The sequence below is a fragment of the Aulostomus chinensis genome, chromosome 2 (assembly GCF_037954235.1).
Source record: "Aulostomus chinensis isolate RoL2024-O1b breed Wild chromosome 2, RoL_Achi_v1.0, whole genome shotgun sequence".
In the NCBI taxonomy this organism is placed as follows: Eukaryota; Metazoa; Chordata; class Actinopteri; order Syngnathiformes; family Aulostomidae; genus Aulostomus; species Aulostomus chinensis.
In genome coordinates, this window is record NC_141321.1 from 21,514,985 (window position 1) to 21,617,787 (window position 102,803).

General features: G+C 41.1%; 8 protein-coding genes across 15 annotated transcripts; 7 read left to right on the forward strand and 1 right to left on the reverse strand.

The window, feature by feature from the left end:
• The first annotated feature begins 1,148 nt into the window (after window positions 1-1,148).
• cmtr2 (cap methyltransferase 2) lies at window positions 1,149-13,781 on the forward strand. 2 transcript variants are annotated; one of them, XM_086184505.1, is made up of 3 exons: window positions 1,149-1,200; window positions 3,579-4,841; window positions 5,628-13,781. In XM_086184505.1, the coding sequence occupies exons 2-3, from the start codon at window positions 3,591-3,593 to the stop codon at window positions 6,699-6,701; spliced, it is 2,325 nt and encodes a 774-aa protein (XP_086040631.1). In that variant the 5' UTR covers window positions 1,149-1,200; window positions 3,579-3,590; the 3' UTR covers window positions 6,702-13,781. The 2 variants fall into 2 exon arrangements, with proteins under 2 accessions (XP_086040631.1, XP_086040640.1); XM_086184514.1 differs by having other exon boundaries at window positions 1,168-1,200; window positions 3,582-4,841.
• An 11,458-nt stretch (window positions 13,782-25,239) lies between these two features.
• On the forward strand, window positions 25,240-39,037 carry LOC147269417 (calretinin-like). Its single transcript, XM_086194854.1, has 11 exons — window positions 25,240-25,421; window positions 32,177-32,253; window positions 32,707-32,796; window positions 32,928-33,008; window positions 34,953-35,009; window positions 35,479-35,556; window positions 36,372-36,427; window positions 36,514-36,553; window positions 37,220-37,273; window positions 38,358-38,429; window positions 38,510-39,037. The coding sequence occupies exons 1-11, from the start codon at window positions 25,331-25,333 to the stop codon at window positions 38,624-38,626; spliced, it is 813 nt and encodes a 270-aa protein (XP_086050980.1). The 5' UTR covers window positions 25,240-25,330; the 3' UTR covers window positions 38,627-39,037.
• A 4,000-nt stretch (window positions 39,038-43,037) lies between these two features.
• On the forward strand, window positions 43,038-56,584 carry LOC147269418 (aspartate aminotransferase, mitochondrial). Its single transcript, XM_086184526.1, has 10 exons — window positions 43,038-43,204; window positions 51,022-51,178; window positions 51,529-51,657; window positions 51,749-51,808; window positions 51,895-52,056; window positions 52,758-52,862; window positions 53,059-53,209; window positions 53,638-53,803; window positions 53,951-54,101; window positions 55,284-56,584. The coding sequence occupies exons 1-10, from the start codon at window positions 43,122-43,124 to the stop codon at window positions 55,404-55,406; spliced, it is 1,287 nt and encodes a 428-aa protein (XP_086040652.1). The 5' UTR covers window positions 43,038-43,121; the 3' UTR covers window positions 55,407-56,584.
• A 298-nt stretch (window positions 56,585-56,882) lies between these two features.
• slc38a7 (solute carrier family 38 member 7) lies at window positions 56,883-66,972 on the forward strand. The gene is made up of 13 exons (XM_086184586.1): window positions 56,883-56,949; window positions 57,610-57,648; window positions 58,820-59,282; window positions 60,326-60,379; window positions 61,221-61,365; window positions 61,900-62,044; window positions 62,133-62,231; window positions 63,084-63,141; window positions 63,250-63,364; window positions 63,722-63,869; window positions 64,348-64,547; window positions 64,639-64,690; window positions 64,989-66,972. The coding sequence occupies exons 3-13, from the start codon at window positions 59,028-59,030 to the stop codon at window positions 65,089-65,091; spliced, it is 1,374 nt and encodes a 457-aa protein (XP_086040712.1). The 5' UTR covers window positions 56,883-56,949; window positions 57,610-57,648; window positions 58,820-59,027; the 3' UTR covers window positions 65,092-66,972.
• LOC147269420 (lysosomal protective protein) lies at window positions 66,519-72,402 on the reverse strand. 2 transcript variants are annotated; one of them, XM_086184576.1, is made up of 11 exons: window positions 70,952-71,085; window positions 70,742-70,853; window positions 70,519-70,656; window positions 70,279-70,437; window positions 70,083-70,174; window positions 69,730-69,814; window positions 68,997-69,149; window positions 68,766-68,911; window positions 67,671-67,833; window positions 67,505-67,594; window positions 66,519-67,426 (listed from the first exon to the last, which is right to left on the reverse strand). In XM_086184576.1, coding segments are annotated over exons 1-11 (1,224 nt in total). In that variant the 5' UTR covers window positions 70,954-71,085; the 3' UTR covers window positions 66,519-67,342. The 2 variants fall into 2 exon arrangements, with proteins under 2 accessions (XP_086040702.1, XP_086040693.1); XM_086184567.1 differs by lacking the exon at window positions 70,952-71,085 and adding an exon at window positions 72,068-72,402 and having other exon boundaries at window positions 66,521-67,426.
• Window positions 71,714-78,422, forward strand: LOC147269421 (transcription factor E2F5-like). 4 transcript variants are annotated; one of them, XM_086184607.1, is made up of 11 exons: window positions 71,714-71,750; window positions 73,339-73,457; window positions 73,833-73,998; window positions 74,947-75,056; window positions 75,143-75,297; window positions 75,994-76,038; window positions 76,465-76,529; window positions 76,607-76,769; window positions 77,914-77,964; window positions 78,054-78,098; window positions 78,177-78,422. In XM_086184607.1, the coding sequence occupies exons 3-11, from the start codon at window positions 73,834-73,836 to the stop codon at window positions 78,290-78,292; spliced, it is 915 nt and encodes a 304-aa protein (XP_086040733.1). In that variant the 5' UTR covers window positions 71,714-71,750; window positions 73,339-73,457; window position 73,833; the 3' UTR covers window positions 78,293-78,422. The 4 variants fall into 4 exon arrangements, with proteins under 4 accessions (XP_086040733.1, XP_086040742.1, XP_086040750.1 ...); XM_086184616.1 differs by lacking the exon at window positions 71,714-71,750 and adding an exon at window positions 72,427-72,444; XM_086184624.1 differs by lacking the exon at window positions 71,714-71,750 and adding an exon at window positions 73,152-73,235 and having other exon boundaries at window positions 76,000-76,038.
• On the forward strand, window positions 78,272-84,239 carry LOC147269422 (dynein regulatory complex subunit 4-like). Of its 3 annotated transcripts, none has more exons than XM_086184554.1 (11): window positions 78,272-78,321; window positions 79,317-79,415; window positions 80,029-80,226; window positions 80,870-81,070; window positions 81,739-81,793; window positions 81,873-82,078; window positions 82,274-82,429; window positions 82,527-82,607; window positions 82,704-82,913; window positions 83,068-83,133; window positions 83,272-84,239. In XM_086184554.1, the coding sequence occupies exons 3-11, from the start codon at window positions 80,029-80,031 to the stop codon at window positions 83,338-83,340; spliced, it is 1,242 nt and encodes a 413-aa protein (XP_086040680.1). In that variant the 5' UTR covers window positions 78,272-78,321; window positions 79,317-79,415; the 3' UTR covers window positions 83,341-84,239. The 3 variants fall into 3 exon arrangements, with proteins under 3 accessions (XP_086040680.1, XP_086040664.1, XP_086040671.1); XM_086184538.1 differs by lacking the exon at window positions 78,272-78,321 and adding an exon at window positions 78,564-79,133 and having other exon boundaries at window positions 79,317-79,472; XM_086184545.1 differs by lacking the exon at window positions 78,272-78,321 and adding an exon at window positions 78,564-79,133.
• Window positions 84,240-85,522: 1,283 nt separating this feature from the next.
• On the forward strand, window positions 85,523-101,128 carry LOC147269423 (stereocilin). Its single transcript, XM_086184636.1, has 30 exons — window positions 85,523-85,605; window positions 86,121-86,274; window positions 86,364-87,485; window positions 87,965-87,989; window positions 88,094-88,643; window positions 88,751-89,635; window positions 89,724-89,786; window positions 89,865-89,990; window positions 90,203-90,369; window positions 90,498-90,684; window positions 90,785-90,900; window positions 91,165-91,297; window positions 91,400-91,582; window positions 91,840-91,878; window positions 91,958-92,134; window positions 92,826-92,978; window positions 94,080-94,138; window positions 94,272-94,395; window positions 94,506-94,588; window positions 94,691-94,826; window positions 95,300-95,496; window positions 96,383-96,473; window positions 96,567-96,738; window positions 96,902-97,071; window positions 97,408-97,563; window positions 97,645-97,787; window positions 98,150-98,298; window positions 98,531-98,628; window positions 100,547-100,694; window positions 100,986-101,128. The coding sequence occupies exons 2-30, from the start codon at window positions 86,175-86,177 to the stop codon at window positions 101,054-101,056; spliced, it is 5,823 nt and encodes a 1,940-aa protein (XP_086040762.1). The 5' UTR covers window positions 85,523-85,605; window positions 86,121-86,174; the 3' UTR covers window positions 101,057-101,128.
• The last annotated feature ends 1,675 nt before the right edge of the window (window positions 101,129-102,803 follow it).

Genomic DNA, 102,803 nt, shown 5'->3' on the forward strand with positions numbered 1-102,803 from the left:
CCATTTGTTATTTCAGAGTTAAAAAAATGAAACTGTGTATATGATATAGTGCTGTCAGGTGATTTAAATAATTAATCTAATTGATGAAAGGAGTCGTAATGAATTAATCTGATTAATTGCATTTTAATCTCATATGTGCTTAAGGTCCCCAAATAAAGAATTCTAGGACATTACAAAATTGTCGTGCATGACTAATCAAATGAATACACTCAGAAGAGAAGATTTGAAATCCACATTTGTACTGGTGACTGAATAAACCTAAGTCAGGGCATCTTAAGGCTGAGTCGCCATGACCTTGGTGCATCGCTATCTTTTTGAGATAGTTTGATGATTTTAGTTTCAGCACTACCCCGGTAATTTCTGAAAACATGTCATGGAAACAAATGAAATAAAACAGTTTCAACCACCAGCAGTACTAGTGTATTTCGCTCTCCTCAAAACTGATGGTGTTTTCCAAATTAGCATCATATATTATATAGAGAATACATGTCAGATATGCAAATGATGCGCATCATTTCATGGCTATTTTTTTCCCTCCTTCACATCTGCATTAATCAATACAATTCCATTACTGAGAACAGTTCCAGAGCATTTTCAAATAGACACCTCACTGTCACCTGATCCAGGCCCTAATATACATCAAAAATATCACTTAAAGAGTGAAATAAAACAAATAAATAAATGAAAAATATGAATAATGGCAACAAAATGTAGGAAAAAATATTCATGTCGGAACAGACTGTCAAATTCATCCTTTCTTAACCAGTCAAAGAGAGTTGTCTTAATCTCTTAAACAGATGTGAATAAAATGAGGATTTTAATTTTGTTACATATTCTTGTCAGACCCTGGTTAGGTTTGAGAGAGCTGGAGTGGCAGCCAATGGGGTGCTGAGAAAAAAACAATTGAAGAAATAAATTCGGACATATGTATAACATTTTGGATGTGGATATGTATCATCTATGTACTTTCTATTTTCTTATTTTCTTTTCATTTTCTTTCTCTCTTTATTCTATACCTGTCTCTACACTGTTTAACGCCGTTATTTTTTATGTTATTCATACAATTGTACTTGTTCATAAAAGGTGATTGTTCCTTTAAAGGAGGCCATGGAGGCCACGCCTATTCATGCATGAGCATGCGCAGTGTAGTTTCAAGTCACATGACAATGTGTTTCCTTTTCCTGGTCGAAGCTCAGACTGGTGAGTTACTGCTCGGTGTTTTCGGGCTGTTTGTCCCTCTGCTACATGTCGACAGTGACTCAAAGTGCTTAGGAGAAAGAAAACTCCTATAAAAAGACTTTTCTATCGCACTGTGCCAGAATAATAAGTGTTTTTGGATTTGAGTTGATAAAAGTCGGTGTTTCCTTCACGGAAGCGTCCCACTCCCTCAAGTTTGTGCTTCGACCTCAACGTCCATTCTCATGTGATTGGCCCAGTACTAGTCCAAACACTGGCAAGTTGCTGTTGGCATATTCAGATCATGGCACGACTTCTGTCTTCATCTTCCGCCTTTGGTTCGGGAATATAGATGGTTTACATCAGCCAAAGTACTCAGTGTGTTTACAGATACACCAACGTTATGTCTTTTTTATGTGGGAGGCCGTAACTAAATCTTAAGGTGTATGTTCATGAAATTTCTTTTAAAAAATTGTTTTATTAACTTACTTGAGGTCAAGAAGCACAGGAACACACTAAAGATAAGATTGACATCATGACTAAATACCTCAGAACAACATAACAATAACCTAACTCTATAAATGACGCAATTCACAGTAGAACAGTTCCACACGAAATCAGGATGTACATGAGGTGTGGAAGAGAATAGATGAGAAAATAGTAATAAAATAACCTACATTCATCAATCAAACCTTTCTCCTTTCTTCCTCCTGTAGTATTGTTAGTGTTACATAGTTAACACAAGTATGATATTCATTATATCCAAAAATTTGCTGGTGCGTGATGACATGTCTGGGGCCCAGTTTGTTAAAAAAAAAATTAAAAAAGGCATTCATTTCTTAGGAGACAGAAAGAGTCATCATAGAGGTTTGAATGTTTATCATTAATTTCATACTATTATGAAATGAATGTTGTCATTTATTTTCTCTGAACTCTGTTTTGTCTCCAATGGCTCAAAATTAGAATTGAATTTTACTCTTACTCTTAGCTAAGCTAACGCTCATTTGTGAGCTGGTATGCTTATGAGTCACATTTGTGACGACACATGCAGACCTAATTTATAATTGATGAATCACTCACATGGAGCAAATGAGAACATCAAGCTGTTTTTCTTGCTAGATTATGTTTACAGCAGCTAACAGCAAAGAGCGGATGACTTTCACACTCAGGCAGTGCTCAACAACACTGTGATTTATGGGAAACTAGCTGGAAGAAAATACAGTCAATTACATGACATGAAACCTCATGACAAATCTATTCATGACTCATTTATTCTCACAGGAAAACAAATGAGAGTTTTTTCAAATACAGTTTCAGGCTTCAGGGTGTAATACAACATAAAGGTTTTTCTCTACAAATCATTGTTGAACAGGTAAAAAGTACATCCAGATCCATATTTTTCACTTTGATCTGATTTTGATATGCAACTGCTGATATTGGTACTGATTCTGATTGTAGAAAAATCCTTTTTTTATTTCTTGATTATTATCACTATTATTGTTGTTGCAGGCATTATGTGGAGGTTAACTTCATAAAAGCTGGAATCTGGATTTTCATCATTCTGATATCTATCCACTATCCCGCTTCTAAAAGTACTTTTACTTGAGTACTGTTCTTGTACATTTTTCAACTATCTGCATATAGATATATATACTGCAGTATTATTTGCTTTGGAATCTCCACTCGAGTTTGAGCACTCACGCATTCACTCACTCACTGGGGACAAATGTGTTGTCAGATGAAGAATTGTGATTGGATGATGTCAGTGATGATGATGACCAGCTGAATGATTCTGACTGAGATGATTCTGGACAAAGGAAGCAATTTAAACTTGATATGTTTGCCTCTGGGAAATTGTGATGAGCATTTTTCAAATTTCCTTGATGTTTTATAGACTAAACAATGTATTGATTCATAAAGAAAATAACTGGCAGATCAATTGATGATAAAAATAATTGTGAGTTGCAGCTGGAGATTCAAGGACTTGGTTGTGTGCTTCGTCCGTCACCATTTAAAATACCATCCTTAGGAAGTCAGTGTAAGTTAAACTGTCCTGGGACCTTTTTATTCAGGTGTGACTGAGACAGACGGACTAAAGACTTCTATATTATAATTGTAGGGATACACGGACTGTGGCTTTTGTGATGTAAAAAAATGACTTGGCGAATATCTACAGTAGTTATAGTCGACCCTGATCCCTGAGGGCAGCACAGCACAGTGAATCAGCATTAATAATTCAGCATCCCTCATGCATGGTGAAAAATGAAAGTTCTCCTTGCCATAACTAACTTTGAAATGTACTGTTGGCTGATTTCTTTTTCTTCAGATTATTTAAGCAAGTCCCTTAAACACATCAGCGTCTTATTCAAAAGGTTTATATCTAAATCTTTCTTCTACATCAGCAGGTGTGGAGGATGAGCTCAGGCAATGGGGCCAAGAGGAAAGTTGGCAGGCTGCAGCAGCTCAACAACATGGTGGCATTAGACCCTAAAACACTGACTGAGATCAAACTTCTTTTCAATAAAGTCAGAACCTTCATCAAGCCGTCCAGCGGGGAGTGGTGCATCCCTCAAACAAATGTTGCTCTCAAACACCCCGTGAAAGAGCTTTGCCAGCTGCAGGCCCTGAAGGCATCCCTGAATGCTGTGAAGAACCAGCTCAGCGATAAGAACGTCCAGGTCTGGCATCAACACACCAACTCCACCAACCGTGCTGGGAAGGTCATCGCTGCTGTCCGTTCAACCGCTAACGCAGAGATATGCACTCAGGCCTGGTGCAAGTTTTATGAGATCCTGGGGAGCTTCAGTCTTCTGCCTGCGGAGGCTCTCCTCAGCGGCGAGCTGAACACCGTCCACCTGTGTGAAGCTCCAGGGGCTTTTATAACCGCTCTAAACCACTTCATCAAAACCAGTGAGTCCACACGCTACTGTGACTGGAGCTGGGCTGCGAACACTCTCAACCCCTACCACGAGGCCAATGGGGGAAGCACAACCATTGCAGATGATCGATTAATCGCTAACACGCTGCCCTGGTGGTTTTTCGGCTCAGATAACACGGGTGACATCATGACCCAGAAACACCTGCTGGGACTGCAGGCATTTGTGGCTAACATGCGTAGAGTGGATCTGGTGACAGCAGATGGTAGTTTTGACTGCCAGGAGAACCCTGATGAGCAGGAGGCGCTGGTGGCGTCCCTGCATTACTGCGAGGTCACAGCTGCACTGCTCCTCCTGAGCCCTGGTGGCTCCTTTGTACTGAAAATGTTCACTCTGTATGAACTCTCCTCCGTCTGCCTTCTCTACCTGCTGAACTGCTGCTTCCAGACTGTCAACGTCTTCAAACCTGCTACCAGCAAAGCCGGGAACTCTGAGGTTTATGTCGTCTGTCTAAACTATGACAGCAAGGAGGCTGTGAGGCCTCTGCTCTCCAAACTCATCCGTAACTATGGACCGCACCTGGCTGCCAGAGAGTCACTATTCCCACATTCTCTTCTCCCTCAGTCGTTTCTAAAACAGCATGAAGAGATGTGCACGTACTTCCACACTCTACAGGTGGAGACGATCACAGAGAACCTGAGGTTGTTTGAAGGAATGAGCAGCGAGCAGAGGCAGCGGCTGGACTACATCAGGGATGGCACAGCACAAGAATACCTGCAGCGATTCCAGGTAGGAGCTCTGAACTCATCACATCTTTATTATGTTATCTAAACTCTATTTTCCGAGTCTTAAATTACATTTTTTTTTTCGTTTGACAGTATACTTAAATACATTATATTTACTAACGAGACATGTACCTTGAGGGAGAACCAGGACAAAACATGACTGATCAGCAATGGAAGCTGGGACATGTTTGACTGATGTGGGACCCCTGATTAAAAACTGCAGTAACCGCAATGGCCTTGTCACCCAAAGTATATTACATGTGTTGTTTGGATTGCCTCTACTTGATTCCTGGAGTAAAACTCTTTTGCCTGAAGCTGAGATCACATGACACTAGACCACATTTAAGGGTTTAACATAGTCTGACCAAATTTCCCAATTTTATTGGTGTTTATTTTTTAAACATTTAGTCTAAAAATTTAATTTCTCATCCATCCAAGTGATGCATTTTAGGTTTTAACTGACCATCATGAAGAAAAAAAACACTTGATAAAATTATGGGTTTTCTTGTTTTTCCTGTTTCATTACTTTTAATTATATTAAACCCGATCAGCTCCTTAACCAACTAACTGACTTTGTGGCCCCACTCCAAATATCTGTTGCAACCCAGTTGAGTCATTGTGTAGCTATCTGGATTTATTTGACCTGTTTAAACATTTTAAGACTTAATTTGCAAACTTTTTTACTTAGCAACAAAAATTATTCAGAGATGAATTTTGAATTAAAAATTAAAAAAAAAAAAACTTCACTGTGTGTGCGTGCGTGCGTGCGTGCGTGTGTTTGTGTGTGTAGGTGAGTTTTCTTCCCCGGAGTCGCTGGATCTCTCGTCACACGGTGAACCCTGCCTGCAGCAGGGTCTTAGCGGCCCGACCTCTGGGACTGAAGCAAACATGCTCCTACAATGAGCGTAGGGAGTTGCAGACCCTGAGCTGGAGGGAGCGCATTGAGAGGAGTTGCCATGCTACATGGATACAGAGACACTCCAGTGACACCAGTGGGACCAGCTGTGTGTTGGAAGGACCCCCGGCAAACTGTCACGTGGATTCCTGGTATGTTATTGTTGGTGCAGCGCTGCCTGCCGTTAGGAACTCTCCATTCTGTGAAGGAGGATTGTTGAACCACTTGAATGAAGCCTTGGTGGACACAACTGAAAGCTCAGCAGTTGACTTAGCGCGGGTGCCTCCTTGTCCCTCTTGCCACGTGACATGTGTCACGTCCATCCTGTCCGATGTGGCAGGTCTTTGCACACGCTCAAGTGACAGTGAAGGGAGCAGAGAGAAGAGGCAGTGCCTGGTGTTTGGCAGCCGTTCAGTGTGGGATGTCTCTGAGAGGAATATTGGGGATTTAGTCCTGACATTTCCTGCTGGGACCTCATTGGCTGAAAGAGGCTGCATCTTGCTGCACGACGGGGAGCCGCTGTACCAGCATGAGCTCCTGGGCTGCATTGTGATGTCCCTGCAGAGCCTGAACTCTGGGGATGCACTGCTGCTGCCTGTGTTATCTGCCCTCACACGCGTCACGGCTGCAGTTGTGCTCTGTTTGCATGCGTGTTTTCGCTCAGTAACATTCAGATGTCCGCCCCCTTCAGGCATGCATGGAGCAGTGCTTCTGTGTGTTGGATTTTGTTCCGAATCTGCTGCCCAAATACTCCCGGCCCTTATTGACGTTCATAACTGCATGGGTCAGTTGTTAAGGGGAGAGGAGGACACAGGTAAAAATCAGTCATCTGCATGTGACAAACAGGTGCTGCAATTTGTTCCCATGGAGGAGCTCCTCACAGGAGGGCTGACTGTGTTCCTGTGGACCATGAACTCTGAAATCATTCAACACAAGCTGCATTTGCTCACACAGCCATCGTGCATTTAAGTACAAGCTAGCCCAGCAGAAGCGATGTCATTATGTTAGTCTGTTTTATTCATATTTTCATCATCGCTGAATATGTTTTCTCTGTTGAGATGGAGGTTAATCATGATGCTCTCCATGCAGCAGAGACGCTATATGAGGTTATTTGTTGAGATTGTCTTATTATGCTTTGTTTTTGAGGCCTTTTTATTTATTGATGACTTCTTACAGCATCGAAGGGAAAGTTCTGTTATTGTAATGAGGAAGAAATGGCAATAAATCATTTTGAAGAATGTTTTACAAGATTGTGGGATGCTTGAATTTAAATTTTGTAGTAAAAAAAACATTACTGTGGTGAAACAATCAGAATTTAGCTAATGTGCTGACATGGTCATTAACCGTTTTACACACACACACACACACACACACACACACACACACACACATCTCACATGTCTATTTCTCAATTGCAAAATGTCAAACTCAAGACAAATCTCACAGTGTCACAGTTAATAATCTGAAATATTTGACCAATCAATATTTAACATCAAGAGTGGGTCAAAAGACTTTGTTTATTGTGAAATATATTTTATATGTCATTCACTTGGAAAGCTTCCTCAAAAAGATAAATAGGTGATCATAACACAGTTTCGAAAACAAGTGTTTACATTTTGCTGGTGTTAAAATGTGATCATATCATATCATACCATGTCAAGTGCTCACCTGTGATTATCTGATGTGGTACATGTCAGTGATACTTAATGTTTGCTGGTCTCACTCCGCCAAGCATTCATAGTGGTGGAACTGCAGGGTTCTCAGGTGCTTTTTGACTACAGCCCAATATCTCTTGGATTTGTTAAAGAAAATGCGGTGACTGGTCGGTTTACCAGGACATGTGCACCACATTTACTCCTGATTCATCCGATCGTACGGCTGCGTATTAACATCAAAACATGTTTGCTACAGGTACCTTATTGATTCCATGACTTGAATCTTGAGTGATCCTTTTTTTCCCCCGATAACGATTACAGTCTTTACAATGTGAGGGAAATTTATATTACAGCTTATGTTCCATATCTGTGGTTTTCCTTTTTATCTCCTTCGCATGTTCACACAACCAAAACTGTAAAACTCAAGTTTTATGTTTCAGCACGTTTGCATTTTTCCACTTGAAGCGGTTTTATATCATCAAAAAAATGTATCTCACTTTAAAATTAGAAGGATTTTTCTCCTCAGATATTGAAATTTGACATTGAATGATGAGGCATCTTTCCATATTGGTATCTATAAATGGTATTGAAGAAATTTGGTTGGTGCCACAAAGGTACTGAAGTTTGATACTAAGCCCAGTTTAGGCTTTTACACAATCATTTATTGACTAAAAGGCACATATGAACTCTATATGAGTGCTTGTTTTGAAGTACTACAGTTCTAACGACTGATGAACTTCCAGGCAGCAGCAACACCACTGGATGATAAAAACTTTTAGTGCGTGAAGATGCACATTAGTTTCAGCAGAACTCATCTGTTACTGAATTCACTGAGGGATTTAGGGGCGGTTGACTAAAAAAAACAGTCCAACCCTCAGCACCAAACCTCCTGTCAGTCACAGATGGTTAGTGTAGAAAGCCAAATCAGAGAGAGCTGGGCGTTTACCCTTGAGAACTTCTTGTCTCCAGAAATGCATGATTTTGTCCCTGGATCGTTTAGTTTTTTCGCCAACATGCAGTGTACAGTGAAATTAATTTCAGTCTACACTAGAATGTCTCATACTGCAAGAGTTACGCCAGCAACAAAATGTTAAAAAAGGAAGAATAGATCTTTAATTTGTTATTTATTATCAGTGTAACAGAACTCAGTTTTCATTGAATAGAAATGTGCACTGACAAGTTTGAATGTAAGAGGAAAGATTAAAGGGGAATGCAGCTTTTTTTTACTGCAGACATCTTGACTCCAACTCTTTCCTTTAGACTCCTACTGAATTGTAAATCCGTCAAAAAAAAAAGATGAATGTCTGATTCCTTTTTGTCTCCAGAGTTCAGCTCATTGTTCCTCATACCACAGTGTGGATATGGGTTAGCAAGTTGGCTTCTGCGTAACAAACACCCCATCACTGGCAATTCCCCCAAGATTACTCATCGAATTTTAATTTGTCAATTTAATATGGCTGAAGTCTGCTATCACAGTGTCATGGATTACTGTTGAAAACTGGATCACAGAGCAAATCAGTGAATCATAGTCCACTAATCTGACACCTCCACCTACACAAACCGCCCCAGTCAGACAGATTAATACAAATGATTTAGGAGATTCTGCATTTTGTGCAAACTAGAAGGGATGCACTGAATAATTGCCGTGTACAGTGTGTGCCAACAAAATGTCAGAGAAAAACTAGTGACCTTTGCTAAAGTGTATGTGATTGAGCCAAGTGATTAGAGTGTGTTGTGGACCAGAAATTCAAACCGTCCTCACTGCAAGACTCTTCTGTCAGCAGTCTGCGTGCGCGCGCGCACACACACACACTTTTCAATCACTTCAGAGGACATTACACTGACTTGCATTAATTTCTTGGAGACATCCTAACTAACCGCCTCTTATCCCACTGCAACATCTCCTCAGCCAAGCCAAGGCTCTCCAATTTAATTATTTACATAATAGGCAGTTGGGAGTCTTGGCCACACAATGTGACTGTAAAGACTTCTCTCCACAACATGAGGAGTACCTGCTTCAGGCACTATGTATTTCTATGGTGATGAAGACCCTCATCAACCAAAAGCATTCCCTATTCTCTTCCTTAACAATTATCAGCGTGTGAAATTACTCCACCATGGCTCAACCCAAGGGTCGCTGGTTTGATCCTCACTTCCCCTGGTGACCATGTGGAAGTATCCTTCGATACTGAACACCTGATGGCCCTGTGACAGACTGGCGATCCGTCCAAGGTGAACCCCACCTCTTACCCAATGTCAGCAGGGATAGGCTCCAGCCCAACCACAAGGAGTACATGTGTAATGCAAGCAGGAACTGCGGCAGTTACCACAACGAGCTACAGTAGCAAGCTAACATCGGTTAGCCCAGGAAACGGCCCGCTACACTGAGCTATTGAGACGGAGAATGTGAGGAAGAGCAAGTGGCCCACAGTCAGTGGACAGGCAGATGAGTAATAATACATACACGTATATTAGCGTTTATTTAAATTATTATTATAAATTATTGTCTATGAGTAGACATCTAGTCGACGTCCATAAATAGACGTATATTGGACGTCCATAAATAGACATTTTTTTGACGTCTAGTTTGCTGTAGTTACCACTGGGAGCCCACCAGGGGGAACTGTCAAGTTTGTCTTTTGCGTTGATGAGCGAAAAAGAAAAGACGGCTATTGTTCTCCAGAGAGCTCGACTGGGAATGAGTTGTACCACTTTTGTCAAATGAGAGTTATCACTCTCCCCTGCAGGAAAATGGAGCCTTCCAGCCGGATATGGGCCCCAGGCTACGATGGATTAGAGAGGTTGTAAGGAGTACGTGTGGAATGCAAGCGGGAACTGCGGCAGTTACCACAACGAGCTAAAGTAGCAAGCTAATATCGGTGAGCCCAGGAAACGGCACGCTACACTGAGCTACTGAGACGGAGAACGGAAGGAAGAGCGAGTGGCCCACATTCAATGAACAGGCAGATGAAGAATATATATATGTATATTAGTGGTTATTTAAATTATTACTATAAATGATTGTCTATGAATAGACGTCTATTGGACGTCCATAAATAGACCTCGATTGGATGTCCATAAATGGACGTACATGTTGAGGTAGGACGTCATGTGTGTGACTGTGCCTCTGTACTGATTGTCAAATTTGTTTTAGTCACCACTGGGAGCCCACCAGGGGTCACTGTCGAGTTTGCCTTTTGCGTTGATGAGCGAAAAAGAAAAGACGGATGTTGTTCTCAAGAGAGCTCGAGTGGGAGTGATTAGTGTGACTCTTGTCAGACGAAAGTTATCAATCCCCCCGCAACAAAATAGAGCCTTCCAGCCGGATATGTTGCTCACATTGATCCTCAGTGTGCTCAGGGAGCTTGTGTGTATGCCCAGACACATGAAAAATTAGAGGGAACAATGCTCGCTGCCATTCTTCTGAATCTCCCAGTTCTAACTGGATGAGAAAGGCTTCGTGGTCTGGGTAACTAGAAATGCTCTGCAGAGACACTAGCGGCCGGCAGACCTAATATCTCTTCCTGCAAAGTGCGGAACACCGGGGATTTGAACGAGCCCTAATGTATCGATACTCGCGGCTGAAAAATAGATACTCTCTGGGGAAACAAAATATCGATATAAATTGCAGAATTGATAATTCTCAGCCCTACTAGCAGACATCTACTGTGTAAGAATGAAATATTTTAAAATAAGACAGTCAGAGCATGACTGTCAATTTATCAACTCTACCTACCTTTACATTGCATGTATGTTTTTAATATAAATATATGTATCTAAATCTGAGAAGCCATGACAATTGCATTTGTAAAAAGCAATAAATCATGTAAAAAGCAAAAAGGAGGTGCATTTATGATGAAAAGACCATAGAGACATTCATTCACATGAAAGTAATTATGATTAGATAAAACTATTTTGAATGCTGCAACAAACAGAAGTCCTATTTTAAAACCTGATGGTTCTGTCACTAACTACATGATCAGGAACTCTGTTAAAATGTGGCAAAGTAAGTGAGAGGTTGGCTTTGACCCTGGAACCTGAGAGCCCAGTTGCAGGAGATCTGTGAGGACTCGAAGGTTTCAACTATCAAATAGGTCACAGAGGTATTTAGAACACTATTAAGACCCAAATGTAAAGGGATTTTTAAGTCTATCCTATCCAGCACAGTGATTTGAGGATTGGTGTGATGTGCTCCACTTTTTTGGTGTTAGTAAGGACTCTGGGAGCAGCTTCCGGCATGAGCTGCAGCTGTGTGAATTTTTTTCTAAGACCTCTGAAGACACAGTTCCAGTAGCTGCCCTACTGAACATGTAAGTTTTTGACTGCTGAAATTTAGGCCAGAATACATGCTGATCATGAGCTTCCCAGCTAGTTTTTACTTGTTAGGTGATTTTCACTATGAATTGGTGTGTGAATCGTGTATAAGCACTATGAATTGCCCTGTGTATGAATGGTGCTATACAAATAAATTTGCCTTTGCCTTTCAAAACCCACCTTCAGGTTTGTACTCACCCTTGGAGGATGTTAGGGAGCATCAGGCTACTGACTTGTTCTGTGTGTTATCCTGGGGAGTCACCTGATCTGTGATTGCTAGCCCTATGAGATGGACAGACTTACATGTCATCTACATATCTGTGGCAACCATACATCCTTTAATGACATCAGTTTACAGGTAGGTGCATTGAATTACAGAGGCCCGAGAATTGAATCTTGCGGACCACCATGTTTTTGGGATTACGTTACCGAATTTTAACCCTCAAACTGCACATTGCAGGTGTCTTCTTGAACCAAAATGTCCTCACTTTCTGATGGCAACGCATTTCTAGTCTCTGTAAATCAAGTGATCACACTGCATTGAATTTAATCTTTTTTTTCAAGGTGAATGGGCTTTCTGAGATTTGACTTTAGTGAAACCACAATTGACTGGAGTGTTGTAAACTATTTAACTGCTATAAATCTCCGTGTTACAGGCTTGTTGGGGGATGTTTTTTGGAGTGCTATTGTTTTACATCCCTGTTGACTCTGCTGTCTCCAGAGAGAAGATGTTGAGAGATCAGTCATTGTGAAACTTTCATTATGCAGCAAAAACAGACAGAGGAACTCAGCTCAGTCAGTCGGATTTCATTTGCAGTGAATATTCTTAATCTGAGTGAGAAATAAAATGCACAGCTGCATTCCTGAAAATATCAACACAATTGTTAAAGCCTTGATTGAGAAGCATGTTCATGTTTATCAGGTTGCACAGCGAGTGCTGTATTTATATTATATTTTTATATTTATTGTGTATATTTATATATGCATTCTGGAGTCAAATTTTACACAATAATTCAATATTTGCAACTAAACTGTGCTAATTTTCATTCCAGTTGAAGATGAAATTAGAATGGTTATACCTCCCTTTTGGTAAATGTACAGCTGTAGGTGGTTGCTACGCTTAGCATAGAGACTGAAAACATGTTAAAACAACTAGCAGAGATCCTCCAAAGCGGTGCCGCTGTATCCACGGGGTGCCACAAGGTACAGGTCCATTGCTCCTTTGTACTGCATGGTGGTGCCCTTCCCTCAAGATGGGGGGGTAAAATTAAACCAGCAACAGGAGAGAGAAAAGGGCAACCTAAAGAAATAAAGACTCAGATCCACTCAGACTAATGTACAGAATGTGTTGATCCAGGTCTGCTCAATGACTTGTGTCTGGGGGTGATACCAGGATGTGTCAGTTTGGCCCCAGGACAAGTGGACATGGAGGTTTATAGTGCTGAAGCATCCAGTACAGAGGAGGCACAACTGGAACGCACTCAGTGGGCCACAGACGGTCAGCATTGTAACCCCCATCACCTTCTTAGATCTGCAATGCAGCATTCTCAACAAATCCCCATAAATGCCTCGTGTGACTTTGCATAAACCCTGGATTTGAAGGCTCTGTGGACAGGACAAGTCAATTCCAGTCCCTGGAGGGGTTTATCGCAGCCAGACACTGGTACCTGGACACCGTGTGGTCTATTCAGGTGAGAGTACCTAAATGTCTTGGAGGGTCTTGGAGCACAGGTGTGTCATCCTCATTTTTTTTTCTTGTTTTATACCAGTTTTTTCAGGCTGCAGGAAGTGTTGGCCTCCACTCACGGGGGCTGCTCTAACAGTAATGTGGGAGTATTTTCTCTTTGGATTAGAAGCCTTTATTTTGTGTGTAGATTTATCTATGAACAGAGCACCCTTCCAGTGAACCAGGCTGCTGACTGGTGAGCTGCATCATTGCAGCAAGACATTACAATTTTAACCTTGTAGAACTCATGTCAGTGACCCTGATTTCTTGATTGTATAATAAACCAGCCAGTTATGGCACTTTGACCCACACTGACTGTCGGCTTTGTTATTGAAGTTCACTTGCTTTCACATTAAAGCCTAGAAGCTAGAGGTCACGTCTATTTATTAGTGCTCCTCTAGTCCCTCCGTGCTGAGATCAGCAGTATTACGTCCTCAAACATCTGCTTCTTCTCATCAAACCTACTTTGACTTATTATCAATGGCAACACATTTGTTTCGACACCATGGTGGAACCAGAAGGTGGTGGAACTTCTCTTGCGTGTGTAGGGCTGCTACTCAGATTGTGGGGTAACAGTTGATATGTTTTGGCTCTTGACTAGATTCCTAAGCACATTTTGGACACTCATTCTTGTTCCTCTCAGTATGAATGATTATCACAGTGGTTTCCCTGAGTTTATGTTTGAAATACACATTGATCCAATACGAACAATTACCTGAAAAACTCATGACATCCCCATCTGCTACACTTTGCCCTCATTCATAAATATGAGCATGCTGACAAACTTAATCAAGGCGGTGAACATTATACCTGCTTAGGTTTGTCATTGCATGCTACCGTACTTAGGATGTTAAATACCAGAAGTGCGTCTCTAATATTTCACCACAAACTTTTGTGTTCAGTGACACTTCACTCTTCTCGGTGCTCTCAAAAACTTCCCATCCTCCCAGAGTGATATTCCAAGTTCAACAGGCATTCTGTGTCCATTTCAGAGGCTGAAACTTTTCACCAATTGATTTATTATCCCCAGACCCTGTAGAGGTTTGAAGTGACTTGAGAACTTGCAATGGCTTACACTGTTGTCTAATGATAGCTGGCTAACCATAAGTTACGCTCCAATCCACAGGCAGTGTCCTTGCTAGCCCAGCAACGCAGTCAACGCAAAAGTCCCCTTCTGAAACGTTGTAAAAATAAAGAAAATGTCTTGCGGGTTATTATGATGTTCCAAAGAAGATAATTTCATCAACATTGATTGTTAACTGGCTGATACACTAGTTATAACTCATAACTAAACAAACTAGCAGATTAACAGGAGTTCAGCAGGTAAGAAAACCGTTTGCTTCCATAGCTCTCAAGCACTGACTGAGCGCCATCAAACAAAAGAACATCGTCCGCACGAGTAAAACCTTAAAGATTAAGTCCGGTAAGTATGAACTTAAAGGGTAAGTACAACTTTTTACTCACATGTACCAAACATCATCAAAATATGAATTCTGTTATGCTCTTAACATTCTTAACCATTCTATGAACTTCTATATGAAATTATGAAATTATTTATCAATGAATCTAATCATGACATTCTGAATTCTGTGTATGATCAAATTATTTATCTTTTTAACACATTTTAGTCATGTTAACCATGTTCATCACATGAACTATACTCTGGCCTCTACAGAGCCAATGAAGAGGCCAAAGAAATTCAATGATCATGTTTTCTGTAAAATGACAAACACGGAAGGTAAGTTTTTAAGGTTTGGGTGATTCCAGGACAATGCCTATGCTGGGAGACTGTTGTGGATGACAATTGTGTTCGAGCTCTGATGTGACGGGGAACAGAGTGAACACACCACTGAACAATCACGGTGAACATCTGCTCTCCGTCACAGCAACGCCGCAGCGATGCAAACGAGTCGCTGCCTCTTCCTTCAGCTGCTGTCTGACAAACCCTCTTTGTCATCGAAACAGAGAGATGAGAGATCAATCTCTGCTTTATAAAACGAGAGATGAGGCGTGTCACATCTGGCATGGTTGACACAAACAATACTTTATATCACAAACAGGGATATAAATAAACATGAAGGCCAGATTTTAATTTGTGTTAACAGCCCTGGAGAAAAGCTGATGAAGCCAATGACTGCCATCCTGCAGAGGCTAATGGTTTTGAAGTTAAGTGCCTAAAAGTGAGCTGAACATTTACTGATCGTGTGTGGAGCTCAGCTATTTTCTACAGTTTTGGTGGAAAGAGGAGAAGAATTAGAACTGTGAAGATGTAATCCAAAGAAATTGTGATGGGTTGACTTGGACTCATCTCCCTGTGAGATAAAACCAACCCTCCATATATAACAGATTATGTCTGATGTGACAGATATATTCTGCACTGTATATGTTTATATTAATCCTCGCAAGGATTTACTGTAGGAAAAAAAAGTTGGCAAACCTGTGGGAGCAGTTGAATGTGATTTAATTTGTGTGAAAGGTAATGTTTTAGTTCTTGATGCTCGACCTGAAGGCTGTAGATACACAGTTTAAGTGTCTGTTGGGAAAAATTAAAAACTCACCCAAGGGGAAAATAGGAATTTGGGTTCATAAATCTATCACAGTGGCAGGTGTTTCTCCATTCCTAAACAACAACAACCAATTAACCTCTGACACCTGACCAGAATTGAAGTGTCGGTTGGTGGAAATATTGCGGTTTAGTTCCTATTTTAACAGCCTGGTTTATGGATTTAGTATGTAAATCATGTTGGATAATCTTAGATTTATAGTCCCACTGTGAGGGTCCCTTGCTTTGTCTTCATAAAATGCGAATCAGTTTAACTCTCTATTTGACAGTTGTCTGGGGGGAACCAGCAGGGAATGTCATGAACTGGCAACCTTGCTGATAAAATTCTGCTTAATTCTAAGAGGGTTTATCTAAAAATAATAAAGCATAACAGTCTCAACAAGTATGTGACATTATCATGGTCTTCATGGCTCCATTCTTGTGTGGCTCTTAGCATATGTGGTATTAATAAACATAGGATTCTCTGACACCAAATGTGAATGAAATTTATAGTGTTGCTGGCTATTTGAATATTAACAGAGACTGTATATTTCTTTGTGAATTCCCTTAGTTTGGTATTTATTTCATTTCCTGTGTCAGTATCATTTCCCCATGATGCACCAGAAACCTGGTGGCGTTCAGCCGGGTCAGAATGCAACAATCTCCAAATAAAGGGAGGATTATTACCTGGCAATTATTACCTGACAGTTGTCTTTTTCTGTACTTTGTTTTATATTTGATGTATTTATTATTTCTAAAAAGGCGCTTTATGATGCTTGGATGTAAATAATGCTCATAGAGTATCAGTTTGCACAGGATCCTCCGATAAATGTCTGATGCTTGAGTTCTACATAAAGTCATGTGACTGGCCATGTCTCCTCTGGTCATACATTGACCTTCCCCAGGGTTTCTGTATTTCCCGAGAAATTAATGAAAATGTCCAAATGGTTTTCTTTTCATGAAATAAACACATCATGACCCACCAATGAGTAAAGTGTCTGTGTCTGAGAGCGCAGCAGCAGTAATGTCTCCCTCAGACGTTAGTCCAGGGTGGACTGGTACCATTAATTACTGTGAGTCAGTGTGTTTGGATTCAAAGTACATCATAAAACCACAGTATAACAATACAAATTATTTATTTGTGGTATCAAATATGTTGAAAATACAACTACAGTAATAATATCAGTCTCTTTTACTTGTCCTCATGAAAATTCTGATCACACTCAAGCTTTGAGTGTCTGGATGAGTTGGAGGTCTGTCCTCTCCTGCGGAGGGCCATGGTAAAAATGTGTGTGTGTCATTCTAAGGCTGTGCTGACAGTCTATAACTTGTAACTTTACTCACTGTAAAAAGAAATTAAAAAGTGAAACCTGTCATATCTGAATCCAGACCCAAAATGTGTGTTTTTTGTTGTTGGTTTTTTGTTATTTATTGTGATGCTTCTCCTGAGGTGAGCAAATATCAGAGATTTAAAATAAAAATCTAGAATAATACTCCAGTGTGAATTTTATTTTATTTTTTTTAATTTTGTATTTTATTTTATTGTAATTTTGCCAGCTGAATTTTTTTCTGATATGACCTGTATTCATTTTATTTGATGAATTAGGTCCATCACAGTTGGGTCGAATGATTCCACTGCATTTCCTCTCCTACAATTGAACAATCACAATCAATAGCTGATAGATTAACTCTTTGTCGGTGCTGTTTACTTTACATTTCTCGCTCTCTAACTCTCTCGCTCTCTCTCAGTGTGTCACTCACGCTGTGCTTGAAGGCACATCAGTGGAACTCCGTTCACCCTTTGAGAGGCATTGACGCAGTAAAAGGAATTGCCTGGGGGGGGGGGGGGGGGTGAAGAAGCATGAAGGGCACAAATCAGACCACAAGGCCACTTGTTGTCTGCATTCAATTTGAGGACTCACACGTTTATAATATATTTATACACAATAACAGTGGTGCATTCTAATCTGAATGTGCTTGTGGTGCATGCTGATCCCTGTTTCTTTGCACACACACAAAAAAATGAGGAATTGTTTCCTCGTAAAGACAATGGTTTATATCTTAGTTTTGGATGTATAGTTTAAAAAAGCTGAATAAAAAATTGAAGCTTTGTTTTTGATCATGAAGATATTCGGCATTCTTGGGCGTTTTGACAAAATGCTGCTGTTGGGATATATATACATGATTTAAATTCTTGAGAACTTCACATTCTTATCAATTCCTCCAACCGGAGAAGCACCTGCATGTTGTTGCAGGCCTCACTATTGCATCACGAGGACAAATCCTTCTTGTCTCAGGTGATGTTATTACTCGTGGTGGGGTTGTTTTGCTCTTCACTCTTGTGGTCTCGGGAGGTCCAGTATCTTAATTGCTCCCAGTGGAGGACGCATCGCTCTGCGCTGCATTCAGGGAAACACTGTCTTATAATGGGAAACTGGCCATCAAGCTCAACATCTCAGCTCTGAGATGCCATATGCTGATGTTTGCATCACGTGTGCATTTCAGCTCCTATCTCAGCAGCGGGGCCACAGTGTGATGGGGGTTTCTGGTGAGCTGCTGTTACTTTATTGTGAGATAGCATTCAGTAACTCACCAGTTCTCATTGTAAGGTGCTGCGTTTATCTAGCCCTCATGCGTTTATGCTGAGAGAAAAAAAACACACACAATATAATCGCCAAATAGAATGGAAATTGGATTCTGTTTTATCTATTTCAGCAGTTTTCTGGCCTTTAGAAACGTACTATCTGGGACGATCTCCGTATGGTTGCTAAGTCTACATTGTGCAGCTGATAAAACAGTTGATTACTGCGATGAGGCACACTGTCACTCCAATTCACACGACTCGTACGCTCCCACTCTGATTGCTGTTCAACCACATTAACGCTGGAGAAAATGTCTCCGGCAGTCAAACCCAGAAAACCTCATTTAATCTACTTGCACACTTCCACACAGATAATCCCACACTGTGATATTCATTTCCACCAACAATATGCACATTTATTTATTGTTTCTCCGAGCATGTAATTATGCAGTTTTAGATGTGAGTTGTCATCCCAGTGGCATCACATCAGACGGAGGACTTTGGAGTGGTTTTGGCGAGGCTTTGCCACTGATCTGAATGACGAAGAGCTATAGGAGTAGCTTATTTTTAGGAGGAAGTCAAAGTCCAGGCTTTTGAAACGTCATTCATTAGAGAACACATCAACATGCTTGTCTTGAGCGGCTGTGGTGCTAATGATGTCAGGTGGGTGAGACAAACAGCTACATGGGTCACTGCACTACTATCCACAGAGGCTTGATTGGAGAGCCTTGTCGCTGTTCAGAAGAGTGATTGTCTGCTGAATTGTACATGTCTTTATGTGGCCTGATGATGTATGTGTTAATACCAGGCACAGGCGTGTTGGAAGTGCAGCAGCCTGCATGCTTGATGCCTTATATTGTATGGAAGTGCAGGAATAAAGCTGCAGGGATGATTCCTGCTTGCAGACTGAGGTTCGCTCACACACACACACACACACACACACACACACACACACACACACACACACCACACACACACACACACACACACACACACAAACACATATGTCTCAGCCATAACTACTCTAGCATTCACATAACGTGTGGTGGTTTGATAGGAGCACCAGCATCATCATTCCTATGCGGTCTTGCCATCCTGACACCTCCAGCTGATTGTCATTGCAGAGTCTTTCCACTCAAGTTGTCTTGTCATTCTCATATTGGATTACTGGGGGTTGGGGTGGGGGTGCGGGGCTTGTCACCAGTCTATCACAGAGCCAGCAATTTTTTCTTTTGCTAAAAGAAAAGAACAAAGAGTATGTGGATCATTGAGCGTATGGCTAGACAAAGAAGACATAGACTACAATGGGCTTGAGAGTTTGTCAACATAACTTTTTTGGGGGGCACACTCTTTCTACATTCTGGGGAACAGTTTTAATACAGTTTGGTGAACTCAAGATGCCTATTTATGAGTACTTAAAAGACTAAACAAACATTAACCACATTGAATAGTCTTTGGCGCTTTGACCCAAGCAGAGCATTAATACAAATATACATAATTGTAGGAGATTATATGGATTATACGTTGAACAGGTGTAGGAATCCCCCTGGGACTAGACAGCGGTAATGATCGCAAATAAGCTGCTTGGATTTCTCTGTGCGTGACATGTAGTGGTGTGGGGGCCAACACTCTGTCAGAGCTGATTTGACATTGATTTGACACCAATGACAGCAGAGAGACAGATAGCTGTTTTAAATTTGACGAATAGTGGATGATCAGCTGAAAAGCATCACTGTCAGGTTTTGAATGTTTGGACACGGTTGAGGGAGATTGGTGCTAGTGACTTAGGGCGTGTTTGCACTGGCTCACTTCGGCTCCGGTTGGGTCGGGTCGGTTTGGCCCCGTTTCCGCTACTAACCTTTACCATTTTGGTCCCTGCTCTGCTGGTGTTCCAAGCGAGCTGAGACAGAACTAAAATGAGATGTTAACACATAGCAGGGCGTTGATTGGGTAACTTCCTCGCTTACGTCATCTACTTTGTATCATCTTGGCCTCATCGGAATACTGGTCAATTGCTTGGTAAAGTCTTTTATACACATCTTGGGTGTTCTGTTTTGCCACTTGAAGCCTTGCCTGTCTGTCGTCCCTTACATTTAGTTTAAGCAAAAATCACTGACAAAGCAACAGGCATAATGCTGCCTCCATGTCGTCCACTGATGTTGTTGTGTCGCACACAAATCACGCCGGGGAACTCTCGGCTGGTGAGCCCACCCACGCTGATGTGGTACCAAGTGCTAGTGGAAACGCACCGGTACCGAGCCGTACCAACCCGACCCGAGCTGAAGTGAGCCAGTGAAAGCGTGCCATTAAAGAGCAGCCTGAAGGAAATAATCTGATACAATTTTCACAAAGATTCATTAAAAGTTTGATGCTGAGAATACAAGATAGTAGAAAAATCTACCAAGACAGAGAAAAAAGATCTCAGATGGTTGTAAAGGAACTACAAAACATTTACTGACAGAAAAACTGTTTCTTGCATCCAACATTCACTCAAGATCTGTTGACTGGTGATGGAAGATGCATTCATGGATGAGATCTGTGCAAATCCATCCCTTCATCACCCTGTGGAAGTCTGATGGTTTTTATCAGCTTGGTTACTGTAGATTCATTTTAATTGTTGTTAAAACAAGTTCAAGCAGGTCTGTCACTACAATGTTGTCTTTCCAAACACTAATAACTAATGATGATGAAGTGTATCCAGTCCTGGAACTGCTTACTGCTGTTGATTATATCAAAAATGCACAATAAAAACGATTATCTGTGTATTCTGTCTTGTCCAGTGTCTAAATGTGTCTTTTCATCTTTATTTTGTAAAAGTCCCCTCTCTTTTCACCTCTCACTTCCTGCTTCGTGCTTTCCACTTCCATCCTGCCCTGATGTGTTTCACCTGTATTTTTTGGTTTAGTGTGTCAAGTGTTCCAGCAGTTTACTCCTTATTTTCTCCAGAGATCTTTGCTCATGTTTTTGACCTCAGCCTGTTTAATTTACCTCAGAAGGGCTTTTGGAGTACTGCATTCTTCAGCAGAGACCTATCCTCCCGAACTGCGTGAGATTCATGGGTCCTCATTCTTACGGATCCCTCTTAAAATTCTCTGTTTGTTGTCTCCTCTCCTTAAAACTTGCCTTTGTAGAACAAACTCACATGGTGCACCAAGCCTGTCCAGTTGCGTGAGAATGTTTTGAGTTGCCATGTTTGTCAGAAAGGTCGCATCCAGCTAAACCTGACTACATCTGCTGAAGCCAATGACCGCATCTGAATGTCTGCAAACAAGGTCAGTGGTAGGGATCAAAGGTCAATTGATTTTTTTAAATCTTTTTTTTTTAGCAGAGAACAATTCCAGTGAATAATCCAGCCAAGATAAATGACTTGTATGAGAGATGGTGTTTATTTTGCTCCGGTCTCATCTTTCATTTTCTTGTACCTCCTTCCTCACAGCGTCTGTCTTGTCCTACATTCTTATTTTTGTTTGTGTTTATTTTCTCTCTATACGTCAGGTGTAGTTACATTGACAGGTGATTTGGCTCTTTGAGTTTTGTGTTGTTGGTTGAGCCAATATCAGAGAGAGACGCATCAAGAGTTTCAGCTCGGCTGCATGCTGGAGGGTTTCATTGCACGCGAACATCAGCAAAGGGCTCATCAGGCAGCTGCTGTCCTGGGCTCAGGCTCAAAAATATCCCCCCCCCCCCCCCACACACACACACTCTCTCTCTCTCTCTATCTCTCTCTCACACACACACACATACTCTCTATCGCTCTCTCTCTCTCTCTCTCTCTCTCACACACACACACACACACACACACACACACACACACACACACACACACACACACACACACACACACAATGCTTCGAGAAACAAGTTTGCCAGGATTTGAGGACAGTAATTATGTTAGTAGTATGTCAAGCTTTGCATCATCTGTGTGACTTGCTGGCTGCAACAACATCAGATATTTTCCCGCTCTGGATAAACAAAATTATGTAAGGGATTTAATTCAGGCAAAATGCATTCGACTTCCTCAGAAGACATTCATTTTTAACATGTTTAGGTCTCTGCCTTTGTTCTGAAACATGAGAGTCTTATGATATAAACCTCACATAGTGTCCCAGGAACAAAATGAAAGTAAAGAGAACCGAAAAGAGAACCTTTCGGCGACTTTTGCTTCACTTGTACTTTTCAAAAGGTTAAAATTGGTGTTGATTCTCTGAGGAAAGTTTCCTCCATTTGATTTAATGTCAGCGTCTGTGAGGAAAGGAATCAGGCTCATCCTCGGAGGCTGTGTTACCGCATGACAAAACAACGTTATTTTTAGAACCACTGAAACCACGAGCACTTAATGAATCTTTGCAACGGATTCCACACAAGGAACCTTAATATATTTTAGGTTTACAATCAGAGCAAAAAAAGGATTGATTTCATACCATGCTGCTTAGTGTAATACACAGGCCATGAATTAGCAAGGGTGGAAATGTATAGAGAGACAGAGAAACTAGATACAGGATCAAGAAAGTGCAATTAGTGACTTTTATGTTCTTATTTAAATGAGGATACAATTCCCCATGTTAGCATTCATACCTGAACCCTGAACTATAGGTCATAATATCCCCCCCCAAAAAAGCTTTTTCTATGAAAAAAAGAACTAAACAAAACAAAACTCACCCACGTTTTGCATTTAATGTTGCATAATTGTGAATGACACCAAACATGCTTCACTGTCAGAGCATTTACGAATATTAAAACTGTAAAGCCTCTTAAACACCTGGCAGCCATGCAACATTTCCCCCTTCCCTTTTCATGACAATTATCAACATTATGCCATTTGAACTCTAAAGTTCATGCATTCTATGTCATACAGCATTAACAGGATTGCACAGTTATCCATAATCTGTGACCCACATATTGTGTAATGACTTGCATGCTAAACTACCGGCCGTCCAATCAGCAGCTGCAGTTTAAAAATTCATGCTTGTTTACATCCATAAAGCATTTGAGCTTCTCTGTCTGTGCTTAGTTATTTATATTTTATTGTGCTTTTACAGACATGAGCTTAATGAAAACAGCCCGTCACTGACCTGCTGCTACTCACTAATACCGGCATTGTGAACATGTTCACATTCACATGAGTCTTTTCCATTTGAAAGGTGATCAGAGTTCCATTAACGTTCAGGTCCCTTAATCATCATTTTCCCATCGTGCACATCTGCCTTTTCATCCCAGCGCCGGTCCTCCATCACTTTAAACCAAGAGCGCTGTAAACAACCCCTATACATCCCATAATTATTATTCATACTCTTTAGTTTTACAGTGGAAGTGAATATAATTATCTTCCCCCCACCACTCTCCTGTTACATACACAAAGCACTTGTATATGTACACACATACACAGTCATGTTTCCATCACTTTGGCAGACATTCATTTCCTGTAAACGAACTCCTGATAAAAATAACGGTTAACTGCCAACCAGCTCTTATGAGACTTTACCCTAAATTTGATTTGATTTATATTCTTGGGTTTTGCCGTTTATCCTCCAAAAATGAGGCAAGTCCCCACACTGACGGCCTCCCACTTCATATGAATGTCCCCACAACATCAGCAATACCCCACATGAGCGCGCGCATACACACACACACACACACACACACACACACACACACACACACACACAATCACACACACGCTGGCCTTGCCAATTATCTCTGTTTTTTTGTTTTCTTCCATTTCTCTCTGATCATCACGCATCCCTGCAGGGATGAGATAAAGTTCTTCTTCTTCTTCTTCTTCTTCTTCTCCTCCTTCTTCTCCATCTTCATCATCTCATTCAGCTTCTTCAGCACCCATCCTTCACAGAAGCTTCCTAAACCTGAGAGTGAGATGCACCTCAGTCAGAGTGGGATTTTTTTGGGGGGGCGGGGGGGGGTGAAGATCACAAAAAGATAGGAGTGTATGGTTCATGCAGCAAAATGAACAAGGGCGTGCTGGTGATTTAGTAGCTATGCAACAGCGGCTCTACTGCTGCTTGGATTTACGCCACGAGTGGGTTCGATTGGCCAAGGAGAGTGAGCACCTCTCCGACCTCCGCAGGCCAGTGAGAGTGATGGAGTGTGTGAATGGGGGAGGGAGGGAGGGAAGCTTAAGTAAAAGCTATATGAGGAGAGGCTGTTGTCTCATCTTTAAGACAGTTAAAAGTAAAAAATCAGCGAGGTGTAGATGAACAAGTCATGCGGTGGAAAATGTGCTCTTCACCAGAACATGCAGATGCATCCATCACTGCATCTTTTATTGTATTGAGTTTGTTCTCCTGACATGCAATATTTAATTCATTTAGTCTTTATTTGATCATTCCCAGTGCAGGGAGATGTATGGGTGGAGAAAATGAGAGTGACATAGATCCATTGGAGCCAGCAGGGTTCCCCGCTGTTGGATAAATTGTTTGATGTAGGCTAATTTTCTCCTCATGAGAGCAGCTGGCTTGGATGATGCTGCCATCAAACCAGCATCTTGGACAGCATTTAATGGTAACTCATATGCAATGCTCAGGAGAGCCTTCCTCCTCCTCTTCCTCCTCCTCCTCCTCCTCCTTCTACTGCTGAGTGGTCTCCTGCAGTAGGCTCTCTTAAAGGTGGATGCGCTCCCTTGTGGTTGTCAGGAGAAGCGCAGGCGCCGCGGGGGGTTTAAAAGCCCCGACTGAGGAGGAGCTGTGCACAGTACCAAGGAGCTACACCGGGAAAAGTTTACCTCCAACTACAACTGTCGACCCAAAGGAGGGAGAAGCAGCAGAGATGGCAGCTCAAGCGCAGCAGCCCCACCTACACCTGGCCGAGATCACCGCGGCGCAGTTCATCGACATCTGGAAACATTTCGATGCAGACGGTCAGTTTCTATTGGTCTGATTTAGCATTTCCATTCAAGTTAATCCCTCTGCTTTTTATTTATTTGTTTCCAATAGCAAATAGACAGATTCTAACGCTACTTTAAAAGTAATTAATGATAACAAAAATAGTAAAAAACGAAAAATGTCACATTTATGCCCCAAACTCTTCAAAGAAATTGCAGATTGCATATTTACTTTTGATATAAAATAGATATAAATGTAAGCTTATCTAAATTTAAATGATTGCATGAATTAAATTCAGCTCAGGTGTAAATACTGTAAAGCTCTTTTAACCGTGTAATATGATGTAATCTGAATTGTATTGCGAATAACTTCATCTAACGTGACTGGACTAATTTGAAATGTGTCTTGGGATGAGTGCTGACCTGAGTGCTGAGCTTTAGAATCTAAGAGAAAAGACCTGCAGAAGGTTTCAACAATATCAAAGAAGCGTGAAGAAGATAAAAAAGAGGGAAAGAGGGATGCAGGGGGAGGGGTAATGATGCAATGAAGAAGGGGTGAGGAATGAGTGTGTGTGCCTATATGAGAGAGAGAGAGAGAGAGAGATGGAAGTTGCGTGACAGGGGAGGGATAAAAGAGAGGGAGAGAGAGAGAGAGAGAGAGAGAGAGAGAGAGGACTGGCAGTGAGTGACAGAGGGTCTCATCCACTTTGGGAGGAGCTTCTGATTGCAAACAACTGAACTCTACCACTCTGAATTTTTGGCTCCTTCAGTTACATCATAATAGAGATGTGATTGTAAATGGGGTACTGATTGACTATGATTTTGACTGTTGCTGATACAAGAAGCCAATTAATGCTGAAGCCAATTATGTTGTCAAATCTGTGATAACCATCATATTTGGTTGGTTTATTGTGTAAAATCATAATCTGCGGGCATCAATAGTCATCAGTTTAGTTTCATTATCATAATAAGCCAAATATCTCTGCTACATATCGAAGTAACACACGCCATCTGTCCTCCACAGGGCGTCTCACCGTCATGTCTGAATGCACCTAAACGGCATGCAGCCAACTGGTGTCCACCTCTGTGTCACCATGTCACCACTCCTCTTCAGATTTTCTTTTTTTCCATTTCAATTGAAGGATTACTTTCAAATCCATTCAGAAAAAAAGCCCTGACCTCTGACTATTTCTAAATCTTGACTGATTATTATGATGACAATCCGATAAAGCTTTTACAATCCAGCTTTATCCCAAAGTTTGACAAAGGGGGTACGTCCCAATTTGTATAAACAGTCAAAGCTGGTTTGTTTAACCACAACTGTGATTTTTCACAAATATTTACCAGCCCTGAATGTGGGGGTGAAAGGTCAAAGGATGATCACATTGTACCTCATCATCGTTGTCATGTTTGTAGGTTGTCCATCTGACAGGTTAACTCCAGAATGTCTTCAGGGATTTTCCTCATGACCTGATTAGTTTTTAATTGTTAAAAGGTCAAGGTCACTGTGACAGCACAAATCATGTTTGTGGCCATAACTCAATCATGCATGTGCTGGTTATGACATTGTGTTTTCAACATGTCCTCTGATGCAAATAATCATATAAGTTGGTTTGTTCCGACCCTTTGATCTTTTCACCCCACTTAAGATCAGTGTTGCAAATGAGGATTTTTTTTTTTCTTACAAAGGGTCAAGAACAGGTTGTGCGCAAAAACACTTTATCAGAGAACGATTGTGGTTAGGGACCGATTATAAAGTACTGCCGATGTTGACTCATTAAACAGGACAGCTGTATATATTCTATATATTGATGATGATTTGATAGACTAATATCCCAATTTTGTGTGATTGTGACTGCTACGGCCTCTAGATGGCATCTGTTCAAAGTCCATCCATCGTCATCTTCCGCTTATTCCTACACATTAAGGGTCGTGGGGGGGCTGGAGCCTATCCCAGCGTCAAGGGGCGAGAGGCGGGCGAGAGTACACCCCAGTCCATCGCAGGGCCGACATAGAGAGACGAACAACCATTCACACTCACATTCACACCTACAGTCAATTTAGAGTATCAATCAGCCTCGTCCCCTCTTGCATGTTTTTGGACTGTGGGAGGAAGCTGGAGTACCAGAGAGAACCCACGCAGACACAGGGAGAACATGGAGACTCCACACAGAAAGATCCCAGGCTTGAGCCGGGACTCAAACCCGGAACCTTCTTGCTGTGAGGCCACAGTGCTGACCACTGCACCACCGTGCAGCCCCTGTTCAAAGTCAAAAACTTTGATATAATTGCAAAAAAAAGTATCCATTATTGGAAAAAGGCATACAATCAGGAGGAGGTATTTCAAGTTTTATAATTATCAAATTAATGAGTCCACAGCCATGCTAGCAGCTCTTTTAGCCTCAGAACACAACAGTACTGTCGGCCATTGTCTCAGATGCTTATCTGCATGCAGTTGGGTCCAACATGCTCATCTCCTTCTGTGTTAGCGTTTGTTGATTGGCACCGCATACAGCTGAGCCCGATGAGAATGAAAGCAACATGGGGAGCAAACTGAATGTGATAATAATCCAGTTCAGGGTATAGCATTACATCATCGCAAAGTCCACCCATTGCTCTTGATTCAACATCTGAGTTATTCATATATTTCTGTCTTAACTGACCAAACTAACAACTCATCGTCTTCCCAACAGTAACTCCTCTGGGACCATTAATGCCAAAGCAGGTCTTATGAGAGAAAAGCATATCACCTGAATTTCAAACACAAGGAAATGGTTCCCTCTCTTGTCAAAACAATCCAAAGCTGTTTTCATCAAGCAGCTCTAGTTCAGGGTTTAAGTGTCTTGCTTGAGGGCTGCTCTTGACTTGTGACTGAGACTGAAGAAACAGATGTTGAAAACATTTCAACCTAGATGGGAGTGTTACGGGTTGCACTGCAGACATGTAGTACTGAAATATTTGATGCAGGAGATTCAAAGTAGAACAAATTTGATTTGTGTGTCAACTCTCTTGACTCACTACTCAGCGCAGCAGCAGATTTCACATCCGGTCTAAGATCTGACTTTTTTTTTTGTTCAGATGTAAATGATCTTAATGATTCATCCTGCCCTTTGTACACTGGAATGCGTCATAGTATCACATCACTCATGGATGAGCTGAACTTTCACTGGATGGTTGTTGTCAGCAACAGATTGTTTCTGCTGTGACCACAGCAGCGACTAACAGGACTGGAAGTGGCTGCAGAGGAAACTAGGAGAAAAAGACGCAGTGTGAAGTCACCTGCATGGACGGGTCTTTTCCTTTTAACCATCAACATTTACAGACTAGTACCTGATGCACTCAGTCGCTGCCTCGCCATGAAGTCTTTGTCAGATGTCAGTCGCACTGGCGCATAGAATAAAGAGAACAAACACTCAAGTACCAACACTGTACCTAACAAGATGGAACACGGGTTCTCAAGCTTTTTACAACACTAAAAGAATTAATTCTCTTAAGTACCTCGTGACAAAAGTCTATAAATATAGAAATAAAATACAGTACTACCCTATAAATGTTACATTTTATTGACAATAAATTTGTACTTCTAAAAAAATTAATGAATGCATCTAGAATATTTTGTCCATCTCTAAATTCTTTTGCAATTTTTTTTTTCTCTCTCAAAAGAGGCAATAAGAGTCCATGAACACTGTAGCAGCATTGACTTACGTGTTTTTAGGGCCGCAGCTCTGAGTGGTGTGAAGGAGTGGAGATCAGGGTCTGATTGCCTCTGTGAGGATTTCTTTTACTTCACGACTCGGGCATGTTTGAGGTGCTTCCTGCTGGGGAGATTTGCACACACACCAGTCCTGCTAACCAGACTGTCCTCCCAACAAACCAGACAGGTCATAAATTTAAGTAAGGAAAGTGACTTGTAGCTGTAGTGATGTTGAAAGACAGATGCCATCTAGTGCTCGTAGTAATTCTGACCCCAGGAAAGTATGACGTCTGATGACATCAAAATAAAGACAGAAAATCCATGTTAGGATGCCAGTTAGTGAGGTGGAAGGTGCAGACCAACATTGGACTTCAGGACACTCAGGCTTTATCCCCGTTGCCAGGGGAACTGTGACCTAACCAGAACTTATATTTGATGATCATTATATCTTAAAGCATGAAATGCATAGGTGAGCTTATGTAGTTGGTTGTATGAGAGGACTTACAGCAGTTCTTCAGGGACCCCTTTCAGTGCCAACTTACTGTATGCTATTGAAGCTTGTGCTTTTCAAGTAATTTAACTAAAATTTATGACATGTATTTTATCAGCCGCATCAACAACAGGAAGTGAGATATATGTAATTTTGTGTGTTTTTGACATGTGCTACATGCCAAAGTGCTCCTTCCAGATGGTTTGTTGTATTTATGTCAGATTTAACGTATGTAATGTGAAGATTGCAAAAGGATTGTGACAGATTTATGTCTCACTTCTCAAATGAATCTTAAATTTGTCACATCACGTTATACTAATAAAATTTCACAGGTTATTCAGGGAGAAATGGTTTCAGAAGGGAATGTAGAGGCTTGTGACTGCTTACCATCACTAAGCCAGTTGAAACCCACGCAGTTGAGAATGTATAACTCTCTCAGTCATAGCTTAGTCATTATCGTTTTACATCATCAATAATAGTATGGTATGTGAGAAAGACAAATTCTATCATCTAATATCATCTTTGCTTTGCAAAATATAAATTCTGTTTTTGGACTCAAGGTATTTGAGTCACTGAATGAATGAATTGAATGAATTTCAGGTTATATGGAGGCTTTTGTTTTGCTGATTTTTTTCCCCCATGCTGTGTTCCTGATTAGTTTATATCTAAAATACCAGCTCAGCAAAGGCACAGATGGTGACACGGAGCACCTACAGTATCAAACACAGTGAACAAATAAAGCTGAAGAGGGGGATGAGAGGAATGGGGGGAGGTGAGGAAGAAAATGATCAGAAAGGAATGGAGATGAGAGGATAAGAGATTAAGAGATGAAGAGGGGAGGAGGCTGAATCTGTGCATTTATTCTGTACATCTGTGTTCATTCTGAATTAAAATAACAATTTTATTAACATCTTTTTTATTTCAATTAACCCTGCAGTAACCCAGACAGATGAAAGTCCTGCTGATGATTAAAAACGGTTATGCAGCCTGTCCTATATGTTACACTCTGACTTGCAGGCAAATCAGAGCAGTAAACGATTGCATTAAATCATGTGCGGTCATGTGACTCATAAGAAGCACAAATCTAGAAACAGGGACAGAATGCCCCAATAAGCATCAATCTGACTGCCCACTTTCACTCTCTTCGTCAAGAAAACGCTCATTATGCACTCCAACTGCACACAAGTGTTGTGAGTCATTTCTTCTGCTACAGCAATCCCTGCCACAGTTAATGACAGTTAAGCACAGAACACACTGAACAAATTTATAAACAGCATTTTTTCAATCGCTGAAATTTCAATTTCAAAGACTCGTTCGTGTGCGCCAAGATCTTATTTCTCTCAAACATTTGCTTTCTGTTCAGTATATCCCTAACAGTGAGCAATCCCTCTTTGCCAGGGGAGGGAATATCAAGCCGCTGATTAAAACCCACAATCACTACACAGGTATTCCTGAGGATGGGGTCAATAAAAGGTCGCTACTAATCTTCCCGGTTTGACACACCACATGACACAAGTTACCAGTCAACAGGGAGAGGACAACTGGGAGGTTACTAGCTGCTGTGTGAATTCAGACCATTTCTGCAGCAGTAAATTCTTTTTTTTTTCTTCAAAAATAAACCGCCTGAGAAATGAGCTCCAACAGCTGATCAACTGGATGACAGTAGCGTCTAGTACAGTTGATTAAGTGTGTGGTTTGAATGACCAAAAAAATCTCTGCCTGAGAGAAGCCAGTCCTCACAGGCCTTGACCTGACTCCAACGGGCTTCATATTCCATGGAGTCTTCAATGTTTTATTCACAGAGGAAGTTATGAGGATTTATGATGTAAGGTGGCGTACCGTATACCGTGAGTATGTTTTATACCAGGTTGAGGTTCTGCGTTCCATTCTTGCACTCTTTCATGTCAACATCATGTCTGTATTCAGAATTTCGACGCTCTGCTTCATATGTGTTGTGCGCACAGACTCTGGAAACTGAAAACATCCCTGTTCTCCACACACATCCCCAGGCCTCGTGAGACATTCTGGACTGTCGGTGTGTTCCTGAGCTCACGAGATGACATTCCTCAACCCTCAATCAATAACCCGATAATCTCATTCATCTTCTGTGAAGAAATATACTGCAGACTGAGAGGGGAAACTTTAAACACTGCCCACCCTTGGGTGTCCAGTAGACACTTTTTAAGTAAAGAAAATGTTCCTAAATTTTGGAGAAGTGTTGCATTTCTCTTTTGATTCAGTGAATGTGATATTTTTGAGACTGTCATATTTGTCTGAGCTTGGTGAAGGTGAGCTGTGGATATATTTAGATTATATTCAGTGTTTTAGTGCTCAAGATCTGAGACGTGAGTATCGATTGCTCACTTGATTGCTGGCAGACACATCAACCTCAAACCAACTAAATATGGTGTGTTCACTTTCTCTCTAATCGCTGCTGCAGTGCTAGATGTTTGGGGTTTGTCCCAAAATTTAAAGACTCCAAATGAAGTTTAATCTTTCCTCCACATCTTTTTTAATCGACAATTTCAAAAACAGGCTTCAACCAGATTTACGAGCTTCACAGCATCATGAGTGCCAAACTAATTTTACTCCTCTGGTGCTCCACAGGAAACGGTTACATCGAAGGGAAGGAGCTGGAAAACTTCTTCAAAGAGCTGGAGACTGCGAGGCGAGGAGCAGGCGTGGTGAGTGTGCGCTGCCATGTCGCCTCACTCAGCAGTTAAAATGAACTGAAGAGACTGTTTACGTGATTGTCAGAACAAATAGTTCAGCCTACTTTCAACAGCAGGCTAGGAGATGTAGATGGGAACGTGTAAAACAATGTTTCTCTGACCTCATCATTCAATGTGAGGAAAAAAAAGCTGGAAAACAATTAAGACCTTGTAAAATATTTGCTGACTTGTCTGGAATAGTTTGCTCCTGGTTATGAGTTAATTAATTTTTCTTCATTATGCTAATCCTAGAAGCCTGTATTCATTCCACATATGAAGTTGCTAATTATCAATTTTAAAATATTGTTTCTACAAGTCAGGGTTGGCGTAATTAGCATGTTTTAATTATGTATTCACCATTCACCTTGGAACCTTGTTTGAATTAGACCACATGTCGGTTGGATCTATTGTTTCATGACCTTGCAGGATCCTTCGCATGCGACATTCAAGGAAAAGATGAAGGAGTTCATGTCCCATTTTGACAAGAATTCTGATGGAAGGATTGAGATGTCAGAGGTGAGGAGAAGTGAAACAACAGATTTCCTCATGTTTCCTCAACAGATAAACCAGTTGAGACAGTGATGAGATTTATACCTTCTAAGCGATAATCATTTACCTTAAATGTCTTCCCACCCCACAACCTCTAGTTGGCTCAGCTTCTGCCGACAGAGGAAAACTTCCTGCTCTGCTTCAGAGAATTTGTGGGATCCAGCGCTGAATTCATGGCTGTAAGTTGATTTTTTATGTTTCTGTACTCATGAATTAACGTAACATGGATTTCTTTGGGGTGGCACGGTGGTGCAGTGGTCAGCACTGTCACCTCACAGCAAGAAGGTTCCGGGTTTGAGTCCCGGCTCCATCACAGGGTCTTTCTGTGTGGAGTCTGCATGTTCTCCCTGTTCCTGTGTGGGTTCTCTCTGGTACTCCAGCTTCCTCCCACAGTCCAAAGACATCAAGAGGGGACGAGGCTGATTGATACTCTAAATTGACCGTAGGTGTGACTGTGAGTGTGAATGGTTGTCTGTTTATATGTGTTGGTCCTGCGATGGACTGGTGACTCATTCACCCCTCCTCTCACCCGAAGGCTGCTGGGATAGGCTCCAACCCCCCGCGACCCTTAATAGAAGAAAATGGATGGATTTCTTAAAATAACCCCCCAAGTCATTGTTTTTCAAGCTTTTCAGAAAACACACACAAAAAAGGAGACAAAACATCATAAGGAGTTGATTTAAGCAAAAAAAACCAACAACAACACTTTTGTCAAAAAATGACTTGGGCAATTATTTGAAGAAGCTGACAATAAGTTACAACAAAGATAACGATTTCAGGTGTAACAACATATGAATATTTCATCATGAGTTTCCTCTTGAAGACTTTGAAGCTGCGGTCATCAGGATGCGCTAAGCTGCCTCATGTCCTTTCACTCCCCTGCTGAGTTACGATGTCTCTTTGGTGTGGAAACTGTCCAGTAAGGCTGTAAATTTGGGTTTTGAAGCTTGGATAGTGTCTAGGATTAAAACACTGTCAAAGTGTCGGATGATGAATTACACAATGTTTACGATTTTAGTCCTCATGAAAGTGCCACTGACTGAAATTGCAGTTTATAAAACTATGAAAGCTTCTAAATACAGGAATCATCTTTAAAATTAGTTTTTATTTGTTGAATGATAATCGCCTCCATACACGTCTCCATGCAGTTCTAGTTATATTAATTACGATTACTAAATCCTTAAAATGCCACCTCCTTTTTTGTCATTGATTAAAAAAAAATCAAAACAATTGAATGTGCAGATATATTTCATTGCTAAAGTTAATCGGCTGCACACAAGACAACTCGTACTTCATTAATCCGTTGTGACTGTTTCTGCACTGCATCACAGTTTTAAGTGCTGATAATGAGCCAGAATTGTCATCACGTATTTGTGATGCTCAAAACCACATTTTTAATGAGAATAGATAAAATGTACGCAAGCATCAAATATGTAACACCTGAAAGTATCATACTATGTCGTTGTATGCGGCAAAATTCAAACAATCAACAAAGAATAAGAGGGAAAAACAAACTTTTAACTTTGGATGACTTCAATAGCTTAACAAAAGCATGCGTGACCAGTCACATCTGGATCAGTCTGGAAGTCCACCAGTATCATCCTGGAGATGGTGAAACCAGAACTGGAATATGAAGAAATGTTGAACAAATACAGAAAAAATAAGAGGACATTTAAGGCCCAGTTAGGCCTTCAACCCCACTCCTCACACACAAACATCACATCTACACACACACACACACACACACACACACACACACACACACACACACACACGTATACAAGCTGGGTGCTCAGTGATGTGATGATAAGGCTGCTCTGTGTGTTATGGCTATTCTCAGACAGCCATACATTATAAATGGACTGTAGCCTTCAGCAGGGGAGAGGCAATGCGCGTTTGGGGGTTAAAGCTATCCATCTTTGATAAAGTCAATTTCTATATTTGCACGATGTCAGATGAAACCAAAATAGCCATTCCTTTTGACTGCAGACTCTTTTTCCTCAAATTCAATCTAATTGAATTAAATTTCCCAAGATTTTCCCTAGAGTTCAGTTAACTTTGATGTGTGTTTTACTTCTATTATTTCTGGAAACAATTGTAACAACGTGTCCTCTCTCCTGCAGGCCTGGCGGAGGTATGACTCTGACCGTAGTGGATACATTGAGTCCAATGAGTTGAAGGTAAAAGGACAAATGCTAAATTTTACAGTTACGCTGCTCTGGCTGCAGGTCTCTGTGTACAGAGGGTTTGTGTTTTTTATTCTTGTAGCTGTTGTTGCAAAGTCATTACTTCACAATCAGCCCCGTGCAATGTCAAAATAATATCCTTGCAGTCACTGATGTACACATGATAACTGATACTGTCTTCTCATTTTACAATAAATAGCTCAATATGTCTTTCTACATGCAAACAAATCGGTTGTAGCCTGAGATGATGATCAGCTCCTGTGTAACTGGTGCTAATACCTCCGCAGTGGCAGCTGCTGTGAACATGCACTCAACCTCCCGCTGTCGTGTGAAAATGTCAAAAATGCATCATTGAAAATAGACGCTTCCTCTGCATCTCCGTCTCTGTTGAGACATCATCAGTACCAACAACCCAACTAAAGCCTATTCTGTAATCTAAGCACTGACTATGTGCTCTGTTCAGGGTTTCCTGACTGACCTGCTGAAGAAGGCTAACAGAAACTATGACGATAAGAAGCTCCAGGAGTACACGCACACAATTGTAAGTATGATTTGATAAAAAATAAACACATTTTCCCTTCATTTTACGTTGGTAATCACACACAATTAGAGTATGGACTCACCAGCAGCCCTGTGGTACGATATTTTCTCAATGCTTATGTCAAAACAATTGTATAGTAATGTCCAACATATTTTGATATGCTGACTGTTAGTTAAAACAAGCATTGCATTGCAATCTTTCATCCTTTTTTTAAATGAAAATCATGGTATTAAAACAAAATTGTTAACACAATGCCTTCATTGTCTTCATATTATTCACTTGGTTTTCATTTGCAGTAAACAGAACGGCAGAATATTCATACTTTCACTGCAGCTGACCCAGAGATTCATAATGATGTGCTCTGTCCTTTGATATCAATTATAGAATAAAATGTCTATACTTGCCACTTACAATAAGATTTTTACCTCACCCCTCACAAAATGTGATGACCAAACTTGATAATAGATCCATTGTACAGTATTTATGAATATTTATATCAACATTACAGTAATCTATTGAATATTAACATCACAATCATATCTACTGACTGGCAGGTAACAAGCTGTATTAAATGAATCCTATGCAGCTTCAGCTTCAGCTTCAATGCTGAGATGTACTGACTCTTGTTTAAGTTATTTTACCAAATTAAATTGTTTAGCTACTTCTATGTGTTACATTGGTTTCCTCAGCGTAGCCCTGGGCTTCTGTATATAACGCACGTATAAAACATATAAGTTTGTGTGTTCAGAGATGTTTGAACCCCTGCTGTTATCGATGGATTCTTTGAATTTCCTGTTTATTCCTTTTCCCTGCAGCTAAGGATGTTTGATCTGAATGGTGATGGGAAGCTGGGCCTCTCCGAGATGGCGAGGTAACTCTTTTTTTTTTTTCTCTTTTGTACAAAACTCCTCTTAAAAATGTTTAAAAAATTAACACTTCCACTTTGTTTTACCACAGACTTTTGCCCGTCCAAGAAAATTTTTTGCTGAAGTTCCAGGTAATATACACATAAACCCATTCAGGTCCTTCAGATTGAGTTTTGACGTCAATTAATTTTTGTTGAGCAACTGCAGACTAAAGAGCCTCTCAAAGTCAAGGCAGACATCTATTCAGCTTTATTGGATTCCCTACAAGAGGATTAAATGTCATCAAATCATGACTGGACATATGGTGCACTGACAGAAAATGTGTTTTTAAGTCCTTGAGCAATTTACGCTTGATAGAAGACTTATTTGTAATAGTTTTCGTTATTGTCAAATTAAAGTCGTATCAGTTTTGGATTGAACTAAAGACACCTACACGTGTAGTCTCAGACTCCAGATGTTATAAAGGGTTTACACAGACACTCTGGGTACCATTTGGACGCTTGGACGTTGAACCTTTGTAGCACAGTGACTGGTAATCTACATGAATCTCCCACAAGCGCTCTTTTTCATGTATGCTCCAATACGTATATTTGAGATTATGAGGGCAGATCAACAATTCTTTTCGTATGGAGGATTAGTCTGCTCAGGATTAACTCAACTCTAGTCCCAGTTATCATAATCTGTGGGGATTAATATCAGTTGTGGATGGTGGGATGGGTTGGGGAGGGGGTGGGTCACTGCTCTCTAGAAATATTCTGCTGTTTCTAACAATTTTCATTTACCTCTCTGACATACAGGGTATCAGGCTTACGGTGAAGGAGTTTGACTCCCTCTTCACCCTCTATGATAAGGTGAAAATACATATTTGTGTGATTGGTGTGTGAGCGTGTGTTTGTTGATGGATGGGTTGGGACCTAAACATGTCAAGGAGACTAATATATGACTGATTACACACTACTTTATTCACTTACGGCTTTGTATTGATTCTGTCTTTCCATTTGCTACCACTTATACTAACAAGCAAGGGTGTAGACCAGGTTTCAGTCTCGGAGTGTCCACAGCCGGTTGTATTGACTGAATCTTAAAACTTTTTATACCAAACAAGCTATACCCTTTACTTTTTCACTGGAAAAGAGACCAAATATTACTACGAAGTTGAGCTGGCTACTTGTAGTGTGAGGTGAGGTGTCTTGGGCTTCCAAAGAAAGTGAAAGAGCAGAAAGAGCCAACCATGTCTATTATGCTTAAAGCTAATGGCAACTGCTAACAACAGCTCCTGTAATAATGCTGTAGTTGTTGTTAGCCATTAGTTGCCATCTTTCACAAGCTTGATGTCTGGCTCTTTTAGCATTCCAGAATCGTAAAGAATACACCTATTTGTGAGTACTTGAAAGGGGGAAAAAAAAAAAAAACAACAACAGTTTTTGGGTGGAGACTTTCGTTTCCTGAGAGTAATTCTCTTGGACATACAAAGTTTCTGTCCAGCAGCAATATGTAATGTCATATGACATTTAGCTGGTAATATAAATGTCCTCTGAGTTTGATTCAGTTGTTCCCCCTCAGTTTGTTTTCTTTCTCTTTCTCTTCTTTTTTATGATCCTATTTTTCTTTCTTTGGGGAAGATACGACTCCATCACAGTTCACAACATCAGCTACCACTCAGCTTGATTAGTTGGGTTTAGAGGTGAATCCTAGTGCATGGGAGGATGGATTTTCTTTCACTTCCTTTAAATTATTTCATTTATATGGACCCTAGAGGAAGACATCTTGCTGACTTGGATGTTTTTTTTAACTTTTGCTCAAATTTGGTCAATAGGGATGTGTACGTTTGTTTGCGTGCTGTTGAATTTAGCTATCAGCCCCACAGTGGGTGGTAAATGTGGCTTTGAGGTTGCAGTCTTGGTATAATTCAAACCACCCATGATTTCTCATCAGGATGGGAACGGCTACATCGATGAGCAGGAGCTGGACGCCTTGCTTAAGGACCTCTGTGACAAGAACAAAATGGTAATAACTCATCAGCTGTTAGCTAAATATTAAGATGTGGCAGCTGCGTGTCATGTCTAAAACTCTCTGCATTTTTGCAGGATTTGGAAGGAACAGGACTTGCTGGGTACAAGAAGAGCATCATGGCTCTTTCAGATGGAGGGAAACTGTACCGCACAGAGCTGGAGATCGTCCTCTGCAGGGACTCTACACTGTGACCTCCCCACCCAGGAACCTGACCCCCCCCCACTGCCTCCTTTCCACCGTCTGTTGTGATCTGGTGCATGTATGACCCTTAACCTTGCTACACTACTTAGAGATCAAACAAGAGTGCTCCTGAAAGCACACAGTGTACTTCTGGCCCCGATATTTGAGGTTGTTTTTTGTTTTCTTAAACTTTACATGTGGAATAGCCATAGCAATGAAATATATTGTGTACTTACTATATTTATTAACCTAACATTTTTAATATGATTTGTATTTTTACATTAATATCTATGTTCCTCTCCTGTTTAACACGTGTTCATTTATTTTAAGTTAATTTCATCTTTTTTTTTAATTTATTTGTTGAAGCTTGTGCTGTTCCAGTAAGGATAATAATGAGAGAATGAATAAACTTAACCTGACAACTCTTTGTCTCGATTATTATCTTGAATTTACATCTTCTATAACACCTTTCAAATTGGGTGGAAAGTAGATTTTGTATGGTAGAATAATGAACTTCCTCCCGTCTGAGTGTTGTGCAGTTCCAGTGAAGATTATAGTTCCAGCACAGAGTCCCAGAGAAGGAGTGTTTTCTCTCCAGAGCGCCCCACCTTCTCTTTCTAATCTCTTGGTAACAGAAAGTCGGATGAAGAAAGAGCTTTTGCTGCTCCATTTTTCATACAGGAAAGTCTCAGAGGCTTTTGTGGCACTTTGAGATGATGCGAGCAGAGGAGGACGACAAAAATACAGCAGGATGATGTCTCGCTCTGCATGTATACAAACCTTGTGTTAACACAACATGAGGAAACAGTGCACCAATAACTGTTTTTTTTTTTACTTAAAAACTGTTATAAGTGATAGAATGTGGGATGTCTTCATTGAAATGTTTGTATTTAAGTTCATTCACCTCCCAAGATAAAAAATGATTCTCTAGGTGTTAATGTTTACCTTTGTTTCCAATATAGCGTTTTTATGATGTTCGACTATATTCAGTGTATTATAATACCATATTTAACTAAATTAACTTATAGCTTCAGTTTTTAAGAGATGCTTTCTAACTTTTCTCAGAATCATTGTTTGTTTTTTGTATCGGAAGACTCAACACACCCCTATTTTAGGATTATGGAACAGTCTACCTTCCATCAATTAATCATCAGCACTTTCATCTTTAATTAAACTCACTATCTTTAAAGCACAAGCCTTCACACGTACATCACAGCGCTGTAGATACACACACACACCAACACACTCACTCACAAACGAAACAGACCTCGCTGCCTTACGGCAAATGTTATACACATGTGGGCAAAGAAATGCACATACACACACACACACACACACACACACATAAATACACAGGGGCACACAGTGAAACACTGCAATGCAGTCCAAGATGCTAACTGCTGACAACGAGGAAAAAGAGTTATATCCGCTCTGATTCCTTCACACACATCAGTCTCACTCAGTGAGAGAGATGAGATGAGCCAGTGGAACAACCAGATGAGATGCCCCCTGTTATTTAACCTTCCTCTCTCTCTCTCTCTCTCTCTCTCTCTCTCTCTCTCTCATACACACACACACACACAATGTTTAGACAAAGTATTCCATTATTCCGTACGTAGATTCATGCAACATAGAAGAATAAGAAAGAACAAGAGCGAAAGAGGAAGGATTTGAAGGATGAAGAAAGACTGAGCATTCTTTCTATCACCACACCAGCCTGTGTTTGATGAGATGAAAGAAATGATATACATCAAGAAATATATATGTTAAGTAAATAGTGAAAATGTTAAAGTACTTATTTCCATAAGATTCTTAATACATGGTAAATCTTCATATCACCTGGAAAATCTTTTTCAAGGATTTGTATTTAATTCATTATTAATTAGAACCAATTATGTTTTAAAATAACAATGGGTATCAAATCATGTCTCTTTGCAGCTTGGAAGCTTTCTCTACAAGTGAGCTCAAAGTCAAGTGACCAGTTCGAGGATCATCTGCATAATGAAAAGGGCAAATGGTTGGTGGGTGGATGAAGATGGACTCAAATGTAGAAACGACAGGAAGGCTTGATTCAAAGATTTTAATCATCAAAAATAATCCAAAACAAGAGTGGCACAACAACAAGGGGATCTGACATGGAGAGAAAAAACAAACTAAGTACAACTCAGGGAAGAAGCTGACTGGACATCTGAAGAACTGATAGGAAACAGGTGTGAATTACTCAAAAAGGTGTGAAACAGACTGAGGTAGCAAAAGTAATATCATGCACACCAAGACACACGAAGGAAGTGATTTCAAAATAAAACAGCAACTGACTAGAGTCTGATGAACCCGCCAACCACAACTAAAACCAAATGATCTGCATATTAGAACTACAAAACTAAAGAGGTGATTATGCAAACTTGAGGGTTCAAAACCAAAAGTCCACACGCTTTTGACAAGACTGTGACATTCCTCCATGGAGCAGTGTGCAGCCACGCTGCTCTCCAACTCTACGTCTGCTGGGACTGCATATTGGTCAAGAGCACCAATACCAGTATTAACCTGTCTTTGATAGTGACAGGGAACCCATTCAAACTCCACAAGGAGAGGACATGTCTATAGGAATAAACTGAGATTTGCCTTTGGTATGAAATGTGCTATATGAAGGAATTTACCTCATTGTTGCCTTGTTTAGCTCCTCAAATGAATATGAACTTCACTGTCATCTCTGACATAAATTTGTTTGAAACATCGTGTCCACACACACACACACACACACACACACACACACACACACACACACACACACACACACACACACACACTAGCAGCAGTCACATTGTGTTTGTGCTTGTGCTTGTCCTGTATTGTCCCTCTGTTGAGGTGCCACTGGAAGTTGCTCTTGTCTGTCTCATTGTAGAAAAATGTCTCATAGACTTCCAGCTCTGGTCCATGATATTCCTCCAGGACAATGTCCTCTCTGCAAAGACAGATTCTACTCCATGTCATATTCTTGCATGTATTGCCATGTCTTCTTTATACTTGAAAAATACCTCCTCAGCACCTGCTGTTTTTCTTTTCATCAGAGATTTTCTGAGGGGATCAATATTGAATGTTTTTACTCTTCATATTTGTTAAGTACAAATGGAAATGCTGTTAAGCTGCTATACAACATACAATTAATGCTAGGTGGAGTGATACCTTAAGAGTCTCCATCATGTGTGTATTTTGAGGTACTAGCACTTGAACAAATAGGAAAAATTCTTCTGTGAGAATGTTGAAAATAACATTTTTTTGGCAGTGTCACATTTTTCTATGTCTTATACAAAATGCAAGGTCACAGAAACTCAAACATACATATTTGGTCAGTTGAATGTCATCTTTTCATGGAAACACTGCAGCACACAGAAACACTTCCAGTATCACTGGGAAGGAGATGATACACCTGTGGGGAAGCACAGACAGATCCAACAGATGATGCTGTGTCCACTGTGTGATGGTGCCCTCAAGTGTGGTGATCACGCCACTGCAGGAGGCCGATGCCTGTCAGGGAACAGAATCATGCAACAAGCATGATGGCTTTAAACCAGATATATACATAATTGTCTTTCTGACAATTTTTTCATAGTACCAACTATTACTATAAGACATTCTGCTGAAACATCTCTGCTGTTAAGAACCTCCAGAAATACCCCCCCCCCACACACACACATACATGCTTCAATAGTTCTTTTATCCATATTAGACGTGTTCCATATGTAAGACAATTATTTTGGCATTTAAGTACCATAACAGCCTGAATAGGAAGAAGTCGGTGCATCTAAAAAACGTCTACTGTTGATGTGAAGATCTAAAGTGATTCAAAACTAAACAGCAGGCAACATCTCCGTCAAAGAGTTCTCTCTTTAAATAAGAAACATTAAATCATTTTAGGTGAAAGCAGTGGATCCTATTTTCATTATTTGATGCCATAAATGAAAACCTGGGGGTTCATGGGTTCACACCTTATTTACGACGTGTTCTGTAAGATACATGGAATGGCAACAAAAATTCCTGTGTTTTTACCACTTGGTTTTAGTATATTTTAGTTCTTTGTGTTGATATTTTCTTGGTAAAACTCGCCCATTGTTTAAAGAGCAAATAAAATATAATAAAAACATCACATCTTCAATTATCAACAATTAGATTATCATCCTTCCATCCATCCATCGTCATTTTCCGCTTATTCCTACACATTAAGGGTCGCGGGGGGGCTGGAGCCTATCCCAGCGTCAACGGGCGAGAGGCGGGGTTCACCCTGGACAGGACACCAGTCCATCGCAGGGCCAACATAGAGAGACGAACAACCATTCACACAATTAGATTATCATGATTATTCATATCAAAGTACTTCTGCTCTGACCTGTTGACAGACTACGCTTGGCTGTGACGTCAGCGCGTACTCGGAGCGTGGAGTCGCGGTCGTGACCGCCCTTCACATCCGTCCACATCCTCCACGGCTCGACTCCCAACCTCAGCGCGACGATGGCCCTGCTCAAGTCAAACAAAGTGCTTTACTGTCTGGGGAACATTACCCCATCCCTGGGAGTCCTGTCCACCCGTAACAGGTAAACAGTGTTAATTATGCACAAAATATTGGACTTTGTTGTCTGAGTCACGTAGATGTGTATGTGGCTGTTCGCTTGGCTAACGTCGTTTCAAGATTGATATCTACGTTTATCTGTGGTGCTAAGTATATTTAGGATCCTCTCTGCTGCCAACACTGTAGCTGCTGCTCTGGCTCTCTGGCTGACGCGGACAGGGGTCAAACCGTCTTATTAGGCCCCGATTTGCGATCAGGTTAGCTTCTTTGATTTCAGTTTAGCTAACGTTACAGCTCAGGTTTATGTTAAGCTATCCGTGTGTACGAATCGATGACCTCACGGTTCAACGCACCTGTTGTGCCAAACACTCTCATTGTTTTGAGCTAACTTGAGCTTTGATCGTGTCTTCCTTGGTGTTGCTATCCTTTATACTTGCGGCTGATGAAAGTCACGTTGGAATGTCAGCAGCACTAGTTCCTGTCAAGGAGTCATCCGCGTGTGAGAAAACGCTAACGAACTAATGGTGTTTTTGCATTATTAGTATCTTATGAATTTAGTCTAGGTCGAACCTAAATTGTTCTTGGTCTCGTTATAAAGAGTTACATTGGCTTTTTGTGGATTAACATTATTGCGAAAGGTTTAGTCGTCAAATCCAGGCACAGTTTGAGTTAAGCGACTTGCCGTAGGTGATGAATCCCTGCAAGCCGATTGGCTGGTGTGACCCACCTTTGATCGCTGATTGGCTCGTTTTTAGCGGCCAAGCGGAGGCAAGCACCGGTGTCCTTTTACGGTCCGCTTGGAGGACAAACTTGCTAAATTCCCCCTAAGCGTTCTTTTCACGCTGAATATCGAATGTTTTGATCTCATACATTTACAAGACATGTTTCCGACTGGTGTTTTAATAGTCTATCAGGGTCTTTGTCTTGAGTTAGCTGTGTCCGCAGGTGGAAGGCTAACGATTAGCTTTCCTTATAATACGTGGGCTTGTTTTCCGGATTTTGCCTCGTCTTAGCCAACCACCTCGTCTGGTCTCTAATCTTAAGCACTTCAGTCTGGTTTCCAGTGTTTTTTATTACCTACAGTATTCAGTATTTTGAAGAGTTACATTAGGGCCTTTGGTTCATTGATCCCAGATAGCTTGTCATTCTGATGTTTGTATAGACGTTGAAGTTCAGCTGTTCAAAGGTCCTGTGTGCACGCATGGTCCAGGCATGAGACCAGCTAAACTTAAATTCCCTTCGGATAGATTTAATAAAACCACGTTATGTAGCAACACAACTTTTTATTATTAATGGTCCGTGATTGGAGACTCTTGCCCTTTGCAGAGAATTCAAACCTAAATTTAGCTACAAAGTTAAGAGGCTTTACAAAGTACAAGAAACCTGAGACAATATGTATGCAATGAAGGTCACAACACCCGACCAGACTGAGTAGTTAAGTTACAAACTACATTATCCAAATAAAAAACTGCAGCAGAATAGCATTTACTTTAAAATCTGTCAGTGTCCAATTATGCTTTTTAGATTTGTCGGGATCGTGTCACTCAACACTTAAGATTAGACTTTCAGTGTCTGAAGTATTTATGCAGGTTATGCTCTCTGCAGTAAAAATAAACATTATTTTGAACTAAAGTAGATACGTTTAGATCTTTTTGGTTTGTTAATTCTTCCCTTTGTTACCATGTTTTGGGGTCAATTGCATTTTGATATACTGAATGGTTTAGAGGCAGAGATATGAAGGTAATTGCTGCACAATCGTTATGCTGGTTTGTAGTTTTCTTATCATAGGAGGTGTCTTTGATGCATTTACAGAGTCTTCTATACCACTGCCCTGTGCACAAGTAGCTGTTGGGTTTGTAAGGCTGAGGTCAAGAGGTCAGGGTGCATGACATTTGACACGCAGCTCATTTTTGCTGCTTTTAAATTTGGTTTGCTTATGCTGCCTTTACTCACTGTTGTTTCCATATGTACAGTAGATCTATGGATATTTGTATTCTTGAGCGTTGCAAGGGATCATTTAGTTTTTTCACCAGTCACTGCTTTCTAAAGTTACAGTAGATTTGGTTTGTTCATTTACATTCATTCTTTATTTATTAATCAATTTATTGACTGTTTGTGACAAAATGAGAATAAACCACAAGGCTTGCATATTAGAATGTTACGAATAAAAGTAAAATTCTTTAAGTAGGCAAGTAATGACTAATAATAACTAATGATTTATAAGACAACTGTGATGACATAAAAAAAAGTAGGAAAATAAGAATAAATTAAAGCTGCAAGCAGCGTTGTTAGGGCCTGAGCCCCCGCGCGGCCTACGGCCGCGTCCTTGACACCGGCCCCAACGGTGTAATCGGCAAATCCCTAGGCCTTGTAGTTTAGGAGATACGAGCCTCAGTTCGCTGCACAGTGTGACTGCAGAGCTGAGAGCTGGCCCTTTAAGAGCCCCTCCCTTCTCTGCTCGCTCTCTGCCATCTGTGTCAGAGCTGAGAGCAGAGGAGGATTTGGCAGTTTTACTGACAAACACAGTCATAACTCTGCATATGTTGGTCAAAAGTGGACTGTAAAGACATCAGTTCGTAGAGTTTTTTCTCAGGAATTCAATGGTGTGTTTTCTGAAGGTGTGAGTGTTTTAGTTTAGAAGTTACAAGTGTTTGTTTGAGAGTATGTACATGAGGGCAGAGAAGTGCCAATTGTGGTTTCCATGACTACAGTAAACAAATCTCTGCCATCTCTGTCAGAGCTGAGAGCAGAGCTGAGAGCAGAGCTGCCAGCTGGCCCATGAAGAACCCCTCCCCCGCTGCACTTTCTTTGATCTGTGCTAGAGTGGAGAGAGTGGAGGATTTAGAGAAATGTAGTGTGTAAAAGCTGAATAACTCGGCCTACGTTGGTGGAAAGTAACACAAAATACCATATTTTTGTAGGGATTTTTGTCAGGAATACAGTGATATGTTTTTAAAAGCTGTGCGATGTATGGTATAGACGTGAGAAGCATTTGTTCGAGAGTATGTACCATGAGAGGACACGGCCTCCCCATTGACTTCCATTGTAAGCGTGAAACGTGTCTCCCCCACTTTGAGGGCTTATAAAATCCAAACCGAGCGCGTAGTATATTAGCCTTTAAAGATTTTTGAAGAGCACAGTTGGGAGAGTAATGTGTGAAAGTTTGGAAGCCCTGGCATTTACGGTTTAGGAGGAGATAGATTTTGTTCGGGGAGTAAAAAAAGTCCTGATTTTGACAGTTTTGTCCAATTTGTGGACATTCTGTTGGAGATAGGTGAGGGGTCAGAGTGTAAGAATTGTTCGTCTTGATGAGACGAGTCCAACGGTGTTGGTCCCATGTCTGTGGGAGTTTTGTGTGAGGAGTTATAGCGCGCGAAATTAAAAAAAATTATCTTTTTTTTGTGTGGCTCCCTAGGTGGCGCTATAGACTTTTGTGGCGTTTTTGTTTTTGATTAGTGAATGTTGAGACATACCGAACGATTGTGCCGAAATTCAGCGAATTTCATGCATGTTCAGGGGGTCAAATTAGATTATGCGCGTTATGCGCATTATGCGCATTATGCGCATATAGCGCGCACTCATTGAGAGCAAGAACAGTATAATACCAGGTTTTGAATGGGTGTGTATGTGAAAACTGGCTCCGGGCCGTCTGGCCCAGTTGCCTCATGGGTGTTGGGGGGGCCTGGGACACTGTTTAGTGTGTGTTTTTAGTGTTTTTAGTGCTGCTAATGTGTTGCTCTGCCGAGCAAACATAATAGGGTCTTCGCCAGAAGTACCTTCTGGCTCAGGCCCTAATAAAAGCCAGGGGGATTAGATTAAAATTAAAGCTGCAAGCAGCGTTGTTAGGGCCTGAGCCCCCGCCTAACCGCGGCCGGATCGCCGGCCCGAATCCAACGGTGTAATCGGCAAATCCCTAGGCCTTGTAGTTTAGGAGATACGAGCCTCAGTTCGCTGCAGGTGTGAGTGTTTTAGTTTAGAAGCTACAAGTGTTTGTTTGAGAGTATGTACATGAGGTCAGAGACCCTCCAATTGTGGTTTCCATGACTACAGTAAACAAATCTCTGCCATCTGTGCTAGAGTGGAGAGCAGCTGAAAAATCAACATTTTCAGTGTGTGAAAGTCAAATAACTCTGCATATGTTGCTTCAAAGTGCAATGTAACCCCATATTTTTGTAGGGATTTTTCTGAGGAATCCAGTGGTGTGTTTTGTGAAGCCGTGAGAGTTTCAGTGTAGACGTGAGAAGCATTTGTTTGAGAGTATGTACCATGAGAGGACACGGCCACCCCATTGACTTCCATTGTAACGTAAAACGTGTCTCCCCGACTTTGAGGGCTTATAAAATGGGAACCGAGCGCGTAGTATATTAGCCTTTAAAGATTTTTGAAGAGCAGTGTTGGGAGAGTAATGTGTGAAAGTCTGGAAGCGATGCCATTTACGGTTTAGGAGGAGATAGATTTTGTTCGGGGAGGAGCAAAAGTCTTCATTTTGACAGTTTTGTCCAATTTGTGGACATTGTGTTGTAGATAGGTGAGAGGTCAGAGCGTATGAAATTTTCGTCTTGATGAGACGAGTGCAACGGTGTTGGTCCCGTGTTTGTCGGACATTCGTTCAAGAAGTTATAGCGCTCCAAATTTTTTGCGAGTTTTTTCCCTCCCTAGGTGGCGCTATTGAGTTTTTGCGAAATTTTTTTTTTAAATATAAAATTTTTCGCCGGACCGGTTGTGTGTGCAAAAATTCAGCGAATTTCATGCATGTTCAGGGGGTCAAATTAAGCGTCAAAGTGGCGGGAGAAGAAAGAAAGAATAATACCCCAAAAAACGCAGCAATTTCAGATATAATTTTTGCCACCATAGGTTTCAATGGGAGACCTCACCCCCCTCTCCCCCCCCGGACCCCCCTGTGATGTTTTTAGAGGCCTGTGATCCTCCTAAGTGTGTGTTTTTACTGCTTTTAGCGCTGACTTCGTGTCTCTCTGACTTCGAAACATAATAGGGTCTTCGCCCAGAAGTACCTTCTGGCTCAGGCCCTAAATAATACCAAAAAACTTTACAATTTCAGATAAAATTTTTGCCACCATAGGTTTCAATGGGGGACCTCACCCCCCTGTCCCCCCCCGGACCCTCCTGTGATGTTTTTAGAGGCCTGTGATGTTCCTAAGTGTGTTTTTTTACTGCTTTTAGCGCTGACTTCGTGTCTCTCTGACTTCGAAACATAATAGGGTCTTCGCCCAGAAGTACCTTCTGGCTCAGGCCCTAATTAAAGCTGCAAGCAGCGTTGTTAGGGCCTGAGCCCCCGCGCGGCCTACGGCCGCGTCCTTGACACCGGCCCCAATCCAACGGTGTAATCGGCAAATCCCTAGGCCTTGTAGTTTAGGAGATACGAGCCTCAGTGCGCTGCACAGTGTGACTGCAGAGCTGAGAGCCGGCCCTTTAAGAGCCCCTCCCTTCTCTGCTCGCTCTCTGCCATCTCTGTCAGAGTGGAGAGCAGAGCTGAGAGCAGAGCTGCCAGCTGGCCCATTAAGAACCCTTCCCCCGCTGCACTGTGTCTGATCTGTGCTGGAGTGGAGAGAGTGGAGGATTCAGAGAAATGTAGTGTGTAAAAGGTGAATAAGTCGGCATACGTTGGTCAAAAGTCACACAAAATACCATATTTTTGTAGGGATTTTTGTCAGGAATACAGTGGTGTGTTTTTAAAAGCTGTGGAATGTATGGTGTAGATGTGAGAAGCATTTGTTTGAGAGTATGTACCCTGAGAGGACACGCTCTCCCCATAGACTTCCATTGTAAGGCGAAAAGTGTCTCCCCCACTTTGACGGCTCATAAAATCCAAACCAAGCGCGTAGTATATTAACCTTGAACAACTTTTAATCAGCACAGTTGGGAGAGTAATGTGTGAAAGTTTGGAAGCCCTGGCATTTACGGTTTAGGAGGAGATAGATTTTGTTCGGGGTGCAAAATTGTCCAAAATTAGACATTTGTGTCCAAATTGTGGACATCCTGTTACAGTTAGGTCAGGGGTGTGAGTGCATGATTTATCCGTCTTGATGAGACGAGTTCAATGGTGTTTGTCCCATGTCTGTAGGACATTCCTACAGTCTGTGGCGTGGTTTTTTGTGTATGTAGGTGGCGCTATTGAGTAGAGCGCCTCTTTTTTTTTTAATTATCGAATTTTTCGCCGCACCCGATGTGCTTACCAAATTTGGTGAGTTTTCATGCATGTTTAGGGGGTCAAATTAACTTTTGAAGTGGCGAGTGTGACTTCGAAACATAATAGGGTCTTCGCCAGGGACTGGCTCAGGCCCTAAAAATGCAACTACTTTCAAAAGCACATGACAATCAAATAGTATTTTTAGGGCCTGAGCCAGTCCCTGGCGAAGACCCTATTATGTTTCGAAGTCACACTCGCCACTTCAAAAGTTAATTTGACCCCCTAAACATGCATGAAAACTCACCAAATTTGGTAAGCACATCGGGTGCGGCGAAAAATTCGATAATTAAAAAAAAAAAGAGGCGCTCTACTCAATAGCGCCACCTACATACACAAAAAACCACGCCACAGACTGTAGGAATGTCCTACAGACATGGGACAAACACCATTGAACTCGTCTCATCAAGACGGATAAATCATACACTCACACCCCTGACCTAACTGTAACAGGATGTCCACAATTTGGACACGAATGTCTAATTTTGGACAATTTTGCGCCCCGAACAAAATCTATCTCCTCCTAAACCGTAAATGCCAGGGCTTCCAAACTTTCACACATTACTCTCCCAACTGTGCTCTTCAAAAATCTTTAAAGGCTAATATACTACGCGCTCGGTTTGGATTTTATGAGCCGTCAAAGTGGGGGAGACACTTTTCGCCTTACAATGGAAGTCTATGGGGAGAGCGTGTCCTCTCAGGGTACATACTCTCAAACAAATGCTTCTCACATCTACACCATACATTCCACAGCTTTTAAAAACACACCACTGTATTCCTGACAAAAATCCCTACGAAAATATGGTATTTTGTGTGACTTTTGACCAACGTATGCCGACTTATTCACCTTTTACACACTACATTTCTCTTAATCCTCCACTCTCTCCACTCTAGCACAGTTCAGACACAGTGTAGCGGGGGAGGGGTTCTTAAAGGGCCAGCTGGCAGCTCTGCTCTCAGCTCTGCTCTCAGATCTGACAGAGATGGCAGAGAGCGAGCAGAGAAGGGAGGGGCTCTTAAAGGGCCGGCTCTCAGCTCTGCACTCCCACTGTGCAGCGCACTGAGGCTCGTATCTCCTAAACTACAAGGCCTACGGATTTGCCGATTACACCGTTGGATTGGGGCCGGTGTCAAGGACGCGGCCGTAGGCCGCGCGGGGGCTCAGGCCCTAACAACGCTGCTTGCAGCTTTAATTTTCAAATTACATTTCCTGATTTACATTTTTATATTTCTTACTAATTGATTACCGTGGGTGAAGGATTTAGAAACTGAGACTTTCCCCCTTGTTTTTGGACTCTGAACACTGACCAGATTAGAATGTTTGTTCCATGAAACTTGGGCCCACTGTGCATGTGTCGTTCATGTGTTTCCATCAGTAATCATGTGATTATTTAAGCTGAGGTATTAGGTCCACAGCATGTTATTGTTTGTCACACGGCCCCATTAGCATGACCAGTGTTGCATAAAAAGAAGAACATTTCATTTCATGATCCTGTAAGGCAACATTAGGACTCCTGTTCTAAAGAGGTCTGTTTTTCAAAGCATAGCACACAACTGAACGTGTCAGTGACCCCTTATTCCCCTCACTGCTGCAGCCCCATACACAACAGCACTCATCTGCTTCGGTGTCTTTGCAGCTCATGGTGGGGTGGAGTGCAGATGGGTCCCCCCGATCCCATCCTGGGGGTGACCGAGGCCTTCAAGAGAGACTCGAACCCAAAGAAGATGAACCTGGGAGTGGGAGCCTACAGGGATGACCAGGGCAAACCCTTTGTGCTCAGCTGTGTCCGCAAGGTACAACATCTACTCCCAAACTTGCCAGTGAACACACACTCATACCTCAACCGAGGAAGGAACTTAGTCATTTCACCATCTTAAATTCAGTTATCTGGAACTCAAGGATTTGTGATGGAGAGCTCCTACCCACATCTTCTTGAAAATGGAAGGGGGACCAGAGAACTTTGATGGTTTGTCTTCACTGGGTGTTCGACTAATTGGCAACAGTCTTTAAACTCTTCTATCATCCTGAGCTCAGCTTCTTTATCCCTGAGCCTGTTAGTGTTTGGAGGATTTTGAGGTCAGTAATTGTATGCTGAACAACAAATCACAGTACTTCTGTCTTATCCCTCTTTATCTTCCTTTAGGCGGAGGCTTTGATTGCAGCAAAACAGCTGGATAAGGAGTATCTTCCCATCGGTGGTTTGGGGGACTTTTCCAAGGCCTGTGCCCAGCTTGCTCTGGGTGCTGATAATGAAGTCTTGAAGAGCGGCAGGGTGAGTTTGCAAATTCAACCCAAAGAAAGCTCAGTCTGGTTCAAATGAATTTTGAGCTCAAACCTGAGGAGCATTTCTGCTCTTCCAACAGAGCATCACTGTCCAGACCATCTCAGGAACTGGATCCCTGCGTATCGGAGCCAACTTTTTGGTAAAGTCCTGCTCTTGTGGTTCTTGAACACACATAGATATTGAGGTGACGATAACTCATCTCATCACATCCTTTCTCTCACACAGTCTCGATTTCATGGAGGCCCACGTGACGTATACCTGCCCAAGCCCTCCTGGGGTAACCACACACCCATCTTCAGAGACGCTGGCATGCAGCTCAAAGCATACAGATACTACGATCCCTCCACCTGTGGCTTTGACTTCAAAGGAGCTCTCGAGGACATCTCAGTAAGACATGAGAGGGTGATACTGGGAAGGGCCGTGTCAGACGGCAGTGAGAAATATTTTTTAATATGCTTCCAATAGGCTTTGGTAGGTTTCTGGTTTTATTAGTCTGGTCCCGTGTACTGGCTTAATTTTGATAAAATCATCTAAACTGCATTTGCCTAATTATGCAAGATGCTGGATAACTGAAAGCATACAGGCGGCGGACAGAGAGAAATGAGACGCAGAAAAACTTAGCTTTATGAAACTTTAGATAAGTGAACTTGTTACTTGTGAAATGTTACTTTTCTGCATCAGTTATTAATGTCAATATGTGACTGTGCTTTACAATGTGTTAGATTTATACAGTCAGCTGTACAGTCATGTGGGATATGAAATTTTATAAAAGCAAGCTAGTTGTGTCATGCATGAGCGCCTACTGTCAGGAGCGCTGTATGGAAAGTGAAGTGTGACATCTTGTGGTCAAGTCCTAGTCCAGCGTTCTGGTTTGAGTTTTGGAAATGTTTACAGCGACCCAGCCTAGAGTCCAATCGTTAGAACTTCTGCAACCTCTTGTATTTCTCCAGTGTCACATGACTGGCATATGTTGGCTAGGAAGGCCCAGGTAAATGAGATGGTTATAGCTGGGTCTCTCATTAGTGTCTAATCTTTGTCTTCACCTCATTATAGTTCAACCAACCTAAAATTGTTCATTAATGTCACAGCAAATTCCCGAGCACAGTGTGATCTTGCTGCACGCCTGTGCCCACAACCCCACCGGTGTGGACCCCAAGCCTGAGCAGTGGAAGGAGATCGCTGACATTGTGAAGGTGAGTATTTAGCAATGGAGTCAGACGTGTTTACAACTACATTTAGATAAAAGGTCTGTTTCATAATCAAGGTGTCGGTTCAAAAGGCCTAGCTGATACTCTATCTAGATGGTATCACCTGAAGCCTTATTGACTGATTGTCTCTTGTCTGCTTCCTCTTCCTGTATTCTGCCCCTTTCTCTGTCTCACCTTGCAGAAAAGGAACTTGCTGGTGTTCTTTGATATGGCGTATCAAGGCTTCGCTAGCGGAGACATCGACCGTGATGCCTGGGCTGTGCGCTACTTCATTGAACAAGGCCACAACATCCTTCTGTCTCAGTCCTTTGCCAAGAACATGGGACTCTATGGTCAGTCACGCTGCAACCCAAGATTACAACACAGACGTGAACGAGAACATTGGAGTTTCTTTACATTTCCTACAGTTAATCAAACTTCAGCTGATTGGCAGAACGTTCCTGAAGACTTTCTGTTTCTTTACTAGCATAGTAGCCTGAGGATAATTCACCAGATGAATTGATCTTGCAAATACAGAGGACCAAGGAAGAAATGATGGACATTATTCATAGGTGCCACTGTGTGGCTATGTTTTTTCCTACTCTTTGATGTTCTCTTCCTTGTAGGTTGATCAGATGCATCTCAGATTTGGTCAGAAAAGCCTTAATAAGTTGTCAATATTATTGTGAAGACTGGTTTTGCCGACCAGTCTTTGTCATTAAAAACCCATCATCAATGCGGGGGGTCACCAGTCATTTCATGTTCTTTTTGAAATCGTCAGGTGAGCGTGTGGGGGGCTTCACCGTAGTGTGTCAGGACGCAGAGGAGGCAAAGAGAGTGGAGTCTCAGTTGAAGATCCTCATCAGACCCATTTACTCCAACCCACCAATGAACGGCGCGAGAATCGCTACAACCATTCTCAACACACCAGATCTGCGTTCACTGTGGTAAAAGCTTCTAGATGATTGTATCATCAACATCTTTGATTCAGGGAAAAAGCACTTAGCGTGTTCCTGTCTTTTAAATGCACTAAACTGCATCACGTCGTTGATAGCAGCGAACGCCCTGATCTTTGCGACTTGTCTGTTCGTCAGGCTGGAGGAGGTCCATGGTATGGCCAATCGCATCATCAAGATGAGAGAACAGCTGGTGGACGGTCTGAAAAAGCAGGGCTCCAGCCACAACTGGCAGCACGTCATCGACCAGATCGGGATGTTCTGCTTCACAGGCCTCAAACCTGAACAGGTACGGACACAAAACAAGTCGGGTGCCTCCCGCGCCACTCAGACCAGCCTCACACCTCACTCAGACCAGCCTCACACCTCACTCAGACCAGCCTCACACCTCACTCAGACCAGCCTCACACCTCACTCAGACCAGCCTCACACCTCACTCAGACCAGCCTCACACCTCACTCAGACCAGCCTCACACCTCACTCAGACCAGCCTCACACCTCACTCAGACCAGCCTCACACCTCACTCAGACCAGCCTCACACCTCACTCAGACCAGCCTCACACCTCACTCAGCAGTGGACAGATCCCCACAGTCATTGTTTTCTCATTTAATGAACCATACAGAAATTCCGATTATTTTACAACTAAAATACAAATTATTGTCAACCAGTTTTGGTTAAGCAGGACTTAGATATTCAACCAAAAACCTCCTCACTGTATCAAGAACAGCTTCTGAATTGCCACGCGGCATGTTCAGTCATTTTGGTCCTTCTCTGGAAATTTAACAGATCTAAAATGCATCTTTCTTTCCCCCGTCAAGCCTTTAGTTAGATTTACAGTGGTTGTTGGTTGTTGTGGTTGTAAAACCTTTTATTCATATTTTATTGTATTGTCAAATCAGCATGATTGTTATTAGCATTTTCGCCCTCATTTATAGGAATCCCAATGTGCAGCCGTTTGTAGTTTTGCGTTCTAGCAATAATTTTTCCAAGGAGACTTAAGTAGGACACTCTGTTGTCCTGCTGTTAACATTGTCAGTAGTTTTCCACTGACAAGATCAGCTGCTCTTGATGATCAATATTGATCCTTTTAATGACAGGATCCTTCGTAGACATCAATGTGATTGATCTGATTTGATTTGATGTGTAATGATAAAAATAACCTACAATGTTGCTCTGCTGCATCATTTTTTTTCTCCTCAGTTCTGTGCAGTTTCTTATATTTTGTATGTCCAGATCAAAAAAGTAGACCAATGTCCAACGGCCTCTATGGATGACTCCAGCATTTTTTTTAAATTTAGTAAGGCTTGTAGATTGGGCTACGTGTTGCTAGATTTAAAAAAAAAAAAATTATTGGACATAAGAACTTAACTGAGTGACAAATACCTGTGCCAGTGTTACTGGTGGTTTATTGTAGTTTTTGTGTGGATTCTGAGTTGTCTTTTTTTTTTTTTTTTTTTGTCCCCTTGCAGGTTGAACGTCTGACAAAAGAATTTTCGGTGTACATGACCAAGGACGGCAGAATTTCCATGGCAGGCGTGTCCTCCGGGAACGTGGGATACCTAGCAGAGGGGATCCATGCTGTCACTAAGTAGAGTGGATCCTGCTGGGACAGCTACAAAATTAAAACAGCGTTGATGAAGAGGAGCTTTATGCGTCACATATTGTCCTCCATTCCACTTCTAGTTAAAAAAAAAAAAAAGAGCATATAGTTAGACAGTTTTCTTGATTGGACTAAATCACGAGTTCATCTTTATCCCAGCTTGAGTGATTGCTGGTATTTAAACGGTTCACTTTCTTGTGTCCTTTTCATTTATGAAAAAACAACTCATCTCATTGACCTGGCTCCCCTGCCAAATTGTTAACCGTGTTCATCCTCTACTGACTGAGATATCTAATCTTTGCTTATTTATTATGTGGAAACAACTGTTGGCTGCTGTTTATTTGCTTTTCAATCACGTCAAAACACAAAGGAACCAACATGGGGGTGATGATGGACTGTGTTACTTTTAAGTACATTTTGAGAACTCTGTTGCTTTGTGAAAGCATGTATGAAACGTCACTTGTTTATGTTTTCCTCTTAATCTTAAAGGAGTTTTAGCACTTTATAAGTAAGGCACTGTTTTGAGTTTCAAGAATACGCTGGCACTCTGTTTTTATCAATGGGCTTTACAGTGTTAACAGATATTTTCAATCAGTTCATTATCTGTGGTTGCTCATCTCAACTGATCAATCATTCAGGTAATTTGGTCCTATAGAAGCTCTGTGTGGAAGCCTGTCTGTTTTCCTTGTATTCATTAGGTTTCCTTAACCTGTGAGTCATTTTGGTCCAGTCTAGTTGGTTGCAGAGCAGCAGTGTCTCAATCAGTTCTTTTTTACCCCTTCAAAAAATAAAGACAAGCACACAAGCTGGAAGAATTAAACTCAGTGCAGAGAAGCGATATTTTCATGGTATGAATCCCATAAAGATATTTTTCATATTCTGTTCTAGTGCCCAAATCAAATGCCCCCATTATTTTATTTTATTTTTTTTAATGAAGGCTTTGTATGTGATATCAGTACAAAAGTTCCTGTGAGGACTTCATTAATATGAACGGGGTGCTGATTGGGGTGAACATTGTTCCAACATCACGGTTCAGTTATGGGGAGTGTGAGGCACTGATGGCTTTGGGAATGTCTGTAAAGTCATTTTGCCTCCATGTTCCACCTTCTGTCATGAAATAATGGATCATAGGTCATGTACATTATTGAACAACAATAAATCATAATGGAAGAATAATTTGTGTTTGTTTTTTCTTGTTTAATAATCCAGAGTGAGCATTATCTTAAGCACGCCAAGCAGGGAACACAAAGCACTGCTGGTATTTTATCGTAGCATCAGTTTGATTGTTAGATGTTTTACTGATTTTGGTTAAACCTGACGACACTTCAAAAACAGACATTTATCAGTGTTTCATTGCTCAACGAAGAGGGATGCGCGCCTTCCTGGCCCATGAACAGTTCCGGAAGCGCAAAGTACTACAATACCCACAATTCCAATCACGTGATGTGAAATGTCACATGTCCCTCTGCTTTCTGCCTGGCTTCCAAAACAGCTTCAGTCATTCCCTCTGCGGTGGAGGTTGCTCAACGCCAAAGGTACCGTCGCTTATCATATTATCCTCTACACACCGCCGATCAGCGAACAAGTCAATGTGAAGAAAAATGATGTGATTACATTTGAATGTGTGATCGTTTTAGGCAATAATGAACGTCATTTGTTAGTTGAGTTAGTCAGCGCGAAGGTGTGCTAGTTAGCTAATGTGATGGGTAATGACTGATAAACAAAGGCTTTGATTGTGCTGACAGCTCTGAATTGTTGTGTTAATCTTAATTATGGACTGAGTCGAATGTAAAACGTGAAAATTGTATTACATTTTCATTAACGTTCGATAGACAGCAGGGTGTGTGTCTGTGCAAGAGCAGGAACGTTAACATTTTCTCAATAACGTTCACGTCTTCCACAGTTTGTAGATTTCCCTCGAGAGTCACCGGTTTATGTCGATATCTGCCGAAACCCTGAAGACATTTTTATCTTAAGGGCTGTTTAAATGTTATTCAAAGGGCGTGTGATTGAACATAAAGACGCAAGAGTAGTATGTCCCCTCATGTTACCATTTATGAAGTACAGCAGTCATATAGAAGCTTAACCCTGGTTCTTGTAACCTCTTGTACACGACAGGACTAGTAGTATTAATGACTTTTGCAAAAAAAGGGCTGTCTTTCACTCTCTGACATTGTGTGTCTTTTCTTTGACAGGCCCCGGCACTGGCCCCTCATCCTGCTGCTGAGGTGAAGGTATGCTGCACTCCTCCCAGTGTGAACTTGGGTTAGATACTGAAGAGCAGGGTTACAAACACCAAGGGCTAATGTACCGAGAACGACACAGTATCTAACTTCACATGTGCCTCAGCAGGAGTTACAGTGAAGATGACACATTACCTATTCAGAATATTAGCTTTACACCTCACGCAAAATCAGCGTAATAATGAGAATTTTATTCATCAGCGTCTCAACAAACACATGATTTACACGTGTCGCACATGCAACCACACGCCCTCACGCCAGGCCTCCTTCTGTTAACAGAAACAAAACCTACAAAACGTTTAACAGTCAGCGAGCTTTGGTGTCACGTACAGCAAACACAGGAAGCTAAAATCACTCATGAAATAACCTTACTATGCAACACTTTCATGCAACATAATCTGCATTATCAGCAATTTATTTGTCACTTCACTTTTCCAGGAGCAAATGTTTCTCGTGGCACTTTTGCGGTGTCTTTATCCTCAGTTGATGAAAAGCTTGTGACTGCTGCCATGATTTAATATGTTTACTGTTTGTTGACCTCTGACATTACGGAATGGATCCATTCGAAGGGCGCGGGGTGATAGTAGTTGTTGCCACTCCCCCAGTTTCTTGGCTTTTCTACCATCCAAGTGGGCTGTGACTTGCTGGTCTTTTCTGTTTCCTTTTAATTTTTCTTACTTTCAATTCAGCTTTTAATATTTTACTTGTATTCAGCATGCTTGTGGTTTCCATGCTGATCCCAATGTATGATAGCAGCATCAAATTGTTGCTGAGGTGCCACTGTTGTTGAAATCTTCAGAGTATCCTCACAAATTCTATGTTGGACCAGTAAACAGGCTGCATAAAACTAATGACCCCACTTTTCCACAATGAACAAGAAAATTGCACTTTGATATGAAAAGAATGACTGGAAAAAACCAGCCTCGCTTTATTTTACACAAAGGTTTATCACTGATTAAAAATAATGGTTAAGTAATGGGATATAAAATGTATTTACCGGGAACTGATGCTTCTTTCAAGAAAAATAAATTTTAAAAATGCGTTAAACAGCCTAGTACTAACTTTACATTCATTATCACTGCATGCTAATTAATAAAATAACAGTGTGGAGGGTCACTTGTTTTTTCTAGTGCAAGTCTAAATACAAACTGTTTTATTCCAGATCACCAAATGGCCTCGCCACCATCTCACTGTCTCTGTTGATTTCATTACCGCCGACTGCCTCCTGACCGGTGTGAAGACGATCGGGATTCTTTCTCCCTTTGCTCAGACATTTTCATCGTATTTACCTCAGTCTGGATTCGCAGAGTTGGACTCAGCTCTTCTAGGGTGCACAAGACTTTGCTAGTCAAGCTACAGCTTGTTGACTGATGGCGATTAACACTGATGTTGAAGACTGGGGTGCAGTTGGGAGTAATGATCCAGGCGAGCGGGCGTGGCTCCTCCAGAGCCCCAGTGTGGATTCTGTCCAGCATCTTGAGATGGACAGGAGGCAGAGCGGGGGCGTGTCACTTTTGGGAGCTGTCTTCATTGTGGTGAATGCAGCACTGGGAGCAGGTCTGCTCAATTTCCCAGCAGCCTTTAGTATGGCAGGAGGAGTAACGGCAGGAGTGGCACTTCAAATGGTGAGGAGATCCCCGTGAAGCCAGAAAATGAGTTCCATGCACAGGTTTTTCTCTGGTGACGGGAAAGCTGGCTGTGACTGAGGAGACTGTTTGGGTCAACTCAGCAATAAGAGCCGGCTCTTTTGGCTCTTTGAAAGAATCATTTAGGGCCTGAGCCTGAAGTACCTTCAGACTCAGGCCCTATTGTATTTGTTTAACATTATGTTTGGTATGGAAAAACTAAAATGATGCACAAAAACAAACTCCCAACTAATTATTACACATCTGTATGGAAGATTTCCTTTTGAACCATTCAAAAGACCATCCAAAACAATCACATCCAAACGTGTCTTGCCATATAACAAATCAAAGTAGCACGAGCCTCTTAATATCATCACCAATGTGAGACATTTTTGAATTCTATAAGTCACAGGATCACCCTATTACACAGGAGCAGGCTGATAGAGCAGACTAGTTCATCCCAACAGTGCCCTGAGGCCAGTACAGGAGGCAGAGTAATATAAATGGTAAGGACACAGGCTCATTTATATTCAGGTGATGCTGATAAATGCCATCAGAACTGGCTGCAGGCTGAGGTCACAACTCCTGTGAGAAAGCAAGAAAGTCGGTAGAGTAAAACCCCTGAAAACCTAAAAGGTTTCAAACATTTAGTGTTAATCAAATTGAATATTCATAACATGATTAATATACAGCTTTTTGTGTCGTTACATGAGAAACTGACAGACTTTGATTGTGACATCTTGTTCTAACTGAACGTCACACACATCAACAGTCCTGTAGAATCAGCTGAGGATTAAAACCAATACTTTTGTCATGTGGGACATAACAGAAAAAAAAACCACATTTCTTTTATTGATTGCTGTTTTCTGTTTAGTTACATAAATTTGATTGCAGTTTTGAATCTTGCTTCAGCACATTTGCACATGCACGCGCGCACACAAACGCACACTGTCAAAACAAAAGGTCAGGGTTTTTTTCTGTGACCAACACAAAAGCCTTTGTAATCAATAAGAGGAGATTCTTCTTGTTTCTTTGTGTTTCAGTTCATGCTGATCTTCATCATCACTGGACTGGTGATTCTGGGCTACTGCTCGCAGGTTTGTTTCACGTCAGCGTCGTTATTTTCATCTTCTGCTGTTTATTGGTTTTTCCTCACCATCTGCTGAAGCCCGACAAATGTTTGTCTTTCACATCAGTATTTTTCTTTCATGGGTGATGAAATAATTAGAGTAAGAACTTTTGCAGCTGAAGCAGACTTTCAGTTCCTGAACTGGTCAGATGTGCCGACAACCGTGCTTGACTCACTCAGTCGAGTTGCAGATTTTGGTCTACGGTTACTTAACATTGAGCAGCAGAATATCCAGTGTGCTGCGCCTTCCTGCTGTAGTACAAACTTTGACTAAAATCATGTGGTGCATTCAGAGTTGTTGACATAATGGGTGTGGTTTGGTTGGATACTCATCATGTTTTCACATTATAGAACAAAGTCCTCTCTCAAGCCGGTGCTGCAAGGATGACGTGTATTTGTAGTCCAAGCTGAAAGTTAGCATCACCATGTGCCAGTTGGATTTTTACATTGGATTTAGGAACATTGGTGAATATGAGCTCTGTGGCTAATGATTGTGAGACTTGCATGTTTAGATAAACACCACCTTTATGATGTTTGAAACATATGCAACCGTCAGTGTAAAGCTAACATTGTGCTCTGAGTGAACTACGCCACGGGCGCATGATTTCAACGTTGCAACAACTGGCTTCACACCACTTCTGATTTCAGCGTGTCAACCGAATGTGATGAGGATTATATGGCAATGCGGCACATTGAAATCATCTACAAACTTCCAATATCTGTAAATGCTACATTTAACAAAAAAACGCAGACATTCGTGGGCCACTACATACACACTCATGCTGTGTCATCTGCTTTGGTTCCCTCAGGTCAGTAATGAAAGCACCTATCAGGAAGTTGTTCGAGCCACATGTGGGAAAGTCTCAGGAGTCGTATGTGAAGTGGCCATTGCTGTTTACACCTTCGGCACTTGCATTGCTTTCTTCATCGTCATTGGAGACCAGCTGGATCGCTGTGAGTATGTTCAGTCTGTGAGAATCACGCAGCAGCCGCCATTTTTCTGATTATCTTATTTCAAGTACTTTGGGTAGGAAATGATTCACTTTGTTTACGCAGTCTAAGAGTTCCAAATCCCATTCTTCAGAGGTCAGCTTTATATATTGACCTCTACCTCATGTCCAGTCTCCTACGTTTCCTCACCATGTCTGACCTACATTCAACTCTGCGTGGTGGGTTTGAAAAAATGAAGACGTTTCAGAGTCGTGTTGATAACCTTTGAAAAAAGCCTGTCCTAAAATGACGAGGACAAAGAGCATCAAGAATGACACCACTCAGCCTTTTAGTGCTGTAAAATGTGTCCCTCATGTGACTCAATCACGCGTTTCCTCGTACGAAGATGCTGACAGTGAACAAAATCCTTCTCGAGGTTTTTCTGTAAACAGACTCTGAAATGAACAGAGTAGTTGTGAGAGTTATTGTAATTGTAGCTCATTCTCACTGTGGCTGTGCCTGTTTGTCCTCCTCACGGGTGTCTGTTTTCTGTTGTAGTGATTGCTGTCATGGCTCGTGACACAGAGGGTGCGGTCAGCGACGACTGGTACACAGATCGCAAATTTACCATCGTTGTGACTGCGGTCCTGGTTATTCTCCCTTTGTCCATCCCCAAAGAGATTGGCTTTCAGAAATATGCCAGGTATAATGTTTACTGCCTTATTATATCTCTGAGTGTTTTCTTAGATTGCACCTTAGCTGCTCATCTCTGGTGTTCGTCTTCATTGTAGTGCACTGAGTGTGATGGGAACCTGGTACGTTACCATCGTGGTGATTGTGAAGTACATATGGCCAGATAAAGAGATCTCTCCAGGCTATATTCCCACCAGGTGAGTCTTGCATACTTCTTTTATTAAAGCGATTCTTCCCCCATGAAGGATATACCAGTATATATATTGCCTTTCAAGTACTCACAAATAGGTGTCTTGAGCTCACAATCACTTTTTTACCTTCCCGCATCCCTCTTTATGACTCTAGAATGCAAAAATTCAGCTGCATTTGTTTAGCTTGAGGCTAATGATGACTGATGGCCAACAACAGCAAAGCTGCCCAAAATCATCCAATAACAAAATCAAAAACAAGTGCAGCGTCAGGTTTAATCCACCTGTTCTTTATCCAGCCATATGTGCAGTTATACATAAACACATTGATGAGAACTACAAACTGACCCCTCTGGTTTGGTTCTCAGTCACAGCTGTACCGAGCGTGACCTGCTGCGAACCAACTTGCTCATGCGCCTCCATACGTGTTCACAGAAGTGTTTGTTTTTAGCTAAAATTAAAGTATTTGCTAGATAAAGAAGATGTGGATTATACTGGACGTTGTACATGTGAGTCCTAAACTGACATTTTTAGACAGTTTTGCTGTTGTTTTGTGGCTGATGTTTTTTCTAAGTATGTATTTGCTCCAAGCTAAATATACATGGTTGGCACTTCTCCTTATTCTGGAGTCACAAACAAGCAAAACAGACAGGGGGAAAAATATCTTTGAGTGCTTATGGAAGCTATTTGTGAGTATTTAAACAGTAAACTATTTTTGGGTGAAGTATGGCTTTAAGATATAACATTTAAAAACTTGAAACAAAGCTTAGGAGTATTTTGATTTGTTGTTCGTTAATTCAAGAGTAATCCTCCTTGTCCCCATAAATTACTCGACTTGCTAAATCCTTGTGTTTGTTACAGTTCTTCATCCTGGACTGCTGTTTTTAACGCCATGCCAACCATATGTTTTGGTTTCCAGGTATCTCTTCCTTGGTTTCATTGCAGATCCTAGAATTAATACTTGAATTGTAGCTTTTTTTTTTGGATTAAGGGAAATGGAGTTTTGTCGCCTCTTTTGTCCCCGCAGTGCCATGTCAGCTGTGTGCCGGTGTTCAACAGCATGAGCAGGAAAGAGATCAAACCCTGGGGCGTGGTTGTCACTCTTAGCATGATAATCTGCCTCTTTGTGTACACAGGAACAGGTACGTCAGCCTGTGTGTTTGCTACTGAGTATCCATATGCAGGCATGTGCCTGACTACCTGCCCGCGGGTTATGGTGTCATTGTAACTGACTTGTGGCTGAAGTGACTTCCTGTACAAAAACTGATCAAATCCATTCTTAAATATCGAAACAGCTCCAAAAAATGTATTACTTTGTAATGTGTAAAAGGATTTTTGGAATAGATATTGAAGGAATATAACATGAAGTTAAATGCAATCATTTAACATTTTTTATTTATTTATTTTTTTAAATTTTTTTACACTCGTTGTGTATTTGTCGGACGGCTTGTGACAGGCCATCAGTGCTGACGCGTTTGATGTCTTTTGTGTTGGATCAGGTGTCTGTGGCTTCTTGACGTTTGGCTCTAATGTCAGTCAGGATGTGCTGATGTCATATCCTCCTGATGACATTGCTGTGGCCATCGCAAGAGCTTTCATTGTCATCTGTGTGATCACCTCCTACCCTATTTTACATTTCTGTGGCAGGTAAGTTACAGTTTCTGCTCTTGCTGTTTCAGACGGTCTGGAGCTCTGACCAAAGATGATTGATGAATTTGAGAAAATTTGGCTTTTGGCTCTTGTATTTAATATTGATTTACTAGAATATGTATTTGTATCAAATCCTGAAGTTTGTCATTATTATGTATAAATTATAAGCTGGGCAATGTGTGTCTCATTTCCATCAGGAAAAAATTTCGGGCCGTGAAGTTTTACCTCAAAATCGTGGAAATTTATTTAGTAAAAATATGTGTGAATCCTGGTGGACGTGTGAGCATCTCTGCAGCTCAGAGATGTTATCATGTACAGCCTCAAGTGACCTCAGTGAGATGTACTTAGCTGCTAAGTCAGTTGGTGCATGTTCTGATGTTGGGCAGAAATGCAGAGGATATTTCATGTTTTTTAAATTTTATTTCATGAATGCAGCATTTCCTCACTCTCCTCTCACGGGATCATGTGCTTCCAGAGCAGTGATCGAGGGTCTTTGGCTGCGTTTCCAAGGTGAGCAGGTCGAGGTGTGTGTGCGTCGAGAGCAGCGGCGGAGGATCCTGCAGACTCTGGTGTGGTTCGTCGTCACCCTGGTTCTCGCCCTCTTCATCCCTGATATCGGTCGAGTCATCTCACTGATCGGAGGATTGGCAGCCTGCTTTATCTTTGTCTTCCCTGGTTCGTCCAGCTCATTATACACAGTTTCACGTTCCTGCACAGCTTTAATTTCATGTGGTAACTCTTGTATTTCATATCTCTTATTTTACAGGCTTATGTCTGATGCAGGCCAAACTATCCGAGACAGACAGTCGATCTGCCAGGTGAGATGTTCCATAATTCTCTGTTAAGAATTCATCATGTCACATTTAGTGAGCGTGTTTGTCGCCGGGCAGTTTCATGGGTCAATGAAAGCAGGAAACCAAATCCAGGAGCTTTAAATCAGACCTGATTGAAATGAATGAGTGTGTCGCCAGGATAACGATTGAGAGACAATCAGCTGTTGAAGAAAAGCTGATGAAAAACACATTTTTGATTGGAAGGCATCTTCAAAAAACCTTGATATTATTACATTTGAGAAAACTCCTCAACATTGAATTTCTTTGTTCTTCTCTTTTACAGCTGGCACGGATTGGTGATCTTCGGTGTCGTCATGGTGACACTCGGAGCGTTCATATTTGGTCTCACCACGACTAATTCCATCTATCAAGATGTGGTGAGCTAAAAGGACCGCTTGTGTCGGAGGGTGTGGTGCGATTGTGGACAGAGGGGAATCCTGGTCCTGTGCTGCTAATCTGAACTGCTGGATAAGCTGGAGACGCTCCTCATGACAATCATTTTAATAACCAAGACCTCTTCAGCATGTCCCATCTGCGCTCCACGCAGAGTCAAAGCACCTGAGCGCTTTTGCTCTGTCTAGGAGTTGTGAAGGAACTCCCAGAATGCCAAGTGACTCTTTGCCTTTTAATTCCTGTGAAGTTTTAAAAATGCATGTTTTATGTTGTTTTTAACTTGCAGTGAACGCAGTTTTTGACAGTAGAAATTCCACAGGGACTTGTCTACGAACCCTGTGTGGGTGACACATTCCTGTCCTGTTTACAAGAGCGAAGGGACTTTGTTTATTTGTTCAGAAAAACCTCAAAATCAAATTGATTTGAATAAGGAAATTGTACCAATTTGTGTATTTTAAATTGCATGTCAAAGTAAATGTGTCTTAGCATAAACAACGTGTTGAGGTCCAATCTAGATCCAGGCCTCGTGTTTATAGCTACCAAACGTTTGTTAACCAAATCAATAATTTTGTCTTTTCTCCAGTGAAAAGTTGAACGGAGCGATAGATTTGTACAAACTAGGAAACATTATCAAATATTTATGGTGCTTTAGCTGCAGAAGGTTGATCATTTTTGGTCGGCACCTCTAATTGACATTAAAAATTTAACATCTTCGCTTCACCTGTATGAGCCTGCAGGACTTAAAAATGAAGACTACAATACAAAATCACAACAGCGGTGTCCCGCCGCTAAATAAGTGGACAAGTCTGCAGGGTGTGGTAGAGGACAAACGCCGCCTCGTACAGAATATGGAAGCCAAACTATTTTGAGGGGTGCTGATTGGAGAATGTCTTTCTGTGAATGTATGTCACATACTGTCACTATGACCGCACACACAAGAAAGGTGGTGGAGGGACTGAACACCTATACTCTTGAGGAGTTTTTGTGTTACTTGAATCAGTATACATTACTGAAAACTTTTGATTCAAAGGGATATTTTATTTGTTTTTAGTTTCATGCCAGATTGAGCTTTGCTTTTTTTTTTTTTTTTTAAATGCTCCAGAATTTAGGACGCTGAAGCTGATCAGGGCACATTAAGTTGGATTTCATTCTTCTGAAATATTTTTTTGTCAAGATACAGTAGCAGTTGAATTCAACTAAAACGTTTTCTTAGAATCATGACGACGTGGTTATAAAAGCGGTTAACTGGTTAGGATATTGGTACTTGTAATGACTCAAAGTTCTTTTTCGTCAAGAAGTTGAGCGTTTGCGTCAGTTATCCAGGTTTTTATGAAAACCCAGTAATAAGGTTTTATTGTATTTATGGTTCTCAAAGGAAAAAATGTGACTAAATCAGAAGAGCAATGTGGTTTATTGGTGACACTAAAAGACTGACAGAATGAGCTGATAGTTTGGCTGAAGGGAGAGAAACCAGAGTGGAACAGTACTGTTTCGCAACATGTGACCACTACAAAAACTTTACAGCTCTTGTTGAGTCCTTGTAATACAGGTGCTTTTTTTTTTTTTCCACATTTGCTGATATTTCCTTTTGGTGCTAGAAGTAACCATTTATCCTGCTACATGAATTAAGGTTTAATGATAATTTGATTTATTTACTGTACTTTAAACTAAATGTTTTCCCCAGACTTTTCTCAGTCATGCAGAATATCAAACGTTCCTGTCGTCTTCCACAAACATTATGTTTGAGGGTAAATACCCAAGACTTCCAATGTTTTTTTTCCAGTAAATATAACTAAGGCATGTATAAATCTTACGGTCCATGTGTCACTGACAATTCAACGATACAAATAATAAAAAGTCCGTTTTATTTAAGGCTGTTTGAGCATTATTACAACGAACAATCACCCTGTCGTTTCATTAGAGAAACCTACTAAAAAAAAAAAGTGCAAACTGCGACATTCAGCATAAATTGATCAGAGTGCAGAAAATAAAAGATGAAGTGAGATGCTAAACTGAAGAGAAAGAACTTTTCACCTCCAGATACAGATGGAAGCGCTGGATTTGTTTCATTTCCAACATGACGCAGAAGAATCCAAGACAATAAACATGTCATAGTTTAAACTGAGCATAGGAATACACATAAGGATCAGTGCATTAACAGTCCTTTTCCCTTCAAATGCATCCAGAAAAATTCTACCCGTCAAGTGATGAGTGCTGGTTCCAGCAGGGTCAGTCATGGTTCACTCAGTAGGAGCTGTTTGTTATGAAAGACTGGAACAAGTGGAGAGCCGGTCCTGGAGCCCATTGTGGAACCATGTGACCTGCACCCTACAACAAAAACATTTCAATAGTAAAATTGCTGATCAAATAACCGCAGCATTTTTTGACATATTGATGCTTGCTTACCTTAACAGTCAGGAATGTGATGTTTCCAAACTGCTGGTAGAAACCAGCAACCTGGTCATCGTGAATCCAGGTCTGGTACTTCGTTGTTGGCTGAGATCAACATCATAGTGTAGTTCAGAGTTCTGAAAACATGCATTTTACAGTTTCCTTCCACTAATACTCCTACCTCCAGGCCGAGGTCTTCCACAAACCACTGGTCTCCCAGGAAGTTGCAGGCCATGTCTGTGTCGCCATTGTATACGAGAGCCCGAAGACCCAGAGAGAGAAGCTTCAGGTACGTGTCCTTCATTGTTGGGTAGAGGATGGTGTAGTGGTCTGACACGTTATCGCTAAAAACAAGAAAGGTCAACAACGCCCTGACAGGTTGCAATCTTTGAGGGACTTCTGCCTTCCAATCAAAGGGTTAATGATGGAACCCTTTAGAAATAACTGTTACAGAAGGTTCAGCAATTTACTATCTGACATCTCACCATACGTTTTGCTTCCTGCTAAGGTTCTGATAACCATTAAGAAGCAGGAAGTAACTGTAGAATAACTTCCAGATTTTAATCTTTAACCCTTAAACTACCACTCATTCTGTTTTATTTTTAATACACCCTGAAAAAATGGGTATTTAAGCCTATACATCTGTTGATTGTTGTCATTTTTGATAAAAAACAAAACAAAATCAAAGATGAAGTGTGAGCGTTATCACTGTATTACCTCTTTTCCTTAACCTAACCAGGCTGTATATACACAAGACAACCTGAGCTACTGAGTGTAGTTTGTGGGTGTGAATAGACAACAACATCTCTACTCAACCTGTTTGCATGTGTCATTTCACAACCCAGCAGAAAGTCCATTTTAATTTAACGCTTGTGCGCTGTATTGGAGCACTTGTGAACGCAGCAATCTTGCAATGGTGCAGATAAAAACGACCCATCAAAACATAGTGTGGTTGGATTGCATTTTTTTCTCTGAACCGTTAAACCAGCCGAAAACAGAGAACCAACCAATTGCATGGATTTGGGTGGGATTAGTCAAGCAGACTGTAGCTGTGAAAGGATCCTTTAATGAAGTCTCAGCTTCTCCTGCGATGACACGTGTCCTCTGCCATACAGTCGGCGTTATCTCAGCTTTTTACTGTATCTCAGGTCTGGTCATCTCTTCGCCCTGCTGCAATAACTTATAGTATGTGGCCATTTTATTTGTCTAATATACTGAGCGTGAGTTCTTCTTTTGTCTGGTGTGAGTGGTGAGGGTCGCTCCTGTGGTGAGGTACCTGCAGATGTCCCACGCCGGCAGTATGTCTGGGATATGTAAAGCTTTCCTCACGTCGCCTCTGTTTAGCCAGTTTGCTTGAGCTGTACTGTTGATGCAGGGTGGGACGGACCCCAGGGATCCGGTGGAAGACCCTCCACCTGGAAACTTCCGAACAAGACCTTAATGATTAAAAATCACAAGGAGCAGAATGTGAAGTGCAGGTAAGGGAGTCTGCTGTACACACACTAACCTTGTGGGTGTGCGGGTGTGTTCTGTAGTTCTTAAACAGGTGACTCATGGTCCTCTCATAGCCTCTGTGGGACCCTCCGGGACCCTCACAGTTTAGGTACAGTGCATACTCATTCAGCCCACTGTCATACACAATATTAAAGGCTACTCCTACCTGGAGGGAAACAAGAATGATTTTTTTCTTTACCAACTGTAAAAAATACTTTGCTCATGGACAAGTTCAACCTGACAGAACTAAACTGAAGCACCAACAGAAGAGAAGTGAAGAGCACAGAGTGACACACACTGCATAAAAGCTGATCCAGCTGTTCACACACCGAGAGAGAAGCCCACAGCCACGTTCACTGGCCCAAATGGCACCAATCTGACCCCTTCAGATCTGATTGTTGAACGAGATCATGAGCAGGAATGTGATCTTTTTGAATCAGATATGAGCTCCTTTCATGTGGTTGTATTTTTTGAAATGCAACCTCAGACTGAACAGCCATGCAACACGTATCGAAATTCAATGAGAAAGTGAATCGGCTGATCTCCTGAACCCTTATGAGCCTACATGCAACCTGAGAAAAACTTCTGTTTTTAAAACAACTGTTGTTCATCTCCTGTTAAAATATGTAGTGCTTTGTAACTTCAAGGCTTTAGTTTAATTATTGTTTGACATGAGTATATTATTATCTTAGTCTTGTGTCACCAGAAGTGCCCAGCTCGATCCCTTAAAGCAAGTAGAGACGTACTTGCGTCCGGCAGGTCTCCGATTCTGACTTGTAGAAGTTGCAGATATCCTTCTCACAGCAATACGTCTTGAGATCCTGCCATAACCTGCAAATAAATCACAGGGATGACTAAACAAGCACTGTTCTTACAACTGGTTATCTGAAGTAATTACTGTCTTCTTGGCTTTTTTCATACTGATGCAAGGCATATCAATTTAATGAGATGTTTTCTGGTGTTCAGGCAAGAACATTTAAACACACCATATTTACCCCGGAGTTAGAGGAAACAAACTAGTACCAGACGGCAACGCTTAATGAATTTATCACCCCATTGTAAAGCAGCAGACAAACTTCCAGGACAAAGTATCACTTACTCTTCTCCAAAGAGACCGTGGTAATACCCAAAGTAGATCAAAGCTTGGTCATTGAAAGCAAAGCTGCTGAGACCGTTTCCCACTGAAAAACCCTAAAACAAAACAAAAAAACCTGTTCAGATGAGGGTACTACTGAGTGTGAGCAGCAGGTGGCACTACAGAGCAAAAATTAGAGTCTCCAGATGAAGATTCTCACCTTAAAGTTGATTTTAGCCGGTCCTGTAGCCACAAGCTGGCTGAGGGTTGGAACATAAATTCCTCCATAACTTTCGCCAAAGATGAAGAACTCGTTCTGAGTGAAGTTTGGGAACTTTGCAAAGAAACTCTGCAGCGCTCTGTAATTATCATCAGCAACCTAAGAGGAGGACGTATTTAGACGAACGCTTGTTTCGAAGCTTGTTTGAACTTCGGTAATTGAGTGGGTCACTATACTCACCTGATCATCATTAGTGGTGTAGTTTTTGTCATTGGAGAAGGAGAATCCAACACCTGCAGGAGACTCTAGATACAGCAGGTTAGCAATCTTGTTCCAGCTGAACTTGTTTTCATAAAGTGTGGCTCCATTGTCATTTACCTGAGCAGGAATTACAAAAATGTCTTTCAAAAGTCACTTAAATTCAAAGCCTTTGTCTACTTATGCACACTGTAATTGTACTCACATGGAAAGGTCCATTCTCTGACAGAAATCCATCCAGTGAGCTGCAGCCAGGACCTCCATTCAGCCAGAGCACGAGTGGGTCTTTGACTGGGTCCCTCTGAGAGGTCACGAACCTGCAGGAGATCAGGACCCAGGTGGATTTATCAATAATGCAGGACTGGCTCAAAAGTGTGGACGTATCTACTGATGGAAGGCTTCTTTGTGTAATTACATTTCACAATTGAGAACAGCAGTAAAGCCTTCATTGGTGAATAAAGAGTGAATGGGCTTCACTTATATAGCACTGTATCTACCCGAGTAGCACTCAGAGCGCTGTACAATGCTGCTACGCCATGCCGCGCGCGCACACACACACACACACACACACACAAGGCATGGCGCTAATCAGTTCATCAAGGGTAATTAGGGGTTTGATGTCCTGCTCAAAGACACTCAAACAGCATCTTGGAAGACAGGAAATTGAACCAGTAACCTTTAGATAACTTGATGCCAAATCTACCATCTGAGCTCTAAGAACTGCGAAATCATAAAAACTGAAATATGTCCAAAAAAGTTTTTTTGTAAAATTAATAATCTGATTTGATTTTTCAGAGTAGCCATCATTTACTAGCTGCTTGGCAAAATAAATGAATAAATCATTAAAGCCATTCACGCATAGACAATAAGTTAATTTACCCATTTGTCCATTTTGATTTTTTTTTTTTGGCCAACCGCTGAAGTTGAGATCATGAGCAACATACAGTCAGTTGTGTCCAAACTATCGGCTATCAAGTAAGCTAAAATTTGAAATTTAAATCTCTCAACTGAAACAAATAAAAGGGTTTGAAGCACTAAGATGACGTCGTTGAGTCTCAGTAAACGCTGCCGGGTATTTGCAAGTCAAACTACAGGCTACTTTGTTTCAAGAGCGGATCATAACCAAATGCTCCCTCTAAACTGCGCGCTTGCGCAATCGCACACCTCTCGCACATTCTCAGGGCACAAGAAAATCTATGCAGAGCATCGATTCGGTGAGTGACAGGTGTCCAGACAATGATACGTTACAGTTTAGGCTACGCAGCCGAAAATATTAAATCTAAACTAATATAAATGCTGCTTTAATTTGATTCTTTTAATAAACCATGTACCTTGCTATGCTCCCAGGTGTGGAACAGGTGTGTGGCCACAGCGTGCACAACTGATGTTGTTCACATTGATCCTCAGTGTGCTCAGGGAGCTTGTGTGTTTGCCCAGACACATGAAAATTAGAGGGAGCAATGCTCATAACACATCTTAGTCAGATATGACGGTGGGGGTCAGTGGAAGAGCCCTTCCCGACATTCCTTACCAGTAGTGCAGGAACGTCCCGGCCCGGGTTTGGAGGTATCCTGACCACTGGCGATAGGTGGGTTTGAACAGCATGCCTGGGAGATTTGTGACCTCATCAGGAGCGTACTGAGCTCGCGGGCCGAGTGGAAGCACAGCTAGAAAACACACCAGCAAGCTACCAGCCAACATCCCGGAACCTTGCTGACTCCAAACACTAACGACACGGAGCCCTCATGCACTCACTAAGAACCTAACCTCGGCTTGATGGTGTCTCTGACTTCCTCGAAAACTGCATCATATACGCCTCGGTCTGCGTGAACAAAATCCAGAGCGTCACATGACGCCGGCGCAGGTCAGGTGACCACGGTGTGTGAACCCTACGCTGAAGAGACGTTTGTGCGTGCGGACGTTATGCATCTTGTTTGTTTTTTTTCCGAGACAGTATAACACAATAATTGATACGGAGAAATTATAAAGGCACGTTATAACAGTAAAACTTTCATTTGATTCCACTGAAACATTTATATTAATTGTTGTAAAATAATACTTTGTTGCACATATGCATCATTCATCTCTGTCTCTCTCTGTCTCTTCCTAGTATAGTATGTAATACTGTTTAGAATATTTATCTTTGTATATAGTATGCTTATAATATTTCTCTCTTTTACAAAAAGTTCTGATTTTGTACATTTTCCTTACACTTTTCTATCACTTTTTTTAATTGATGTTTCACTTTGCTACTTTTTGATGCTGAAAACCTGGAAATGTCCCAATTGCGGATAATCTGAATTTGCCTTGATGAAAAATATTGTCTCTTTCATAGTCAGCTACAATGGATGGATATGTCCAGGTATTTCTTTCTTATATTTTTAACTGGTTGAGCAAAGACACGCGTAGGGAGAGAGAGAGAGAGAGAGAGAGAGAGAGAGAGAGAGAGAGAGAGAGAGAGAGAGAGAGAGAGAGAAAGAGCATCAACGTCTTTTAAAATTAAGACCTATTTTCTGGAGAAAAAAAGATATTTAATTAACTTACCAGATTCAGAATAACTTTATTTAGTCCCGTGTTGCGCAATTAAGGGAGCAGAGAGCGGTAACATTTGGTTACATAAGTTAGACAACAACAACATACGTAAGGAAGTGCGGAAGTACCAAGACAGCTAGATCAGTTGAAGCTTTGTATGTAAAATGGTAATTTATGTTATTTGTGTCAAGAGTGTGTAAAATAAGCACGATACTCAAGTGTCGGCAGGTAACAAACTAAATGCTGTACTCGTTGTTTGTCCATGTTTAGTTGCCGTATTTGCGGTCCAAGCTGCTCCCATTTGCGCATGTGCGAAGTGATCTTCGAAGTGGATCAGGCGGCTACAAACAAACCGTGGCTTGATTTACCTGGCCGCCAATACTTTGAATGTAAGTTGAAATATTGTTGAAAGTAGGGTTTGGGTTAACTAGTGGCGTTATTAATTTCCGGCAGCAACAGTTATTACTGGTTTTATATAACCGAAAGTTTATAACAACAAAGCAAATGTTTGGTATTATTTGCCATGCAAAATGTGTGTGTGTGGGTGAGAAGTTAGGTACAATGTTCATTACAGTTCAAATGATTCACCGGAAATGTGACGTTAAACTAACTTTAAGCCCTTATCCTAGTAGAGACCGTTATACATGTCCACAATATGTATTCAAACCAGCGTTACACAGAAAATTTATCCGGGCGGCGGGTCTGACCCAGCTGATTCATGGGCAGGCTCTCCGGGTGATATATGTTTATTTTCTGCCCGGCAGCATGGACCCTGAAGGTAGCAACAAGAGGGGAGAAGAGGAGACCCACACACTCCACCGGAACCCCACCCAGGCAAGACATAGGAGTCTGAGGAGCCTCAACGGGCTCGCCAAGAGGTTTGTGAGGATGCTGCAAGAGGCTGAAGACGGCCGACTTGACATCAAAGATGTAAGTCAGTCTCTGGTTTCTATCCGTTCATTTTCTACCGCTTATCCTGTTCAGGGTCGTGGGTGGGGGGGTGGAGCCTATCCTAGCAGCCTTCGGGCAAGAGGCGGGGGTTCACTCTGGACAGGTCACCAGTCCATCACAGGACCAGCACATAGAGACAGACAACCATTCACACTCACAGTCACACCTACGGTCAATTTAGAGTATCAATCAGCCTCGTCCCCTCTTGATGTCTTTGGACTGTGGGAGGAAGCTGGAGTACCAGAGAGAACCCACACAGGAACAGGGAGAACATGCAGACTCACACAGAAAGATCCTGTGCTGGAGCCGGGGCTCGAACCCGGAACCCTCTTGCTGTGAGGTGACAGTGCTGACCACTGCACCACCGAGCTGCCCACATGTAAAATATAAGAAGAAATATCACATCCAGACAGAGAATCATGTGTATTATATTTTCTCCCTGTATTTTGCTAATAAACACATTTTTTTGTATGTATAACACCCATGCTGACAACTCCTGCCACAACTTTGTCCAATAACTACGATCTTACATCATGATAATATAGCAATACAAAGCAAAATTGACTTCATTTTGAATTTCATTGAGATCATGTGATCAGCAGTCTTCCTCGTTTGGAGTCCAAGCAACAGCTTGTTTCAATATGAAGTTGTTATCTTGTTGTTACCTTGGTGTTTGGGCTGTTATCAAATGGGAATTAAGGCCTCGAGGCTTTTCTGTTCTATCCTTCTAGATTGAACCTAAAATAATAATTCTTTTTTTATTTAAATGTGGTAGACTTTTTTGTATAAGAAGATGTATAAATCATAATTTTCCCAGAACTTAATTGTAAAAAGAAAAAATAAGAGAAAGAAATTATATTAAAAAATTAAATTAGATTTAAAAAATGTTGGAAATAAGCTTCCGATTTAGGATTCCTGATCTTTCAGGCTGTCAGTATCCTGGATGTTGGAGGAAAAAGGCGAATCTATGACATCACAAATGTCCTGGAGGGCATCGGTCTGATTAGCAAAACTTCTAAGCGCATTGTAAAGTGGACGTAAGTTTTACCTCTGTTGTGGACATTCATGTCTGTGGTGTGAAATGTCTTATATATTAAAATTCGCTCACCTTTTTGTAAATAAGGGGCACAATCCCGGGACAAAATGTACTGGAGACGTCTAAAAGACTGATCGTCTTGAAGTCTGAGCTGAAGGAACTGGAGCTGAAGGAGAGATCGTTGGATCAGCAGACGCTCTGGGTGGAGCAGAGCATCAGGAACACAACAGAAGACTGCAGTTCATATCCTTTTTATGTTTGCTGTGGAAGTGGATGTACTAGTTTTCAACATCTATTCTTCTCGTGATTCTTCCTGCTTGTCATGGCCAATACCGGTAAGAAAACTGATGTCTTCATCTCACATTTTTGTGTTGTACACTACCTCCAGAAACGGTCGTGTTACTATACTTTTTTGGGGGGGGGGTTTGTAGCTAATTGTAGCTGCTACTGTATAGTAAACTTTTTTCCCCTCCATTTGGCAGATTTACAGAAAATCCTCCAATACTTACTAAAATTCTTATACTAACATATCAACAATAAAGACACGTTTGGCCCTCCAGCTGAGATGCAGCAGTTTGCCAAATATGCTCTCTATTGATAAACTGTAAACTCATTATCATAATGCATAATAGCAAAAATACCATTATCTGCTCATAATACATGGAAGCTGATATATTATAATACACGTCAACCACACATGGCATAGAATTTTGTGACCATAAGCATATAAAATGTGTCAATTTTAGAGATCATGTTTGTATTTTATTCAATTTTGTAATTCTTATATTGTCAACAGTAAGATTTCAACTGAAATATAAATGAGACGTTGTTGAGCAGTTTTGAGGCGTTATATTATAACTTATTCTCATAATGTTAATGCTTTGTATCATCTTCAAAAATATCAGTGCGGCTTTGAATTGAACCTTAACTCTGACCAACTCTCACCTACGTGAATCATGAGGATATCTGCAACTGCTTCACCGGTAATGTTTACACACTCTCCTGCCTTTAGGCACCATTGAGCACTTCTCAGTGCTATTTCATTGTTTTTATTGTTGAGGTTTTATTCACAGTCAGGATTGTGAGGGATTGTGACATGCAGATCCAGGCCCTTCTTTATGACAGATATAAAAGTGGTCTTCTTTCATCTGGGCTGCCGCTCTTAAGATTAATAATGAAAATTGGGTGCAGCTCAGAGTCTGTATGTTAACAACCAGTGATATCAAAACAGCTGGATAAAGAGTGGTGCATTTTTTCATGATGGCATTTGCAGCTCCATAACAGCTGTCTGTTGTAGTTTGTTTAGTGCAGATGCGAAATAACCCTGAAGATTCATTTTATCTTCCAGCAGATAAAAAAAAAGTAAATCTTTTTATGTCCTGAAGATTTTCACTCCGTTCTGTCTTCAGGCCACACTCTGCTAGCAATACGAGCACCTTCAGGAACACAGCTGGATGTTCCCATACCCAAAGCTGTGAGTTAATCACTGGAACTGTCAGCATCCTCGAACTCAGATATGGTGAATGAGTGGATGAATGTGTCTTCTTTCAGGTCCAGAACAGTCCAGCCATGTATCAGATCCATCTAAGAAGCAATAATGGACCCATAGATGTCATATTTCTTAACAAATGGTCCTCTGGCTCAGTCCCTGTTGTACTGCCGGTCCCGCCATCTGAGGAAATTTTACAAAGCGCTGCGTTAGCCATGTCCATAGGTGAGACAGCGCCTAAATCACTCTGGCTCTTCAGTCCTCATCAACTCTGGAGTTTATGGTCTGATTAGCAACACACAGCTAAAGCCAAATCCTCATATGATAGCAGATGGTATGATAGCAGATGCGAGATTTAATTTTTGCCAGTGCTTTTCATTTCTTTTGATAGGCCCACTCAATCATCAGTAATCCACCCTCCCTGTTTCTGGACTTCAAATCTTGCCCACAGACTCCATCCATCCTCTTCCACTTATCCTGTTAAGGGTCGGGGGGGGGGGGGCTGCAGCAGCTTTCAGGTGTGACACCAGTCCATCACAGGGCCAACACATAGAGACAGACAACCATTCACACTCACACCTACGGTCAATTTAGAGTATCAATCAGCCTCGTCCCCTCTTGATGTCTTTGGACTGTGGAAGCTGGAGTACCAGAGAGAACCCACACAGGCACAAAGATCCCGTGCCCGAGCCGGAACTTGAACCTGAACCTTCTTGCTCTGAGTCGACAGTGCTAACCACCATGCCACGCCCACAGACTCATACAACAGTAATGTGCAGGAAGCTCTTCACAGAGAACTCTTTAGTTTTGACAGGCTCCCAACAACTGCCTTGATCTCATGTAATCAGTAGGATGTCTGGTGTTTCTTGGGCGATGATTGGGTCACAGTGTAAGAAAACCATGAAGGCCCAGGGAAGGGCAGATCAAGGTCCAGATCAGAATTAATTTGATGTTGCTTGGTTCCTAGTGGGTGTGCGGTACAAGGCAGCACCTTTTTTACCCATTTTTTTATTGTTTCAAGGATAAAATTATCATTTGTCTCTAGAAAAAATGCCGTTGCAGAAACTGTAATTAGTTAAATAGCATGATAAAATGACTAATTAAAAAAGTTACTGTCAAACCTCATGTTGAACGCTTATCAGATCAATATGTGATGAACATTAATGCAGGTGAAAGTGTTTGTTAGCGTTTCCAGTCTGAACTTAGGTGATAAAATGGTTGTGAAGGTCGCCCCCCTCTACTGATTTTAAAGTATTTATCAGTTGGAGCGCATCAGTAGCTGCTGTTTATGTCCTTCACGCTCTAACAAACATGTTCCTGTCAGTCATGGCTGCTGTTAAAGCATTTTTTTTCCCCCTCTCGTTTTCAGAGCAGGGTTCACCAAAAGAAACAGAAGACTTGCAAGAAGCTCCAAACAAAAGTTGGTGCTTTTCTTGCATCTTTTATCTCAAAAGTATTTCCTGTGCGTTATCTTGACTGTGTGATCAAACGTGTCCTCTGGTTTTGCAGAAATTCTGGGTGCAGATCTAATCAAAGAGTTAATGGCATCTCAGGGTGAGTCCACTATAGTTCCTGATGTCATCTATCTTTGTGTTTGTTTTGTAATGGTCTGAATGAACTTTTCCCCCTCAGTTTTCTCTCCACTCCTCAGCGCCTCCTCGCCTCCGGCTACAAACGAGCATTTGGACAATCTGGATGATAGTGAAAGCCTCCATGGCTTCTTTGGCCTCCCTGTACTCGATCTTTGACCTTTGATTCACATGCTAAGACTTGAAATGTAAATACTTTTTTTAATCTTAGAATATGTATGTATTGCACCATCTTTTAATAGTAATTGATTAATTGAAAGAACAAAAATAATAAAGGAGTGATTTCTAATAGTGTCAATCTCATTCCAAAGTTGATGTAATCATTTGACTTAAAAAAGAATGACTCGTAAGAATTGAGAGATCACAATAATAAAACAACTATGGACTTTAGTTTTTATTAAATGTGATAGGAACAACTAAAGACCAGTAAAGACACAAGAGTACAAAAAGCCAGCTGGTTCTGTGTACAGACTTCTGAGGTTTTTCATTGGAGGTATTTGTGATATATACAAATCAGGAAGATGCTCAAATGTTTATACTGACACAGTTATGGGATTTAACATTTTACTTTAGATTTGGAAAATTGGAGAAAATATTTAGATTGTATCTAAATGTCTTGATTTACAGCTTTGTTTTTTTGGTTTTTTTTTTTTTTAAATATGTTGAGCATTTCTTGCACCACAGTATTTTTATTGCCTCTGAATCTAAATTCTAAAAATTTGAGTTCAATTCAGCACCTCTGATTTTCAGCGAAGGGAGACACGGTTTCGAAATTACTGAACCGAACATTTTAATTACAAAATGCAAGTATGAAGTTTGTCACTTACTACAACAAAAATGGATTAAATTCATCCTATCCGGTGTCCGTCACTGAAAGCTTTAGCAACGCGGAAATCACGTGACTTTGTTGCTATAGTAACACATACACTGCATTTGTTGGGTGGCATTTAGCTGACGTGCTAGCATTTTCTACTTTGGCCTGATATCTTCACGCACGATGGTGAGCAGAACATTTTTTCCCTTCTCAATATGCATCAGAAACGTAAGGTGTTTGCTAACTAGCGGCTAACAGGAAGTTGTACCTTTTATTTGTCACCTAACATTCTCCATTAAATGTGATAACAATCGTAAAGTAATTCGCCAGTTTGCTCACAAGAAACCATTTATATGTTTGTTTGTGTAGCCTCCGAAAAGTAAAAAAAGCCCAAGTAAAAAGCCAGCCAAGACAAAGACGACTGCACTGATAGATGGGCTCACCAAGGACGAGCTGTCCAAGGAGAAGGTCAGAGCTGCTTGCCAGTGTGTGCTGATGTTTGCATGTGTTTTGTCAAGAGGAAAGGTAAAGTATTCTAGTATGCATTGTGCCCCTCCCCCCAACACACACACACACACACACACATACACACACACAAGTCATCCCTCAGTGTGTTATTTTATAAAGGCTCAACACGAGATGATGACATGCTCTATATACTGGATGCATCTTAAAGACGTATCAAACAATGCATGTAGAATACTGGATTTGTAATGTTTGAATGAGGAAAAACAATTAGATGCATTTAAAAGTTGCAGATATCCCAACATGCTGAATCTGATAAATACATTAAACTCAGTATGGGGAGTCTTGCTGGAAGTGCATCCATAAATACCACAGACGAAAGCGCTCTGTATTCAGGTGAAGAAATAAGTGATTTTCCTCTTGAAGCACAAGGATTAAGACAGACCTTTAAGTGTATAGACTCTCTTAGTCTTCATCGGGGCCTTGAGTGGCATTGAACTTGACATACTTCTTGCTCGCTTTATTTTTTCTCCTGCGCTTTTGAGAGCATCTGTTACATGAGCCAAAAGGGCCAAGCAGTGCTTCAATTGCTCTCTGATGGATTTTTGTATTTAAGATGATAGAGCACATTGTACAACTTCGAGAAGAGCTGGATAGAGAGAGGGAGGAGAGGAACTACTTTCAGCTGGAGAGGGACAAGATGTACGCCTTTCGGGAGATAACAGAACGACGACGGGAGGAGGCCACGGCCGAACTCAAGAATCTTAATAAGGAAACAGAGGAGGACGAGAGGCGGCACCAAGTAGAGATAAAGGTAAGTTCATGATCAATATATCATTGCGGCTTTCCGGCATCGTAAAAAGATTAAGGGGCTACTACCCCCCCCCCCCCAAAAAAAGAATAAAATATAGTAAAACTACACACACTTTCTCCTGTTCTCATATCAGTCATCAGTTAGATATAGTTATATATATAATAGGCTCCTTTCATCTTTCTGTTCCTCATTCATGAGTGTCTTCCTCTTTCCTGTCCAAATCACTGTAAAAAATACCCCTAACATATTGCTGTATACATATATATATGTATATATATATGTATATATATATGTGTGTGTGTATATATATATATATATATATATATATATATATATATTATATATATATATATATATATTATATATATATATATATATATATATATATATATATATATATTATATCATCTCTAAGGCTGCCTTTACTTCCTTTCATGATAAATCTGCATTGTTGAAATATTCTTAAAGGTGTTCTTTTTAAGAAGTTAGCAATTACCATTTTACAAGCTTCGAATTTACAATCAACCACAAAGTTACCACTACCATTAACCGTCAGAAATTTAGTGGAGTAAAACTACTCAAATCTTACAAATGGAAGTACAACAAATGTTTTTTTTTTTCTCATATTTTTCTGCCTGTTTAGGTGTACAAGCAGAAGATGAAGCACCTTCTGTGTGAACACGAGAACATGACATCAGAGCTTAAAGCAGATGGTTTATCGTCCATTGAGAGGCTGCAGAGAGAGCAAACACAGTTAGAGAATGAGCTTCGTAAGAGAATGGGGGACATCAGGCTTGACATGCAGGAGCTGGACATTGAAAACTTAGTCAGGGAGTTGGAACTGGTGAGTAATGCCCAAAATATTTGTTTATTCTGCATATAAACTGGACATAATCAATTTTTTTACGATACAAATGCATCAAATGTGTTTTATCAGAGGAGTCCCTTGTGATGAATACCCAGAGAATCACCACCTGATTATCTGCGTTACAGAGCTTCAGAGAGTTTCACTTAACTGTCGTGCTGCTCTGCTGCCACGTTACCATTTGAACGCACTGTCACTCCTCTCATAGTCTCATTTTTAGCCTTAGCAGGCAGCTGTTTGCACTACTTCCTCATCAGAATTCATTTTGTTTGTCACCTCCATAATACACACTCAGCAAACACTGGAGTGAAATCCTGTCCTCCTCAAATCATCCTGTGCGTCACATTTAAAAACAGACACAAAAAAGAGCAGCAGTAAGTAGACACACTTAGCAACTCAATGATGAGCATTTAGTGAAATGTTTTCCGTCAGATGCTTTTCAAAGTTGTTCTGTAACTGCTGGATGTGTAATAAAGCTACAAGTTTGCTAACAAGTTCAACATATCAACACTAAAGATGAAGACGTGGCATCAGTGTGGCCTTCATTACTTGTTTCAGCTGCTCCCAAGTGACCAAAACATCAGTAGATGCAGATTTCTTGCATAAGCACCAATTCTACAAACATAAATTCTCTTATGTTTCAACAGAAACATGATGAAGACATGAAAAAAACAAGGAACAACTGGGAGAATCAACTAACAGGTAAATAACTCATGTCCACGGAAATTAAATTTGGCTTGTACGCCCTCATGAGCATAATTTTGTTTTATTACTCGGGTAGAAGTTCAGGCCGAGTATGAGAAAAAGATGGAGTTGATGCAACAAGAGGTTTACAACATGAGGAGAACTGAGACCAGTGAGAGGGAGGATCTTCTGAACAGCCACATCACCGCTCTCAAAGGAGACCACGACAGGATATTCAGCGAAGCTGTCGCACTCCTGAATCAAAGTGTTGAACAGGATTTGGAAGTGAATGATTCACTGAAGGTGATGGACAGGTGGAGGACACCTTTACACCGGAGACTGTTGTGTTATGGATGAATATGTTGTTTATTTTATTAACTATGTAATGAACTCATCGTAATTTCTTTAGAAGCAGAGATTTGAAATGGATTTGAACTAAATTGACGACTCCCATGATGTTTTATCTCACGCATCGTGTTTTTTATTGACTTTTCTCAGAAGCAAATTGAAGACATGAAGTTGAAGCAGAAGGAAAAAGAGAAGAACCTTGCAGGGCTTCTGCCAGATAACAAGTGTCTCGATAAGCTGCTCCTCAAAGTCACGGAGGAAATGGCTGAAGTTCAGAAAAAAATTAAACACCCCACACAGGAAAAGGTTATTTTGCTGGGTTTTGTTGTGCATTTTATATTTGTCGCTGTCATGGTGTTTTGCTGTAGCTTCTGTGTATATGGGACAATGATTATTTTGACAGCACCCTGATGAAAATTCCAAAGAACAGAAGCTGAACAATCAGATCCGGGAGTTTGAAGTACTGAAGCAGAAATACAGCGAGGTAAAATCCCTGATGGAGTTGCAGTGTCACAGTCGATGTGAGCCACTTGATTTATAGACATTCACATGAAGACGTTTTCCTGTGTTCTTGTCACAGCTTCAGCTAGAAAGAGACGAGCTGTATAAAACTTTCACTCAGAACATTCAGACTGTGCAGCATAGAGCGGATCTGAAGAACGTGCCGATGGAAAAGAAACTGACGGCCCTGACAGACAGCTTGGAGAAGACGCAGGCGCAGCTCAGCTCGGTGCTCTCAGCTGCTAATCTGGACCAAACTGCACTCAGCAGGGTCACAAAGAAAATTCAGGTAGTCGTTTATCTGCCTTCTGTTTCCATTATGGGACAAAGCAGCAATCAACACCTCTTTTCTCCTCATGTCTGATATTGTCAAAGTGTATATTTTTGGTATATTTTCTATCATCTGTACAGGAGCGTAATTGTTTTTTTTTTTCTTTTCTTAGGACATAATTGACACCAGCAATAAATCCATCAAGGATCTGCAGTATAAAAGAGCTCGAATTTCCAAGGTTTGTCCTGAATTTAAAGTGCAGCCATACATCCATTTTACTTCTCTGCATTCAACCTTGATTGCATCATTTGTATCATTTTGTAGTGAACCTGCTGTGATAATCGTATTTACATGACAACAACTGTGTGTCTGGCAGGCCCATCAGGAACTGCTGCTGCACTGCGAGTTGAAGCAAATCCCGGGGGAGGGTCTTTGTGGAAACTAGTCTTGAATTGCAGAGTGTGGAACAAGACTTGGATTTTGTCCCATATTTAGATTTTTTCCCAGTGCAAGACAAGGCTTCTACATTTTGATGAATTTCTGTGGAAATTCCAGACATATGTGATGGTCTCAGCTGCAGATTTGATTCTAGTAGAAAAAAAGCCTGTTGGCGTGAGAGGAGATTTACGCTCTGAGAGTTTTATTTCATTGTTTTCCAGTCCAGTGAATGAATTCAATTTCTGGGCAACAGGTGTCAGTGTTCAGTTGCTCTCCTGTTGTTTTCCTCTCGTGTGCCTTTGCATATTAACAAGATTCACTGGCTGATCATCGTAGAATAGAGAAAGTTTGAAAAGTACAAAGAAATCAAGATTCATACATAGAGAGACTTTTGATAAAGAAAGACAGATATGTTGCATTAAAGCCTTTCCCAATATGTTAATTTCCTAGCACACCACAATTATGATGGTGTACTTACATTGATTCAATCGAGTATTTTACACAAATTCAAATTGAGTTTTGTGGTTTTAAAATCAGACTTATTTTTGTTTATTTTGTTTGCTGATCTTTGCTTATAATCACAGTGGAATATTCTGTTTGACTGTCTTTGTTTTTTACTCAATTGTGTTTGAATGAATTAGGAGAAAAAAAACCAACCAAGATGAAGTGCTTATGAGAGTTTATTAATTAACTGCAGAGTAACAGCAAATTTTGAGCCACGGGGCCTCCCTGACATTTCTGAGGCTGGTCGTGTTTTGATTTGAGCATCTGTTTTTTTCTTCAGGGGCAGCCATAGATTATGTCCTCCTCAACTACAAATCATATAGTCATGTTAGGAGTGTGTAAGAAACTGAAGGACCTTTTACTGTTGCAGTCATCCTATTGTATTCAGATCAATAATAAAAACCACAGGATGTTTGTTGCTGAAAGGTCTCAGTCCTTTTAATTCCTGCATGTTTCTGTAAATTCGCAACAACAACAACAGTGGTTTTAATTGTGGAATCTGACAGTTTTTAACTGAAGAACCATTCAGGTTCAGTCTCTAGACAGCAAGAAAGCAAAAGGTTATTCTCAGAATTGAAATATTGATTAAAAAACAGACCCCTATTGCATTAACACCAAGGAAACATAACATATTACCTCATTGGGAAAATATTAATTTTTTTGCAACAAACAAATCGATTGAGGTAATTTGAGGTAATTATGCATCTGTATTTCCAGAACCTGTGATAAAATCATACATTTCAATCTCAACTACTAATTTTCCCAGGTGATTTCTCTGCTGCAAGGTCTAAGTTTCTGGCAGAGAGAGGAGCAAGGTGCAGGGGGATCCAGTTTCTCATTGAATATTCCCACCGTGAATCGAGGCCTGCTGCACTGAGTGATTGCGGTTCCCTGGGGTTTTAATAATACAGGAGGAAGTTATTGTCCCTGTGCAGGCAACAGTATCATACAGGTCCTTTCACTCAGCCCTCTAGGGTTTCGGGCCTGCAGACTGTTTGAGCCCGGGGAGCCTGCTGCTCCTGCTGCTGCTGCTCCTGCTCCTGCTCCTGCTGCTGCTCCTCCTCCTGCTGCTGCTGCTGCTGCTGCTGCTGCTGCCACCTTTGCACAAGGCTCAATTGTCAGGCTGCCTGACGGAGGGATAACTGTGTCTCAATAGTGACAGCCTGAACAGTCCTGCTGGCCAGGCCCATGTGGTAATACTACACTCCCATACAAACCCAAAGTCACAAGATGAGTCCCAGCTGAGAGACAGCTCAATAGAGAATTAGTCAGTGGGAGACCTTGGACAGACAGAGAATAGGACAGATATCCTGGTGTGATTAACATGATCCAGATTTTCACCTTGGTTGAGCATCTAGCTGAGGGCTGTGACCTTCATGTAACCTTGTGAAAATCTGAACCAGAAACACGAAAATATTAAAGTAAACACTCAAAGGAGTGAGAGCCTGTGCTTGACACTCATGTCTGTGCTGCACTTTTCCTGTACAGTGTCATGGAAAATAGTATACTAACACTCTGCAGGATGAGACAATATCTCATGAAATATTAAGCCCAGCATCAACCACAGAGACAACAAAGCAAATGCTCTAAATAGGTAAAAGCAGAGAGGGAGAGGCAGAGATGGGAGGGGTTTTAAATGTAGAGTGAAGGTAGAGAAAGTCGGCCTGATGGTGAAACAGAGGACGCAGCTCGGGGAGATGCCTGCATGTATTGATAACTTAGAGTAAGAGATGATATGATTAGCTTGAAAGGACACTTCAAGAAATTGGTAAGTCATTTTCAATTCTTTAATTTCAATCTTTTGCAAGTTAACACAGACATTTATATGGTATTTTAAACCCCCCCAAAAAATTAAGTTTTATTTACCTATGTGAGCTCTGTAAGAATTAAAACTATTATGTTTATAGGCTATAAATATTCTTCACAGTGGACAATCAAATGGTAAAATAGCATCTTAGGCCTAGGATCAGAATTTTTTTAAACACAGTACAAGACATTAATTAACAAAGCACTAGTTTTCATCTGCGGTCTCAGGTTCAGTCAGGGTGATTGTTTGTTGTGTGACCTACTTTTGATATTCTCATGCTTTCATATAAATGTATACACGGCTGATACTTGCTTTATTCACCACACATTTGAAGTAGCAAGGTGACGTGGGGGCCTGTCCTTAAGTTTCAATGTCCCCTCTCTAGTGATATACTTTACTCCTCAGGTCCAGCCGGTCACTGAAGATAAAATGAGTCTTTTGAATATGTTGTTTTTAAAAAAAATTATGATTAATAGGAAAACATGAAGAGAAAAATGTGATCTCATTGTGTCACTGCAAGCTGGCATGAAATGAGGATGGCAGAGAAAGGGCCAGGGGTCGCCACGTTAACTTTTACAATCATCGTAGTTTATGTGGTTTTCCTGGGCAATGGATCCCCTGAAAAGACAGGTCAGTTCATCACTACAATCTATTGTGTTTCATTACATGTGCTAATTAAATAGCGCTTTCTCTGACTGTCATTAACCGGAATCTTCCAGGAGGGGCTAAGGAGGACCGACGAGATGCCATTTTTAAAGAGCTCATTTCAAAATGGAGTAAAGGAGGTGGTTGGAATCCCTCAAGAAGTCCTCCTGAAACAATTAAAGACCAACCTCTACACCCATGGGTGAGGAATATCATGGGAAGCCTTAAAACTCTTGGCCTACTTCCCACTAAGAGCCTGGCTTCACTGAACAAGCCAATTGACAGACACCGTCTCTCCAGTTTCCTCTACAACATCTCTCTCTACCTTCAAGAGATGGGTGCTGAACTGGAAGAGGCGCACATGGAACCAGATGATGAAACCTTGTGGGAGAAGTTGCTCCATTTCTTTCTCCAGTATGAAGGGAACCAGTGGAATGGACGTCTGCCACCTCGACCCAGTGTCCAAGTTCAGGACTGGTTTTTGTCTCTGAGGGGCAGTCCTCACTGGGACTGGCTCCTGGGGTTGCTGCAGAGTCTAACAACTCTTTTGCAGCGTCAACCCCAAAGACCCCTTTTGACTTTCTTATCACAGAACTGGAGGACAGTGAGTGCTGTCCTGGATGCTGCATTTCAGGCTCTGATCAGTGGGACCTATGGGCAAGCCAGTGCGGGCCTGCAGGGCTTCATCTGTGCATTGAAGGGCCAAAGTGACTGTGTCTTCAGTGTCAGCTGGCTTCAGAAGCTCCTGCGTTTCTTGGAAACACGCAACTGGAAGCCTGTTGTTAGTTTACACCCAGCAGGGGAAGGTCCTGACCACAATAAGGGCTCAGGTGCATATGGGCGTTTGAAACCATTCAGCATGCCTCCTGAGGCCTTGAGGCAGGATGTGTGGTCAGGAAACGCCTCTCTGGAAAACATGAGGGATACTGAGAATGATCCAGACTCCATGCAAAGCTTCCTCCTGCAGGCGTTATCACGCTCGGGTGTAAGTGAGAGAGGAGGCCCCTTGGCACAGAAAAATCTAGCTCTTGTGCAAAGTTTGGATGGGCTGAGGAGGGGTCTCTTGCATCGGGTGGGAAGTTCTGTTTATGGTAACTTGAGGAGGAAAGTTTCACGGGTCACCATGGCCCTGCTTGATGATGTCAGCAGTCTGGTGGATGTGCCACAGCCCAACGCACAGGGGAAATGCTCAATTGGTGAGTTTGTGAAGAAGTTGTTCTTTGAGATTGTTTGCAAAATCACAAGTGATATGAAATCTGTAACAAAAGACAAAACACTGCAAATCATATTCTTGTTATGTGCATTCAGACAGGTAATCTAACAGATCCCAATGCTTTGTGTCGGATAAGGTTTCTACACGTGTGATTTTAAACATTAGATAAATCTTGATAAAATCCTAATTCAGTTACGCAGGTCCTCTGGGTTCACCTGAAAGATACGGGAGTGAAAGTGACAGTGACTGATAGTGCTGTCCAATCTTTATACTCATGCTTGTCCCTGAAAGCTTCTGTTGCTGAGTCTGCTAATTGTTTTATCCTCTCATTGTTGTCAGTAACATTATATCTTTGCTAGCTGATCTGCACTGTGACATCAGACATGCCTGTGTGCTGCAGAGGCCTCCAGTTACCTCTTCCTCATTTTAATGTTCTCTCAATATTTACATTTCTTTCTGAAGGTGATTTGAGACAGCTGATCTTGTGGTAAGATGTTTTAAGAACACAACTAATGTCTTTGAATGTTTTCATACATTGCAGTGAATACATATTTCTGTGATTGCTTGTTTTATCTGTCCATGAAAATGTAGGGGTATAAGACATAATGTGACCTGGAACAGCCAGGCTTTGGGAGTTGGTTCCCATGGTCTCCCGAGTACACTCCCATTCCTATCCTGCCCCTCCACTGATGGAAATGGTCTTGAATCCGGAGCAAATGCAACCCACTCAACTCCTAAAACTTTGAAGAATGAACGTCTTTATGATGTCTCACCTCGCAACAACCAGCTCGGCCAGCCACACACAGCACAAGAGAACCACCAAGAGACTGACATTGAGTTCTCCGCCTCCTCTGAAATTCTGGAGGCAGCTTGTAATGACTCCATCCCAGGTTTGACAGGAGTCTCCAACTTCACAGTGTTCCTCTACTGTAAACTGTTTGATGGGAAGAATGGGTCAGTCAATCCTGTCATGGTTGAGATGGAGCTCGACCTGCATGCTACGTGCTCTGATGCAGCTTGGTACCTGTCTGCTGCTGAGGAGGATTTTTTCTGGGTGCATGTCTGCAGTGAGTTTTTTGCCCGTGAATTCAACAATACAGTGTGTGCAAACTCCTCTTTCTGGCTGCGGAGAGCACATCAGGTGAGGAAGACTTTATGTTTATGACATTGCTGAGGGCATGCAGCATACAGTATATCATTTTTTTTGTATTTTCTCTCTTTAACCTGTTCTGGCTTTAACATTTGCAGGCTGCAGGGACAAAGAACATTTTTTTTAACAAGACAAGTATAGATGAGTTGTGTGTGCAGCTGTCAAATGAGGTGATGGGAAGTCCAGCAGTCGATGAGAGCTGTCTGGCTCAGCTGAGCAGCAGGTCCCTCAGCGCTCAGGCTTTCAGGCATTGCTTCCTACCCAACAGCTCCACACTCATCTCAGCTTTGTGTGGGAGAGAGTCCCAAGACACACACCAGTTCTCACCTGAGGGCAGCTGGGCTGCAGCATACTGCTCCAAACTACAAAACTACAGCCATGTTAACACCATAGATCAGAGCTGTCAGTACAGGGAGTGGGCTTTGCATCAGTTCATCAACTCCACCCTGTTGGACATTTGTGGGCAGACGCACGGACTGAGAGAGTACATTTGTCTTAACACCTCGCTCTACCGTCGTCTGCTGAGATCAGCGCCCCAGTTTTCTGACTTCTGCACTGATCTACAGGAGGAGGAAGAGGAGAGGAAGTGCTTCCTCCAGAGGTTCTTTGACATGCTCCCAGCACCATACGAGTTTGACACATCTCAGCTATGTGTGAACCCTGCCCCGCTGCTGCTGGAAGTCTTACACAAGCTGAGTGTGTGCGAGGTCGAGGGAGGGGAACATGAAGGGTTTTTAGTGGCACTGGGATATGTGTTAAGAGTCTTGGACTTCATGGTGGGCCTCTCTTCGGGGCTGGATGAGGGGGAGGGGGAGGCAAGGCAAAGTTTAGGTCAGGCTATCCTCCTCTCCAGTCTCCTTGACAACGCAACCTGGACCACACTGCAGCCAGAAGCCTCGACAAGCGTCCTTCACACGGTGGGAGTCTTCCTCCGCAGGGAGCAGAACGCAACCCTCAAAGAGGACTTACTGAGCTGCTTCAGCGTAAGACAGAAACACACACAAAAACACACACACACACACGTTCACATGCAGCTCAATGAGTAAATAATTTTTCTTGTGGTTACATCAGCCTGTGTTGTGGGATCTCATTCAAAGGAACGACAACTCATCTGCTCTCAAGGTTCTGCTGCAGGTACTGGCTACATTCACTCTGGATCTTTTATAACAGATGATCTTTATATTAATGAAGTGAATTGCTCTTTCTCACCAGGAATACCTGCAGATGCCAAGAGACAGCATTCGTACTCTGGTGATGTCCGCTGAAAAAGATGCTGTCAAAAGATTTATCTCTCATATGCATCAAAGCTGGGATCAGCTGCAAGTTGAAACAAGTCAGGTTAGTTCTAATCACAAGAAAAAAATCATTAAATGTATAGATTCGTTTAAGTGACACTACTTGAGGTAAGAGATGGAGATAATTTCTCCTGTTAAACAGCTCTGTTGACTGGTTGACATACATAGCCGATGCTGCTCTAAACTAATTTGATATCTCATGGCTCATCCATCGCTGCATCTGTTTTTGTCCTGCTCTTCTTGTTTCTCTGTCAGGCCTCTCAGAAAGAGCTGCAGGCCATGGAAACAATGACAGCGGCTTTCATCCACAAGTTCCCCCGAGTGACCCCAGAAATCTTTGTGGACCTGTCACAGTTCATTCCTTTCATGTCTGTATCTGACATCATGAGCTTCCCTGCCTCCCTGATAGTCAACGACAGCGTGTGGGTTGCTAACCTTCACATGACCACATTTAATTTACAGTTAGTTCATATAACAATGCTCACCGCTCCTTTGTGTGTGTGTGTGTGTGTGTGTGTGTGTGTGTGTGTGTATGTGTGTGTTATTTAAGGTTGACTGCCATACGTGACCACAGCTCAGAGATGAGGTCGCTGCAGAAAAAGGCCTTCGCAAAAAGACTCCTCCAGTCAAGTGTGGTGGGTGATGTCCCTTCCTGGCCACCGTACTTCCTCAGCTCCATCCTCCCTCTTCTGCCTTACCTCCCAGTAACTCATTTTCAGCAGCTGACATCACAACAGGTTTGAAGCATTTACAGAGTTTTACACTTTAGCTGATATCAGCTATTGTAAAAGGTTGGTAAATACTGTTGAGTTCTAACAATTCTCTTGTTTCTGTTAGCTCATGCCTCTGGTGGAGTTGCTAGGCAACAGCAGTCTGGATGGTGTAAGGGGACGCCATGTGCTTCGGACCCTGTTTACCAAGAAAAACAACTTGACCATTGATAAAATACTGAGGTGGGACCTGGACAACCTTTGTTTGACCACTGTTATCAGTGCTAACAAACAAGTCACAGTCATGACATCTCTTAAAGGACTAACATTTCTAAAAGATATTAGTTTAATATCTAAAGTTATAAAACAAAACAACAAAGACTAAAAAAACAAAACAAAACTAATGTCATCAGTTTCAGGCAAGGAAGGTTCCCAGTTTGGATCTGAATTTGTAACAGGTTCATTTTTTAGCCATAAAAAGGATGTTTATTAATGTCTGACTTGCAGGTTAGGGGTCCTCGCATGTTACTTGGATCCACTTGATCTACAGTCGTTTCTTCAGGATCCAGCCGTGTCTTCGGCTCTTTGGCAGCAGCTCTTCCAATGCATGTCTAAGGGCTTTATCAGCGCCAGTGGCAGGGTTAGGCTCATATCTTCTCCTGACATCTACTGCATCACAGAAACCCGTCTTAAAGCCGTTACACTGTTTGTCTTTTTGTGCTGTTGGATTGATCTCGGATAGCTGTCGTCTTGGTTGATGCCAGCTGTCCAGACGTTGAACGCCAGCAGCATGGCTCCTCCAGAGCTGTCTGTCCTCACTGGTGCCTTACCCCAGTTAGGAGCTTCCTTCTTGCTGTCGCTCCCCTCACAGCAACTCGTGGAAATCCTTTCACGACCAGGAATTCAAAGATATTCTCCAGCACAGGTCAGCAAGAGTGTTCTAACTTCTTTTTCTCACATGGGGAATATTTGATATTCTTATTCTCGGTGAAGTTGCTGAATCTTGTTTTGGCAGCAACTGTTGTTTTCTCAGAACAGACAATATGATTTCCTCACCAAATGGTGCAGCACTAATCCAGATTCTTAAAGAAAAGGCATTGATATACATAAAAAAAAAAATCAAGTATTTTTTAAAAACTGTACATGAATGCTTATTTACCCCAACTTAAATTCTTTGTACAGGCTTTTCAAATATTATCCAAGATTTCCAAAGACACCAATGTAAGTAGACAATTTAAAATATTTATGCTGAATATCAGTCAGCTTCCCTCTAAACACCACATGTTTCTCTCCCCACCAGCTAACCATGGAAATACTCTGCAGATTGAAGCCATTACATGCTGGTCTCTCCCCTGCTGTGCTGAGTGACCTCCACTGGCCTGAGATCAGTGAAGCGGCCCTCTGCCAGTGCTGGACAACCATGCTAACTGAGCTTAATCCTGGCCACAGAGCTATGCTATACACTGCAGTACAGGAGGTGATGGAGCTTCTCTTATCAGATCATCTATTCTTAATTATTTGTTGTTGTTCTCACTTTGTCGTCATATGATAGGTGATGACACAATAGGTGAGATGGAGATATCAACTCAGCATCACCCTTCTTGCTGGAGAAGTTGCCCAGCTAGCAGCTAGTTACCACAGCATAGACTGACATGATCTACAAGTTATGCAGTAAATGCAGTGAGAAAGATTTAATCTGAAGTTCAAGAACATTTTAAGGATGTTCATCTTTCCAAACAGTGTTTCTATAATGGTAAAGAGTTTAACTGCTGATGTTTTGGGAGTGTTCCTGAGGCAACAAAAACATCCTTCACATTATTTAAAATGATACACTGACTTTAAATCTTCTTTAAACATAATACATTTTTCTTTAAGATATACTTATAACTTGTTGGTAACATTAGCCACAATGCTACATATTCTTAAAAATCAAGGAGTTACAGGAATGTTAAACTTTTTTTTTTTAATAAAATGTAGATGATTTTGAAGCTCACTAACATACACCTACATTATTATATTGTGGGAAAAACATTCTGGGAACAAAAACAAAACAAAAACTAAAATCAAGCCATGGTATAAAAAAAAAAGGAGCTTGGATCTCAAATTTTATTCCTGGAAAATTTTTCACTTAATACTTTTTTTGTTTCAATTCTGCTGTGTATAATCAGTCTTTACACAAAGACTTGCAGAACATCACACAGCAAGCATCCAACTGTGCGCTGCCGTTCATCCCTCTGAAGAAGCTGACTGAGGCCCTGAGCAGAGACCAACTCCCCAGAGATGTCAGCCTGTACCAGGACATAAACCTGTTGCCACAGCAGGTGCACATCTGACTTCAACTTATGTTTGTGAGCTGTTCAACACTGCATTGATATGACAACAATACAAAGGAAGAAATGGTTAGCAGCTTCGGTCTTTGCTCTCATTAATCTGCAACTCATTGGACATGCTTCAGATGAGCCTTTCAGGATATTCATGCTCCATTCGCAACAGCCTCCATCAAGCTAATTAGTTTGGCTGTCGTACAGTGGTGTCGAGGAGTGAAGCATAAATTTATAATAGCTACCTCAAAGGGATTTTGTCACAGCCAACAGTGTGTTAGTCTGCTTTCAGCACCTGTTCTCATAGCCTAACAAGACCCCAGTCAAATCCATGAAGGTCGTCCTTTTAACCGCACTGACAAGTACAATATAGATTAAATGTCTAGTATTTAATAACTCTAAAATGAAATGAGGTAATGATCTAGGTTGTTTGACAGATGGAAAAGGAATCAAGTTGAGAAATATTTTGCAAAATACTTAATACTCAACTTGTGTCTTGAATAATTTTAAGCTACTAAGCATTAAATTTTCATTGTCTGTGTTAAAATCATGTGAATCTCTCTGTTTCCTCCTAAAAGAAAATTATTTATCCATACAAACAATGAATGACAATTTTGTCCAGTGGTTCAGTACACTGGAGCAGTTATCAAACAGAGGGTTGGACTCCCACAAGTTGCAAGATTATTTGTAAGGGTTGCAAAATGTGTGGAAAGAACTGTTTTTTTTTACATTCTAGTTCCTGTAACAATTGTATATTTTATTGGGTTGAGAATCAAAGTGTGTTTGCAATTGAAAAATCGTATAAACCATCAAACTTCTGAAACAGTTCTTCAACAAGAACATTCAGACTGTAAGGTGATAATCTTTTATTGTTATGTCAACTTGTATTTTTTGACATACAATGGAACTTCCATAGTGACAATAACAGTCAATGTGCTTTATTGGATGCTGTAAAAGTATGATTTATTTTCCTCAGGGTGCCGGGATGAGGTCAACGGGTGCTTGAGCATCACTCAAACGAGCCTGAACACCGCCAATGGTGCTAAAACTCTCGTTTTGCTTTGACTACAGTCTAAATGAAAATTCTTTTTTGCTGGACAGGCTCAACTTCTTTTCAAGTGGATCCATGAATTTAGAAACATTACAATCAAGACAGTGAGGTAGGTTTGACCAGCAACACCAGAAAATTCAGATTTATGGTTTTTAATCAATATGTAATTTCCTAGAAGCTTAGGTGCAGTTACAGTGATTCTCATCCAATAAACAATTTAATGACTTCTCATTCGCTCATAGGGACCTGGGACAGGTTGCCGCTGGAATGAGCTGTGACTTTTTGAGGCGTTGGAGGAATCACACGGATTTTCCAGAGTTGCTCCAGTTTGTCACAGAGTTGCATGGAGGCACCAGACCTGCTTTGGTGAGGAACACACTGCCTGCATTTGTGACTGTTCAGTACATTCAATTCAGAGTTATATACATATGTGTGAAATACTTACAAGTTCAGGTGTGTTTTGGCTGTGTTTCCAGCGAAAATGTATCGTGGAAGAGCTGAGGAAACAACCTGAACTTGACCTCAGTGCTTTGAGCTCTCATTTTTCTGCAACATTACCGTAAGTATCTCCTTATTGAATGTGCAAATGGCTTCCCGTGGACATATTTCACAGTTTATCCAAAAATAATGACATTTATACATTCGCCCTGTTCTTTTTCAGTGTGACAATGACAGATGACCTTTCGAATGCATCCTTCAGAGCAGTTATGGACCACATTCATGCACATTTTGCTGATTTTCTTCGACTGCCTCATTACAAGCAGATAAATTTAGCTGAAAGGGTCGTAACTGACGGGGTAATGTAACGTCGTTAAATTTATGCTGTTTATTTTCTACTTTACTGTGTAGCCTTACTTGATGTTGACAGATTCCTGCATGTAAAGATGAAAGTGATCATTAACTTTTAGTTAATGTGTCTACAAACAGCATTAAGGTAAAATGTGGAGATTCATCAGGCAAAGAGCAGAGTGATTGCATACTAAATGATCCTCTGGGCAGTTTAAATGAAAATTGGCACCATAAAGATTTAGAACAAAATTATTTCTTTTTTTTTAATTGAAATTGGACTTTCATCAGAGATGGCAAGACCTATACTTGATTGGTTTTAAAACATTAATGGGACAAAAGGAGCCAACCAGCAAAAACATTCACAAAAATAAACTGCTGTAGAGAGAAATTTATGGCATAAATGACTGAATTCACATTAAATTAGATAATTTTAGTGTGAAATCCCTCATCCAGCCTGCTGACACTTTGTGATGGTCTTCAGGGTTTTGCAGCTGGTAAGATTGATGGCCCCACTCTGGACTGTTTGGGACCTCTATTACCTTTCTTGGACCGTGATAGTTTGGCTCTGGTGGACAGAGGCGCTCTGACTTTGCGGCTGGAGGAGATGAGGAGCTTCTGCGTTCCTGATGCGGCTCTGAGTGATATCAGTGCTCTGCTCACTCAGAAAAACATGTTTGGGTAAATATCTGAAAAATGCACGTTTGAAATCGGGGTTAATCATATGTCAAGAGGTTCAGATAAAAAAAAAAATGGTTATAATCATATAAAAAAGTAATATATTGGGGAAAAATTTCCCACAATAAATGATCACATCAATGAAGATCAATCAATTATACTTATTTATATGGCTAATTTTATATAGATCTGATTAAAGTGATTGACCCAAACTGGAGACATTAAAATAGGTAAGTATATTTTGAGACTAACTTGCTCTGAAAGATTAAAGAATTGGAAATATAACTGAAAGGTGAATCGCACAAGAAAACAATAAAAACACAGCTAAGACATAGATGGGTACGTGCAAAGAAAACCAATTTAATGAAAGACATTAAAAAAATGCTAAACAGTTTTTTTAATAAGAAAATAACGATAAAAAATAGAATAGTAAACATAATAGGAAGTAGAATGGGAATGAATAATAAATCCCTCACTCCCTATAGCCCAGACTGAATAGAGGGATATTTAATTTATAACAAATATTATCATTTTGAGTTTAGTTAATCTCCTCTGGAAGCTCTGTCTTGCATCTTGGAGGATAATTACTTGAAAACAGCATCACAAGATAAAAGTAATTATGCAATACCCTGAAATTTCAGACTTGCCCATGTGACATGTGTGATATGAATTATTGAACAGTCAATCATCTGTATTGTCTTACTAAAATTAAATAAACAATTCAATAATTTTATTCCGCTTGCGTTTATCTGAAATTTAGATTCAAGAGAGAAAAATCATGATTATTGATGGCTGTTAATATAGAATACTAAAACAATATTAATTTTTAATGCGATCTGAAACACCTAAATGTTGTAAAGCAGCAGTTGTGGTGAAATATGTCTGCCAGGGAGCCGTCCAAATGGCACGTTGGAGATGTTGAACATTTGGGGAGGCTGGTGTTTTCTGTGTCAACAAAGCAGATGAACTCAATCCCTCTGGTAAGCATCTGCAACATCAACGCAAGAAAATAATCTATTCCATTCTATTTCCCTTTGTTGAGTACATAATGTACTGTACTTTTCCCTGTGTAGACAGTGTTGAACAAAGACACGGTGGAACAGGTGCTGGTGGGTCAGAGGCGATGGGAGGACAGTGTGGAGGGTGAAGTCTGTATGATTCAGTGCATGGATCAACATCGCCAAAGACAGAAGACTGAGAGTCTCCTGCGTGGGATAGTCAGAGCTCGAGGCAGGAGGGCAAAAAGTTCAGTATAATGAATAATGAATGAATAAATTGTATTCAATTTTATTTAACTTTGTGTGATTGATATTCAGAAAAACAGAATATGGATGGAATCCAGGATTATGCTTATTCAGTATGAATTGTGAAAAGTATGATTCATTTCATGGAATGTCTCTTGGAGTAGTGCCAGTTCCAAGCTGTGCAGACGTCAGAGGGACGATCCCCTCTGCCTGGACATCGGCTCAACTCAGCCGCATGTCACACAAGGAGCTGGAACAGTGTGTAGAGGTCTTTGGTCGCGATGCTTCGCTGAGTGCTGAGCAGCGCCAGGCACTGTGGCTGAAGCTCAGGCAGGTCAGTAGGGAAGACTGAACTTTCTGGCAGATGTTATTGCAGCTGGTAGAATCACAATACACACACACACAAATATATTTATATATATATATATATACATATTATAAATATACATATATACATATTATAAATATACATATATACACACACACGCACACACACACACACACATATATATATATATATATATATATATGATATATGATCTCTGACTTCTTGTTACACATCAGATTTTTCTTCTCCATCTGGCCTGGAGACAAGAACAGCTGACTTTGTGTGATATAAAGCTGAGAAGTGTTTAAAGATAAACCTAATCTGTGTTTTCTTTTCATCCAGTCCTTCAGTCCGGCGAGTGAGCTGAAAGCATATGAGGTGCTGGCTCTGGGCTCAGTGGTGACTGAGATGGGAGACAGAGAACTGCATCAAACTAGTTTCGCTGACTTGGGTGTGTTAGCACATCTGGGGACACTGACAAACTGGAGCCCTAAAAAGGTTACGTGTTTCTGAACTCGGATTTAGTGAGCAAAATTTGAAGAGTGTGTCTATTAATGGGTGTTTAATGTTCCTTTTCAGATGAGAGCAGTGATTTTAGGAGTAATGCGTAAGCGCAAAATAAAAGTGGAGCAGTTAACAGTCGTTGATCTGGCGACATTTGGCCATCTGATCTGTGGTCTGTATGCCTCCGAGATCAAAAAACTAAACCCGTACAACCTCAGGTCAGTCACAAAGCCGGTGTGTGATTGTCCCTCAAGTACAACAAAACTTCAAAAGTAGTTAAAAAATTGTAGGAGACATCTGGCGTAATTAAAACTATCAATAAAACTCCTCCTTGCGGTGTCTCAAACCGAACTACATGTTGTTTTAGAAACTTATTAATTAATATCTCACACCCACTCTCACACACACACACACACACACACACACACACACACACACACACACACACACACACACACACACACACGTGAACAGATGTTAACAGAGACTGGTTACATATTTCCTAATCACACAAGACTCCTAGAAAAATGTGTATATGCTCAGAGGATAAAATCCTGAATTGTTTTTCCTGAAATGGCAGTATGGCTGTGCCGTTCCTGCGGGAGATGTCCCTGCCGTGCACGGAACAGCAGATGGAGGCACTGACAAGCCGTTTGTCCAGACCTGAGGCCTTTGGTCCAGTCAGTGCTTGGAGATCAGAAGTTTTCTCTGAAATTGGGACGTTGGCAGGTACAGTGGAACATAATATCCCAGAGGATGTAAACTTTTTTTTGGTGGTCTACCTGTTTTATTGTTTTGATTTTTTTTTGTCAAAGTGCAGAGGGAGAAATGACAGCCCTTAGATGGATAGGTACAATTAAAAAAAATACTACCTGTGAGCAGAGAATGAAACAGGAGGAAAACTGGTATGAGAAACATAAATTATCAAACCACAATGTTTGCGTAACTTTTATGTGTTCAGCGGGCCTGGAGGACATGGTGCTGTCAGCTCTGATACAAGAACAAGTGGAGGCGATCACCCCTGAAGCCATTGCCCTGATGTCACCGAAAAAGATGGCTGTGAGTTTCACCTGCGATTTCCAGGCTATTCAGTTTTTCTTGATCCATAACTAATACGGTCCTTGAAGCTGTTTATAGGTAGCGCAGCCACATTTTTGAATGTGGGAAAAGCACCAGTTTAAAATGAATGATGGCTAGCTTCTGTTTAGCTGCTTTCTGTTTCAGGGTCTGTCATTGGTAATTAGGATGCTTGAGTAAACAGAGTTCTCATTGCTTCCTTGAAGTCAAAGTGGGCACTAAAGGGAAAGTTAAAGTTGTGACATCCTTGTTTTTAGTTTGTCAGGTCATAAGCTGTCCAGGAATATTCTCAGACAAGTCTGGGATCTGGTGGTGGAGGGACAGTGGCTGAAAATCTGGATGATATGATGTGGAACAGAACAATGTGATCAGCTCAGAAGAAAGAAACCGGACCTGATTAAAAACTGAGAGTTAAAATCAGTTTGACACTGACATGACAGCAGACACAGAAAAGGAACAGTTATGAAGCTCCAAAAAGAAATAAGATGAGGGCTTGAGGCTCACAGCGGCAAAATCTGATGAGTTCAACACAAAGCGTGAACGCCCTCGGTCAGCTGATTGGGTTGGAAGCAGCAACCGGAAAAAAAGAGAGAGAGAGAGAGAGAGAGAGAGAGAGAGAGAGAGAGAGAGAGAGACAGTAAATCAAGCATGAAGATGGTCTTGATAGAACCTTTGCAAAGCTTCATGAGTTAGACCTGCAGTGAAAAAGTCCTTCTACAACAGCTAAAAAGAAAAAAAAAATTCATTTAACAAAAGAATCAGCTTTCAGTCACGTTCAAAGTGTTTGTTGTATTTTCTTAGTTCCCTCTAAAAATAATTTGTTGACTCAGATAGTCTCAGTCAAGTGATCTTGTCACTTCAGCTCAAGTGACCTTGAATAAACTCAAATTCAGCTCTGAGTCACTCTGAGGATCAAGTAAGTTGAGTCCCTGTGGCTTTAAGACAAGTTGAGTCATACGAAATTCTGATGAAATATCTCAGTCCCTCCATTCTCTCATTTTCTAAGAAAATATGCATTTCAATCATGGAGAGGCTATTGAAATCATGAGATGCAGATAAGGAAGTCAAAGTAGTTTGAATTTATTGCATTAGCTAGTAATATTTGCTCTGTAGTTTATATTTGCCAATACAATAAGTTAGCTGAAAACAAGAAACCACGCCCCCAACTGCGATATCAAAATTTTTAGGTCACAGATTTTACAGTGATGGATTTTATTCGAGGATGTGATGGTCGTGTCATTGAATTTTTGAGCAGTAAAAGATGAACACCATTATGCTCTTCTTCCGACATCAAAGGCAACATTTTCTTTGAATCCAAATGCGACTATTTTTGGACCAACTTTAGCCCCCCTTCGTGATTTCTACCTTGATTGCTGGCATCTTCTTTTCAGCTCATCTGCCGTTTCCTACTAGGTCGCCAGGTTTGCACACTTTGCATAAACTAATATGAGACTTCAAATTAATCAATTGTGTTTTGAACAAACTTGTGATTTTTGGGGAAACGTAGATATTTAATGAAATGTTTAATCCTTTTAAGTCACCGGTCTGAAGCTTTCATACACAAACAAGTCAAGTCTATGTTTGTCAAACATGTCGAAATTTGTGACTCAAGCCTTGTGACTGGGCATGCCATACTTGATAGCATCTGTTCATCAGAAATATGTCGATGTAACACCAAGAACTCAATACTCCTTTCCCCCTCTTTTAGAATATACCAGAGTTTGAGTTTAGCACTTCATTGAGGATCCAATTGCTGTGACAATATTCTATAAAAATGTATCACTCAGTAAACTGAAACAAGAAATGTACTCATATGGTGAATATGTCACAGTCAGTACAAAAGTTCAGTTCCTTGAGAGCCGTGTGTGTGTGTGTGTGTGTGTGTGTGTGTGTGTCTCAGGTGGTGTTCAGTGCGCTTCAGTTGTCGTGGCTGAGTGTGGAACAGGCGTGGGCAGTCACTGAGGAACAGTGGATAGAACTGGACACCGAGCAGAGACATGCTGTCGGATTGGCTCGGTATGAAGGAGACGTCCTGCTGGAGCTGAGAGGTTTGTCCTGAGCAAATGATGGTGATAAATCCTCCTCTAATAACCTCCCTCGTAATAAGTCGGCCACAGCGTCTGGTGGATAAGTGTCGTAAATTACCGTTGTGCTTCAAACACGTTATACATTGGTGTGTGGACATCATTATGTCCAAGAAAACAGATATTTTCTTCAGGTGATCACATATATTTTCAGCATGGTACTACCTATTTCTACTAAGCAACTCATATGATTTTATTGTGTGACGCCACTGTTACTGAGGTGATTATGAATGCTCTTCTGCTCTGCTTCCACAGGGAGAAACTCGGCTGCAGCAGCCCTCAGAAGCTCACTGGCTCTGTGCCTCTTGTTATGGCAACTCATTTAAAACACTGGAACAAATGTAATTGTCCCTTAACCCCCCCTGGCATCAACACACTGTATTTGTACTTCAAATAAATATTTTGAACTTCTCTGTGTTTGTCCTTTAATTAAGTGCAATCCATGTCTAAGCGTGGAAATATGTAAATGAGTGAATATGATTGTTTTGACTTCTATTGTTAGAACAGAAGCAGCAAAGGGAAAACTTCACAGGATAAGACCAAGCATACAAGCTGGAGATATTTTATCTGAAAATCTGCAGCATGAGGGGTGACTGAAGTCTAACGAGAGTGTTAAATTTGAATCATCACAGCAGAGCAATCCATGAAAAAACATCATGAAGTAATTGAATTAAATCAACTAAAACTATGTCTAGGAGTATATATATATACTGTATACACACACACACAAACATATGTGTATATATGTATATATAGATATATACACACACACATATATATACTGTATATGTGTATATATGTATACACACATACAGTATATACATATACATTATATACACATATGTATACAGTATATACATATATATGTGTGTGTATGTAAATGCATATATCAAGGGGTAAAAAAAGAATGAATCAATGATTTATAGTCTGGCCTCTTGTATCGCTGCATATCTGAGGAGTCGCTTATCTCAATTTTAAGCTTCTGTTTTTGAAAGTTTTCTGCTGCCTCCTAGATGAGAAGAACTTTCTGGAATGATGTTTCACTTGTATAACTTTGTTGTAAAATCTCCTTAGAGTTAGCACAGTGCAACAATTACTCCCCATAAACAAATAATCCCTAACCATCACTTGATGAACCAGTAGCCTATTAATGGACAGCTTGCAACTTTATAGCGACAACAACTACAACATGGTTTCATCCGAAGGGGATATGAGGGATAGAACATAATTTGAAGTGAGACGACAAAAGTAACAACCTTGCAAGCAAATGAAGACAATGGCCTGAACTCGGGTCACAGTTTCAGTGAAATATCGGAGGACGTAGAGGATCAATGCTTAAATTTGTTCTTCTAAAGTACAAAATCAATCGAGGCTTGCTCAACAGGATGAACTAATTTAGTCGCCCTTTATTCAAAATCCAGTTGAGACCTCAGTTTTGATTATTTTGGTTCCATTTGTGTGTGTGTGTGTGTGTGTGTGTGTGTGCATTATTCCCAGGTTTAAGTGTTGAATCAAATGATGACAAACTATCTAATATCCATAAACTCGGGAAGATGACTTGTATCTATCAAACTACTATGGACTTCATCAAAAGATCAAAGTTAAAATCCCTCCCTTTCACTCCTGCTCATATTATGATGTCTGTATTTATCAAAACTCTGTTAACTTAAAATTAGTCAGAGCTTCAATCCAGAGGTCACTTGAGTTAAACAAGTTATGATTAGTAGGTTATAAAATGTACATTAAAATGTACAGTTACTTATTCCATCCTTATTAAATTATCCTTTCACTCATACAATAATTGTTTTACAGATAATAGAGGCCAATAAAGCTGATTCTGACATACAGTACATATTGCATGGATGGATGGATAATTCAGCAGTTAGAAAATGCATTTCCTGCATAAAATGCAATGTGAATCACGTCAGCCAATTTTTTTTTGAAAGCAATGCTGACAAAAAACACCAACAGCTAAAATGCAAAACTCAAGGGCTGAAGCTGAAAAACTGAAAGATGAAAAAAGCAGAATACTTTTCAACATATGTGGTGATCACACATCAAATGATTGCTAGC

Coding starts and splice junctions, on each gene's coding strand:
- cmtr2 (XM_086184505.1), top strand. CDS start 3,591: ATGAGCTCAGGCAATGGGGCCAAGAGGAAAGTTGGCAGGCTGCAGCAG. Junction 4,842..5,627: donor AATACCTGCAGCGATTCCAG/GTAGGAGCTCTG, acceptor TTGTGTGTGTAG/GTGAGTTTTCTTCCCCGGAG.
- LOC147269417 (XM_086194854.1), top strand. CDS start 25,331: ATGGCAGCTCAAGCGCAGCAGCCCCACCTACACCTGGCCGAGATCACC. Junction 33,009..34,952: donor CCAGCGCTGAATTCATGGCT/GTAAGTTGATTT, acceptor TCTCTCCTGCAG/GCCTGGCGGAGGTATGACTC. Junction 38,430..38,509: donor TCTGTGACAAGAACAAAATG/GTAATAACTCAT, acceptor GCATTTTTGCAG/GATTTGGAAGGAACAGGACT.
- LOC147269418 (XM_086184526.1), top strand. CDS start 43,122: ATGGCCCTGCTCAAGTCAAACAAAGTGCTTTACTGTCTGGGGAACATT. Junction 43,205..51,021: donor GTCCTGTCCACCCGTAACAG/GTAAACAGTGTT, acceptor GTGTCTTTGCAG/CTCATGGTGGGGTGGAGTGC. Junction 52,057..52,757: donor GAGCTCTCGAGGACATCTCA/GTAAGACATGAG, acceptor TTAATGTCACAG/CAAATTCCCGAGCACAGTGT.
- slc38a7 (XM_086184586.1), top strand. CDS start 59,028: ATGGCGATTAACACTGATGTTGAAGACTGGGGTGCAGTTGGGAGTAAT. Junction 59,283..60,325: donor CAGGAGTGGCACTTCAAATG/GTGAGGAGATCC, acceptor TTTGTGTTTCAG/TTCATGCTGATCTTCATCAT. Junction 64,691..64,988: donor ACAGACAGTCGATCTGCCAG/GTGAGATGTTCC, acceptor TCTCTTTTACAG/CTGGCACGGATTGGTGATCT.
- LOC147269420 (XM_086184567.1), bottom strand. CDS start 72,237: ATGTTGGCTGGTAGCTTGCTGGTGTGTTTTCTAGCTGTGCTTCCACTC. Junction 70,438..70,518: donor ACACCACTAATGATGATCAG/GTGAGTATAGTG, acceptor TCCTCCTCTTAG/GTTGCTGATGATAATTACAG. Junction 69,150..69,729: donor CGGAGACCTGCCGGACGCAA/GTACGTCTCTAC, acceptor GTTTCCCTCCAG/GTAGGAGTAGCCTTTAATAT.
- LOC147269421 (XM_086184607.1), top strand. CDS start 73,834: ATGGACCCTGAAGGTAGCAACAAGAGGGGAGAAGAGGAGACCCACACA. Junction 76,530..76,606: donor ATGTTCCCATACCCAAAGCT/GTGAGTTAATCA, acceptor GTCTTCTTTCAG/GTCCAGAACAGTCCAGCCAT. Junction 78,099..78,176: donor AGAGTTAATGGCATCTCAGG/GTGAGTCCACTA, acceptor TTTCCCCCTCAG/TTTTCTCTCCACTCCTCAGC.
- LOC147269422 (XM_086184538.1), top strand. Junction 82,608..82,703: donor TGAAGCAGAAATACAGCGAG/GTAAAATCCCTG, acceptor TTCTTGTCACAG/CTTCAGCTAGAAAGAGACGA. Junction 82,914..83,067: donor GGGTCACAAAGAAAATTCAG/GTAGTCGTTTAT, acceptor TTCTTTTCTTAG/GACATAATTGACACCAGCAA.
- LOC147269423 (XM_086184636.1), top strand. CDS start 86,175: ATGAGGATGGCAGAGAAAGGGCCAGGGGTCGCCACGTTAACTTTTACA. Junction 89,787..89,864: donor CTCTCAAGGTTCTGCTGCAG/GTACTGGCTACA, acceptor CTTTCTCACCAG/GAATACCTGCAGATGCCAAG. Junction 90,901..91,164: donor ACCATTGATAAAATACTGAG/GTGGGACCTGGA, acceptor TCTGACTTGCAG/GTTAGGGGTCCTCGCATGTT.